The sequence below is a fragment of the Mustela erminea genome, chromosome X (genome assembly GCF_009829155.1).
Source record: "Mustela erminea isolate mMusErm1 chromosome X, mMusErm1.Pri, whole genome shotgun sequence".
Taxonomy (NCBI): Eukaryota; Metazoa; Chordata; class Mammalia; order Carnivora; family Mustelidae; genus Mustela; species Mustela erminea.
Genome location: NC_045635.1, coordinates 843,998 through 983,779, shown reverse-complemented (window position 1 = coordinate 983,779; position 139,782 = coordinate 843,998). Strand labels below are relative to the sequence as shown.

General features: G+C 56.8%; 6 protein-coding genes and 1 long non-coding RNA gene across 12 annotated transcripts; 4 read left to right on the top strand and 3 right to left on the bottom strand.

Moving 5' to 3' along the window:
• Positions 1-6,825: 6,825 nt before the first annotated feature.
• Positions 6,826-21,595, bottom strand: ASMT (acetylserotonin O-methyltransferase). Its single transcript, XM_032331743.1, has 8 exons — positions 20,997-21,595; positions 15,754-15,928; positions 14,220-14,349; positions 12,783-12,851; positions 12,128-12,246; positions 10,687-10,827; positions 8,639-8,761; positions 6,826-8,481 (listed from the first exon to the last, which is right to left on the bottom strand). The coding sequence occupies exons 1-8, from the start codon at positions 21,063-21,065 to the stop codon at positions 8,270-8,272; spliced, it is 1,038 nt and encodes a 345-aa protein (XP_032187634.1). The 5' UTR covers positions 21,066-21,595; the 3' UTR covers positions 6,826-8,269.
• A 10,087-nt stretch (positions 21,596-31,682) lies between these two features.
• On the bottom strand, positions 31,683-42,073 carry AKAP17A (A-kinase anchoring protein 17A). Its single transcript, XM_032331710.1, has 5 exons — positions 41,945-42,073; positions 38,571-39,348; positions 37,957-38,105; positions 33,995-34,235; positions 31,683-32,745 (listed from the first exon to the last, which is right to left on the bottom strand). Exons 2-5 carry the CDS (start codon positions 39,330-39,332, stop codon positions 31,798-31,800), a joined length of 2,100 nt encoding a protein of 699 aa, XP_032187601.1. The 5' UTR covers positions 39,333-39,348; positions 41,945-42,073; the 3' UTR covers positions 31,683-31,797.
• A 9,901-nt stretch (positions 42,074-51,974) lies between these two features.
• On the bottom strand, positions 51,975-61,560 carry LOC116583643. 2 transcript variants are annotated; one of them, XR_004282815.1, is made up of 3 exons: positions 61,462-61,560; positions 55,167-55,363; positions 51,975-53,781 (listed from the first exon to the last, which is right to left on the bottom strand). It is a non-coding gene; the product is annotated as an uncharacterized LOC116583643 (long non-coding RNA). The 2 variants fall into 2 exon arrangements; XR_004282816.1 differs by lacking the exon at positions 61,462-61,560 and adding an exon at positions 55,850-55,980.
• Positions 61,561-61,894: 334 nt separating this feature from the next.
• On the top strand, positions 61,895-105,547 carry P2RY8 (P2Y receptor family member 8). Of its 3 annotated transcripts, none has more exons than XM_032331734.1 (2): positions 61,895-62,440; positions 100,638-105,547. In XM_032331734.1, exon 2 carries the CDS (start codon positions 100,670-100,672, stop codon positions 101,744-101,746), a length of 1,077 nt encoding a protein of 358 aa, XP_032187625.1. In that variant the 5' UTR covers positions 61,895-62,440; positions 100,638-100,669; the 3' UTR covers positions 101,747-105,547. The 3 variants fall into 3 exon arrangements, with proteins under 3 accessions (XP_032187625.1, XP_032187623.1, XP_032187624.1); XM_032331732.1 differs by having other exon boundaries at positions 61,896-62,394; XM_032331733.1 differs by lacking the exon at positions 61,895-62,440 and adding an exon at positions 82,099-83,055.
• LOC116583635 lies at positions 91,754-100,636 on the top strand. Its single transcript, XM_032331739.1, has 2 exons — positions 91,754-96,684; positions 96,716-100,636. Exons 1-2 carry the CDS (start codon positions 96,675-96,677, stop codon positions 97,633-97,635), a joined length of 930 nt encoding a protein of 309 aa, XP_032187630.1. The 5' UTR covers positions 91,754-96,674; the 3' UTR covers positions 97,636-100,636.
• A 645-nt stretch (positions 105,548-106,192) lies between the features above and the next one.
• Positions 106,193-129,744, top strand: ASMTL (acetylserotonin O-methyltransferase like). Of its 3 annotated transcripts, none has more exons than XM_032331713.1 (13): positions 106,193-106,465; positions 111,825-111,956; positions 113,454-113,501; positions 113,635-113,699; positions 114,331-114,392; positions 115,388-115,496; positions 116,434-116,830; positions 119,057-119,219; positions 121,051-121,226; positions 122,967-123,084; positions 123,923-124,066; positions 125,213-125,335; positions 129,389-129,744. In XM_032331713.1, exons 1-13 carry the CDS (start codon positions 106,352-106,354, stop codon positions 129,607-129,609), a joined length of 1,872 nt encoding a protein of 623 aa, XP_032187604.1. In that variant the 5' UTR covers positions 106,193-106,351; the 3' UTR covers positions 129,610-129,744. The 3 variants fall into 3 exon arrangements, with proteins under 3 accessions (XP_032187604.1, XP_032187605.1, XP_032187606.1); XM_032331714.1 differs by lacking the exon at positions 106,193-106,465 and adding an exon at positions 109,665-109,848; XM_032331715.1 differs by lacking the exons at positions 106,193-106,465; positions 111,825-111,956; positions 113,454-113,501; positions 113,635-113,699; positions 114,331-114,392 and adding an exon at positions 114,653-114,741.
• A 5,838-nt stretch (positions 129,745-135,582) lies between these two features.
• Positions 135,583-139,008, top strand: SLC25A6 (solute carrier family 25 member 6). The gene is made up of 4 exons (XM_032331740.1): positions 135,583-135,813; positions 136,412-136,898; positions 137,745-137,885; positions 138,434-139,008. The coding sequence occupies exons 1-4, from the start codon at positions 135,703-135,705 to the stop codon at positions 138,589-138,591; spliced, it is 897 nt and encodes a 298-aa protein (XP_032187631.1). The 5' UTR covers positions 135,583-135,702; the 3' UTR covers positions 138,592-139,008.
• The last annotated feature ends 774 nt before the right edge of the window (positions 139,009-139,782 follow it).

Below are 139,782 nucleotides of genomic sequence, written 5' to 3'. Positions count from 1 at the left end.
TGACTTCTGCCTTGGGGAGAAAGCTTCAGCTGTGTTCGGTCGACACATGCGTTTCTTGCACCTGGAACCTCGGTTGTTCTGGTGGCCCTAAGAGACGCATGGGGCACCTCCAGTGCACGGCTCCCTGGTGCGAATCAGAAGGACCTCCTGGACGGCGAGCCTAAGGCAAGTCGTCCCTGCATATCCCTCAACGTCCTATAGATGACGTTGGCTACAAGTTACTTAACGAACAGCAGGTGCCCCAAAGACGCTCAGACCCTCCTGTGTCCCCGTGAAAGCAGGAAATATATCTGCCATACGAAGCATCCCCTCCATGTACTAAGAACTAAGAAGACACCCTGGTCACCAGAAATGAAGACGTACAAGTCAAGAAAGTGATAGAAACAACCCTTAATTTTTGTGTCTAATCTCATGGTCTGCCTCCGTTCTGGTCAAAACTCACAATACCTCCCAAACACCTGTTTTCTTCATACTGCCCGTCGCTCAGAAATACTCTGCCTCTTTGGTCTTAATGGATAAAAAGTCCCTGCCTCGGTCATTTTTGGGGTCTCGATTACAGACTTGGGCTTCCGTGCACATGTGATAAAATTTTGCACTTTTCCATCATGTTAATCTGTCCCGTATCCACTTAATTCATCAACCAGCCCGGATATCCCTGTAGCGACGTGGGGAGAAAATCTCTCTCTGCCCAACAGGGGCCACCATGGGAGGGGGGACACTGACGCCCACACCCAAAGGTCAGCATGAGCAAGCCACCGCTCACGGGTCATAAAAGAATCCCAGGAAACAGGCATTGTGAACGTCTTCGGGTTGGAGAATGATGCAAATGCTGTTATTCCTCAAAATTCCTGGTATTCCCGATATAGTAGAATGAAGACTACCCTCCTTCGTAGACAGAAAAATCACGTCGACTTTCATTTCCAAAAAAACATAAACGATCATAAACCGGCAAAAGCCAGAAGGCATCGAAAGAGCGGGGACCGCGTCAATGACTTCAATGAGACAAAGTAACCAGCGGCCGCCAAAGCCAAGACCACAACCTGGACATTGATCCGAGAAAATAAAGCCCATAAAGACAAAGGAATGAATGGGTGCGTGAGGACATCGGAGGGTCACTGATACCAGCAAACCATGAGAAATCACCTGAACGTCCCACAAAAGGAGAGATCGTTGCGTCTCTTCACACAGACATGAAAAATCACACCTACGATGCAGTGTTCATACATCGGACCCGTCCCCTTGGGCAACAGTAGGTTAAGGGTTAGAAGTCACCAGTCAAGCAGGAGTGGACGGAGAGCCCGTCTCTACCCGGAATCCCTGGACAAGCGTGTGTCTCCAGGCTCTTCTGTCACCATCTTTGTCCTAGAGTTGTGTCCGGCTGACATTAAATTGGAGCTGCAGGAAGGTGGCGGGAATACCCCAGGACATGAGACCCATGACACATGCTTGACCCCATGGCTGACGTGCTAGATCTGTGTTCCCTCCTGCGTACAGAATGGTGGTGGTCCGAATGGCACTTTCCCCAGCCACCTGTGTCACGGGGTCCTTGGTTTCGTGAGCCCTGCGTAGCCATCACCTGGTGCCTCCTACCCCACAAGCTCTCATCTTCACCTGCACCGTGTCTTAAACACCAACATGCTCTGAGGGGTCCCATCTGCTTCCTTGGAGGAGGTGCTTGGGAATCCCCCCAGTGATGCCCCACAGGGACGCGTCCTCTTTGTTTGAGGATGACACATCCACCTTCCAGCCCTCGCCACCCATGTTACAAGCTCACTCTGTGTTTCAGGGGTGGACTCCCCTGGTCAGGGTGTGCAAACAGCCGGCACATCACCCATCATGATGGACAACCTCACCTTCACAAGACCAACGGGCAGCAGGGCCAAGAGGAGATGACGGATTTCCAACAGACTCCCTGAAGTCAACCAAGGCACCAGCTCCCTTTCCCAGCTTCTACTGGGCCTCCCCTGTCGTGGCTCCATGACCGGAGTCCCCACATTGCCTCACAACGTCTCTGGAAACAGTCACACACACTGGAAATGGAAAATCCAAGACAAACAGAAGGTCTGTGATAAGGAGATGAAAATGCGAGTGTCATCTCCGCTAATGTGGGTTGTAAATTCCTAGTATCGACATCTTCCAGGGGAGGGCGAGGCCCCCACCGTGGAGGCTGGTCTCATGAAGGCAACATCTGTTTACAAGACGATCATCTAGCCTTCTTTCCCCAGGATGAATTTCTAAAGAGGCGTCTGGTTGACCCGGCGGCGGTCCAAGAACTCTTGAGTCAAGGGTGCCCCCTGCTGGGCACTGTGACAACCGCTCATACACACCCAGTCCCCTGACGCCTCCGGAACGTGGCTTCATGAAAACGTCCCCCAGCCCCACCATCCCGCCTGCTCAGGCTGGAGTTGGGGCTCAGGTATCTGGGAACAATTTTACTATGACGCATTTTTTTTAAATATATTTATTTATTTATTTGACAGACAGAGAGATCACAAGTAGGTGGAGAGGCAGGCAGAGAGACACGAGGAAGCAGACGCCTTGACAAGCAGAGAGCCCGATGTGGGGCTCCATCCCAGGACCCTGGGATCATGACCAGAGCCGAAGGCAGAAGCTTTAACCCACTGGGCCACCCAGGCGCCCCTACTATGAAGCATTTTTAAAAAGCAATTTGAGTTTCTACTTTCCCAAACCTGGCTATTTTTGTAGGCTTTGAACCTACTAACCTCTTTTTATTAAAAACAAACAAACAAAAACAACAACAACAAAAACCCTACTATGCAACTTTATGTTCGTTAAGGAATCACATCAGAAGATAAAAAGGAAACTCTGTGGGACGCCTGGCTGCCTCAGTCAGTGGAACCTGTGACTCTTGATCTCTGGGTTGTGAGTTTGAGCCCCAAACTGGGTGTAGACATGACTTAATAATAAAGTGTTTCAAAAATAATTAAAATTACTCAAGTAAAATTTAAATTTAAATTTAAATTCTTTTAAAAGAATTTTTTTTTAAGATTTTCGTTATTTATCTTGGAGAGAGGAGGAGTAACAGAGAGGGACAGGGAGCCTGAGAGTATGACCTGAGCTGAAACCGGAAGGCGGACTGGGTCTGCCTACCCCACTGAGCCACCCAGGTGCCCCCACGAAATATTTTAAAAGTGAGAAAGTACGATTTTGTTCAGCTGGTGAGGTCCCGCCTAGTTCGGATAAGGAGATACAATACCTGGTCCTACAGCTTGGCACGTAGGGAACCAGTGCTTCCCTCCTGGGTGGGTCCGTGGCTTAGACTCCACAGAAGGGACACTGCGGCAGGGTGGGCTCAGCGAAAGCGGATCCCCCAAGAGAGGGTAATGCACCCCCAGGTCTCAAGAAGCAAGAGCAAGAGGGTTGCCTCACGGAGAAGCCAAGCACCTGCCAAGCCCGGGGGAAGAGCAGAGGAAGAATTACCCCGGCTCCTCTCTCTGACCCCGCCCCTTTCTGCCTCCCATTGGCTGAGCCTACCCGGAAGTCATTCTGTCATGGGGCCAGGCAGGTGTCAATCATGCAGGGCAGAGCCGGCTCAGCTTGGATGGGGAGGATCCCATAAGGCGTCTCCAGTGGTGTTTCTAGAGCCAATGACCTCTGCTACCTGCGATAAGGTATTTCTACGTGGTTTTTCCTACAGACAGGGCGGTTCTCTGGGGTGGGGGGCAGACCAGACAGGGGAGTCGTAGCAGAAATAATGGACAAGAGATCACGAGTCTCCAAAAGGGGGGCGTCGTGCACCTGCCCTCCCACACGCAAAGGGGTTCTCACTTGTGCAGGAGGAACAGACCCTAAGAAGAGGGTCTACAAGGAACAGGATTTCCTCTGGAAAATATTCAGTTTGCTCCCGCGGTGGAAGCTTATACTGTCAGAGAAACACAGGGAAGACGTCCCAGCTTGCTGGCGCAACCTTTTGAAACTCGGTGTTTTAAACTCAAAGGGACCCTACGCCTCTGTATTTTTCAGGGACTTTCCCTCTGAACGAATCTACCCCAAACGATGCGATCTATCATAAGATGATTAAGTAAACATTTTGAACAATGTTTTATTTTTTTTTAATTTTTTTTCCTGGTACTTTGCATACTATGTTTGTTTCTATCCATCTCTTGCCTTAAATAGGGAAGATGTATGGCTTTCCTAAAATCGTGATGTCCATAAATGCGTCTCAAGGAACGTTGGTGTCTCTTCACAGGGAAAGCACACGCGACCTCTCTGCACCGGAGGACGTCTAATAACGGTTGTCTTCAAACTATTGACAGTCTCTCTGGCCCCAAGTGCCCAGGACAAACCTCTGACAGATGTCGGAACACACAAGATATTAAACACCCATGGGCGTCTGCGGGAGGCGTCCCGGTTGCACGGCGGCAAACACACAGCGAAGAATTTGCACAAGCTCCAGGGGGCTGTCGTTCTCGGCAGCCTGTGATTCTTCCTGTCAAACTGTGCTCCGTGCATCTGATGACAGGAGAGGCAGATGGCGCGTCGTGTGCACGGATAGAACCTGGGGTCTTTACACAGTGTTGAGTTCGTGGTGTCTCAGAAAAACAAACAAGAACAACAACAACAACAAAAACAATGGGTTTGCAGGGTCCGTGACACTGGGGTTCAGCCCGGGTGTCATTCCTGAGGGTTTGTGAGTTGGGGGAGACACGAATGTGGCGTCCCAGGGAGGATGTGGTTTTCGTCACTGGACACAGAAGATTTTGACAAAAGAGCCCGTCCTTGCCTGGAGACTTGGGCTCTGCCTCCGGAGTCTGACCAGAGGCTCTTCTGTGGACCAGGCTCCCCTGGGAGCTGCGGTTTCATCTCTGCTTCAGGGTTTGGACCTCATGGGCATCTACGTGGCTGCAGGGTCACCATGAGGGATGATGGGATCCTATGCATTCTGTTCTCACATTTCATAAAAACGGAACCGTCCACTATCGTGTCCTTTCCTGAACGCCTTCTGTCTCCAAGCATGATGTGTGTGTGGTTCATCTCTGTTAGCATGGGTCGCCAGCTTTGGGTGCGGTTTTGGTTTTTGCATTGTTTTTTATTTGCTTTTAAAATATCTCCAAGCGTCCGCAAACCGGGAAGGCATAGTGTTTGCAAGCGAAGAAAGAAAGAAGGGGCTTCGGTGTGGCTGACCAGCCCCCTGCCCTCATGGGACATTGGCCGTATGCCCTGCTTCATGGTCTGCAGCGTGTCCCCCTCCCCATCTCTCTGCATCGCGGATGTGGCTCAGGAACACGTATGTTCAATGAGAAATGCAATGAGAACCATCTGTTCTGGTTTCACGGCCCCTTGATGGGTCTCTGAAACCCAGATGCACTCATTTGTCCAGCGTGCTGGGCAGAGAGCAGGGAAGCTGAGCCCAGGGCACGCACAGAACACGGGAAACGCCCGGGATCTGACCCCGGAGCAGCGTCTGCAGCGGGGCCGAGCAGGGAGGAGGAAGCACACGTGTCCTGCCAGGGTTTCCTCAGGAAATGCTCTGCTGAAACCTCCTGGAACGCACCGTCCAGCTAATTAGTGTCCAGGGAATTACCGTCAACATTCTGCACGTGTTCCTTTGCCCCCCGCTGGAAGGTCCTGTGGGAGAGCAAGCAAGACGCCCACTTCCGTGGCTCAGTCCCTCCACCAACAAACTCGGAGAAAGGTGTTTGGTTCTTCGACCACATTCCCGAAGTGGTCCCGGGTCCTGGAGCCACGAGACCAGCCCCAGGCTTCTTGAAGGTTTGCACAAGGGCAGGAGATGGAGAAAGAAGTCTCCAGAAGCAAACGCTCTAAGAAAAGGAAGGTTGGACGGTGCCGTCCCTTATCGACAACAGGGAGCCGGTCGCCTCTTGCTCGCCGTGTCGAGGACAACCTTGTGCGTATTGTGATTTGTATGAATTGGTACTTGTCCTTTACAGCGGAAAAGAATGGGGATGTTGTTCCCCTTTTCAGGACACCTGACGTTTGAAGGAGGAAAGGCTGCTTCTCTCTTGGGGGGGGGGGGTCTGCTGTCTGCAGGACTCAGGGTCTCTGCTGGATGCGGGAGCCGGGTCCATCCACGACCCCACGGCGCCACCTGCTGACGGACGGGCGTCTCCGGCCCCAGCAGGCCACGCGTCGCCGTGGCAACAGCAGGAGGACACACACACACACACACACACACACACACACACCCTCTCCTGCCCTGCTGGAGAGTCAAAGTCAGAACACGTGTTTCCTGAAGCCCTGGAGGGTCACTCCTGGAAAGTCCACCCAAGCCGACGGAGGCCAGAACACGCTCTGCGACCCGGAGCTGGCTGGCACCATCTGAAGAAGGTTTTTGCACCGGCCGCGCCTCCTCACCTCCCCCGGAGGAGAAGCGGACCCTCCGTGGGCCACGCTTCCCGCTGTCCCGCTGTCAGGTCGGCCTGACCCAAGCCCTTAGCCGGCCAGCGTCCGGGCAGCCTTCTACGCATCCCTGAAACCCGACCTGGTCACGAGAGCCATGACCCTGGCAAAGCTCCAACGGGGTCACGTGTTAACCCGGGCCGTCTCAGCCTCAGCACTGTGGAAACCTGGGGCCGGACCACTGTCTGGGGCCTCCTGGGCCGTGCGGGGTGATGAACCTCGTACCTGGTTCCCACCGTCCACGAGCAGGCAGGACCTCCTCCTCAAGGGACGGCCCAAGAAGGACTCCAGACTGTACGAAAGTCACCCCCTTTGAGACTCATGGGTTTCAACCCCTTTAAACTCACAGAAGGTGTGAGATACACGGGGCTTGATAGATGAACCAGTCCCGTTCTTTAATGGGAAGCCTGCAGGCCCAGCGAGGCCGATGTCCTGCCCAAGGTCAGCTTACTCTCAGAAGCAAATCCTGGGACTAGACATGGCCAACCTGCGTCCTTCCTGCTGGCAGGGACCTCCTACAGCGTCAAGATGATCTGCGGGTTCCCCTGCAGCCCTGTGGAGGTTAAAACAATGATCCTGTACCAGCAGGTGCTGTGTCCAGGTCTTGGAGACAAGCGTGTAAGTCCCAAGGGTTAGGGTTAGTATGTGGCTTGTCTGGGAAACAAGTTATTGGCTTGTCTGGGAAACTCGATACCTAAATTCAGGGTACCTGGTGCTCAAGAAGTTAGTGTTTGGGGGAAACACACACACACACGCACACGCACACACACAGACACAGACACACACATGCGTAGAGGCATCCCTTGTTCAAACGCTGCAATTGAATGTAGAACAGGCAAGTTCATAGACAGGGACCATGAGATGTTGGGGGCCAGGGTCTCAGGGAAGGGATAGGGAGTTCGTGCTTTATGGGGACGGGGCTTCCGTTTAAGGACGAGAACGTTCTGGAGACGGGTGGTGCCCACGGTTGTACGGTATTGTGATTCCGCTCAGGTTCTGCTCAGGGCCACGGCACGGGGCACCGAGAAAAGGTTAAAAGGGCAGATTCCACAGCACCTCTACTTGGCCACAGTAAAAGAAAGATGAAAAGAACTCGCCGTTATGGTGCCAAGGGAGACAGAGCAGGACAAAGGCCGTGTGGTCTCACTTGTACGCGGGACGTCAAAGGACACGAGAACCAAGGTCATCGACGCAGAGAACAGAGTCGCGGCTTGCCGGGGTGGGAGGCGGGGTGGGCGAAATGGGTACAGAGAGCACAGGGCACCCCTGCCCCACCTGAGATCAAGACAAAGTCTACAAGAGCGGAACTCGCAGAAGCGGAGAGCAGAAGGCGGTCCCCAGCGTCTGGGGGAGAATCGGGGCGATCGAGGGCGCTCCCAGGGCACAGACCTCCCGTGAGAAGCGGAATGAGTCCTGTGGCCGTAATGTCCAGCAGGGGGACGGTCACGGACTATCGCACGCTTGCCCGTTGCTGAGACAGCAGATCTGAAATGTCCTCGGTGACGACGATAAAAGAGTCACCCCGGGAAGGGGTGTGGGTTAGCTCGACTGCGCTCGTCTGTGCATCGAAATACCGTGTGGTGCAGCTCACAGGTGTTCAGTTTTGTCCCCTATGCTGCCAGAAATCCAGGAAAATGGAATAGAACAGGGTAGAAAGAAAGAAAATTGGACAGAATGGAATGGAGTAGGGTAGGAGACACAGAACAGGTTGGGTTAGAGCACAAGAGAGCAGAATACAATAGAACAGGACGAAATCAACAGAGTGATGGGCAGTTGACAACAGCCAGCAGAGACCCCCACTCCACCGTCAGCCCCCCAGAAATGCTGAAGCTCATGGAGACACCGCCCCCCCGGTTGGTTGGGTCAGTCGCTGCAGACCCACAGGGAGTTACCTCCTGGCGAGGATGGCATCATAAATGCCCCCCGTTCTCCTGCACTGGACGTCCTGGAAGCCGGCGGGAGCCAGGAGCGCGCGGTACTGGGCGGGGGTCCGCTCCCGGCCTTCCGTCTGCACCAGCATGTTCAGCGAGTACAGCTGCGTGGTCCGCGGGCCCCGACCGTCTGCATCCAGGAGGCTTTCGATCACCAGGACGCCGCCGCCTGGGACAGGGAGAGATGGCCGTGAGCAAGGGACCAGGCAGCATGAGGTTGCCCGCTCAACCTCAGAGGTTGGCTTCCCCGGCCCCTAGCCCCCAGCCCAGCCAGCTCTCCCACTGCCCTGGGTACCTTTCCCCCCTCATGCAGCCCCATGACCCACCTGGTTTGCAGGCGCAATGGACCCTCGCCAACAGCTGTGAGCATCGCGTGTCGGTCCAGTCGTGCAGGACCCTGGCCAGGATGTACAGATCTGCCTCCGGAAGTGGGTCTTTAAAGAAATCTCCTATAACACAGGCAGGTACCCTGGTGTCAGTCAGCAAGTCAACCCCACATGACCGCACCTGCACCCAGGATACAGGGTGGAAAGACCTCACCCTGAGCGGGGAAGACGAGAAAACTTGGGACAGTGTTTGGGGTTCCTTTCCATGGTTCGGATCTGCAAAATGATTTTATTTTTATTTTATTTCCTAAGGTTGCAAGTACACAGCTCTCCGAGCCTTGATTTCAGGACGCCCCGAGCCATCGGTCTGCAGCTCCTGTCTGACGCGTTGAAGTACGTCAACAGTCCATGCGTGTTTTCCTGATTGAAAAATGAAAATGCCCAAGAAAGACCCTCCATGTGTCCATGGTGTCAAAGACTCAAGTCTTGTAATATTTTTCCTGCGAGAAGAATCAATTTTGGAGGAAATCTTGGATAGACCTGTGGTGTGCGGGGTCAACCGGCAGCCAAATGTTGTCCAAACTCTACAAATTTGCAGGGATTTGGGAAGACTGTGCACTGGATTCTGCAGGAGTCAGTCCATCACGCTGCCTTGTCCTGAGGCGCCCAGGAAATCTGAGGTCCACAGGCATTTCCCTATGATGTAGGGAAGACCACAAGGGGACTCCTCCGAACGGATTTTCTTCCATCAGCCACAGAAGATGGGGTTCGGCAAATTCTGGCCCGGGGGCCACATTTGGTGGGCCGTATGTTTGTGTACAGCAGGCGAAGGAGACAATCCAGACCCCAGGATGAAGAACACATGGGCGGTTTCCACCAGGTTCCCCTCCGTGACCAACGACGAGGCCGGCAGAAGCCCAGTTCAGCTGAGTAATAACAAGGTAATCTGCTCTCTCGCCCGACCCCCGCAACCTCTGAAGTCTGTGTGTTTCTCCCATTTTCCAGAGGAAGCACATCAATTCGTCCCAAGACTTGTGATAAAGACTCTCAGACGCCAGGTTTGGGGTGAGGCGAGTCGGGCCCTCTGCTGGCTGCAAAATTAAAGGGGCCCCAAACCTGGTCATCAAGATTTCTTATATTTGAATGTGATGTTTTTTTTAAATATGAACAATAAGTCCACCCACCGTAACCCAAATATCCATGATGGGCAAAGCTGGGGGATGTTACATAAAGCCAGAATCCAACCCTATGGGTAGAAGACCCCAGCCACATTGATGGCGTCTGAGCCTCAAAATGGCAAAGTCTCTCTCATGTTCTGAGTCAGCAGATGTCCGCGAGCTTCCCTTCAACCCAGTTCACGTATCAGCAGGGATTTAGACACCCGCGTGCAGGTCTTGGGGTCTGTGTAAGAAAAGCAACACCAGCTGGGGGCTTAAGCCACTGGCATCCATCCACTCCCAGCTCTGGAGACCACATGTCTGAGATCCCCGCGGGACAGGGATGCTGAGATCCAGACGGGGCAGGGCTGTGCTCTCTTCTGAGGCTCCGGGGGAGGGTCCTTCCTGCCTTTTCCAGCTTCTGGGGCTCCAGGAGTCCTTGGGCTGGTGGCCGTGTCCCTTCCATCTCTGCCTCCATCTTCAGGTGGCTTGTCTCCTGCATCTGTGTCTCCTCTTCCGTTTCTCACAAGGACCCCTGTCCTTGGATTCAGGGCCACCCTGACCCAGGATGAGCTCATCTCAGATCCTTCCTTTCATTACTCTGCAAAGACCCTGTTTCCAAAGAAGGCCCCATGCACCAATCCTAGGTGGACACAAATTTTGAGGAAACAGTCTTCCATCCAGCCAAATGCTCGAGAAAGAACTAAGTGTCAGGACACCATCTAGCCGAACGCTGTTTTCCAAGCGTCGCGGACGGTAATTCTAAGTTGAGGGCGGTTGCCTGCAGGCAGAGGAAGCCGTGCCCACGGCGCGACCTCGGCCCAACCCGAGCCCCCGGCGGAGGCATCTGTGTTTGCCGGTGCACGCGCAGAGAGCGCGGAAGCCACCCACCTTCACAGAAGCTGATCCGCGGGTCCTCCAGGAATGAGAAGTGCTTCTTCGCCGTCTGGACCACCTCGGGGATGTCGAACACGGTGACCTGACACCCGGGGTACAGAGAGGTGCACTCCTTGGCCAGAGCCCCAGAGCAGCCTGGAAGCAGACATGGAACAGGACAGGCAGACAGGAAGGTATGAGGAACATGCGTCTTGGCTCACCATGGACCCTTGGGAGGACGTCCATGTGGGGGACATGGTTCTGCCCCCCATGGAGGTGTTCACGGCTCCATCGTCACCCGTGAGCCCCCAAATCTTCAAATCTTCCTGGCTGGACCGACCTGCTGATCACCATGACCCCGTTCTGTGTGCCTCATAGGCAGACACACACTTGGGAACTACAACAGTCCCATGTGGGGCTGCCCCGTTATCTAAGGGTTCTGCGGCACAGAGAGACCATGGAACATGCCCAAAGTCTCACAGCAAGCCGAGCACAGGGGTCACTTTTGAATAAACCACACCAGGGCTCCCAATCATGGCGCCCTGCTCCCGAATACAGTGGAGAGGAGGTTGCCCCGATGTGGGCTACAGGTCTGAGCACCTCAGATCTGGAGACCAAGGACTAGGGGCCTCTTGGATGCACCTTGCTGCCTGTCTGCATCCCGGGCAGCTCGGTCCAAGGCAGCAAGTCATTGTGTTGCCCAAAGGATGGAGCCACACCCAACGTCAGGCTGGCATCACCCCCAGAACATGCTCCTGGGCCAACATGGTGTCGGGAGCCCTTGAATCCCCATCTAATGGGATTCATGCCCTCGTGCCTCCTCTATGGGACCAGCAGGGGCGGTCAGGGCAAGAGCACTTGCTTGAAGGGGACCACGAGTTACACCTGGCCGCCCCGACCTCCACCCACCCTTTAGGACAGGGACAACCCACCGACCCACACCCACCACTCTTATATCTGCTCTAGGATGTGCCACACCCAGTCTTCAGCCCCAGAAGATGGTCAAGACATGGGCATTCCTCTCATCCGTGTTAGCATCAGGACCCCCAGAGCCCAGAGGTCCCTGCCAGCCCCGCAGAGCGCTTTGCCTGTCCCAGGAAGGCAGTGTGGGAAGGTCGACTAGATGGCCCAGCTGAGTGCTTTCCAAGAGCTCCATGACTGGTGCACCCCACCATGGTCCAAAGCCTTTCGTGTCTCAGTGAGCAACACCAATGTCGACCCCTGTGTGGCCTGGGCACCGGCAGCGTCCCTGGAGGCAGAGAGTCTCTGTCCCGCCCTGATGCACGAGGTCAGAACCACAGAGGGTCCACCCGGTTCCAGGAGAAGCTGGGACCCTCTCAGCCTGCAGGACACGTGCAGATGCTTTCTCCCCGATCCTGAATGGCGGCCCAGTCGTCTTCCCTCCCCAGGGGACACTAGGGAGCACACTAGCCCCAGCTGTGGGGCCAATGCTCACCGCCAACGTCACAGATGAGTGGGAACGGGGACAGGTCAAAGGCGGCCAGCACGTGCCTCCCGCTGACACTCCAGACGTCTGCCAGAGCCCTCAGGAACCGCAGCCGCTCGCCCTCGGATCTGCACGCAAAACCACGCCCGTCAAGACCGTGTGCACATCCAAACCGGGGAGAAGCGTTGGCCGGAGCAGGGGACTTGGACGAGGGTGAAGCCCAGGACGGGTCAGGAGGCACCAGCCTTGGGGACTCTGCACCCCTGCCCATCCTTCTCCCCTTTCCCAGCCCCCAGTCAGCTAGGAACCCTGCAAAGAGCCATTGGGGCTCCCACACCCGGGGGTTGTGGAACCAGACCCTACGCCAACAGCAGCGCCATGTGCATTCTTAGAGCCGACCTACTACCTGGGTGACTCTGACCCAAGCAAAACCCATTCCTCATTTTTCTACATCTCTGTTCCTGCACGTAGAGCCCCTGGGACAGAAGGACAGATTCCCGCGTGCCCAGGACACTGACCAACACCAAAAAAATATGTCGTCTTTTTTTTTTTTTTAAATTTTAAATATCAACGTCCCTGTTTTGCTCTGATTGGACCCATGTATTCCTCGCGGCGAGTGCGTTGAAAGACCATCCATCCCACAAGCGTGGGCACTCGGCATTACCTGTAGATCGCGGTGAAGAGCTCATCCGAGGGAACCCCAAACACCTCTGGATACTGGTTCTTGCCGTCCCTGCAAACGGGCAGGACGTGGTCACCCGGGATCTGACACGTTCATGGAGCGCCCGCTGGTGCACACGTGGGATCACACAACCTCATCTCCCGTCACAGACAGGACAAGCAGGGGACGGGAGTCAGTCACCAAACACACGCTCATACCCCCTTCTGGGCCGGCATCGAGTCTGCTCAGGGCGACAGGCTGCACCACGAGCCCAGCTCTGCCGTGTGAGCAAGGAAGCAGTGGGCTGTAAAGACCGTCTGAAGGAAGCTTGGAAATAATGTGCAGTCAGGGGACGCGAAAGTCCACAGGATTCATCGGCTGGCCTCCGGGGACAGCAGAAGCCTTGCTGGGCTATTATCAATACCTATTGGTATCTGTCATCTATCTATACCCACTTAGCAATATCTATTATTTATATATGTCTTCTAATGCATATCAATATCTATCTATACCTATCAATATTTATTCATCTATTATCTATTAATACTATCAATACCTATCCATCAATATCCATCTACTATCAATCTCCCTACCTACCTACCCATCTACCTATCCATCCATCTGCCTATCACAAATCCATCTGTCTACCTGTCCATCCATCCAACCATCCATCCATCCATCCTTGTACTGTCACCCGTCCCTCCCTATATCTATCTATCCATGTAACTATCATCTATGTGATATAGATCCCTATATCTACCAATCATCCATTCATCCGTGCATCCGTCCACCTGTTCAACCATCCAACCATCCACCATCCATCCATCCACCCATCTAGCCATCCCTGTGCTAACATCCATCCATCCCTGTATCTATCTACCTACGTCTCTACCTGCCCATCTATGCATTCCTCCATCTCTGACACTGCTTCCCAGTTGCAGGTGATTCTGCCGCCAAGATGCACTTGTCAATGTCTGGGGACATTTTTTTTATTATCATGACGGGAGATGGTAGTGGTGCATGATGGGAGAAGACCAGAGACACTGCTCTACGCCCTGCAGAGCCCAGAACACCCCACCTCAGAGAGTGATCCAGCACCAGACACCCATATCGCCAAGCCCAAGAGCAGCTGTGAGACACACAACCATCGCGATTCAGGCAGAATCTTGTTGTGCGCAATCTTCCCCACCTTGTCTCCTCGGCCCGGGGCCCTTTCCCTGGAGAGCATCAAACCACAGGACTCCTAACTGGGCAGATTTGCATTTCTTGAATTCCTTCAGCCAAGACCATGAGGGTTTCTCCGATCTGCTCTGGCTGTCCAGACCTAGCAGTGTCGTGTTTGATCTACAAGAAACCTGGCACTTCAGCTGCACAGATGCCACGCAACCAGCCCCCAGGGAGCCCCGGCGCAGCGGTCCACGCCATCAAGGCCATGCCCACCTCACAGCCTGGGCCAGGTGGCCCCAACACAGGTACGTCGTCCTGGCCAGGTACCGCAGCATGTTGCCTTGGTACTTGGGACTGGCCCTGACCAGGTAGGTGCTGGAGAGCTCCGTGTTTTGATACAAGGCTGAAAACAAACCCAGAGAACACAAAAGGCGAGGTTAGATTCCAGGTCCTTGCCGTGTGCTGGTGCCAGCATCGGCAACGTCAGGATTCTCGCGCTGGCAGAGCAGATTCTCTCCCAGGGGCTCATCTTGAAGAGCAGGGGGGCACTGGGCACCTGACACACCTGCTCAATTCCGTTTTGGCAAATCCCATTGGAAGGTCTGGAGCAGCAGGTGCTAAGGGCAAGGAGGCTGATGGGGAACCCTATACTATAATCTGTGGGCTTTAAAATAACACCTGATAGGGACCTACCCTCTACTGGCGACATGACCATCTCCGGAATGGGAGTCACGTGGACGGAGTCCACTGTCTTTCTGCCATGCTCAGCCAAGCAGCAGGCAACCAACCCCGGGTGAAGCCCTGCAGGCAACGTGCAGCACCAGGACCACAAAGGCCCCCTTGCTCCTGGGCCAGTGCCCTGCTGTGACCTACTCCATCCTGCAGCATCTGCAAATGGCCAGTCCCGTGCCCAAGCCTACCTCCCCTATCTCCTTGCGTGGGGACCCTGCTCCCCACGGAGCCCCCGCTGTCTTGCATGAGGTGGTCCCCAGCTGGGTGTCGGCACCCACCCAGCGCCCCAGGGCCAAGGGACAACTGATAATTGTGCCAGACGCTGCCTCTACGAGCATTCCCTGCCCCCGCTGTGCTGTCTCCCGGCAGGGGTGTCCTCCTGGGGGTGCAAGCTCGGGGTCAGTCACCCCAGTACGTGTCATGGGCAAAGACTATTCTCAGGGAGTGGCGAATGCTGGTTCCAGCTAGCTTGCACCCTCGTACCTTCTGGATTTCCACGCCTGGGCCTCTGAGAGCAGTCAACCCCCACAAGATGCTCAAGCTTAGCCATCCCTGAGTATGTGCAGCCCACAACCCCAGCTGCTGCATGACTCCATGCCACAGGCACAAAAGCCACTGAGCACCGCTGCCGCAGCCAGGCCAACTCTCCTGTTCTTGGGCACTCTGGCTCTAGCAACGCTTTCCACATTCACCACGTCATGAATCGACAATTCAGAAAATGGTCAAAAGGAGGGGCATACAGCTGAAACCTCTCGTCATCACCATATTTCACAAGACAGAAGTCATTTCCACAGCAAAACAAGAAGGTACTATTGCAAGGAATGGCAACCCTTTAGCGGGATAAATTTAGTTGGATGAAAAGTACTCCCTTGTGATTTTTTTCCCCCATTTTGTTCTTGCTCATTGGATACTTTGTGAGGGTGCTAATGTGAGCACCAGCATGTAGAGACCTCTCTACAGTGAGGTCAGCAAAACAGCCTGGGCACTCAACCTGGCCCACTGCTTGCCTTTGTAAATAAAGTTTTATTGACCCCCCAGCCACGCCCATTCATTTACATAACAGCTACGTGCTTACCTTTTCCCCTCCTGGTTTCGGCCTGAAGCAGCTTCAGGGACACGCAGGTGTCCAGCAGGAGTTCCGTCCCATGGGAGCTGGTGCTCAGTCGTGCAGCCACCGCCACCGCACCCAGGGGCTCCGGGGCCTCCGCGAGAAGGTCAAAGACGCCCAGCTCGCAGGCGGCAAACAGAACCTCGGAAACAAGGGGCCAGCTTTGAGCGCCCTAGGAACCGCCCTCATCCCAGGGAGCCAGGGGTGTGTTTTCAGGGGACACTGCACTGCTGTGGGGAATGCTATGGCTGTTCCTTGAAAAATCAAACACAGAATGGCCACAGAAACCAGAAATCCCACTTCTCTGTGTGGACCCAAAGACTTGAACGTGTTCACGGATGCACTGTCGGTGGCCCAAACATGCATTTGTTTGGTGCATTTTTATGGCCAAAACATGCATTCTGGTGGCCAAGCGTGCATTACGGACAAATGGACGAGCCAATTATGGTCCACGCACACAGTGGACTATGATGCAGCCTTGAGAAGGAAGGGCGTCCTGCCCCTGTTGGGACACGGGGGGGCCTTGAAGACATGCTGGCCAGTGACATAAGCCACACACAGAAGGACGAATCCTGTGTGATTTCATGTAGGTGGGGTCCCTAGAGGAACCCCACCTAGAGAAAGAGAGAGTAGAGGGTAGGGTCAGGGGCTGGGGACGGGGATGGGGGTAGTGGTTCATGGGGACAGAGCTTCACTTTTTTTAAAAGTTAAAGAATAAAAATAAAATTTTCAAATGCAACGTTCGAACTCATTGAAATTTGAATTCGAATTTCAAAATGTAAAACAAAATGCGCACCACTTAAGCAAACGTTCAAATATTTGAAGCAGACTAGCTAGCATAACGAAAACAAAAAAGAAATAAAAAGAAAAGAAAAGAAAGGAAATTAAAAGAAACATGCGTCCACTGTGCACTCGGAAGGACCTGTTCCTACGGCTCCAGGAGCTGTGGGGTTGACCAGCTGTCTGGACTGCGGCATCTGTGAGACGGGTTGGTCCCCAGGGAGGGCGAGGGGTGGTGCTGCCGACTGCGTTCAGGGTGTCGCAGGGCCATTCACTGGCTGGCCGGCTCGGGGAAAGGGGAGTCTGACCAGGTCTGGGCTTCTGCAGCACCCCCCCCCCCCCGTCTGTCTTCAGAAGCTCGGCTCTGAACCTCTCCCTCCTGGCATGCCCAGAACAGCGTCACTCGGAGAAGCCAGCAGCCTGGGAACCATTGTAGGAAAGAAACACCCTCTGAAGGGAACCTGTGGTCCCCAAAGGGAACACCCGCAGAGGGACAGGGCCCCGCACTGCCCCCTGCAAACCCATGTTGAGTTTCAAGACCCCGGTCCTCGCCTCTCCTCGGTTAGCAACTATAACCTGCGGGCACAAAGTCAGGAACCACGTTGTTTCCATTTTGCAAATGGTTTGTGTTGTGTTGCTGGTGTTCAGAGGTCACCGGTGTTCCCCAAACCGTGGTGTCAGTCTAAAACCGTGTTCTTTGTTTTCTTCCGTGTACCTGTCTACAGAACTTAGCAGGTCGTGCCTGAAAATAATGCATAAGGCATAAAACGTGGCTAAGTCCGTGCATTTTTTTTTTCTCCTCCTACAAGACCGGGGCGACCTCCCCGAGATTACTGGCCAGGATGGAAGCACACACTCATGTCCCACATGCGCAGACGGTCCTAGAGCGCAGGTGCCTCCCTCGGCACTCGCTCCATCAAGTGATCGGCCCTCGTCCAATATGGATGTGAATATGGAAAATGGTAAGTCCCATCTCCGTGCTTCGTGAGGTTGTAAGTAGGGTGGTTGTTGCGTTTTCACTGAGCGCACGCGAATCCCGACACGCGCACACGGCCGTGGCGGGGTGTGCAGTGATACTGCACTCACTGTTACTCTGTGATGCGGGTCCTGTTAACTCGGATTCCGAGAAAGCAGCGTATTTGGACCCTAGCCTGGCTGACACCTGGGGCCGGATGACTGTCTGCGGTGAGGCATCCTGCACTGTAGGCTGTGGGGTCGGATCCCTGGTTTCCACCCGCCACATACCAGGAGCACCTGCATCCCGGCCGTGACAACCAAAAATGTCCCCAGACCCTGCCCAGTGTCCCCTGAGTAGGGGGGGGCGTGTCCCCATTTGAGAAGCCCTGGAGGAAAGTTCTATCAAGGTTATCCAGACGTCCCACCTATAAAATTTGATTAAGCTCCTATCAAGCTGTATCCGTGTGGGTTCTGTGAGGGTCACACAAACTCTTATGCTAGCAACATTGTATCAAGTCACGTGAATGTTCTACTCCTTGTTCTAGTAACATTGTATCCAGTCATTCCTCTGTGAAGGTTGCAGAACCACCCTAGTAACATTGTATCAAGTCACCTGCCCATCCACTCCTTGTTCTAGTAACATTGTATCAAGTCATTCTTCTGTGAAGGTTGTACGAACCATCCTGTTAATGTTGCAAGAACTCTTCTGCAAGGAACCCCTGTACATATGAAGGGCTTCACTCCGCCGCTTCAAGCCTTATTCTATCAAGACGGCATTAACGCTCCCTCGAGTGAAGGGGTGTCGTTTCTTATTTTGCTACAGTCGCACTCACTCCTGTTACGATTCCAGGACATCTTGTGCTGAGCCGTTAGGAACTCCTACCGCATTTAGATTTTATTAACTCCTTCTATCAAGGTCATATTGAGTTTTATTCTATCAAAGTCATATTAAGTACAGTTCCGGGAAGGTTATATTAAGTCTTACCCCATCGAGGTCCTATTCAGTATTATTTTATCAAGATCTGATTAAGTTTTATTCTATCAAGGTCATGGTTAGGTTTTACGGTATCAAAGTCGTATGAAGTATTATACTCTCAAGATTGTGTTAGGTTTTATTGTATCAAGGTTGTATTAAGTTTTATTGTATCAAGATCCTATTAAGTTCTTTTCTATGAAGGTTGTATTAGGTTTTATTGTATCAAGATTGCATTCAGTTCTGTTGTACCAAGATCCTATTAAGTTCTTTTCTATGAAGGTTGTGTTGGGTTTTATGGTATCAAGGTTGTACTAAGTTTTATTGTATCAAGGTTGTATTGGGTTTTATTGTATCAAGATCGCATTTTATTCTATTGTATCAAGATCCTATTAATTTTTAAAGAAAATTATTATTTTTATTTATTTTTATAAATAATAAATAATAAATAAATAATAGTGATTATTTTTATTTATTTTTTATTTTATTTTATTTATTATTTATTTTTATTATTTTTAATAAAATTTTATTATTTTTATTTATTTATTTATTTATTTATTTTATTTGACAGACGGAGATCACAAGTAGGCAGAGAGCCAGGCAGAGAGAGAGGAGGAAGCAGGCTCCCCACTGAGCAGAGAGCCTGATGCAGGGCTCGATCCCAGGACCCTGAGATCATGACCTGAGCCGAAGGCAGAGGCTCTAACCCACTGAGCCACCCAGGTACCCTGAGATCCTATTAAGTTCTTTTCTGTGAAGGTCGTGTTCCATCTTCTTCCATTAACCTTGTGACAATGGGGTAACACAGCGTCACGTGTACTGATCCCAAAATTTATAACGCGGCAATGTGAGCCAGAAGACACCACCCCAACTGGTCTGGAAACACTCCACGAGCACAAGTAAGTCACGTCTTGAAGCAACAGAAACGCAGTCAATTATTATGATTGTTTGGTCGAAGCGCGGTCCTTTTCCTCACCTCAAAGGCTCTGCAGGAGGAATGCTTAACCCGTGGGGGTCGACAGACCGAATCGGGGGGGACCTGTGAGCTCGGTTGGGGACGACGTGTGGTTTCCGTATTAGTGACCTCCGCCCAAACTCAGCACCTGCTTTGGTTATGAATTAAGAGAAAAGCACGGCCGTGTTAGGGTGTCCGGGACTCAGTGACCCAGGGAAGACAAAACGTCTCCGTGTCGTGGGGTATCTGACCCAGGGCACCTGAAACACCGCTGGCAAGTACACGGTGCCACGGTGCCCGTGGGTTTGACCCTGCGGGCCGCACACATCCCTGCAGTCTTGGAGTCCCCGGCCCCGTGCCCCAGCGTCCGCCGTCCTTAGACGTCTCTCTGCCTTGTCGATGCTCAGCCAGTACACAGTGAAGCTGTGTGTTCTCCGAATTCGAGGCTCACTGCAAAGAGCCGGGGAGGGTCCCCCCGACCCCGTCCCATGAGAGAAGTCCACCGCCGCCCTGCCCAGCAGCTGTGAAGGTTCTCCTGCCGTCTGCGTCTGCACAGCTGTCCACATGGACACGTTCCGCACCTGAACCCTGGAGATTTCCAACACAGCGTGCGTGTGTCCCGCCAACGTCGACCCCCCAGCCCTGACACCGATGGAGCTTTAAAGTATAAAATCTAGGGGCGCCTGGGGGCCTCAGATGGTTAAGCCTCTGCCTTCGGCTCAGGTCATGATCCCAGGGTCCTGGAATCGGGCCCCGCATCGGGCTCCCTGCTCAGCAGGAAGCCTGTTTCCCCCTCTGCCTCTCTCCACTACTCGTGCATGCTGTCTCTCTCAAATAAATGCATAAAATCTTTAAAAAAATAAAATAGATAAATAGATAAAATCTTGAAAAAATAAAATAAAATATAAAACTGAAATTCACATAGCAGGAGAATCGGCAACAGGCGTTTTAAACAAAAACAACTCCAGGATGTGTGGGTCGTTCACTGCCTTGTGAACCACCACCTCTGTCCGGTTGCAGAACATCCCCGTCCTCCCAAAAGGAGAGGCTGTGCCCGTTGGCTGTCCCTCCCCACACCCCTCTCCGCCACCCAGCGACCACCACCCGGCTTCCTGCTCCAGGGATGTGCTGTTCTCGGCGTTTCGCGTCAATGCCACCACAGCCCACGTGGCCCGCGTGTCTCCGGTTTCCGCACCGGATCTGCTCAGCCACAAGAAGGGATGACATATTGACGCGCGCCACGTTGTGGACGGACCCCCAGACTCGCCTCTAGCTTAAGCCATCCCTGGCTGTTTCGTGTGTTAATGAACGAGCATCCGTGTGACCCTGTCACAAAATGGGTTTTCAGTGTTTCGATCCCGTCTTTGAATAAAGTGCCCCTGTGGAGGACAAGTTTCTGCCCGGACACCTGCCCATGGTGCCGGGACAGTCCACCCTGAAAGAACACTCTGTACCCATTAAGCGGTCACTCCCCATAGCCCCTCGCCCACCTCCCGCCAACGGGATCCCAGCGCGCCCTGCGGAACGTTGTCCCCGAGCTCCTACCTGGGAGACCATGAACCCGTTTGCATACTCGGTCAGCAGACGGAAGGCCTGTTCCTCGGGGGAACTCATCTTTGTCCCACGCCGGGCTGGCCTTGAGAGCCCCCGGTTGTCCCCGCGGCAGGGCGTGCGGGTCTGTTGGCAAGCGCTGGGGTGGCCGGCGGCTCTGAGCGGCTTTCTGAGCTCCTTGCCGGAAGCCCAGTGAGAGCCAAAGGCGGATCACTCCAGAAAATCCCATTAGCCCTATTAAGGGGATGACAAAGCTTGAGGGTCCTTGCTGGCTTCCTGCTGGCTCCTTCTGTCCCCGCTGCGCACACAGCCGCAGAGCAGCCCACACCTCTCCCCTCCCTCCCCACACCATCAGCGACGGAATGGATCCCAAACTATAGGCTACCACTGATGACTCATTTCAGGGACTGAAGATGCGCTAGTCCCCTTGACACGGACAGACAAATGCGTGTCATTAATCTCCCAGGGCTACTAGCATCACAAAGGACCCAAGACCCACTGGGCTAAAACCAAGGGACTTATCTTCCCCCAACTCTGGAGTCCAGAACCACCACCGAGATCCAGACGGGGCAGGAGCACTGAGATCCAGGCGGGGCAGGATTCAGGGACACATTCCACGGACACATCTAACCCCCAGTAGACAGGGCGAGCTCAGCGGCCTTCCACGGCTCAGGGTCCTGCCAACGTTGTCTGAAGTCACGTCCTCCTTAGTTCTGCACAGCCAGCAAACGCCCTCCACCCCTTCCACGGACTTGGGCTCTGAAGCTGTTACTAATCGTGTGTCCTGCTGCTGATAACACTGCACGGTAGGGACTTTAGTGAGGGGGTCTCCGAAATGTGGCCTCTGAAACACGATCATGTTATTTGTTCCCCCGGCCCATGCCGTCCATCTGTCGGTGTCCCAGATGTCGGGAGCAGCTCAGGTGACAGACAGCAAAGGCCACACGTGGACAGTGGGCTCCCGTACAGGAGAGCAACGGCCTGTCCCCGTGCCGCTCCCTCCAGGACCTCCCCTCCCCGTGGGTCTCACCCAACCAGAGCCTCTGTGCCACCAGTCACTGCTCTTGGGGTCATGCTCCGCTGTTCTCTATTAACACCAGCGACTTTGTGCAGGAAACATGATCATCCCAGTAGCCACGATCTCCAGGCCACAGACATGAATTCCGGAGACTCCGGGCAGACAGCAGGGAATGCGGGGCGACCAGGCATCCTGGGGATGTGCTGGCAGCAGGAGGCACGGCGGTAGCACTGCAGGCGCCGGGTGAGGCGTGGAGGGGACATCGAGGTGCAGCCTGAGACCCTGAGGCTGGCGGGGGGCACCGGGTCCATGCTGGGGCAGGACAGGCCAAGGTGCCCATCAATGGGGACATCATGGCAACTGCGCAGGAGACTGGTGGCAGGAGGGGTCTCATGGCTGCAGGAAGGGTCACCTGCCATGTTCGTATTTTAGATTGTCTTGTGTTGCATTTCATTGCTTTTCATTTCATTTCCTTATTTTATTTCTATTTGTTTCTCTCTTTGCACTTGTTTTACTTTTTATTATTTTCTTTTTTCATCGTTTTATTTTTCGTTTTATCATTTCGCTTTTATTTATTATATTATGTTACTTTATGATATCCCTTTATTTTATTTTCTAAAGAGATCGACTTATTTTAGAAAGCGAGAGAGCACAAGCAGGGGAAGCAGAGGGAGGGCTCCAGCGCGGGGCGCAGCGCATGACACGGGACTCGGTTTCGCGACCCTGAGAGCCCGACCTGAGCAGAAATCAGAATTGGACGCTGAACCGACTGAGCCACCCAGATGCCCCTATATTGCTTTATTTAGAAAATTCACACATTAAGACTTACTGAACCAATTTATTGTTTTTTTTTTTATCTCATTTCACTTTATTTACTTGATTGTTTTTGTAGGTCACCTTAATGTCCCCCATACGAGGCGCCGTCTTCCTGGCGTTGTGCAGTCACCATCCTTTGTCCTCTGATCTGAGCATCCGTCTGTGGCTCCACACATCCCACAGGCGATGAGGGCCATCCCTGGGCTCCCCAGTCACTGTGCAGGCGTCCAGCTGGTATCTGGGACCCTCTCACTGGCACGGTCTCCACCACATCCTGGCAGACAGCCTGGCCGTGTCTCCGCAGCCCTGCACACACCACCACTTATGACCGCTTTCCACAGCGCAGCTGCCGGAGTACAGACTTCTCCTCCGTGTGGACCTCACGTCAGTTTACCAAGTTCTCCGAAATTTCTCCCTGGTACGTCAATAGCAATGACCCTGAACAGGGATGCCTGTGTGGCTCAGTGGGAAATGACCCTGAGCGGACGGCCCAGCGCTACGAGGTCTCCTGCCTCTCGTGTTTACGGTTGTCTCCGAGGCCGGGGGTCTTTCGTGGCCTTTCAACAATATTTTCCACGTTTTATGGAGCCTGCAGTTCCTTGCAGATCCGCTTCTCGGTACTCGGTAGCTTCTCTGCTCTTCTGGATGCTTTGTCCTCACTGGGACACCTTCTAAGGGGTCATCGTTGATGTGTAGAGTCACGGCAGGCTCTCGTCACTGCTGATGCATAGAGACACGACGCACGGCAGGATCTCTTCCCCGCTGACCTGCAGAGACGCTGCGGATGTCTGTGCACCACTCTGCGTCCTGCAATCTCTAGCAAGCCAACCTTCTCCAGGTGTCTTGAGATTTTCGTGTGGGTGATTAAAATGCCCGCATGTGATCAACACATGGCTTCTTCCTTTCCAATTCGAAGACCAAGGGAGAGGAAGAAAACCGACGTTGGGTACGTTTGCAGGAACCTTTAACCGACCCACGTCTCTTGTGATTATCCCCATATGTATTCAGCTTGTGATTGACGTACGTTCCTTACTCATTCATTTTGGCTTTAATGACATGCCCGGGTAGTGCTACTGCTTGTCCTGGTCCCCGTCGCAGGGTTTACTCGATGTGAAGTTCCAGTCCAGCTTGCTTTGTTTCGGAGACAAAAAGGCAGTCTTTCGAAAAGCGGAAATTGCACCATTTACTTGATAATCCATGAAAACCAGCTGGGACCTGTATGAAAAGGTCACGTATCTGAACGCATGGTCACCCACTCATTTTCCGTTTTTCCTTGTCCTGACTCTTTTTGGCCCCGGTATGTGCCCCCACCTGTCTCTCGGGCCCTCTCTGATGCTCGCTTTCAGGAGCAAAGCCCAGATGGCGGCTGTAGGCTCTCCTGCAGCTTCTTCTTTCCTCCACCCACCGCCCCGGCAAGTCTGAGCTCAGCATCCGCTCACCATGCCTTGCCCGTGCCATGCCCCATTTCGGGGACAGCATCACCTGTCTGCAGGTGCAGGCAAGGCTCCAAGGGAGAGCTCTACACCGTTGTGACAAGACGCCAGGCTTGTCCTGTGGGTGGGTGGGCCACGGGCTATATGACGGAGCCTGAAATGTCCTTGCACAGCCGCATGCACAGAAGCTGGAGGTAAGATGCAGAATGACCCTCGGGTGCAGGAGGGGGTCACAGGAGGGACAGGACAACCCACCATCACTCACATTTGCTCGATTAGCGTGCAAGCAGCCCTGCTCAGACAGGATGCCCCATCCCAGCGGGGAGGATCTCCCCGGGATCTTCCGTTAAGGCGATTACCTTAGTAATGAGATTGAGGGCTGAGACGGGCTGGAGACTAATGCCTACATTTCAAGGTCAGCGTGCACGTCCTCCCGTTTTGGAAGCAGAGTCCCGAACACGGGTCAGCAGAGGACTCCCATGTCCGAGCGGCTGGGAATGGACAACTACCCCCTCGCACATCTCCAACCGCTGGTGCGGCGTCCACGTTCACCCGTCCAGGCCTGAGCGGTCCGTGTTCCTTGCGGGAAGACGTGAGATGCCAACTTGACAGAAGACAATGCCCACCACACGAGAAACAGAGAAAGGGTCTGCATGGACAGGAGTTGTCCAAACACGAACCAGCTCATGGGTTTCTTGGCAGGGAGGCAAAAACATTCTCAGGTGTGTGCGTGCTGATGGCTGCCCCGACTCTGTGCCCAAAGATGCTGGATTGTGGCCTACAATTGTCAAAACGGACCACTAATGTTCTGTCCACAGCGTGGCCCGCCTGCCCATTTCCTGGGGTCCCCACGTCCCCAGGAAAGGACGACGCACACATGGGGGTCGACCCGGAGCAGCCCCTCTGCTTCCCCCATGGAGAGATGCTCAGGGGATGAAAATCGGTCACAGACAGAATCATGGATGTGTCAAGAGGATGAAGAAGCCCACCGGGCCAGCCTAACGGCCACAAAGGACATGTGAGAGACGCAGACCCACCAGTCTGCAGACAGGACGCTTGGTGGCACGGCTCCCACGGGAGGACCTGCTGAGTCCCTCAGGCTCCAGCCACAAGTCCCTTGCACATCTACGGAAACACCTGAGAGGCGCCGGGGTGAGCTTGGGAAGGTTGACACGCTGGTGAGCTGACGACCCACTCTCACGCGGGGCTCCTTTCTCGAGGCTCGGGTCCCACAACACGATGGGGTGAAACACCGTGCGGAAGGTGACCCTTAGCTCGCAAAACCGTGGACATCAGTAGCACACAGGCACCAATGGGGGAACGTGTGTCCACAGACCCGCACCCGTGTCAGCCCGGAGCCCCGGAATCAGGCACTCGGCCTTCGGGATCTTGTCCACGGTCCTGGACGGACTCTACTGGGCACATAAGGTGGGAAATCATGAGCCTGGTGGGTCAGCGCGAAGGTGACCAAGGCGTTAGGTGGTTGGTTGCATCAATTCTAAAATCACATTATTGATTAATTTTATAGGAGGCCATCGTGGCAACGAAGACGCTGTGTGGGGTTGAATAATGTCCCCATAACGTTCCTGGACCCTTGGGAGGAGACGTCTCAGGACAAGGGGGTCTGCAGATGGGATGAGTGAGCAGACAGGCCGCGGGCAAAGAGGAGGGAGCAGCACGTCCGCCTGGCCGCAGGGCTGTGTGTGCCGGAGCTGGGGAAACATGCAGTGTGACCGGCGGGAACATCTGTCCACCCCACCAGTGACAGGAAGGGCTTGTGCATTTTTGCACGCTCTCGTCCCCGAGCCAAACGAGGCTTCCTTCGACGTCTTCCCAAAGACGAGCCCCACGCATGGCGTCGGCACACCGGTTAGGCAGGTTCCACCGTAAAACCGCAGATGGCCAATGTGCACAGAGAGCGGCACTGCGGGTGAATGCTGGCGGGAGAATGTGCGCTTTCTTCTCTTTCCTGACGGGAAGACATGGACAGAGCTGCCCCCGTGAGCCTGTCCGTCACGGGCCATCCAGATCCCGGTGCGCAGGACGGACAGAATCCCCGCATCTTGGGATCTATGTTTTAAAGCAGACGAATCATGAGCAAAGAGGTTGAAACGTCCGTGTCAGAGGGTCCTAATGTGCGGTGTGGAAAGAAGCAGAGGAGGGCGCCTGGGTTTGGGGAGGGGTGCGATTTTCTAATAGAGTGGTCGGGAGGCCCTGCACATGTGAGTGCCAAGGCCGGCAGGCGACCAAGGGAAGAGCAGCCCAGGAAGAGGAATGGCAGGAGCAAAGGCCCAGGAGCAGCAGCATGTCTGACCTGTTCGGACAAGAAGAAAGGAGCAGGAGCAAGTGCAAAGGCCCTGGAGCAGTGGCATGTGTGACCTGCTTAGGGAAGAGGAAAGGCACTAGGGCAGCGGCATGTCTGACTGTTCAGAGAGCAAAGGAGCATGGGCAGGTGCAAACGCCCTGGGGCAGCAGCATGTGTGACCTGCTCAGAGAGGAAGGAGCAAGGGCAGGTGCAAAGGCTCTGGGGCAGTGGCATGTGTGACCTGTTTAGACAACAGGAAAGGAGCAGGAGCAGGTGCAAAAGCCCTGGGGCAGCAGCATGTGTGACCTGCTCAGAGAAGAGCAAAGACCCTGGGGCAGTGGCGTGTGTGACCTCAGAGAAGAGCAAAGGAGCACGGGCAGGTGCAAAGGCCCTGTGGCGGCAGCATGTGTGACCTGTTCAGAGAAGAGCAAAGGCTCTGGGGCAGTAGAATATATGATCTGTTCAAAGAGCAAAGGCCCTAGGGCAGCATCGCACGTGACCTGTTCACAGAAGAGCAAAGACCTTGGGGCAAGAGTGTGTCTGACCTGTTCAGAGAAAAGCAAAGGAGCAGGGGGAGAGAAGGGGAGGAGGGGCGCTGGGTGTGGCAAGCGAGTGTGATTTTCTAGCAGCGTGGTCGGGGAGGCCCTGACCATGTGGGTGCCAAGGGAAGAACAGTGTAGGAAGAGAAACAGCAGGTGCACATGCCTCGGGACAGCAGCCCATGTGAGCTGTAGAGAGAAGAGCAAACAAGCAGGGGCAGGTGCGAAGGTCCTGGGGCAGCAGCGCATGTGACCTATTCAGAGAAGGGCAAAGGAGCCCCCGGAGGACAGAGCGAACAGCAGGAGGAGGGTAAGAGGACGACAGCTGGCGAGGTCCCCGCTCTGCAGACTGCACGGCCCCACCCCAGACAGAGCCCAGTGGAGTGTTGCCAGCAGGGAACCCCCCCGGCACAGCTCATCCCGCGACGGTCCTCACAGCCGCCCTTCCCCCGGTGGCCTCCCCGACGAGACGCGATGGCTCGGGTGCTGGGCCCTTGCCCCAGGTGCACACACTACAACACGTCCCGATCGGGGCCCTCACGTGGGTTTGGACGGGTCGGCGGCCACGTGGCGCACACGGAGCCCAGCACAGGGTATCGGCACAGGGGCTCCTGCGGGGAACGGTGACGCCCAGAGCACTGCGGTGTCGGGGAGCGAGAGGGAAGGGCAGGAGGAGGCCGGGCACCCGGCCAGCATCAGCGCGCAGCCTCGGATGGACACCCGCCTGAGCAACCCGGTGGTCCGTCACCCCGCGTCTGGGCTGCGGGCGCTGGAATACTAATGCCGGGGTCGGGGCTTATGAACAACAGTCGTGCATTCCTCACGGTCCCGGCGTGAACGTCCGAGATCCCGATGCAGGCGGACTTGGGGTCCGGGGAGGACCTGCGTCCTGGGTCAGGGATGGCTGTGTACCCTGCGTCTGTTCACCGGGGAGAAACCCGGGGGCCCCAGGGGTGTCACAGGACAGGTGTCCTGCTGGTGGGGCCGCACCGTCATGGGCGAATCCCACCCCCCCCCCAAGGCACCACCTGCTAATCCCTCCACCCTGGGGATCAGGATTCAGACCTGAATCTCGGGGACACACACACTCAGGCACTGGCCATCGTGCTGCAGCGGTGGGGGGTGATGCGAGCCCAGGGCTGTGCCAGACGGGGACGGCAGCAGAGGCGGCTCCCTGCAGGGGTGTGCACAGGATCTGGGCAGAAGCCGCGGTGGGGAGGCGTCTACGTTGTGCAGGACACCGGTGACAGCCTGTGTTTCCGGCACGCTGGCCACAGGGGCCGGAGGACGTGGTGTCCTCGGGGGCAGGGGGACCGCCTGGAAGAGGGACCTCCGGCTCCCCGCTGTGACTGGTCAGTGGGGTCGCTCCACCCCCCACCCCGCCTCGGGGTTCACCTGTCCTTCCCCAGCCCCGTGGGACGCAGGGAGAGGTGAGAGAGGGGGGCAGGGGCAGGCAGAGACCCTGCAGAGCTGGAGCACGAGGCTTACCCCGGGGCAGAAGCAGGGGAGAAGGACGCCGCGTGGACCCTCCGACCGGCCAGGTGGGAGCCTGCAGGGTACGCTCACCCCCTGTGCTGCCGGCACATTTGCAGGGCTGAGACCGGGCCCCGCCCGGCAGCAGGACTGTCCCAGACTGCCCTGCGCACAGCGCATACCACCCAACCTGCTCGCACACATGCATGTTATCTCCTGTTTCCCCAAAAACGCAAGCAGGGAGGAAACATTTTAAAGGAAGTCCGGCTGCCGTCCTCAGAATGGGTCCCGAGCCCACCCCCGACCCCTCGCCCCGTGACCCCTGACGCCCTCAGGTCTAGAGAACATCCCTGCCCCGCTCCTCCCTCCGGGCACAGCTGAGGGACACGTCTCCCCGCCGGCGGCCCCTGGCGTCCGTGCAGGGACAGTCAGTAGCAACGGCGTGATGGGGGTGCCAACCCAGGTGAGCCCAGATGCTGTCCTTCGTGTCAGTCCGCGGTGACCCCTCTCTCACCGCAGAACAGGGGTGGGGGGGGCGGCTCAAAACCAGGCACTCGGGTTCTGGGTCCACATTCGGGGTGGTGTCGCTTTGGGGTCTACCGAAATACATACTACAGCAGGACGAAGTATCTTTGCCCTTTAAAGGGCAGAACGTGGCCTGAGGGGCACCCTGTTGCCTCAAGCCACGACCCTTTGCCTCCTGACACCCTGTGATGTTGGGGGCGGGGGCGAGGCCTCCACCATCGACCGTAACGGAGCCCCCCGCTTCCCAACATGTTCCTCTGGTCCCCATTTGCCTCTACAGAGACTTGAGAACAAGGAAAACCGCCCAGAGTGAAAAGGAGCGTCACGAATGACCCACGTCCGTTCGCCCTAGACAGGACCGTCCTTAACGTGCAGGCGCCCGCGAACAGCGCGCGGAAGCACGCAAGGCCAGCGGGGCAGCACGGCGAGGACAGCGTGCCCCAGCGCTATTACGGGGATGTCAGCGCAGCCACGGTCAGTCCCCGACAGACGCAGCAGGCCCGCGGGCGGTGAGGGCGGAACGGCCCGGACGGCACGGTGACCCGTCCACCTTCCCTGGCAGCCAGGGCTCGGACGTCCATGACGAGCAGGGGAGGGGGTTATCGAAACCCGGATTCCCGGTAGGTCTTTCCCACCCTGGAGGTCTGGGGCCGGCATTCTCCAGCTTTCCTGCCGCTCTCCGGCTCCTGCACCGCCACGTGGATACATCCCGTGGTCCCCGGAGGCCGCACACTGCCCGGGGACACGTCCCCTGCCCTCCCTCTGTAACCTCTTGCCTGGTTCCAGGCTTCTTCCAGGTTCCTTCTTGGCTTGTTCCAGGTCGACACCTGTTGCCGGAAGCCATGTCCCAACCTTGCTCTCTGCAAGCCTTTATCACGTCGCGCCCAGTTTAGAGCCCTCCGACCTGTCCTTTCCAAGTTGGAAGTGACCCGGTCCATGCATTCCTCTGTTCTAAGCGAACGCCTCCCCGACCCCAGAACACGCCGCGTCTGTTCCCACTGTCCAGACCATCCTGGAGAACATCGGTCACGGAAACCCACCTCCCCGAGCTCAGGCAGAAGCTCCCCACACCCGAGACCTACCCCCCCCAAACCTCCGAGACTTCCTAACACCTGGTCGCAGGATGTCCTGAGCCCGCGACTGGGGAACGCTCAGAGCTGGGCTACAGGGGTCGCAACGGGATTTCTGGGAAGCCGTCCAATGCCTGAGCTTCTCAGCACACTTGCATCCTGGCCTCAGCAGCACAGACCAGACGGAAGCCACACCAGTTAAAGACCGACAGGGTCTGCGGTGTCCATCCTGGTCCGGGAGGCAGAACTGAGCTGGGGGGCAGGAAGCCCGCGGCCGCCATCCGAGCGCGGACAAGATCTGCGCACCGTGAAACACGGCAGACGGCGGCACCGCTCCGGTGTGGGGTCCCAGCAGCGGTGCCGGCCCCTCCCCGCTACAAGTCTAGGTGAGACAAGGTCCACTGTACCTTCACTCACGTGTGAAACCGGCTCTTTGGTTCTAAAAACGCTGCTTTCGCGAACTTGCTAAAATTGAGCTCAAACAAACGGAAGGCTTCGCAGGACCCAGGGCTCTCCTTTTTCACGGGGTTATTTGACAGCGACAACCGTGCTGCGAAGTGCGGCGTTGCCTGTCAGCGGTTCTCAATTAAGCCCATGTTTCTATCAGTTCCCAATCTGCCAAATTAGGCTCCGGTCCGTAACAGCCCAAAGAGCTCAAACACACAAAAAAGTACGCAAAATATCAGTTCATTGGAAAAAGATTTTATTCCACAAAAAATGCAAACTGGAGTAAACACGTCTTTCCTAACGCAAACATTACAGCTATTTTTAAGTATTTCTTGAGCTTCACTTGGAGAAGCGAATGATTATAAAATTTAACAAGTTTTTAAGCCTTAAATCTGTTTGAAATGTTCCAAGTAAAAATAATTTAGCAAAACGGCTTCTTAAAAAAACCACACACGCTAACCTCAACTAGAAACCAAAGCCCCGCACCGACCTTCCTTGATGCGTAACGACCAGTTTGCTGCGCGGATGCTTCCAGAGCGAAGGGGCGGGACACCGAGTCGGACCGCCCCGCACGCACCGCCGCTGGAGAGGTGGCACGGGTGAGCGCCGAGCTCGAGGACTCACCTGGCGCCACGCGGGAGCGCACGCGCCAGACCGCCGGCTTCTCCCGCCATCCCGCCAACCGCGCTTCCCAATCACTTAAAATTACAAAAGGAAAAGGAAACAAAAGCGCCAGGGCGCGGCTTTTTCAAATTCTCGGGGCCCTGTGGGACCCCGGCTGTCCGTCCTTGACAGTCTGTCCCCAGACGACGGGCACGTGCGTCCCCTGCAGTCAGGGCACGCGGGGGCGTCCCTGGACGGGACAGAAAGGCCGCTCGGCCTGCGCGCACGTGTCACCGCTGCCGGGCAGGACGCCTCTCCTGCTGGAGACAGACCGGTGACGTTAAAGCTACTGGATCAACAGTTTTGAGGGAAAACTAAAGGTAGCGACTGCGGACGGCGCGCTCGAAGAGGGCCAGCGGGTGTTGACGAAGGAGACGCGGGACGTGTGGCCCTCCTGCGTGGCTGGCTCCGGGGCGCCGTGCTGCGCGGAGGCCGGGCGGAAGGGGAGCCGGGAAGCGCCACGGTCCGGATCTTGGCGCGGCGGCCGCACAGGACACCACCACGCATTACCTGTTCCAGGTGCTGCGGTGCCGGCTGGGGGACCCTGAGCGCGACCTGTCCCGCTCGCTGCGGCGATGGCGGCTCCGCTTCCGGCCCGAGCCGGCCCTGCGGTCTCGGCTCCTCTCCCGGCGGCTGGACCGCTCTCTGCTGTGCGACCTGCGCGACCGGCTGTGCGCGGGGCTCGCGCTCCGCCGCGGAGGGCTGTCGTCCCGGCGCGAGCGCTTCTTGTGCTGCCGCCGCTCCTTCCGCGCCGGCCTCCCGTCCTCCCGACTGCCCGCCCGCCGCGGCCGGCTCCTCTCCCGCTTGGGCCGCTCGTCCTCCGCGCGGCCCCCGCCGGCCCGGCCTCGGCTCCCGCTGGGCTCCCGGTTGCACTTGTCTTGCTCGGAACGGATGTCCTTTTTGGGCGCGTTCTGGTCCCAGGCGGCGGGCAGGCCCTTGGGCTGCTGGTTGTTGTCGGGAATGCAGGCGAGGACGCCGGGGCACCTCTTGTCCGGGGAGGCGTCCCCCGCGGCGGCGAGGCGACCATCGGGGCCTTCCTTGCACGGGGCCTCCTCGGGGATGCTCCCGGTCCCGTTCCTGGGCGTGCCGTCGCTCTCCGGGCGCGGCGGGGTGTCCTTCGGCGTGTCGGGGGGCGGCTGGCCCCCCAGCGGGTGCAGGGCGGCGGCGCCCACGCAGCCGGCCGACACGGTCTGCAGGATGTCCAGCACGGGCTGCAGCAGCTGCGCGTGGGAGAGCGCGAGCTCGTCGCGCGCGCGCGGGCCGTCCGCCTTCTTGCTCAGCAGGATGCTCAGCAGCCGTTCCCGCAGCGCGCGCTCCTTGCGCTGCAGCCCGAGCGCGCGCTCCTTCTCCTCCTCCACGCGCCGCAGCTCCGCCTCCTGCCGCCGCCGCCGCTCCTCCAGCTGCTGCAGCCGCAGCGACGCGTCCTTCCGCTCCTGCTCCTGCAGCTTCGCGGCCTGCGAAAAAGGGGAAGGCGGCACGTGGACCTCTGGACGCCCCCCGCGCTGCGAGGAGGCGCTGGGTTTCCGGGGGGCCCGAGGCCTGGGGGATGCGGGCGGACGCTCCGGCCGGAGTGCGGCCCGCCCAGTCCCGACAGCCCGGGCCGCCGTGCGCCCGAGCGAGAAGGAACCCCGTGGCGAAGCAACGCGGCACAGCCCCCGGGGCGGGCATTTTGGGTGGGGCCCGACCTCTCCGAGGCGCGCATGGGGCCTGCTGGGAGGTCATACGCGGTCACCAGCTACAGGGAGCTGAGATGAGGCGGACACACGCTGCCGCGGCCTCCGCCGCAGGTGCGGGGCCTGGCCTGGGTGCGCGTCTTCAATATTCACCATGAAACAGGAGCTGAGCTGCCGCGTCTCAGCGCGCCTGCCAGTCTCCTTCCCAGGGACTGATCACAACTGTAATTAGACAACAGGTTACGGGGTCGCCCCGCGCCCCACTCTGCGGGGGCACGCGGCCTGCCGGAGCACAAGCAGCGCCGGGCGAGGTCCCCGCGTGGGCCCGGCCCCCGGCTCGCCGGAGTCACCGGCCGGGCCTCCGGAAGGAGCGGAGCGGGCGGGAGGAACCAGGAGATGCCCAGCTCGGAGACCCTCATCCGTCGGGCACCCGCCCGGACCTGCGCGGTCCACGGCTGCGGAGGAGGCACGTGGCCCACCCCGGCTCCATCTGCGCCCTCAGCTCCCCACGGTGCCAACGGGCCCCCCTATCGTCAGGCTCAGCCCACAGCCTCCCGCCGCTCCGGGCCACTGGCTTGCGCCGTCGCGGGAAAGCCCGCCCTCCCGCCAGACCCAGGCAGAGCACCTGCAGGGGCAGGAGAGCCACAGGGGCTGGGGGACCCTCGCTGAACTCGGCTGCTCCCTGGGTCCGCGGGGAAACGGGGACCTTCCACCCCTGCTCCCCGAGGGCTCTCGGGACCGTGCCACAGACGGGCACACACGTCACACGGATTCAAAGCTGTACGAGCTTCCACACGGGAACATTCTAGAACCTGGACCGAGGCAGGAAGGCCCCCAACACCAGGAGACCGTGTCCCCGTCTGTACTGACGCTCATCGTCACCCCGTAGCGGCAGCCGGCGGTGGGAACAGGTCGGTGACGCCAGCCCCCGGTCAGAAACAGCGGACGGCGGCCCGGAGCGGAGGCGGCGGCTCCCGGGCTGCCCGACAAGCCCGCCCCGCGCCCCCCCTACCCCCCGCGCGCCCCGCACCTTGGCCCTGCTGAGCAGCTCGGCGATGAGGCGGATGGACTGCAGGTTGCGCTGGGCCAGCAGCAGCTTGCGCTCCTCCAGCCGGATCTTCTCCTGCAGCTGCTTCTGCTCCTGCGCCTGCAGCTTCTCCAGCTTCTTCTGGCTGCGGCGCAGCTCGCGGTCCCGCTGCTTCTGCTCCCGCCGCCGCAGCTTCTCCTCGCGCTTCCGCTCCCGCTCCAGCTCCTCCAGCTGCTTCTGTTTCCTGCGGGAACACGCCGACCGCTCCCGTGACCGCTCCCGTGACCGCTCCCGTGAGCAGGGAGCGGCCGCGGCGGTGCGCGGTACCCGGCCACGCGGGGGCTGCATGCCGGGGGATGGCGCGGGTGTCCGAGCGCGAGCACGCGCGCACGCGCGCACGTTTTAACCCCGTTCCCACTCTCGGGCTCCGCTCAACCCGGGGAACCGGAGAAGCGGACACGCACGCAGACCACGGGTTTTCAGAACCTTCCGAGGGACGGTCCTGCTGACCAGCCTGCAGTCACGGAGGAAACAACGGGAGGGTCGGACACAGAAACTGTGGGTTTGAACGAGGCCCACCAAGAGCTGCAGAGGCCCACGAAGGCCTGGGAACCTCCTGCCACAGCGCCAGTGGGGCCGGCCAGGCAGGACTGATCCCTGGGGCCCCCGATACACAGCATTCCTGCCACACAGGGGAGGTGGCACATGAGCAGACATGGGGGCAAAGCCCATCCCCGGGGCAAGGGCAGGGGGTGGACAGGGCCGTCAGGAGACACACGGTCCAGCGCCTGCAGCACGCCAGCCTATAGGACAACCCGGCACATGCGCCCCGGACTCACTGCACATGCTCGTCGCCTCAGACACCACCTTTGGCTCAGGATAGAAGGGCTCAGCATGCACACTGCGCTGGCACATGCTCCCAGGGCACAAAGCCCATGTCTGGGGCTCCGCAAGCAGGCCATAGGGCGCCGCGGAAACAGCAGGATACACAAGTGCACAATCCCAGATGGAGTTCTGGAAGCATTTTACTAAGGGAAAGACAAATCGCAGAAAACCGTGTACCCGGGGATCCCGCCTATGTGGTATTCCAGGAAAGACAAAGCCACAGTGACAGAAACCGAGGACAGCGTGCCCCGCGGTGTCTCTCCTGGACCGAGGGTCCCTAAGAGCGCGCTCTCCGGTACAGAAACGGTCATGTCGCCAAGAGGACCCACGCACACACGGCAGGTTGTTATAAACCAAACCCACACCCACAGCCACCAGTTAGATCCTTTGTTTCTGGCAGGGGGAGGGGTCCCCAAAAAGAGGATAAAAATGCAACCAGGAGAGCTGCAGAGACCCCAACAGGGCAAGTCTGCAAACCATGGGGTATGTTTCCACGGCAACCTCAGCCGCACTCCGGCCTCAAAACTGGTCAAATAACCGAGACACGGGACAGAGCTGAAAACCGCCCTGAGGAGACAGGACGCACGAGGAGCCCAGGAGGCAGCCAAAACCCTGTAGAGCAGCCCCACAGCCAGGGTGACGCCACACCGCGGAGAACGCGCACCCAACAGGACGCACGGGGATGCAAACCCCTCGTGGCCCAGCAAGGACGGGGCGGAGCGTGGGGCTGGGCACTCCCACTGGCCAGGGGGGCAAGGGGCGGGGCCTCCGCGGGCACGGAGAGCCGCCCAGTGTCCAGACCCCACCAGTGCCAAGAGCCGCGGGTCCGAGCAGCCTGAGGCGTCCTGCCGGCGGGCACTGCTCTGAGCAGGGGCGGAGCCGGAGGCCCAGGGGCTGGTCGCCTGCCTGAGCGGGACAGCCACCCATCACGCTCCACCCGTCTGAGACTCACAAGCAGCCAAGTGAACATGCGCCAGTGACCGAGGCTGGACGGGCGCCAAGGCTGCGCGAGGCCGGCCGGCACACTCGGGCCGAGAAAGGGCCACAGCGGCGGTAGCAGCGGGCTCCGCGGGGCTGGCCTGGCCCCCTCCCCTCGCAGCCCTCACCTCTAGCGAGCACTCGGCGAGCTCAGCAGAGGCACTGGCTGCGCCCGACAGCCCGCGCCCCCCCATCCGGAACCGTCTCCTCATCACGCCTCCAGCCCAGACAGACAGAGCAGCCTGTCCTCCGGGACCAAGTCCCCGCTGCTTCTGGGGTGAAGGTCCAGGACACGGTGCCGCTAGTGAGACCCCGGTACCTCCTGAGAGGGTGTGGGGAGGAGCCCAGGTGTGGGGGTCAGGCTCCGTGCTCAGGGGGGACAAGGCCTGGGCGGCCGTGCTTTCAACAGGTCAGAGGTCTGACGGAGCCTCCCGCCTGGGCCTTTCCCGCTCTGCCCCAGGAGCCCAGGGACACAGGGACAGGGGCTCCGGGTAAGACCCCCACCACCGGCCCCGGGGGCAGTGTGTGCACGACGAGCCCCAGGTACTGGCCGCACTCTGGGGCGGAGTCTCTGGTCCCAGCCATGCCCCACACACGGCCCGCACGTCCTGCCCGGCCATCAAGGCACCTCTCCCTGGTAAACGGCACGGAGCCAGGGCAGGAGTAACGCACGTGGTGTGCACCCGCGGCCCCACAGATGGACTCGGCAGCAAAATCTCAGTCCAGAGTCGACTATGCGTCCAGGTCCGGGTGAAGGCGCCCCCAGCCGCAGGGGAAGGTGGACTGCCCTCCACGCACATGCAAACCCCAACACCGCTAACGGGGAACGCGGCCTCGTCAGACGCACCCTGCCCAGACACCCGGCAGCACACGGAACACAAACCCCTGGTGGGAAACACACCAAAACCTGCCAGCAGACGCGCGAAGACCAGCAGGGGCGGCGGAACGAGGGGGCACCCCGGCGGAGCGTCCTTCCGCAGCACAAGACCGTGGACGCGCAGCGACGGGGAGCGCGCGCACCCCCCATGCCTGAGCGGCCCGAGAGCCTGGCGACGACTGCCTGGCCACAGAAACCGCTGCCCCTGGAACGCGGCCTAGGTTACCAAGCGTCCCGTCCCTGTCGCGAGCGGAGCTTCGTCCCGAGTGCACGGCGGCCCCAACAAGGGATGCTGTGCAGGGACAGCATGGCCCAGGCCTCCGGTGGCACGTGCATGCACGCACAGCGGGACGCGTACACACCCCGGACATACGCGGAGAAGCGCGCACGGAGACACGCACACTCAGATGGCACGGAGACGCGCGCACAGAGACTCACTCAGATGGCACAGAGACGCGCACACAGAAACGCGCGCAAGGAGACGCGCTCACTCAGATGGCACGGAAACGCGCGCAGAGACGCGCTCACTAAGATGGCACGGAGACGCGCACACGGAGACGCGCACACGGAAACGCACGCACAGACGCGCGCATAGAGACACTCACTCAGATGGCACAGAGACACGCACACAGAGACGCGCACACGGGAACGCGCGCAAGGACATGCGCTCACACAGATGGCACGGAGACGCGCACACGGAAACGCGCGCACAGACGCGCACATAGAGACACGCTCAATCAGATGGCACAGAGACGCGCACACAGAGACGCGCACACGGGGACGCGCGCAAGGAGACGCGCTCACTCAGATGGCACGGAGACGCGCACACGGAAACGCGCGCACGGAGACGCACGCACGGAAACGCGCGCAGAGAAGCGCACACGGGAACACGTGCAAGGAGACGCGCACACGGAAACGCGCGCACAGAGAAGCGCGCACGGAGACGCACGCACGGAAACGCGCGCACAGAGAAGCGCACACGGGAACACGCTCACGGAGACGCACGCACGGAGACGCGCGCACAGAGAAGCGCACACGGGAACACGTGCACGGAGACGCACGCACGGAGACGCGCGCACAGAGACGCGCGCACGGAAACGCGCGCACAGAGAAGCGCACACGGGAACACGCGCACGGAGACGCGCGGACGGAGACGCACGCACGGAGACGCGCACAGAGACGTGCTCAGACGCATGCACGCGGGGGCCCGCGCGCGCGCACCGACCTCTCCTCGGCGCGCTGCCGCTCCTCCGCCTCCTTCTCACGGCGCTTCTGCTCCTCCCTCTGCTGCTCCAGCTCCTGCAGCTTCTGCCTCTCCAGCTGCCGCTTCTTAATGGACGCGTCGCTCAGGTGCTTGGTGGAGTCGAAGGAGACCTTCGGGGGCGAACAGCACAGAGCACAGGGACCCGTGAGCACGCTTCAGACCCGCAGCCGGAGCTGCCCGATAGCACAGGACGCCCGCGTTCCAAAGACCCCGCACTCAACAGCGGGGGCACCCGGGACATGGGGCCTGGACCCCTGGGACGCGTCCGAGCAGTCGCAGCCACTTGGCGGCTCAACACGGAGCTCCCCGGCCAATGGGGGCGTGGGGGGTGGTGTGGAGCGTGCAGGACACGGACGCGACTGCCTGCGCCGATGGTCGGGAAAGAAGGTCCCCATTATCCAAGAGAGCGTGTCCCCTCCCCCAAGGACCTCCCCGTGGCCCGACGCCAGCAGGCCAGCCGCCACGGGGCCTCCGCTGCGTGAACGAGGGCTGCCCACCGGCCGCGGCCCCCGAACCCGCCACGGGACCCGCCCCAGACGGCGCCCGGGCCAGGGCAGGCGCCGGGCCGGGCTCACCTTGATGTTGCAGGCCACGGCCTTGCCGTCCTCCCCCTTGTACATGAGCTTCATGCCGCGCAGGGCGCTCATGGCCTGGATGAAGCCCACGTACTCGCGGTACTGCACGTAGGCCTCGAAGTTCAAGTGTCCCCCGAAACTGAAGGTGTGGAAGTTGCGGCCGGTCATCTCCTCCCGGTAGGGGTCCAGCATGGGGATGTCCACGTTGCGGATCTCCCCGAACTTCTCGAACACCTTAACCAGCACCTCCTCGCTGGGCTTCTCGGAGCCCGACTCCTTGAGGGCGAACCACCTGCAGGGCAGGCCCTCCAGGTGGATGGTGTCCGGCCGCTCCCCGGGCAGCGTCTCGTTCATGTCCTTGGCGTCGCGGAAGAAGGAGTCCCAGTCGTGGCGCGTGGGGAAGTCGATCTTGAACTCGGCGGCACGCACCTTGAGGATGTCGGAGAAGCCGCTGAGCTTGATGGTCTTGCCGTCCAGGCAGGCCAGGAAGGACTTGACCAGGCTCTTGTTCTCCACCTCGCCCTCGAAGCGGATGAAGTCCATGGTGCTCTTGGAGATGCGCAGCGTGGAGAACTGGTGGTTGTGCACCATGCCCTTCAGCCGCTCCATCACCTCCCAGTTGGAGATGGACTTGCCCGGCTGCTTCAGCTGCGGCAGCGCCACGCTGATGGTCATCTTCGTGATGGGCTTCAGGTACAGGCCGTACGGGGGGCACAGCTCCACCGCCTCAGACGTGTCGTGCACGATGGTGGCCGCGGCCATAGCCGGAACCGTGGGCCTGGAACACCAACACGGGCGGTCAGGGCAGCGGGCCTGGGACACCGGGGTGCCTGCCCACCTCTGCCCAGGAGCGGGGCTCAAGCGCACGAGACGCCACCATCTCCCAACCCCGTGTTTTGTGCGGCTGGGGTTTTTTTGGTTTTTTGTTTTTTGAATCAGAGAAAAAAGAAACCCAGGCTGCAGAAAACTTCCAGGAGGAGCCTCGGGTCACCCAGCGCAGCAGCAGCCCTCCCAAGGCCGCGGAGGGAGCGCAGCCGGCAGCTCCACTCCCCTGCAGGGGGAGAGGCGGTGACCCGTGCAGGGCTCCCCGGGAGGCCGCGGACTGGAGGACTCGGGACAGGAAGGAACTCAGCTGCAGACGCCCGGAGGGTCTGCGCAGGCAGAGGCCCGAAGGAAACAGGAAGTTTCTGGCCCCAGTGTCCGCTTCAACAACTCCACTGCGGCTCGTGGACCCTTCGCGTCTGCCGTAAAGTAACAAGCAGAGAAGGGCCCGAGCAGCCTGCGCGCTCCCAAGCGCACCTGCCCTCCTCCTGGCCTCCTGCCCTCCCCGTCCTCCCCCGAGGCAGCACCCCCCTACTGGTCCGACCAGTGCCACTTCCGGAAAGCCCAGCTCCGGCAGGAACCCAAACAACACTGGCAGCTGCCGCCCCAGCTGCCGCCCCCGCCCCCTGCCAGGAGCCTTCCCTCAAGGCCTGAGGCTCAACCTGGGCCTTCTCCCCCACAGAGGGGCTGGTGCAGGGCAGAAAGGGCACCAGGCTGGGTATGCGGGTGAGGGGGCTCCCAGATGGGAGGCTGCTACAGGACAGAAGACACACCCAGCTGGGTGGAGGGGGTGGGGGGCCTCCAGACAAGGGGCTTCTGCAGGGCAGGAGATCCCCCTGGCCTGATGTAGAGGATGGGGTCCCCCACACAGGGGCTGATGCAGGGCAGAAGAGGCACCTGGCTGGGTCTAGGGGTAGGGAGGCCCCACACAAGGGGCTGATGCAGGGCAGTAGAGCCCCCCCAGCCCAGTCTAAGGGACTGAGGGACTCTGGGCCGACTTGTGACCCAAGACCTCCCCCAGCGTGGTCCCCATGGCCTCAGCTACCCCTAGTCCAGGCCCCCCCTTCGTCAACCCCGCATCCGGATGACCTCCAGCCCCTCCAGCTGCCCCTGGGCCCAGGGACTGACCTCCACTGGTCAGGGCTCTCCACAGCCCCACCGGCACCCTCAGCTTCCCCCAGCACCAGGGACAACCACAGTCCTCCACCCGTTTACCCTCTATGACCTGCAGCTGCCCCCAGGACCGCCGGGGGTCTCTAGGGCCCTCTGTGCCCTCAGGAGCCCCAGATCCCTCCGCCAGAGAAGGCCTCTGTTTCTGCTCCCAGGATCCCTGCGGTCCCCAGCCCCCCACAGAAGGTGACCCTTGGACATGCTCCTCCCCTTGCAGCCCACCACCCTCAGGAACCCCAGGCCACAGGAGCCAGCACCCCCCCTCAGCTTCCCAGTGTCCTAACCGGGGGCCACCAGTCCCAGAGACCTCAGGCACCAGCTCCCAGAGCCCCCAGCACCCCCATGCCCCACCCCCGGTACCCCCACCTCTAGCAGACCCCAGCCCCCCATCCATCCCCCTCCCTCCCAGACCCCAGCTCCCCTTCCTGCTCCTGTGTCCAAGCCCCCATCCCAGACCACTGGTTCCGAAAGACGCCGCAGGTAGCAGGCCCCGCAAGCCCCAGGGATGCCCGGCCGTCACAGAACACTGGCCCTCCTGGACCCCCAGCTCCCTGGAGCCCCCGGCCTTCACAGCCCTCGTCCTGGCCGCTGGCCCCAGAGACACGGCAGGCGCCAGCCCCCGCCTCCCGGCCCCCTAGCTGCTGGCATCCCCAGCCCTCACGTGCCGCCAGCTCCCCAGAGCTCCCAGTTCTCAGACATCCCCGCCCCTCACAGCCCCCCCAACCCCCCGAACCCCCGGCCCTGACAGACCCGGCCCCTGCAGCCCCCAGAGCCCCCGGTCCTCGCAGACCTAGGCCCCCCCAGAACCTCCTGTTCTCAGACTCCCGCCCCTCACAACCCCCACAGCCCTTAGAACCCCCGACCCTCGAAGACCCCCAGAACCCCCGGTCCTCGCAGACCCAGGCCCCCCCAGAACCTCCTGTCCTCAGACCCCGGCGCCTCGCAGCCCCCCGCAGCCCTCCGGAGCCTGTGACCCTCGCAGACCCCGGTTCCCGCAGCCCCCAGAGCTCCAAGCCCTCGAAGACCCCAGCCCCTCGCAGACCCCGGCGGTGACAGGCCCCCGACTCTCGCAGACCTTGGCCCCCCAGAACCTCCTGTCCTCAGACCTCGGCGCCTCGCAGCCCCCCGCAGCCCCCCGGAGCCCCGATCCTCGCACACCTCGGCCCCCCGCAGCCCCCCGGAGCCCCCAGCCCCCCAGAACCTCCGCGGCTCCCGGCCCTCAACCCCCGACCCTTCGCAGCCCCCCGGAGCCCCGGGACCCCCGCAGCCCACGGCCCCCCCCAACCATCCCCGCAGCCCCCGGCCCCCCCGCCCCGCAGCCCCCGCGGCCCCCGCGGCCCCGGCCCGCTCGCGGAAAGGCGTGGTCCCGGGGACTCGCTCACCGGCGCGGGGCTCCGCCTGCGCCCCCGGCCGCCGCCGCCCAGGCCCGAGCTCACCGCCGTCCCCCGACGACCCCGGCAGGCGCGGCCTCCCCGCCCGGCGCCGCCACCGTCCGCCGCAGGCGCCCCCGACGCCACCCGCCGCCGCCGCGCCCGCCCCTGTGACGCATTTCCGCTTCCGGCCCTGGACCCGCGGAAGCGGCCGCGCGGCGGCTCCCTGTTTCGTCTGCCGGCTCTGGCTCCGCCCCTAGGCGGGACTTCCGGGAGGCCTCCGCGCGGGGAGGGGGTGGGGGGCGGCGGACGGGCTCGGGCTTTGCACTGCGCGTGCGCGAGTCCGCCCCGCCCCCAGGCACCACCTGCGCGCGGGCTCTAACCGCGGGCCCTACCTGCGGGCGCGCGCGCGCGCTCACCGGCCGGAAGCCCGGCAGGTGCAGAGCCTGCGCGTACGTCGGATCGCTGTCGGGAGCGCGCCTCGCTTACAGCACGGCCGTAGCTTTGGTCTGTAAGTCACTCAGTTACCACGGGTCCCTTGTACCTACGACGTACGTGCCTGGTGGACGGTTACTAAACACGCCAAGTGGGGGACAGCCTCCGTCTTTACCTGTGTCTTCTCATCGTTACCTTTAGCCATTAATCCCAAAATATGTAAAATCTTTACCAGTTCCGCCTCTCCTATTCTCAGGTCGTGAATCTCAAATTATGTAACATTTAAGGACCCACAGGAGATACATTGTATATGAATATGTAACCATAGCTCTTTTTGTTTTGTTTTGTTTTGTTTTTTGTTCTTGATTTTCTTTTTATAAACATATATTTTTATCCCCAGGGGTACAGGTCTGTGAATCGCCAGGTTTACACACTTCACAGCACTCACCAAAGCACATACCCTCCCCAATGTCCATAATCCCACCCCCCTTCTCCCAAACCCCTCCCCCCAGCAACCCTCAGTTTGTTTTGTGAGATTAAGAGTCACTTACGGTTTGTCTCCCTCCCAATCCCATCTTGTTTCTTTTATTCTTCTTCTACCCACTTAAGCCCCCATGGTGCATCACCACTTCCTCATATCAGGGAGATCATATGATAGTTGTCTTTCTCTGCTTGACTTATTTCGCTAAGCATGATACGCTCTAGTTCCATCCATGTCATTGCAAATGGCAAGATTTCATTCCTTTTGATGGCTGCATAGTATTCCATTGTGTATATATACCACATCTTCTTGATCCATTCATCTGTTGATGGACATCTAGGTTCTTTCCATAGTCTGGCTGTTGTGGACATTGCTGCTATAAACATTCGGGTGCATGTGCCCCTTTGGATCACTACGTTTGTATCCTTAGGGTAAATACCCAATAGTGCAATTGCTGGGTCATAGGGCAGTTCTATTTTCAACATTTTGAGGAACCTCCATGCTGTTTTCCAGAGTGGTTGCACCAGCTTGCATTCCCAGTAACCATAGCTCTTGACTAGTACTGTGCCTGCGTATAATCCCATAACGACATGCATTACACGCCAGCGACTCGCAATTTATTAAACCCCAAGTTATGGCAGATGCTGCCTAAGGCATGTGTTTCTGATGCCCCAAATAGGTCCTGATTCTGGGGGCGCCTGGGCAGCTCCGTTCGTCAAGCCTCAGACTGTGGATTTCCGCTGGGGTCACAATCTCGGGGTCATAGGATCGAGGGTTCCCCCTCCCACAGCCCCCATCAGGCTCCTTCTTTTTAAAGATTTAAAATCTTCTTTTAGTGAAAAAAAAATTTTTTAATCTTCTTTTAAAGAGTTAAAATCTTTAAAAAAAAAAAAAAGAAAGAAAGAAAGAAGGAAAGAAGAGAAAAAAAAAAGAGAAATACGTCACAAGTCTGCAAAGTGAAAATCCAGGGTAGGAGAACACAAATCTGTGTTGTTCAACACAAGGTGCCTAAACCTTAACTTCAGACAGGGCGGGACTGCGTGAGCTCCTGAGGAGCTCCTGAGCATCTGGGGATTGGTATGTGTGAGTCATGGTGTCCTATTAATAAGCCGCCCAGGAAAACAAATAGGATCATGATATCCTGACAAGGAGGCAACAGAGGATCTGAGGTCCCCCAGAAAATGGGACCACTCTTTGAACCTGGGTCACCGTCTTTGCCGTCTTTATTTAACTTCCGCTTTGTGAAACAGAGACTTGTTTGGGGTTCTCGTTAAACCTTGTCCCCAAGGCGGCTTGCAAGGCGATGGCGCTGTTTCCCCGGGGGGACGGTTAAATTTGGAAACTGTTTTTCCACTCCGCTCTCTGAAGCGTTTGCAGAGCAAATTAAGGGATGAGATACTCTTTCAGAACCTGCACACCTCTGAGAGGCGGTCCTAACAATTTCAAAAACGTTCAAGGAAAATCCTTTTACGTGTTCGAGCAAGATATTCCTCTTCTGGATACATCTCAGAAACAGAAAAACAACAAACTCCCGTATATCTAGAGCCCTAATCTTGTGCCCTCGTATGGCCTGGACATAGCTGTATAAATCGCTCTCATTGAGTATGAATGAAGGCTGGGGATGATGGGATTCGCTCCCAGGATTCTTTGGCATAGGGGAAGGAATTCTGCAGTTGTAATCAAAGACCCTAATCAGGAAAATGAATTGTGGGTGGGCCTGGCCTAATCAGGTGTGGAAATCAGCATTAAGAAGGGCACGAGACTTGAGGCAGCAAAGACACAGCCTGGTGGCCTGCAAAAAGAAGCAAACTGCCTTTCAGAGAAGAAGATCCTTTGGCAGGAATTAGTGGTTTTTACTGCCTCAACCTCAGAGAACTGAATTGTGCAAATAACTAGTAAGCTTCTAAGGCACCCAAAGTCTCAGAGGAGAACTGCCTCCCCCTTACTGGTGACCAACACCTGATTTCAGCCTAGTGAGTCCCTGAGTAGAGACGCGGTTAGCTCATGCCTGGACTCCAGACTTAACAGAAACTGTTGGGATGTTTTAAAATGTGTCTACCACGTTTCTATCACATATGGTGTACGTAGGGGGGAGGACTGGAATAACAAAAATGTATCCTTTCTAGTGCCGGACAAAGTCTGAAATCACGGTGTCAGCAGGCTTAGCTCCTTGCAAAGCTCCACTTTCAGTTCCAAGCCTGTCTCCCAGCTCCTGGTGGTGGCCCGAAATCCTTGCTGTTCCTTGCTTGTGGCCCCATGACCCCAATGTCTGCCATCACACAAACACCTTCCCTCCGTGTGTGTGTCTGTCTCTATGTCTCCACTTCTCATTAGGACACCAGTCACGTTGGGTTAAAAGCTCACCATAGTCCACCATGACCTCATCTTCATTTAACTGATTAGGGCCGACACACAGCGGGACCCAGCCCCTTGCTAGATGCTGGCATTCAAGGAGGCACCGCAAGAACTGAGACTAGCTAACTGGTCTACATGCGGAACCAATCCAATTCTGGCTTCCCTTGAGATTGCACGCTTTCCTCCAAGCTATACATCTCCTCCTCCATATTGATACCTTGAGATCTTGATATTGATACCTCGAGATCTATAAATGTGTGCATATATGGATACCTATGAATCTCTCTAATATCTTTTACACATTCCGTCCACTCATCCATGCATCCACCCGTCCATCCATCCTTGTGTGCATGCATCCGTCCGTCCACCTACCCACTCAGTCCCTCCACCCACCACCAATCTACCCATCTGTCCATCCATCAACTCATCTACCCCCTTCTCCACCGTCCGCCCACTCACCCACTTCTCCATCCCCACGTCGAGCAAACTAGACATCCGGCCATCCCTCTCCCCATCCGTCTACCTCATCAATTCGTGCCCTTGAAGCCTTTATTCAAGACAACTCCTTTCCAGCAGGTGGCGCACCCACCATCCTCATGAATACTGACGGGAGCTCTGTCTTGCTAGTCCTTGGCTTCAGGCCAGACCAGACCATTCACAGCTAAATCAAGGGTGTCCAGCTCAGTTGCAGGGGTCAGGGGTAAGAAGGACAAGAATGACCCGGAGGTCCCCAGCTCTGGCCACTGGGTGAGGTTGATGACTTAAACTCCATGGGAAAATCAATTAGGAGAAATCTCGGTTTGGGGCAGGAAGGAGGCAGGTGGGTCCTGGATTGGAGGGTGCTGGTTTGAGATGCCTGCAGCCCTGATGGAGCTGTCCAGTAAGATCCAGAGCTCTGCGTGAGTCCAAGAGGAGGAAGAACCATGACACTGGAGCTGCAACGATGGGACACAAGGAGAAGAAACTAAAACAATCCATCTGTCCATCCATACATCCATCCACCAACTCCTCCCTCCCTCCATCCATCCAACCTTCCATCTACCAGTTCATCCGTCCATCTATTCACCAACTGACCCATCCATCCATCCATCCATCCACCAACTCGTCTGTCCATCCAACCATCCATCCATCCTTCCATCCACCCATCCATCCACCAACTCAACCATCCATATGTCTGTCCATCCGTCCGTCCATCCGCCCATCCACCCACCCATCCATTTTTGCCAGTGTCCATGTGTGACAAGATGCATGGAATATTGCAAACCAAAGAAGCTCATTGGGCCTTGCTGTCCAGTTTTTATTGATACTTGATGACATAATTTCCTTGTGCCTAACTTTAATTTAGTCTCCACCTCCTCCTGGAGGCTCAGGATAATACCTTTAGTCTTCATCCCCTCTCAAAGGTTGCAGCTAATAAAGCATGTCCCAAAAGCTTCCTCATAAACCACTAAATGGTCAAGTGACCAAAGCCTCCAGGCAAACAAAGACAGGACAGGTCATGTCATGGTCTGGACATCACCTCCTAGGAGCCAGGGGCAGAAGCCAGACCTCCTTTTATGTCAGGTTGAGACTTCACCACAGGAAAACAAAGCGCAAAAGTGCTACAATTTCTGGTAAGCGATTTGAAGGCAGATGTGAAGTGGTGATACAAAGCATGGTCAGGTCAAGGGTGGGGTCTCCTCAGGAGATCATGGTGGAAGCCCGAAGGGTGGATGTGCAGGGCTTGTTGAAGGAAGTTGAGTTGATCCTGGTCTCTCGGTGCAGAGTGGTCTCCCCTACACCTAGCCAGGTCCTGGGAGTGGAGAGTGGTAGAATGTGCTTGTGGGACTTTCCATGAGAGAGATCTTACCAACCTCCTGTGGGCTCCCAAGCAGAATGGACCTCTTGTGGGTGTCGGGACAAAGGTGAGCCCCACAAGCAGCTGTCATCACCCAGGTGATGTCTGTGGCTGTGTTGCTGAGATAGGATCAATTTTATTTTCTACATCCCTCTCCTTCATGGCCTGTCCAGGTCGTACCGAGAAACATGGTATTTCCGGGAGCTGACTTGTTGGTTCATAGAGTATCCTCCTCTGTTCATTCTCAGACTGACTATATTTTCTGCGTGGCTTGTTCCTCCTATAGAGACTTGGGTTTAGTGTCTTAATGCCTTGGGTTTATAAACATGGGTTCAAACATGGGTTTCATGCCCTCTCTGGGATTTCTCAACAAGAAGAGTAGAAAATCGGATGTTGTAGATATCAGATCAAAGGGCAGCTTCAGAACAGGGGATAAAGATGCAAAACCGAGATACAGAATTGTCCCACTCTTTGAGGGAAATGACATCCTTGTACTTTTTACCAAAATGCTGGGCTTCCCTTTTCTTTGTAGGGTAATTGGGGTATGATTCAAGACTAGCTTATACGATGCCTGGCCAAGGGAAAAGAAAAAAAAAAAAGATGTCTGGCCACAAAGAACTGAATCAGGAAGGAGCACGGTCTTCAGAGAAAACTGCAGGGATGGGCCACCTGGATGGAAATGACAAATGACAGTTGGGGGAGGCCCAGGGTAGTTGCGCCATTATGGGACCTCCAACAAGTAAGGCCTGCCAGAGAGACCCACGGGCCGTGTCCAGTCCTGAGACATCACTGAGAATTCCCATGACCAGTTCACTGAACTAGGATCTAATGTTGAGGCACTGGCAACCTCTGTCTTCTCTACCCATTCGTCCATCTGCCCGTCCATCCATCCATCATCCACCCATCCGTCCATCTACTCATCCACCCAACCAGACAACCATCCTTTGATCCATCCATCCATCCACCCATCCATCCATCTAGTCATCTACTCATCCACCCAACCTATCCATCTACCTATCCATCCGCCATCCATGCATAAATATATCCATCTTTCCATCCATCCATCCATCCATCCATCCATCCATCCATCTATCGATCTATCGATCTATCCATCCATCCATCCATCCATCCAGCCCCCTACCTATACTTTTCATATTTCTACCCTCTTCTCTTTAACGGAAACTTGCTCATCACAAATATTCTCAAACCCTCCTTTGTCGCCTATTTCATTTTTCGACGGGAAGTGTTGCCACATTGGACAATTCCTCTTGACCAAATGACCATCAACCTCTCATGATGTTTACTTAATTCACTTCACTGGTCCCATCCTTCTCTCAAACAGTAACATTGAGCTCATCGTGGATGTTTGCATCTGTGTTTGTTGTTTTTACGTGGTTCCTGACAGAATTGTCATCATGTTGGTCTCTATGTTTGGGGCACATGTTTACATTGCTGAGAGGCAATCAGCACACACAGAGAAAGTCTCATGTTTATTTGTTTTCCACAGCAGCCAGGTTGCTATCCCATGCTCGTCACTGAGGCTTGCAGGACCCCAGGTGCCCCAACATTCAAGGTGGGGCTTCCATGGGACTTCCGCTCCCCAGCGTGAGGAGGGAAGGCGGGGCTGGTTCATTTCCTGCCTTCTTCCGGTTGCATTTCACCTTATCACTCACCAGGCATTGTGTGGCCACCATGAGAAGACTCCCATGCAGAACTCCGGGGATGTGTAGGGCTGGAGGGGGGGTTGGCCACCATGTTCCCCCTCCGCCCTTCTATCCAGAGGGGCTCAGCAAGCCAGAGTGGCCACATCTCATTGCCCAAGTCCCTCCATAACATGGCCAGTCTCCTAGTCCTCAGTGCAAGACTCTCCCGTCCTAGGCAGCTAGAGAAACAGAAGCTAACCTTGTTGCTTTTTCCCTTGTGTATGGAAGACCAGTGGAGACTTGCCCCATGAGGGTAAGGCTGGCTTGCATAAAGGATGATGGTGGATCATCTGGTCAACAACACCAGGCATGAGCATGATCTTTCCACTGGAACGCTAGTCTACAGAAGCATGGTGCCCTTTCTGAAGGCTCTGAAGTTTGCTCGGTGCCAAACAGACAACCACAGGTCTTCCTCATGAAGGCAGCAGAAATAACTCAGCAACCTATCCCATTGTCATGGTGCATTTTATCAAACATGTGCCACCTGTGTGGCCTTGCAGGAACACTTGGCCCGTTCACCATTTTGGGGAACACTTTTGCATATTGGGGAACATGCAAAAGATATATTAGCAGAGCAAACAGGAGCCCTTCTCCCCTGACCCTGGTCCCAAGCTCGGTGGATTAAAAACAGAGATTTTTCTTCACTGAGGTGAAGTTCACATCCTATAAAATTCACCATTTTGAAATGGTTCAGTGACATTCAGTGGGCTGTGAAATTCCAGCTCTATATAATTCTAGAACATTCTCACCTCCCTAAAGGAGACCCCATCCCCATATAGCAGTCCCTCCCCGTTCCCTTCCCCAGTGTGTGGCAGTCACTAACTCACTGTTTGTCAGTGGATTTGCCCATTCTGGACATTTCACATAAATAGAATCAAATAGAATTTGCCCAAATCTGGACTTCATATAGATAGAATCACACAGTGTGCACAGCCCTTCATGCATCTGCTTCTCCTACAAGCATCGTCTGCTCAATGTCCATCCATGTGGTAGCAGGTGTCAGACCTTTGGTCCTTGTTTATGGCTGAGTCATTCCCTTGCAAGTACCACCACCCCACCCCCCGCCCTGCAAGGAAAGAAACCCTGTTATTTTAGCTTTGAAAGAAAGCAACAGGGCATTCTGCTGACTTTGTAAACTGGGTGTGTTTTCAGCACACGTGCTGGGAGCTGGTGTGAAGCCAATGGCATCCACCTGCCGATGGCCAACTAGCATGTACCCAAAACACCTGTTCAATCTCTCAAAATGTAGAAACCAGCGTGTTGTATTAATGATGACGGGGAACAAGTGATAGGACCCAGCTTGGACTATGCTACCATCCTCAGGATCCATGAATGTTCCACTGCCTTCAAGAAAAGAAATGGTTTAGGCATAAACCATCGGTTTTATGGTCCAATGTCTTAGGTAAAGCCACTGGAAGGTGTTGAGGGAGCGACCAGTGTTTGTACTTTGCCTAGCATGCCCGCTTCCTCTCTTGGGTCCTCTGGTGGTCAGCTTCCTGCAGATAGATTTTCTCTGGTCTCCATGAATCATGCAAGCAAAGAGGGGAGCCATCCACTTCTTGGCTCCTGAGGCCATCTGTCTGTGATGGGTAACTTTATGTGTCAGCTTGGCTGGGCCACGGTGCTCAGATATGTGGCCAAATACTCTTCCTGGTATTTCTGTGATGTTAATTTCTGAGTGAGATGCACACTGGTTTTGAGTAGAGGACATTGCCTTCCTTGACATTGGTGGGCCACATCCAATCAGTTGAAGGAGCTACACAAAAAGAGACTAAGCGCCTCCCCGTATCCCCACCCTGGAGCAAGAAGGAATTCAGCCTGCAGAAGTACTCAGACTCAAACTGTAAGCCTTCACCCAGTCCCTAGGCTGAGGTCCAACCTGCAGATTTTAGACTTGCACCTGCACAATCGTATGAGCCAATCCCTTAAAATAAATGTCTATATATCTATCGTCTGATTGGCAAAGCTTGAAGCTATCATATGAATCCAGTTTCCACCCTGGTGCCTTCAGCAGCTCTGCCAGAGGTCAAGCTCCAGATGGGGACCAGAGTGGAGGAGGGCGTTTCTTAGAGAAAGGTTATCAGGTGACATTCAGGAGTAGGAAGAATGGCACAAGGAATTCTTCAAAAAAAAAAAATTAAAAGCAAGATTGTATGGTATTTATCTTCCTCTGACTGACTTACTAAGCAATGCTGAAGGTGGCCAGGAAAAAATGGGGTCATCTAATATCGAAGCCACCGGGAAAAGGCAAACACTGGGAGAATATAGGAGTAAAAGGATAAAGAGAGAAAAAAACATGTGGAAAATCAGGTGAGCGTGTAATATATACAGATGGTATCATTTATATGCATCATTGTCACACAACAGCTGAGCATCCCAAAAAGACTGTTGTCAGGAGGCTTAGCTGGACAAGGACTCAGGAGGGACAGCATAGATGGACTCCTTTTAGGACACATTTTCTCAGCCTTGGCACTAGTGACATGTGGGATGGGTCATTTTCTGGTGTAGGGCATCCTGGCACCTGTAGGGTGTGGAGCAGTGTCCCTGGTCTCCGCCCACCGCTTGCCAGTAGGATGTCCTCCTCAGTGTGACTGCCAGAAATGTCCCCTGGGGGCAGAATTGTCCTTGGCTATAAACCACTACCATAGATAGATAGATAGATAGATAGATAGATAGATAATCAATAGATGGATAAATAGATAGGTCGATCGAGAAGAGATGGATAGATAGATTATGGATACGTGGATGGATCGTTCATAGATAGGTAGATATTAGATGAATAGGTAGATGGATGGATGGATGAATGGATAGATGTATAGTTAGATGGATGGATGGATGGATGGATGGATGGATAGATAGACGGGTGGATGCATAGATAGATGATGGATAGATGGGTGGGTAGGTTGTTGGATGGGTGAAAGGAAGGACAGATAGATAGCTGGAGAACACATAGATGGTGGATGGATTGGATGGTTACATATATAGGAGGATGGGTGGATAGGTAGATAACGGATAGATAGACAGATGATAGGTGGATGGATGGATGAATGGATAGATGTATAGTTAGATGGATGGATGGATGGATGGATGGTTGAACACATAGATGATGGATAGATTGGATGGTTAGATATATAGATGGATGGGTGGATAAGTAGGTAATGGAGAGATAGATAGGTAGATGGACAGATGATGGATGAATGGATGGATAGATGGATGGATGGATGGGCAGATATGATGGATACATGGATGGTAATTAAGTGATGAATGGTTGGATGGATAGACAGATGCCTATGTATGCAGATACATAGACGAGTGATAAATGATAGATAAATGCATATATGGATAGATTATGGAAGGATGGATGGATGGATAGATGGATAGACAGATGATAGGGGGGTGGATGGATGGATGGACACATAGAAATGATTGACAGGTATAGATGATGGACAAATACAGGTGACGCACACACACATACAAACAAGGAGAGGCAGAGGAGGCTTTTTACCCGGTCTCTGAGCTCTGGAAAATTCAAAAGTCTGAGAAGCGGGAAAGAAGGGCCCCTCACTCTCAAGAGGTCTATCTTCACTGTGACGACAGGACATCAGACGAGGGGCGGCCTCACGCAGACCCCAGAGGAAAACCCCAAACCACATGAAGGTGGGTGCTCTCTGTGGGCGGACCCACAACCACCAGCTGCCTCAGGATCAAGCCCTTCACGGTTGCAAAAGTGAGTGAAAGTCACCACGCCCCCTGCCTTGCAGATGAGCCCCCTGGGGGAGCTGAGGGCTTCCTGACCCTCTCAGGGAAGGAGCAGGGCTGGGGGGACAGCCCTCAGAGGACCAACTCCCAGCCAGGCCCTCCCACAGTGCCGGGGGCTGCATCGGGGGTCCAGGGAAGACCTCACATTCCATCCTGGAGACTTGTGCTGAGGAGTCTGGCTAATGCAGGGGTGCGCACAGAGGAGAGAGTGTTGTATGCATATCTCCGTTTCCCATAAGGCCCCCGTGTGCCCCAGGACGCCATCCAGGACACCCTGTGACATCAAGGGGCTCCTCTGGGCTGTGACGCTTTCTCAGACTCACGCCATTCCTGGTCACCTTTTGGCAGTTACGAGGCATGCTGGTGAGGGAGTTTGTAGGATGTGCCTCTGTTGGGGTCTATGCTGGGGTTTAGACTAGGGTTTGGGGTTTTGGGGAGCAAGCGCACAGAGGTGATATGGCTCTGTGGTCACGTCGCGTCAAGGTCGCCTGCTCTCAGCCTGGATCGTCCCCGTGGATGTCGACCTCAAGCACCTCCCCAAGGTGTGTCTGACAGGTGTCTCCCCTGTGAGGTCACGACTTCCTTTCCCAGGGTTCTCTGTTCTTTGGAAGCAGCCCACACTCAGGGGTGGGGATTGAGGTGCGTAGAAGCGATAACCTTACCACATCCTCACTGGGAGCACGGCCGGGCCCACTGCTCCCAGTTCTGTCTCCATCCCACCTTCCGCACGGCCTGCCGAAAGTTTGCTTAGAGGCCACATGAGTAGTCCAAGCATGAGGGTTAGTTTGGAGAGAGGGAACAGCCCACATGCCCAGCCGTGTCGTCCCATTTCCCACACCACCTGGAATTCCACATTAGACATTCATTCCTTTGGTGTTGACGAGGTAGTCCTTAAAGCCTTAACCAACTGGCATATGAACAGGAGACAGTTTAATGAACCCCATGTCCAAGCAAGACAAGAATAGACCCGAGGCAAAGAACCCCCAGATCAAAGATAGAAGAGTGACCTCTGACTTGTTGGATCCAATCTTCGAGAGTTGGTGGGTTCAGCAAGCAGATGACCCCTCCTGACGTTTCTGGCCCAGGGGTGCCCTGCCCTGTCTTCCCCTTCTTGCCAGCCCAGGTGGGCCCCGCGGTGGATGCCAGGGGGCGGGCACTGTAGAAATCCCATCCGTAAAGGATGTTCCAAGGGTCGACCTCCACGGTCGCCAATGCGTCCAGGCTCTGCGCAGGCTGTGTCCTTGTTGGCCCGACACCCACCGCGCTGTTCCGTAAGTATCTGCAGACGAGAGAATGACGGAAATGTGGTCTATATATTGTGTCATGTTATATATTGTATTATATTATATTATATTATATTATATTATATTATATTATGCTAGGGGCGCCTGGGTGGCTCAGTGGGTTAAGCCGCTGCCTTCGGCTCAGGTCATGATCTCAGGGTCCTGGGATCGAGTCCCGCATCGGGCTCTCTGCTCAGCAGGGAGCCTGCTTCCCTCTCTCTCTCTCTCTGCCTGCCTCTCTGCCTACTTGTGATGTCTCTCTGTCAAATAAATAAATAAAATCTTTAAAAAAAAATTATATTATGCTACGTTACATTGTATATACATTATATCATATAGTGTACATAGATCTATATATTGTGTCATATATTATATATTATATTATGCTATGTTACATTGTATATACATTATATCTATAGTGTACATAGATCATCCTTGATTATATGTAATTGTATATATTCTATGTTACATATAGATTCTTGTATATAAATTAAATCATATACATTATATATAATGTAAGTGATCATCTATAATCATATATATGATTATTATGATCATATATGATCATATATAAATAGATTATATTTTATTATATATCATTGTATGTATTATTTCATATAGATTATTATATAGAGATTATATTTGATTATGTAAAATTATATACTTTGTATAGTATATTATATATAATAATTATAATCTGGATATAACTATATACAATATACACTATATAAGTACAAAAGTAAATTCTATTATATTGTTATATATAATGTATTATAATGACTACATATTTTATATTATTATATATTTTGTATCATAAATTATAAATGTAGTTTTGATCTATAAATATAATCCATATATTATAAATTATAGTACATAATTATTAAATATAATATAGTATAATGCTACATATAATATATAGTGTGTATTATACATAATTTTGTATATTTAAATTTTATATGTGTTTTATATTTTTATATAAATTATATATTATATGTTTTATATATTTTTAAATATGGTTTTGTACTTTTTAGTGTTTTTTTTTCCAGCCTTTTGAAATGTTCCTTCTTTTAATTTTTATTAACACATAATGATTACTTGCTCCAGGGGTACAGGTCCGTGAGTCATCAGTCTTACACAATGCACAGCACTCAGCATAGCACATACCACCCCCCTCCAGGTCCACCCCACCCCCACCCCATCCCTCCGCCCACCCCCCGGTTTTGTCCGTTTTATTACATCCGTCACGGTCTATCGCTGAGCTTTGAAGATCAGGCAGTCCCACCATTTGCAAGAACGTGCTCGGACCCCGTGTCATACATCAGAGAAACCCACGTTCTGCACACTCGCGCTTCTCCGTAGAACCCAAAATGCCCAGACTCACGGACACAGAGACAGACGGCGGTTTCCAGGGGCGGGAGGTCCGGAGACGTGGAGTGGTCCGTCCAAGGCCGCTGACTTTCCGCTAGACGACCAGCGAGCTCTGAGGAGTCTCAGGTACCGGCCGGTGGCCGCAGCTCACCACGTGGCAGTAATTTGGGGGACACTCACACCTCCAGGAATTTAAAGTGGGGCTGGTTTCTAAAAAAAAAAATTAACAAAAATGAGTAAACCCAGAAATAGATAAATACAGAAATAAGCAAAGAAATAGTAAAACGGGGGGCTTTTAAAAAATATAAATTAACGAATTCATAAATATAAGTGAGCAATAACATGGGCGAGGCTTTGAGTCCTTTGTGCGTGGGGAGGTGCTGGGCACCTGGTGGGATGGGACAGGGGTGGCCACCCCGGGGCGGGTCTGGTGCGGGGCTCCGTGCTGGGCTGAGGCAGAGAGGGAATTTCATTCACAAATTATTCACATGTTGATTTATTATTTTTTTACAAATTTTTATTTATTTATTTGACAGAGAGAGAGAGAGCTCAAGCAGGGGGAGCAGGAGAGGGAGAAGCAGGCTCCCCGCGGAGCAGGGAGCCGGACGCGGGGCTCGATCCCAGGACCCTGAGATCACGACCTGAGCCGGAGGCAGAGGCTTGAACAACTGAGCCCCCCACGTGCCCCCAGGTCACCTGTTTAACATGTACAAGCTCGGGGTCAAGAGCACGTTCACAACATTGTACAACGACCACCTCCATTTCCAGAACCTTCCATCCGCAGAGCAGACTCCGTGTCCCTGCGTGGCCACACACCACCCCCGTCCGCCCCCGGTGAGAACCACCCATTTGCTTTCCCGACTCTGCGCGGATTTGCCTTTTCCGCACGACCATGCGTGACGTGTCCCCTGCATCTGGCCTCCCTGGTGAGCATCGAGTCCTCACGGTCCCTCCCCGGGGCAGCCGGGGTCAGAGCTCCGTTCCTGTTCCGGGTCAGTCCTCTTCCGCACACGCAGGGACCCCTGGCTGTTGTCCGTCCATCTGTGGACGCTGATGACGGGCTGTTGGGCACATCCCGCGGTGACCCACAAAGCAGAGAGCACAACACCCCCCCCCCCGACTGCGGGACACGGGGACGCTGGCTTTTCTTCGTCGCCTGCCCCCAAGAGCCTGGGGGGTGGCTGATTTCGGCCACACCCCGCGGCCTGGCCGTGTGCCACGTCTCCAGGGAAGGGGCCCCGTGTGCTGGGCCTCTTGTGCCCGCGAGCTCGGCTCTCCGATGCCAGCCCTGCCGACAAACGGCCACGGCCAGATGGGACGGCCAGATAGCGAGCCGCCGTGCGAAGGGGGATCTGTGTGGCTTCCCCGCCGTGTCCTCGCCCAACTTTCGATGACGACGGGATCGCCCCCGAGCTGCAGACACGGAGGGAGGTGGCCGGAGAGGACGGCAGGACAGCACCACGTGCGGCTCCTGAAAACCCACGCGGGGGGGCTCAGCGTGGCGGCCGCCTCTCGCGGTCAGGTTTGCTCGGAAACGTGACGCAGGCTCGGTGTGCAGGACACGGGGTCCTGGGCTGGCCCGTGGCTCTGGTCTGGGAGACTTGGCATCTCGATTCCCGCACACGCATCCCCCTCCTCGGTGCCGGTCGACGCCGTCTGCCTGGAGCCGTGAGCAGACCGTGCCCCTGCAGCAAAGCCCCACACGCACAGGACTCGGGGTCTGCGCGCCGACAGGGCAGGGCTGCGGGCACATTCGCTCCCGGACATCCCAAAGGGACGCCTGCAACCCTGGGACCATCAGAACGGCACGGAGCCCTGACTTCTCCTCTCCGACCGCCGGGCGTGCATGCGTCGCAGGAACTGGGCAGAAAACGGGCTGGTCAGGGTCCTGCCCAATGCACGCTTCTCCGTTTCATGCACACATTGCAGCAGAAGGACCCGTGCGCACAGAAGATTCTCGGGGTCCCCCTTTCTTGGAGACAGACACCTGTACCGCTCTGCCCTCACCTGTGCACGGCACCTGCCTTTGGCAACCCTGCCGGGGAGCTAGAGCTAGTGATTAAGAGGAGGCAGGGTGCACACGTGCTCCCCCATGTCCTGTCCCCCGACCCAGGGGCAGCACCTCAGGACGCTTCAGTGCTCACCCTGGGTCTGAACGGACCCTGTGCACGGCCAGGGGTCGGGATTCATGGTAGTGATGTCCTGCACAGTCATCGGGAACCCTAAATCAGCACATATGGGAGCAGCATCTCCAGAGAGGACCTCACGCTCCTGGAGCCTGTGGCCACCACATTCCCATCCACCCGTCCATTCATAACCCTCTTTTATGCTGCTTCTGCATGAACACTTAACTGAATCCAAAAACAAACAAACAGACCCAAAAACATCGTCCTAAGTCAACGGCAGAAAGGACACTTTTTGGCAGCGTGACCCAGAAAGAGAAGACAGGGCAGCCCCTCGGTCAGGGCCCCCCCCCCACCCCGGGGACGTGCCCTGCGGGGGCTCCCATGGTTTTGATGCTTTGTGTGTGTTGGCAAAAGATCAAAAATCACCCCGAGTGTGGATTTGAGGGGAGTGGGTTTACAAATATAGGGTCACGAGGGCACGGATTTGCACATTTGGGATGCGCCAACAGTGAGGACGGATTTTAGCCGCCGCGAGCCTGGAACCGAGTCTGCAGGGGGGCGTGGGGGTCGGAGGGGGTCTTGGCAGGCTGGTGACAGGTGCACAGCAGAGTCTCAACAGCGGGTCCGTGATCTCTTGGTGGAAACTGGTGTCCCCAGGCCCTTTGCGCGTGAGGTGACATCAGACCATTCCTGCCCGAGGGCCTAGTCGCCGGCAAGGGGAAGAGACCAACACAACCAGGTCCATCCACACGGGAATTAGGATTCGGCCGTGAAAAGGAAGGCGATTCCGATGCCCGCTGCCCCGTAGACGGATCTGAAAATCCCGTGCCTCGTGCGAGACTCGGACGCACAGGACAAACCCCCACGATGCCATTTCCAGATAATGTGCAGAATCAGCAAATGCACAGACAGACGGCTGAAGCCTGGTGACCAGCGGCTGCAGAGGGGATGGGGAGTCACCGCTCACGGGGACGGGGTCTCCTTCATGGGGGACGTACGTGTTCCCGAAGCAGACAGAGGCGAAGGTTGCACGACGCGGCTCAGCTCTGGGCTCCCTGGGCTGTGACCGGACACTCCGTGACCTGCGCCCTCCCAAGGGATCCATCCTGTCCCAGCTCTGGAGACCAGAAGTCTGAGATCCAGGCGGGGCAGGGACTGCTTCCCGCCCAGAGGCTCCAGGAGAGCGTCCTTCCTGCGTCTTCCAGCTTCTGGGGCTCCAGGTGTCCCTGGGCTGGTGGCCGCGTCCGTCCGCTCTCTGCCTCTGTCTTCAGGTGGCTTCTCCTCGGTGTCTGTGTCTCCTGTTCTGTCTCTTACGGGGACCCCTGTCCTTGGATTCAGGGCCACCCCGATCCAGGACGAGCTCATCTCAGATCTGCAACGAATCCCACGTGCTTCGTACCCACAGGCTCCAGGACCTAACGTTGGCCACGCGCCCCCGCATTCAGAGCCGTGTGACCTCCTTGGTGAAACTCCACTCCCCCCCATAAACCGCGGTCATCTTGTCGGACGACAGGCCGTGCATCCTGGACAGGAAGTAGTTCTGGCCGGACAGACGGTCCTTCTGCCTGATGTCCATCCTTCCGCAGACCCTCTGGGTCCCCGTGACCTCAGCGATGGCCCCCGGGCTCCGACAGAAGCCAGGCCTGATCACAGCTTCCTGCACGCAGCCCCAACCTGCCCTCACAGTCACTCGTGGCTTTCGTCCCTGGCCACTGGATGTTGCCACAAAACCCACTTCTGACCACGGTGATGGAAGATGAAGTCGGCCATGGAGATTCTGACCAAGATGCCGCTTTCCTAACACACGGCCGGACTCAGAGGAGAGAGGGCTGGCACAGCGCTTTTCCTTTCTCCTGCCCTGGATGCAGATGGGATGCCCGGTGCCGTGGCAGCCACTTTGTGCCGTGAGGCAAGGATGCCAGCTTGCTAAGAAGGGTGGTGAAGAAGGATAAAAAGAGACGGGCTCTTTTTTTTTTTTTTTAAGATTTTTATTTATTTATTTGACAGATCACAAGCAGGCAGAGAGGCAGGCAGAGAGAGATGGAAGCAGGCTTCCTGCTGAGCAGAGAGCCCGATGTGGGGCTCGATCCCAGGACCCTGAGATCATGACCTGAGCCGAAGGCAGAGGCTTTAACCCACTGAGCCACCCAGGTGCCCCAAGAGACAGGATCTTGATGACATCATGAAGCTGTCAAACACACCCTGAAGAGCTCATCTCTAGATTTCTTATTAAGTAAAGAAAAAATACTACTAATCTCATGCTTCTGGCCACCAGTTTTCAGGACTTGATGCTGGAAGCGTTTTTAACGAGTCATTCTTTGTGCAGAGAGGAGAGACATGCTCCTCCAGCCCTCACTGGATGTCACATGTAGGTGCAAAGACCCCTCCCAAGGCCCGAGGAGTTGGGGTCCCCTGCAACCACTTAGGATCTGAGACACAGTACCTGTCTAGAGACACTCTCAGGTTTCAGAAGGCACTGTGAGGTGTGTGATTGCCCTGGAGACGCATGAGGACACGAGTTCCCTGCCCTTTTGTTGACAGGTCCCAGGCATTGAAACATCAGTCCCGTGCAAGACACTTGAGTGCCCTACAAGATGTGCAAGGAGCTTTGTCATCCCCCCTTTTTTCCCCCTGAGAGAAAATGTCACCCAGAAGGACCAGGTGCTTCCAGGGACTCCATCCCAGGCACAAGAACAGGTAAACATGTCCCCCTCCAAGGGCAGGTCCTGTCTGACCCCTCCTCGGCCGCACTTTCCGCCTCCACATCCTTCTCCATGACACCTTCTGGGGCTGGAAGGCCCAGGGGCTGCTTCTGGGGGCTTGCATGCTGGGGACAGGGGGACATGTGTAAGGGAATGACTGGGCTGTCTACAGGTCAGTGGAGCCATATGACTGATGTGATGGCCTCTTTAGCAGGTGCAGGTGCCCAGCTGGGGCTCGGGGGTCTTGAGTAGGGCTTATAGTCCCTACAGATCCAGAATTTAATAGATCCTCTTGATAAAGATCCTACTAATCAATATGACCATCCCCCAGGGGCCCGGCAGCCTGGACTGTCAACGGGCAACCGTCAACGGTGTTGTGGGGAGATGTGCCCACACCTTCTGCAGCATCTCAGAACCACATCCTCTGTGTGGGCCAACCCCTCCACCATGAGTGTGAACTTCCAACCTAGGAGCACCACAGTCTATACAAGCATGACATGTGTAAGTAGATAGAAGGATGGATGGGTGGGTGGCTGGTTGGAGAAGTGGGTGGATGTAGTTAATAGAAACATGATAGATAGATAGATAGATAGATAGATAGATAGATATGATGGATGGATAGAGAGATAGACACATAGATACATAGATAGATACATAGATAGATATGGTGGATGGAGGGATGGATGGATGGATGGATGGACGGTTGGTTGTTTGGTTGGATGGTTGGATGGATGGTTGGATGGATGGACAGATGGATGGATGTGTGGATGGATGGACAGATGGATGGATGTGTGGATGGATGGATGGTTGGATGGATGGATGGATGGATGGATGGATGGACGGTTGGTTGTTTGGTTGGATGGTTGGATGAATGGATGGATAGGTAGATGGATGGATGGATGGATGGACAGATGGATGGATGGATGGATGGATGGATAGATGTGTAGTTGGACAGATGGATGGATGTGTGGATGGATGGACGGACGGATGGATGGAAAGATGGGTAGATGCATAGATAGATGATAGAGAAGATAAATATAGATACACATAATAGTAATAGATGATTGATAAGTAGATAATACCTAGATACACAGATGATGGCTGGATAAATATAGACAGATCTCGATACATGTACAGGTAGATACTAATAGGTATAGTTAGATATTGGTAGATGTCAATGGTTACACATTATCAGTGCGTACGGATACACAGATGATAGAATTCATACGTCGATTAAGATGACAGGTACACGTCGGTAAGCAGTGGATAGAAAATAGTTGGAGGTTACTTAGATAAAGGATGCGTAGAAATACGTGGTGGGATGGTGGACAGATAGAGACAGTCTACATATCGTCTATCGATGGCAGATCAATACAGATAAATGGAAAGTCTATACAACACAGAGAGACGGCTAACCCTGCATTTCCCCGTGGAAGAGTGGCCAGCTGACATCATCCCCGGGTCCCCAGAAGTGACTCACCGTCCACAGGACACGGGTGAGGGAGCTCAGACCTTGGCTCTCCAGCAGCTTCCGCATCTCCCCCGCATCACTCTTCACCCCCGTTGCCTCGTGAAAATGTCTGCCTCTGCCCTCCAGCCCGACGCCGCTGTGGATGCCCACGGCCCCCACCCCCGCCGCCATGGGACATGCAGGGAGTGAGCCAAGAGACCCCACCCTCCAGCGAGGGCAGGCGTAGGCCATCCCTGCCCCGTGGCCTGGCCATTCTGGCCACAAAGCGAAAGATGTCGCAATGCACACAGCTTTAGGATGCAAAAGGAAATATGTTCTGCTAGCAATTTTTTCACTTTTTTTTTTTATTTAAAAAAACAAAAGAAAAAACAGGAATTAGCCCTGTCTGGGTGGGAGGGGGCGCTTGCTTCTCTGCCTGTTAAGTTAGGAGGACGGTCCTAGCCCCCCGCCTGCGTGCACGGGATTGCCTCCTGCAGGCGACCCTGGCCAGGTGGGCAGGGTCTCGCCACGGCCTCTTGAAAGCAGCCCTGAGGTCGGAGGCTGTGACGCAGGCACCCCACCCCACGCAGGGCTGCAGCGAGCCTCATAGGAGACAGGCGGCCTCACGGGCTTCGCCGTGGCGGGAGCGAGCGAGCGAGCAGACGGTTAGTTACACAGGAAATTTCAACACGGGTTTCCTCTCTCCCCACCCTGCCACCCAACCGTGGCTGCCAGGCTCGGAGGTGGACTCTGGCGAATTTGCATTTCGCAACGGCCAGGCCATGCCCCCATGAGACCTGCCGGAGCAGCCACAGGACAGCCGCCGTGACTCAGGCCGGCCTCCTGTGGACACGGACGGTTCCGAGGCACATCTGACCGCCTGCCGGCTTCCAGAATGAGGACTGCCACCTTCCGGACGCCAGGCTCCGAGACAGAGCTGCCACCAGCCCTCTGAGACTCCTGGTGAGCCCTCTGCCCCGTGCTGCGTCCGTGCCTTGTTGGGAATCAGGGAGGTCCAATGGGGACAGGGTTTCAGGGGTGCAGATATGGGCAAAAAGGGGGGCTGCCTGCACAGCCGGGCCAACCCCCAGAGAGACCTTGCAGAGGTGCCTACCAGGGAACCTCTCCTGCAAACGTTCATCCGGTAAAAGGCACCCATGCCGGCTGAGCCGAGCTCTGCACTGGGCGGGCGTATGGGGCCAACACCCAGACGGCCACGGTGGGGGGGACAGAGGGCCGTGAGCCCCCACAGACAAGCTCATGGGTGCCAGATCATGTGCAAACACGGGGACCTGGAGCGTGTGCCAAGCCGCCCTCCAGCGGCGTCTGGGCGGAAGGGAGCATGTGGCCCCAGCTAGAGCATCCGTCTGGATACGGTTGTCGGCACGGCGGGCGGTCAGCCTCGCTGGTAGTAAGGAGGCGGAACCCTGGGCCACGTGCTTCTGCGGGCAAAGCAAACATGGTTCTCTGTGTCCCCGTCGTGTCTGTGAAGTGGGACGGTCGGAGGCAGGGCCCCGGCACCGGGTGCTAAGAAACGGCATCGGCCCGGGAAGAAGCCTGTGGCCGTGCGGGACACTGTGCCCACGATGCCAGACACGAGTGTCTGTTGTTTTGCCCTTGGATGTCTGCACGTTGGATGAATGGCGGGTCATCGGGGCCCGGCCGGTGCCAGCCCTGTTGCAGGGAAGGGGGGTGTGTCTCCAGGACGGTGGCCCCCAAATCCTGCTGATTGCATCTGGGGAGCCCAATGGGACCTTGGTCTCGGGAGGAATCCGGGGGATGGATGTGGCCTCTGGATGGTGCTTGGGGAAGCATAGGAGGGTCTGCTGGCCGTCGGAAAGACCCCTGCATAGCCACAGCCCAGGGACGTGCGTGCCGCAGCTGGACAGTACGTAAGGCTCTCCCGGGACCCCAGACCTAACCACACCCTGGGTGGTCGTGTTCAGGACAAGGGGACACGGAGAAAGGGTTAGGGTTAGGGCAGATGAGCCCTCCCGTGGTCTCCCTTGCGACCGGCAAGCCATCGCAGCTGGGCCCTCCCTTTCACATCCCCCTTCATGTCCCTGGAGGCAGTGGGTGGGTGGGCAGGATACGGGGAGCCCGACGTGCACCTGCCAGCTCGCTCTGCCACCCTGACTGAGGACAGGGCCCCCGGGAGGGGACCCACACCAGTCAGGGCCCCTCTTGGCTTCTCCCCAGGGCCAGCAACATCATACGGAATCGTGAGCCCGTGACCAGGCTCAGAGAGCAGCTGTGGGGACATCCCCGGGGCAGCACTGGGATCCCCCAGCCGTGTGTGTCTGTACCCTCGTTGGCCACATGGACGGACACGGCGGGAGGGGGGGGTGTCGTCTCTCCGGAGCAACCGAAAGATCCCACAACTGTGTGGACGCCTTGGAGCCAAGCACGGATCTCAGGGGTGGGAGGTGACTGTGTCCCCAGCATCTTCCTACTCCACATGGGGAAACGGAGGCGAGAAGGGGCAAAGGCGGTCACCCAAGCACACCAGACCCAGACTTTCCACCTCCAGGGTCCTCTCCTCAACCTGCTGCCCGTCCACTAGCCTGCCATCCCTTCGATCCAGAGGCTGACGAAGTCGTCACCGGCCGGGCTCAGGGCTGTGCTTCCGGGTAGGGGCGGGGGAGAGAACTCAACATAACTGAGATGCTGACCTGGGCTGCAGGTTGCAAGGATTTGGGGGTGGAAAGAAACCCAGGAGGGCTTCCTGGCAGAGGCGGGGCTCACCAGGTCAGTGTAGCACCAACGATGTTGTGCCCGGGCTGTGTGTGTTCTGGGTGACGGCTGGGGACAATCCCAGGAGACAGGTGACACGTTAGCACCCAGCCCAGAAAAGCCAAGGAAGCTTCCGGCATTGCTGGAGATTGTGGAGCTGAGCTTTGCAAAGAGATTGGGTCGGGGCCCTGGTCTGAGCACGGGGATGAGAGCCGGGAGGGCGGTGCCCACGTAGAGGGAGTGTGTGGTTCACTAGCTGGGGTGGAGGGCGGCTGGACCAGAGGACGGGCAGTCCTCTGTGATGCCCTAAGGCTGGCAGGCAACGAGGCATGGACCGACGTAGGACCGTGGTGTCTGTTGAAGATGGTGCCTTTGTGCAGACGCTGGTGTTGACTGGACCCGCAGAGAGCCTCACAGTTTCGGACCTGATGGCAGGGACCCTGGGTGACCTCGATGATGTTTATGGGGGGACCCCTGACAGAGAGAGGGGCTGAAGGAAGACGGGGAGCAAAGGGAGGGTGTCTTGGGACGGAACCAAGTGTCAGGTATGCAGGGCGAGCGCACGGTCTCTCTGCTATGGCATGGGCATTGGGCGCAACCTGCAGTCGGCTCCCCTCCAGATGCCAGTCCCATTTCTTCCCCCAAAAGTTGGAATGTCCAGAAATGTTCCCCGGGGGGGAGGCGCAGAGTCATGGCTGCTTGTGATACAGTGTGATAGATAGATGATGGATGGACAGATAGACAGACAGACAGACAGACAACAGATAGACAGGGTTGGACAGATGATAGATTGGATGGATGGATGGTGGGTGAGTAGGTAGAAAGCTAGAAAGACAGATGATAGATTGATAGATTGATAGACTGACAACAGGTAGATATGGATGGACAGATGGATATATAGATGGACAAATAGATCAATGAGAGATAATAGATAGATGATACATAGATACATAGATATGGATGGATGCATGCATGGATGGATGGATGGATGGATAGAAGGAAGAATGGTTAGATGATAGATAGATAGATAGATAGATAGATAGTTGATAGATAGAGATAGATACATAGATAGACAAACAGAGTCTCCCATGTAGACCAAGGTGTGTCTGCCTCAGCACTGCTGACATCTGTGGCTGCATCCCTCCTCTGATGTGGGATACCCTAGGAACTACAGAGTGCTCAGTGTCTCTGGTCTTCACCCACCCGAGATTAGGGGCATCCCCATAAGCTATGACACCCCAAACTGTCCCCAGACATCCCCAAGTGTCTTCTATGGGGCAGAATCACCCCCAACTCAGATCAGCCAAGGCAGAGGATGAGAAGGAACAAGGGACAACACCGCCAGAGGCCTGGGAGGAACTGCAAGACCATGTCACATTCTCTGGGTCTCCGGGAGAGGACTGGGCTGGGCCAGGGTGCTCGGGGACACTTTCTCCCATTTCTTAATGTTCTGTCTCATGTTTTTGTTTCTGTGATGAAAGTATAGGGGTGATAGGGCACAGAGCTCATTACAGAATAAGCAGACGCAGGCCACATCCAGGGAGAAATGAGCCAAGGTTTACTCTGCTCTGCTCCCACAGGAAGGTCCCTGTGGCGTGTGTGTGCTATCCTATAGCACAAGATAATCTGACGAAAAATAAAATCCTGGCTTGAACAAGCGGCATTTTTACTAAAAAAGCAGGAACAATAGGAAAACTTTTGTAATATTCTGCCCCACCAAGAGAACAGGGAAAGTATGTGGATTAGGAAGCCTGGCTTCTAGCCAGCCTGGTCACTCACTGTCTTGGATGTGTCCCATCCACCAGGAGGTGCTGTCTCCTCCAAGTACTCTGCAGTTGGAGGCCTGGAGTCTCCATGTATGTGCTGGTGGGGGAAGGGCATGGAGCAAGGCCACCCCTGCACTCAGGACAGGGACAGACCAGCAGGGCACAGATGTGGGATGGGATAGGAGAGAACCTAGTAGTCATGACCATAGGCAATCCATGCCTACGGTGAGTGCATATGCTGTGGCTTTGTAGACAACCCCAGAAAAAATGGCCGTGAGTTTAGTATTGGTGGATGGGTTAGTCATGGATGGATGGATAGAAGGATAAAGGCATGGGTCCATGGGTTGGGGGATGGATGATTGATGGATGAATGAAATGGGTGGGTGACTGGATGGATGGATGGATGCGTGGTTGCAGGGTGGGTGAGCAGTAGATCAATGGTTGGGTGGATGGATGGATGGATGGATAGAAAGATGAATGGATGAATAAATGGAAAGATGGATGGATGGATGCATGGATGGATGGATGCGTGGTTGCATGGTGGGTGAGCAGGTAGATGGATGCATGGTGGGTGGATGGATGGATGGATGCGTGGTTGCGTGGTGGGTGAGCAGGTAGATGGATGCATGGCGGTGGATGGATGGATGGATGGTGGGTAAGCAGGTAGATGGATGGATGGATGGATGGATGGATGGATGGTTGGATGGATGGATGGATGGTTGGATGGATGGATGGTTGGATGGATGGATGGATGGTTGGATGGATGGATGGTTGGATGGATGGATGGATGGATGGATGGATGGATGTATGTGTGGATGGATGGATGGATGGATGTGTGGATGGATGGATGGATGGTTGGACGGATGGATGGTTGGATGGATGGATGTGTGGATGGATGGATGGATGGATGGATGGATGGATGTGTGGATGGATGGATGGATGGTTGGATGGATGGATGGATGTGTGGATGGATGGATGGATGGATGGATGGATGGATGTGTGGATGGATGGATGGATGGTTGGACGGATGGATGGTTGGATGGATGGATGTGTGGATGGATGGATGGATGGATGGATGGATGGATGTGTGGATGGATGGATGGTTGGATGGATGGATGTGTGGATGGATGGATGGTTGGATGGATGGATGTGTGGATGGATGGATGGTTGGATGGATGTGTGGATGGATGGATGGATGGATGGATGGATGGTTGGACGGATGGATGGTTGGACGGATGGATGGTTGGATGGATGGATGTGTGGATGGATGGATGGATGGATGGATGGATGGATGTGTGGATGGATGGATGGTTGGATGGATGGATGTGTGGATGGATGGATGGTTGGATGGATGGATGTGTGGATGGATGGATGGTTGGATGGATGTGTGGATGGATGGATGGATGGATGGATGGATGGATGGATGGTTGGATGGATGGATGTGTGGATGGATGGATGGTTGGATGGATGGAAAGAAGGGTTGGTGAGTGGAAGGCTGGATGAATGGGTACATGGATGGGTTGATGGGTGCATGGATGGACAAATGGGAGGATGGATGGATGGAGGATGAACGGACGCAAGGATGAGATGGAAGGGGCTGTACACATGGACCCACAAAACAAGAGAAGAGGCAGGTTGCCCATCCTTCCCTCCAGATCTGTTCCTTAGGACAGCCATAACCAGTGACCACAACCGGTGGCAAGGACGTTGGAGATGCTGTGGAGCTACACAGAGGCGGTGGTCGGCCACCAGGGTGAATGCGCCCAAGGCCACTGCAGTGTTCACCTTGAAATGAAGTATGCATCAGTGTAAAGCAGAGAGAGCGGAAACAAACGGCCGTCCGATGCCCGTGCTCTTACTTCCTCACCCCAGGCTATAAACACTGTCTACAGGACACACTGCCAGTGAGCTGGGTGCTACAGATTCTGAGTCACACTCACAGGAAGCCGCGGAAGGGCGTTTCTGAAACCCCACCACAAGATGCCCGTCCCGAGGAAGGGCTGGTTGGTTTCCTTCCCTGAGCACGACTCCCTCCTAAGGAGACACGGCCGTCCCCACTTGCAAACAGGCATGCAAACAGCAGACAAGCTGAGCTGTCGCCTGCGGGGCCGTGCACAGCCTGGAGCGTGCAGCCCCCTGTGTGCAGCCCCCCTGTGTGTGTCCATCTGGCCGAGGCTTTGATTTCCAGCTCACGGTGACCTCCTTCGCCACTGGGCTCCAAGCTGGTTGCTGTGAATGGACGCCAGGCCCTGCGCATACTGTCGTTGGTGAAAACAGATTGTAGGGGAGAGACAACGGGAGAGCACAGAGATCATTAAGGTACCAGAGAAAATTTTAAAGACACATACTTTGGGGGAACAGAGCTTATTGGAGATACATGCCCAAGATCATGGCCTTTGTGATCCACATTCAGGAAACCCACTGAGGACACAGGGACCAGCTGACCCCACTTTGCCCAAGCATGTTAACGGGCCACGTGGGCTCAGGCACAATGACCCCACGCAGAGCATTTGACCTGTACCCCAGCCCAACACAAGAATTACCCCTAGATCCTCTTTCCCACTAAAAGTAGTTTCCATCTTGCTCAGCACATCAGACAACTTCCGTAGTGCCTTATACTTGTCCTCGGACTCTGAGAGGCGGAACATCAACCCCAGGTCAGGTGCCTGGGACTTCCCATAGGGCACTTGAGGGGCACAGGCTGGGTGGCTCCTGAGCCCCCGCCCAGTGCTGCCCTCCATGCGATGGATGACATCTGCATGTCATGCTCAGAGCTTCTTGGACGCTCCCCACTGCCCTGAATGTCCAGCTTCACACCCTCCAAGCACGCCCCAGTCCTGGTTTCACACTGCCATGGCTACCTGTCCACCAGGTGTGGACTGAACACCTCATCCCACCTTCTCTGCACTGCCCTAGCAGCACAGGAGGATCTCCACACCATCCCCTGGCTCCGCGACCACTTCCGATAATGAGCGTGTGCAGTAGCCCACAACACCCTGGGGTACGACCCACCGGGTAACACCTCCTGCACCTGGATGGCATACTCCACAACAGGTCCCCCGTTAAACACAGTGGTTACATGACACATGCACCTTGAGGACATGATGCTCTGGGAGAGAAGTAGACACACATAGTCACACGGTGTGCAATTCTTTTTATAGGAAATGTGCAGAACATTTCTGTGTACAGCAAACCTGGAAAATCCGGTGACAAAAACCAGATTGTTGGTGCCAGTGGGAGGTGCCAGTAATGGGGACGGGGATGTCTTAGTCCATTGGGGTGGCAACTCTGTGTCTGGGGAAGCCCACGTCCTGGTCAGCAGAGACCTCCATGGTCCCTGCAGAGGGAGGGAGTGGAGAACTCAGGCATCCACAGAAAGCACCACTTGGTGGCCTGACTTGGCTTGGGGATTAAACAGAATGGTGTAAATGTTACGGGTAGGGTGATTTGCCATATAGATTTGCTTGGGAAGCCGGGGGTCCTGAGAAGCAGGACTTCAGGAACCAAAATGGAAGTAATCCAGGCAAAACGGGTATAGTGTGTTGAATGGTGGACCCCTAAAATATATGCCTATGTCTTAATCACCCAGAACCTGTGGAAGTTATGTGGAAATAGAGTCTTTGTAGATGTAATGAAGGGAAGGATCTGAGATGAGCTCATCCTGGATCAGGGTGGCCCTAAGTCCAATGACAGGTGTCCTCGTAAGAGACAGAAGAGGAAACACAGACACAGGGGAGAAGTCACGTGATGGTGGAGGCAGAGGTAAGAGGTGTAGATACAGGATAAGATTGGATAGATGCTGAGATAATAGCTAGACATAGATGGATGGATGGTTGGATGGATGGATGGATGGATGGTTGGATGGTTGGATGGATGGATGGATGGATGGATGGATGGATGGTTGGATGGATGGATGGATGGATGGTTGGATGGATGGATGGATGGATGGATGGATGGATGGATGGTTGGTTGGATGGATGGATGGATGGTCTTGCAGATACATGTAGATAGATATAGGGATGGATGGATGGATGGATGGTCTTGTAGGTAGATGATAGATGATAGATAGATATAGGGATAGATGAATGGATGGGTGGATGCATGGTTGGATGGTCATGCAGATGGTAGGTAGATAGATATAGAGATGTATGGATAGGTAGGTAGGTAAGCAGAGGATGATAGATAGATGGATGGATAGATAGATAGATAGATGATAGATATATAGTCTCTCATGTTAGACCAGGACTTCTCAGCCTCAACACTACTGACATCTCAGGCTGGAGGGCTCTGAGGCAGGGCGTCCTGGGCACTGTAGGGTGCTGAGCAGCATCTCTAGTCTCCACCCACCACATGCCAGGAACAACCCCCTACTCTAGTGTGACCAACAGAAACAGCCCTGGACATTGTGGGACATCCCCTGGGGGCCCAGTCACCCCCAGGTAGAAATTCCTTCTCCAATACTGAGCCTGTTGGGCAGGAACATTCCCTACGTCTCATGGACCAACCGCCTACAGGGTTGAGGGACACTAGGCCCTCCTTGGGGTGTCAAGGAGCACCTAATTATATTGACCAGAAAAATCCACATACATGGTATGGAATGCAGTGTATTAGTACCAAGGCCAGCCCCGGGGGTTTCCTCCCCCAAAGCACAGGGTGCCTGCCTGGGGCTCCATCAGGACCAGTCTCTGATTCCATGTGAAGGCCAGGATGTGGCAGGTGTGGACCATGTGCTCCCTGGAGGGTCCCAACGTGCACCAAACACTGTGTGGTCTCACCATGAGCATGTAAGATGGGGCCTGATGTGCATTTGTGTCTTCTGTGCACATCTTCAGAAGCCACGAGCTGTGAGTCTGACCACGGCCACGCTCTGACCTAACGTTTAACCTCTATTTCCTCTTCTGCGACATGACAAAAACACTATTTTCTCTTCCGTCCTCTTGAGGATGCTGGGCTAACACTCAGGCCACAGGGGATATAAGCCTGCTCAGGTACAAGGAGCTGACCCCAGAAATGAGACGCCCTTGAGCGGTAGGAATGCCAACAAGAAGGGATTCGGCTCGGCGGTTTTGGACCATGGGTTTACCCAGCCTCGGCTTAGTGATCTGTATGACGCTATATCATCACTCCGTGGGGTTTTGTGAGGTCACTCAGTTCCACATCTGTGTCACAGGAAAATATGGTCAATTAGAAAGCATGCACTATTAGCTCCATGGTGGTGGTCTTCCATCAAAGCTGGGTGGGGGCCCAGTGTTTTCATACAACGACCCAATCCATGAGCAGTGGGGTTGATCCCCTGCAGGACTCAGGATCTGAGTCAAGGTAAATTCATCATGGCCTCCAGGACATGCCAAGGGCCCTCTCCTTCTCCCCAGCTTCTGGACCCTCCTGGCTCTGGTCAGTGACAGGTGTGCCTGGAAAGAGGACTCCCAGACATTCTTGGTGATGGAACAGAGTTGCAGGACCCACTTGGCTTCTGATTAGAACACTGATGGACCCGCTCCCTTGAACTTTTCCCAAAGCCAAGCTGTCTACCTCCTTAGACTTGCCCAACTCCCTTGGGCCCCAAGTCTCTGATGCTTCTGGCAAAATCGTGTCTCACATTCTCCCCACGCCACATCCGTGTTGAGCTGTCCTGGTTCATGGTGGCTGTTTCCAAGTTACCTGATTCTGCCATCCATGAAGAGTCTTGTCATTGAAAATCATAGGGTCTGGTTGGAGGGGAAATTGTCAGTTCAAATGCGAAATAGGTCCTGTCTTTGGAAAGCAGGGGTCTCAGAGGTCAGAGAGAGAAATGCATTCATCTTCTTCTGCCCAGGGAAAAATTAGGATCAGCACCTAGGGTCTTGCTTTTCTGAGGGTTTCTGTATCGATCAAGGTTCTCAACAGAAGCAGACTGTGGTGGTTAGTTTTATGTGTGAATGTGGCTGGACCTCAGGGTGCCCAGATATTTCAGCCAATAGGCCCCTGGGTGTGTCTGTGTGAGATGAGCATTGCATCAGTGGACCGAGTAAAGCAGATGACCTCCCCAGTGTGGGTGGTCCGCAGGCAAGCCGGCAATCCTTCCCTGGCCTAAGGAGAACAGATACATGGAAAGATCTATGTCTGCCTATAGGAGAGACAAAAACAGAGAAAGTGAGAAAGAGATTTACTTTAAGGAAATGAGTCTTATAACTGGAGGTCAGCAAGTCTGAAATCTGCAGGGTTGACTAGCAGGCTGAGGCCCAGGGACGCGGTGATGCTGCATTTTGAGTGTGAACACTATCCGGACACACAGAATTCCCACTTCGTCAGAGGAGGTCAGTCTGTTTCCTCTTAAAGCCTTCAACTGATCCGACGAGGCCCACCTAACCCATTACGGCGGCCACCTGATTGACCTGAAGTCTGTTGATTGAAATGTTAATCCGAAAGAAATACACACAGCAACATGTTGACTCGTGTGTGACCACGGATCCGGATACCACGGTACTGCCAAGTGGACCACGTAACGCTTACTGTCACATGGCAACAATGCAAAGAGGACTCTTTCGAGAGCTCCCAATCGAGGAGCTGAGCTTCTTTCTCCCTTCGTGCAACAGACCTTGTGGCTCATCTTACTGTAAAGAAGGGCACAAGGGTGGTCAGTTTGCTGCATTTTGGTTTTTGCGCTAATGTTTGTGTGGACGTATCTTCTCCTTTCTTTCCCCCCGAGTTTTATTGAGATATAATTGACATATAGCTTTTCAAGAGCTGCAGTGGGACAACATCATAATACAGCATGGGGTATATGGATATGGGAACATTCAAAAGGAAATGAAGAAGCTTTGTTTGAATCCATAAACCCAGTTTTGTGTTATTAAGTTTTAGGAGGGGATAAGGAAGAACACCCCGGACGGTTTACATGGTGAACCAAAGAATTACAACCACTTCACTGGCAAACTTGTCCTCTTGCGTTTTCTTGATCTGATAACCCTCGGAGCTTTGTCACTAGAAACCTAAGTGACATCTTTCACTACGTGTGCAAAGACTTATCAGATGCATCAGGACAGGGTAGCTCAAACTTTCAATTCTCTTCCATGGGGTGAATGTTCTGAAATCCAGCAAGTGGGTAGCATGCGTGTCATGGAGACCCCAAAGATGAAGAGAGCCCCACTGTGGGATCCTTGGCCTGATCTTCACAGAAAGATAAAAATCTGTTTCTCATGATCTTCTAAGTTTCACAACCCTCAGCCCAATGGCCTCTACACCACCCAGGAAACCCAGCCCTTCTCCGGCCTCCAGAAGCCCGTGCAGTTCATGGTGGGAGGCAGGGCATGGGGTTCTGCATCTGTAGGGCCACATGCCTCCCTGACTAGCAGCCGACAGCAGAGCAAAAGGTTGCGTGTGCATGGGCAGCTGTATGTAACTTGTTAAGTTGAGAGCTCACAGAACAACAAGGGACCTGGTTAGAGAGGTCCCAGGGCTATTTGTGACTGCAACAAGGTTTCCCATGTAGATACAGGATTGAATTATTATGGGCTGAATTCCATCCCTGCAAAACTCCCCTATTGGAGACCTCACCCCAAGACCTCAGATTATGACTTGAAGTGGAAATAGGATTTTTGCAGACGTAGTTAGGCAAAATGAAGTCACCTTGGAGTAGGGTGGGCCCCTACTCCAATATGACTGTGGTCCTTAAAAAAGGAAGAAATTTGGACACACACACACACACACTCACAGAAGGACAACCACATCAAGATACAGGAAGAAGACGGGGTCTATGCACCAAGGAGGGGCACCAGCCTCAGCCCTGCCTGGATCTCAGACTCCCAGCCTCTAGGATTGGGAGACATAAATATCTATCTATTATTCTGTGAGAAAAGAAATTTGCAGACTCAGGTACTCTGTTATAGCAACCATAGGAAACCCATACCGTCAACAGTTGGGACAATTTCTTACACAGCATTAGGACTCCAACCATTGTGGTTTTCTTCTCTGCTTCCTGCCCTAACCTGCTATTTCTCAGAAATGGAGATCAATCCCACAGAGGAGAGAACAACACCATTGCCTGGTCAAGGGTGGCTTGTCTCCACTGCAACCCTGGCTGGCCTCTGTACTCAAGTGTGGTCTGTGGATGACCACAGGAGGGACTCTTTATATCCATGACCACCTCGAGCTGGAGCTTTGTCTGGAACAGATGGATGGACGTGCACAGCCCCATGGTGGTCTCTCTCCCATCAACTATCTAAGCAGGTACCCTGTGGGTCAGAAGCCATGAGAAAAAATATATGGACGGGCCTTGGCTTCAGGCCACTCCACATTTCTCTGTCTCAACTCTGGACCCCACAGGCATACGGATCATCTCTGCAGAGTCACCAAACAGAACCAGGCCTCACATGTTTCAGAGTATTGGATGCATTCCTGATGCTACTCTCTGAACTCAAAATAATTGAGCTGGAAATAATAACAAACAGCTGACCAGAGATTCATTCACCGCTGGACCCTTCCAAATAACCCATGGGCCAAAGATGGCGATGAAAACAGAAAAGACTTTGAATGAATAATGTTGCTGGAAGACACGGCCTCAGAAATGCCCATGTCCTCTCTCCCAAATGCGCACACCCTAATCCCCATGGGCTAAGCAGAATAATGCAGGTGCTTCCAGAATCCAGAAAAGACAAGCAAACAGATTTTCCCCTAGCGTCGCCACAAGGAGCCAGCTTGGCCACTATTTTGACTTTTAACTGGGAAAACTGATTTGGGGGCTCTGGCCACCTGGGGGGTAAGAAAGCAGATCTCCGTTGTCTAAAGCTTGTCGTGCTTTGTCACAGTAGGACGCTCACGCAAACGATAATTAGGACACAACGCCTCAAAGTACGTAAGAGGAGACCAAAGTGGTGAAAACAGGCAAATTCATAGCCTTGAATCCACGGATGCAACAAGAAAAAAAACTGCATGCCCACGGCCCAAGAGTCCATCTTAAGCATCTAGAAAGAGCTAGCTGAAACCAAAGTAAGGTAGAAGTAAGGAAACGATGAAATTAAGAGATCAGTAGAACAGAGGGGGAAAATGTACAGGGGTGGGGTGGGGGAGGAAAATGTGCAGAGCTTATCCTTATGCCTGTGGGATCCAGAGTTTAGGTTCCCACCATAGGGTTGTTCTTAGGGTTGAATACGACACACCAGCTGAAGGCCGGCTGGTTGGAAATGCCCGGTAAACACCCACAATTTACAACCCGACGCTCCCAAGCAAGTGACGCCTTGCTTTGTGGAAACACCCTCGGAAAGTAACATGCGTTTGTCACTAACAGCATTGCTGTGACATATCTGCCTCCTGTCTGTACCCCCTCTCCACCAGGAAGAGAAAAAACACAAACAACTCTCGAACCATCGGTGAGATCCAAGCCCAACAGTTCATTTTCTTGGTTAATCAACTGCTTAGTGTATTTGTGCTTTCACCCTGCTTAGTACGGTAATGACTTCAAGGCACCCAACTTTGTTGTAAATAGGAAAGCTAGTTTGGGGCAGTTGTTGGTGGAACTGCACCCACCATCTGTGGGGACAGGAGTCGGGAGGTTGGCGGTGGGCACAGTCCCTGTAAGATGCTTCCCCCTCTCCCAGCAGAAACCGTTTCTTGCAGGGATGGAAGTGAGTGTTGGGTTCTCACAGAGACACTAAAGCCGGGAGCACAGCCTTGTCACCTCCTGTGACCCAGATTCCCTTCTTAGAAAAGCAGAGAGATCCTGCCTCCTCACCAAGCTGTTGAACGTTTCGGGCGCCCATTTACCATCACCTACAAATCAAAAGTGCTTTCACTGAGAACTAATTTTGCACACTGCCCCCTCCCCCTAAGTCCCAGGTGACCTCTCCCTCTCCATGCGTGAAGACTGAGAGCAGTAGAGGTCCTTCAGACTGAGATGCCCAATGCACCAGAGACTGCCCAGAGGCAGAGGAGGGTCCCTGCACACACTTAATTTAAAAAAAATCCACGTGTGACCACGGAGATAAGGTTGTTTCTTTTCCAGTCAACGTTCAACTCAAATGCAAGTTCAAGAAAGTTCTAGAATTCTGGGTGAACAAGAGAAAGCAAGCCCTCCTCCAGGATAGATCCTACTACGACTGATGTCCCCAGTGACCCCAAAGGAGGTGCTCACCTTCTTAATAGTCAACCCCGGATATCATAATCCTGAAGGGTCCCGTGTCACCCACCTGGTCGCCCCTGTGTCGACGGCCGGGGAGGTGACTCACTCACAAAGCAGGTGCACGGGGCCCATGCAGGGGAACGTCTGAATTCCCTGGAGCAAAGACAATGTTCACATGTCCGGTTTGTCATGCCCCAAGGACGCTAGAGTTGCCCGTCGGACCCATGGAGACTTTTCAACATGGCGGGATCACCTCCTACTAGTTTCAAGATTCATGGGCGGGAATCCCACGGATGAAACCGTTGCACCATCTCCTCCGAATCGGCTACTCCGTGAGTTCGCGAGCCCTCGCTGGAACCGAATCAGAGCCTATCGGCTTGGGGGACACTGAGCCCTCGTCCTGGGGGAGCTTGCAAGATGTGTGTTGAATTCAATGCCTACTGAAAGCGAAAATGAGAGAATACGTGTTTCTTTCGGTGCACGAATGTTCTGTTTTCTTCAACGTGTGGGAAGATCCTGACCACAGTCCACCTCATTCGGGAAGTCGTGTCCCATACATTTTTTTCCCCCACTGTTAGGTGTATCAAGGCGTGCGATAGAGTCATGTTTCTTGCACCGATGTGACCACAATGACTCCGAACAAGCCTTTCGGCGCCGAGGGCCCGACGGACGGGAAGTGAAACACACGTGTGCGTTACAGCGCACACACCTATTTTGGTGGTCGTGACTTGGACGCGATCGCAGACCGAAGAGTTTCGAGCACGTCCCTGAGACGCTCAGAATCTGCAAAAACGGTGATAACAAAATGGCAGTTTGAGGAGAGAGAGAGACAGAGAGACAGAGAGAGAAAAAAATCGTGTGACATTGCCCAGTCTTCCAAGAGTCCGTTCATCGGTCGGTGACAGGCATGATACGGTATGTAACGTTGATACCGTCCAAGACGCCTTCAGAACGGTCGCCTCGCCGTCGCGTTCTTAAACAGCCACGTTCGCGGTGGGAACGGAGTGGTTTGCATCTGTTAAAATTGGCGGCGTTGGCTGCTAACGTCCATATAGCTTTAGGCTGCGCAGACGAAGACACTGGTGGTCATTTCCTGGGGCAGCCACAACCGAGGACTACACACGGGTGACCGAAAACAATAGAAATTCTCCCAAGTCTAGGCCAGAAGTCTGAGATCCAGGCGGGGCAGGGATGCTGAGATCCAGGCGGGGCAGGGCCAGGAGAGGGAGGGTCGTTCCTGCCTGTTCCAGCTTCTGGGGCTCCAGGTGTCGTCGGGCTGGTGGCTGTGTCCCGCCCGTCTCTGCCTCCATCCTCACGTGGCTTCTCCTCTGTCTGTCTCTTGTCCTCCAAATCTTACAAGGACCCCGTCCCTGGATGTAGAAGGACAACCTCATCCAGGATGAGGTCAGATCCTTCATTTAATCACATCTGCAAAGACCCAGCTCCCCCCAAGAAAGCCCCATTCCCAGGCTCCGGGGGTCAGGATGAGGACATATCCTTTTGGGGTCACGTTTCCTGTCTGCCTCTCCCCACACCGTGGCAGGCCGCAAAGCAGGGTTTGCTGGCTCGGTGGAGGCGGTCAGCGTGGTCTCGTTCCTTTACGGCCAGGGGCGGGGAGGGGTAAAGGGCCGGTTGGGGACAAGAGGCAGGCAGAACAGCAGGCACAGAGCCCTCCGCAGGGCACACTGGGGGGGAAATGTGCCCCTGAAGGTGAGCGCAAAGAGGAAGCAGCCCCAGGTGGGGCCAGTCCCCGGCCAATTGTCAGAAACCCCAACGCCGAGTTTGCTGTGCGGGAGGAAGGGCAGCCGAGCTCAGAGCAGTAGACAACAGGGAGGCATAAACCCACTCCCTTTGCAGTCTGCCCTTGGGGACACCGTTGCAGCCACCACAACCCTAGACAGAGCTGGACATCCAAACACGGACGGGAAAGCCAAACAGAAACATGGACAAAGGTCTGAACGTCCCTCCCACGGACGCTGCTGATGTCCTCGGGGCTCCCACATCTCCGCCTCCTGCCGTCTGGTCCCGGGAATCACCGTGCAAACCGCCCTCCCACCAGGCGTGCGAGCAGAGGAGGCCCCCGGAACTCAGCCGGCTCCAGGACACACACCCTCAGCCATGCCGGGGCCCTGCCCAGCCCCGGGGCCCGTGAAAAGGTCAGGGTTGAAAATCCCCACCTCCCACAGGACAGAACCGAGACTTTGGCCTCAGGGCAGAGGGGGCAGGAAACCTGGCACCGCGCCCGGCTGTGCACAGGGGTCACTTCCCTCCTGGTACAAGTGTGTGTGCCTGTGGGTCTCCAGCATCCCGCTCACGGGGGTGTCCAGCTCGGCGAGCTGCTGCGGGGGACTCTCCCGGGAAGCCCCCGGGGTCCCCACTAACCGGGCCTGTCGGTGGTCACAGCTCGGAACCCACGCTGGCCCCTCGGAGGACCAGACTCTGGGGTGTGGAGGTCGGTGGTGACGCTGCTCTTGGAAGCCAGCGCTGGGCGACACCGGCTCACGTCACTGTAGCCTCAGCGGCCCCCCGGCACCCTGCTTTGATCTGGGAACTCCAAGCTGCTCCTAACCCTAAAAAAGAAAAAAAAAGCATGCCTGCCATTTAGGGTTTTTTCCGTCCTGCATGCAAGGACTGGCCACTGGCGAACCCAGGATCCCCGTCCCCCCGGAGGACATCGCTCAGTACAGAAGACCCGTGCCGGCAGAGTCCTGTTATCAGACCGCCCACGGCAACCCCAAGATGACTCCGCAGTGACCCCGTCCCCTCACCCCCGGGGGAAATAGCTGTGCTATTTTATGGAGCTTTTATCTGAACTTATTTTATATATTTTCTTCTTTGATTTGTGTGTATGGGGTAAGAAGGCTTCGTAGGGAAACCTGCCTTCTCAGCCGACCTCTACACGCACCATGACATCCTGCTGTGTATAAGCTCGATGCTGCTCCCTAAATCTTTTTTTTTTTTAATGTTTAAAGATTATTTGTTTGGGAGAGAGAGAGAGAGAGAGAGAGAGGGGGAGAGAGAGCTCTAGCAGGGGGAGCTGGAGAGGGAGAAGCAGACTCTCCTCCGAGCAGGGAGCCCACGCGGGACTCAATCTCAGGACCTGATCCCAAAGCTGATGCTTCAGCGACGGAGCCACCCGGGCGTCCCTCAGGGACGTTTTCATCTTGCAAAGCTGGAAGTCTGTCCCCATGAGACACTCACCCCGGGTCCTCCCCGCCGAGCCCCGGGCACCCACCACCTGTGCGTCTGATGGCTCTGGGGTCCCGGTGTAGGATTTTTCTTCCGGCATCTGACTGATGTCACCGAGCTCCGTGTCCTCGAGCTCCGTTCACGTCCACACGGGTGCCGCCGTCCTGCATTGTCAAGCCTCCGTGTGCAGGAACCTCGTTCTGCTCATCACGTGCCCGAGCGATTGCACAGAGCTGTGCTGAGATGCGGCGATTCCCAAAAGGAGCGAGGGCAGGACCTCGAAGGCGTGTGGGCTCCCCCGCGACCACAGCAGCGTTAGGACCCGTTGCCAAGACGGCAACACAAGCCAAGTGATGACTGGGGAGGAGTCCATGCAGGGCTGGGCCATCCCTGGGCTCTTGGCACAGGACCGTGAGCCCCATCTCTGGTCCTACAAAGTCGAGGGAATCTACATTCCCTGGTCCCAAGTCCAGGCCGGGGGGAAACGGTGGCTGGTTCTCCCCGGCTCGGCTCAAACGCTCCTAAGCTCGGTGTCCTTCCTGCTTCTCCCTATGACCCCAAGACGCTCGCACCCTATCACAGCTCTGCTTAGTTCCTGCTGCTCCCCGGGTCCTACCTGCCTATTTTCCCCTCATCGTCCTCACGGTAGCCTCTCAAAAGCCTCACCAGACCCAGGAGGTGTCCAGCTTTGGGAGACATGCCTGAGCTCAGTCCTGCACCCTCTCTCTCTGCTGCACACCCCACCCCACCATGCACACTCACCACCCACCATCACGGACGCGTATCCGACCCAGCGGTGGGGGTCCAGAAATGAATTCTGCAAGCCCCCCGCCCCGAGGAAGGCAGACCCCCGTCCCACCCCCAAACAGGTCCACGTCTGAATCCTCAGACCCTGGGCTTCCGTCCTGTTGGCTTTGCAGACAGGAGGTTGGGGTTTGCCGACGGCGTGAAGGCTGGTCATCGGCAAAGCGCAATGGAGGTGGGCGGGTGACCCAGGGCTGTCCTGTTGGGGTTGGGTCCAAGGCAGGAAGGTCCCTCGGCGTGCAAGACAGCAGCAGGGTAGAGGACTTCGGGCAGGAGACACGAGGGTGCGCAGCAGGCTTTGCAGATGGGGGGAAAGAGCCCAAGCTAAAGGACACGGAGCTGCAGGAGCTGGGTCGGGCCACGGCGTCCCCGCGGGGAACTAGTCCCGCACACACGTCTCTCCCAGCCGGATTTCCCCGTGCGTTTGGCGACGGGAACGCCAGACTCAGAAACTAGGACATGGTAAATAATCGCCGTCCATCCCTGGGGCGGGGGGTCTCCAGGGGCTTTGTTCTTAAAATGCTAATAGGGCAAAGCTTCCGGGGAAGCCGTGATCAGGGGTTCAGTCCGCGTGGCATGAAATGCGTCCTGTGGCTTCATGCACGAGGCCTCAGGCCGCCGCTCGCGGGACATCCGGAGCTGAAGGGCCGTCCTCCTAGCCTGTTCCTCTGCAGAATGGCAGCGGAAGAAGGCCCCAGGAGGAGGGTTCTGGGGCCGTGGGAAGGGCTGGAAGAGGGGAGGAAACAAGCCTTCGGAGGGAGCAGCACCAGCCATCAGGATGTATCCTTCTAGGGGGCTGCAGCCCAGGTGGGGGCCCTCTTGGGGGACTCCCCTAACCAAAGCTGCAGAATCCTTTCCCGTGGCTCTGCCTACCCTCCAGCATCACAAGTCAACGTGCAGCCGAGCCACGGAGCCAGAATGCAAGGCCCGCCGCCCCGGCAATGGTTTTCAGGGATCTGCAGGGTGGACGGCCAGATTGCCAGCGCGAGTCTTTCCGTCCGTGCGTCCGTCATGTGCTTCTGAGGTACCTAGAGTGGCCTGTACCCGGCGTGCTTCTGTTTAAAACCCCAGTCGGTTCCTCTGTTGTCCCCAACCTGCCTCCTGGGAAGGGAACGTAACGGTGTGCTCAGGGATGGCACCACGTACACCCCATGCGGGGCAACGTTAGCTACAGGCATTTATTGATCCCGGAGCTCAAGGCTGGGAGTGTGAGATCCAGGCAGGGCTGAGTCTGGGGGTCTGAGATCCAGGCAGGGCTGAGGCTGGGGGTCTGAGATCCAGGCAGGGCTGAGGCTGGCCGTATGAGATCCAGGCAGGGCTGAGGCTGGCAGTATGAGATCCAGGCAGGGCTGAGGCTGGCCGTATGAGATCCACGCAGGGCTGAAGCTGGCGGTATGAGATCCAGGCAGGGCTGAGGCTGGCAGTATGAGATCCAGGCAGGGCTGAGGCTGGGGGTCTGAGATCCAGGCAGGGCTGAGGCTGGCCGTATGACATCCAGGCAGGGCTGAGGCTGGCAGTATGAGATCCAGGCAAGGCTGAGGCTGGGGGTCTGAGATCCAGGCAGGGCTGAGGCTGGCCGTATGAGATCCAGGCAGGGCTGAGGCTGGCAGTATGAGATCCAGGCAAGGCTGAGGCTGGGGGTCTGAGATCCAGGCAGGGCTGAGGCTGGCCGTATGAGATCCACGCAGGGCTGAAGCTGGCGGTATGAGATCCAGGCAGGGCTGAGGCTGGCAGTATGAGATCCAGGCAGGGCTGAGGCTGGGGGTCTGAGATCCAGGCAGGGCTGAGGCTGGCCGTATGACATCCAGGCAGGGCTGAGGCTGGCAGTATGAGATCCAGGCAAGGCTGAGGCTGGCAGTATGAGATCCAGGCAGGGCTGAGGCTGGGGGTCTGAGATCCAGGCAGGGCCGAGGCTGGGGGTCTGAGCGCCAGGCAGGGCCGAGTCTGGGGGTCTGAGATCCAGGCAGGGCCGAGTCTGGGGGTCTGAGATCCAGGCAGGGCCGAGGCTGGGGGTCTGAGATCCAGGCAGGGCTGAGGCTGGGGGTCTGAGATCCAGGCAGGGCTGAGGCTGGGGGTCTGAGATCCAGGTAGGGCTGAGGCTGGGGGTCTGAGATCCAGGCAGGGCTGACTCTGGGGGTCTGAGATCCAGGCAGGGCCGAGTCTGGGAGGCTGAGATCAAGGTAGGGCTGAGTCTGGGGGTCTGAAATCCAGGCAGGACTGAGTCTGGGGGTCTGAGATCCAGGCAGGGCTGAGGCTGGGGGTCTGAGATCCAGGCAGGGCTGAGTCTGAGAAGCTGAGATCCAGGCTTTACCTCCTTAAAAACCCCGCGTGCAAATACACTGACATTCTGAGTTCCTGGGGGTAAGGGTTTGAATGTGTGAGGTTGGGGTTGGGGGCGGGGGGGGGGGGCACACAATTCAGCTCATAATGGGAAAAAACTCAGAAAACGGACCATAGTCCAGCGGCTTCCTTGGCATTAACGAGCGTCATTCGGATCGGGACTGTGCGTTCGATCATTACCGAGAACGGCTGTTTACAGAGTAAAACCAAACGGTCTAAAATGTATCCAGAGGAAACCACACGGCAACGTGTCCCCCGTCCTCACCACCAACTCAGCCTCCGCACGTCGGGCCCTGACTACGTTCCGGCAAAGCTTTTTTTTGTTTGTTTTTTAATAAATACCCTTTTTTTTTTTTTAATGTAGACTTGAAAAAAAAAAATCTGTGAAATCCCCGGCACGGAGGGACGGCGCCCTGCCCCCGCCCGGCCCCGGAGCCCGCTGCGAAAAAGAGGAACCTTTCACAACCTTTGTGTGTTTAATTAAATCTGCAGATGACGGCTTGCCGTTATGGGCAGGCGGCTGGGTCCCCTGGGGGGCCGGGGACCGTGTCGACTTTGCTGGGGGGCGGGTGTCGCGGACGGACCGCCACGGGGTCCTTTCTCTGAAGGGACCGCCGCCCGTGCACCAGTGTAAGGGTCCCCACCGCACGCCGGTCAGAGCAGCTCCGCGGGGACAGCTCGCCCAGGACCGTCGCTGTAAGTCACGGGACCCGAGGAGGGGGGCACGCAAGCCTGGGTCACGCCGAGGGCCGCCCCCCCGTTCCCCAGGGAGGCAGGGCAAATCCCGGGCGAGGGGATGCAGCCGTCCACCTAAAGATGCTGCTGGGTCGCGGGGCTGGTGGTCAGCTCCCTTGGGGGCGTGTGCTGCGAGAACCTTGGCCGCCCCCGTGTCCTACCCTCGATTTATGGGGTGCACGGGGGGAACGCAGAGCCTGCCGCAGGGTCCCAGGCCTCGGGTGGAGGGCCCGCGGGTGTCAGGGCTCCACGGACACCCCTCGTCTTTGCACGTCTCGGGACATGCAAACCAGACAATGGCTCAGTGTCCCGTGGGTTTTAATGCAACTCCCCTCGCCGGCGCCCCGCGTCCCTCCGCCGGCCGGTGTGGTCTAGCCGGGTTGCCGAGACCGCTCCGTCCCTCCCGACACGCGAGCTCGCTGTCTCATCCCAGCGTTTCTGGGATGAGACGTTGGAGCTGCACACCTGCCTTCGGTGCTTTCTTTTTCTTTTCTTTTTTTGGTTACGGTTTCACAGGGGTGGGGGCCCATTGTTCTTGGTTGGTCCGCGTTGTCGTTGGCACGGACGGAGGGCTGACGGCCACGCGGGCCCCTGTCACCAGGGTTCCGTGCAGGGACTCGGTGACCTCCGACAAGGCAGGCGGTGTTGCGTCGGGCTACCGTGGAATGACTGTGTGTCGGCCGAGGCAGCAGCCGCGGTGTCCCCGGCTCGAATCTGCCTCCTCTGCCATTCTGTCCCCCAACGGGGTGCACGCCGGCTGGGTGAGGAACAGCTCTTGGGGTGGCACACAACAGACACTGGACTCAAGGTGGAAATTGTCTAACTGGGTAGTTACGGATTTCAGGACAGCTTCAGGCACGGCTGGATCCAGGAGTGTAAATGTTGTCAGCTCCTGCTCTCTCTCTCCCGTCCACTGTTCTAGCTCCGCCTTCCTCTGCCCCCCCCACCCCTCAACTGTGGGTTTAGGGTCTCTGGAAGAAGTCTGCTCGCCCTGTGTGCAAGGAAAGAGATGCCCTGGCAGCCTGAACCCCCTCTTTGGAAAGCAGAACTCAGAGGGACTAGCCTGTCTGGATGGTTGTGTTGCTCATACCAGGGTCAGATGAGGCTAAGCCTTGGGGAAGTCCCCAGGAGCTCAGTGTTGGGACTCTGGGGCGGGACTCGCGTGGGCCGCATCTCGCGCGTGTGGGACGCACAGTCCTGTGGACCACAAAGGTCAGACTGACTGCAGGGGAGGAAAAGGGGCTGGACACCAGGCTCTGCTGCAGCAGGGAGACAGCAGGGCAGGGGCTGGACACGGCAGGGGACAGCACGGGAGAGAAGACAGTGCAGGCTGCACGGCCAGCGGCACGGCAGGCCGCGTCAGAGGAGCCGGGGCAGGAGCCCCAGGGTGCAGGAGGGGCTCTGGGCGAACACGTGCACCGACCCCTCCGTCCTTCCGTTCACGCGTCCACACGTCCGCGCCGCCTTCACGGGCCGCGCCATCCGTCCTCCGTCCGTCCTCTCGCTCATCCGTGCGCCCGTGCGTCCCTCTCTGTGCGCGGACGGGGACCTCCGTGTGCCGCTCACTCCCTCTGTGTGCGTTGCAGGAGGACGCCCGTGTGCCCGGGTCTGAGCGCAGGACAGAGCTGCGCGTCTCCCAGGCCTGGCCTGGAGGACTGCGGCCCTCGCCGACCCCAGCCAGCGGTCTCGGTGTCCTGCCCTGAGACGCGCGCGGCTGCTCCGAGAGGCCTGGGTGCTTGCTGGTCAGCGGGCAAAGACCAGCAACGTGGGCGCGATCCCGCAGGCCTCCGCCAGTCCGAGGGGCGAGGGGCTGCACTGACAGATACCCAGACGGGTCACGACAGGGACACTCGGGGAGCAGGCGGGCTCGGCCAAGCCATTCTGCTTCTGCGTGAACCGAGGGGCTCCTGGGGGGCTGCCCAGACAGGGGACGCTGCCGACACCCTCTCTCTCTTCTGTCGCTGTGTTCTGACGTGTGTCCACGCCCGAGACTCACAGCCCCAAACCGCAGGTGTCACCTCACCAGGGGCCGACGGTCTCCAGTGAGGACAGCTCTGTGCGTGAGGGAAAGCCATGGCTGGTCATACGTGGTGCAGGCCACGGTCTCAGGCCAACCCCCTCTGCTCCTCAGCACACAGCGTGGCCCCAGACACGGGGACAGCCGACGCTGAGATGGCACAGCTAGACCCAGGGCAGGAGCAGGGCTCACCCAGAAACACCACAGACATGGTCTGAAGGCTCGGGGATGCTCGGCCCAAGCCTTCCCGTCCCCCCGGGGGATGCGAGCCAGAGAGAAACTGTCTGGGGCCTCGGGACAGAAGGAAATGAAAACAGTAGGAGCCCCTGGGAACTCTGAACCCACAAATGCCGGCTTCCCAGGGAAAGTGTTATGTCATGAGTGAAGGTGGTTGTTGTCACCCCTTCCTCTTTACCCAGGTCCCGCTGCGGGTGTAAAGGGCTGCGGAAACCACAGGCCAGCAGACGTGGGTGGCCAGCTGCAGACACCCCACCAGTGACCCAAAGGGCAGGGACGCTGGAGACAAAGGAGGGAATTCTCAGAAGCTGGGGTGAGCAGTCAGCTAGGAGGACATGAGGGCGTGAGAGCCCAGCAGGACATAGGGAAGCTCAGCAGAAACGTCTTCAGGCTTTCTCCCGCCGGGGTCTCTGAGGCCTTCATTTTTATGGACCTATAATTCACATAGCACACAAGCAAGTAAATAATTCAGGGGGCCTTTGGTCCATTCACCATCTCATGTGACCACTGCCTCTACCTGGTTCCAGAAGACTCTCGTTGCCCCACAAGGAGACCCCAGCCCCACAGTGCAGTCCCTTCCTGTGCTTTCTGTGCAGCCCCAAGGGACCAGCAATCGGCTTTCTCTCAGTGGGTTTCCCGTTCTGGACGTCTCCCATAAATAGAGTCACACAGAATGTGGCCTTTGGTGTCAGCGTCTCTCTGGGAGCGTCGTGTTTCAAGATCCCATAACGTGGTGGCAGGTGTTGGAACGTGACTCCTTTTTCATGGTTGAGTAATATTCCGTTGCAGGCATGGACCGTCTTCTGCTTCTGCATCCACCTGTCGATAGAAAGTTGGGTTGTCTCTACCGTTTGGCTGCTTTGAATAGTGCTGTTATGCACATGCGTGTCCATGCTTGTGTGTGGACGTGGATCTTCGTTTCTCTTGGGGTTTACCCGGGACAGAATGGCTAATTGAGAGACAGAGAGATGAACAGATACATAGAGATGAACAGATAAATGGATGGATGGGTGGATGGATGGATGGATGGATGGATGGTTGGATGGATGGATGGTTGGATGGATGGATGGATGGATGGTTGGATGGTTGCATGGTTGGATGGTTGGATGGATGGATGGATGGATGGTTGGATGGTTGGATGGTTGGATGGTTGGATGGATGGATGGATGGATGGATATGATGGATAATCAGATGATGGATGGATGTATGGATAGAATGATGAATGATGGGTGGTTGGAGATGGATACAGAGATACACAGACACATAGATTGGGTGGGTGGATGGATGGATGAATGGATGGGTGGTTGGATGGATGGAGAGAGATAGACAGATGATAGATAGATAGATAGATAACAGATATAAATGGGTAGGTGCATGGACAGTCTAGATAGTGAGTGGGAACATCACATGGCATATTTCCCCCTTTATTGCCTCATTTCAATGCACGGTTGACCATCCTACTTGGGGAAGAACTCACGTGTGCATTGTAGCCTCCTTCAGAAGGAACCAGCCATGCTGACAGCTTCATTCGGGACTCTTGGCCTCCAGAGCTGGGACAGAGAAAGTTTCCATTGTTTTAAGGCCCCAATTTGTGGTCATGTGTTGTCATAGTCATAGGAAAGCAATACTGTCCCATCTCCCATGGTGGAAACTGGGCTCACAGAGGGAGGTCCCTGGATGGGGCCATCCATCTCCCACTAAAGGAACTGGGACTTGAACTCACATCTTGCTAACCAACCCCCCACCCCACCACCAAGGCTAGGCTGCTCATCACCAGGCCATCACATCTCCATGGACACACGGTAGGGCAGACCATCAATTTCGCACAGAAAAAAAATGTAAATGGGTCCATTTAGGGGATTTCCTCCTGCCCCAAGTCACCAGTTTTCCTTTCATTCATTTCAAGACACTGCGTCTTTGATGAAACAGTAAAGTCAACATCTAACTTCATATCCATTTGAACCGTGGATGGGGCCTTGGAGTAGACGGGTTTCAGTTAACAAGCAAGGTCTTTCTTGAGCAAGATCATGAATTGTGCATTGACACAAGGCAAACAAAGGGAGATCCTTGAGGCAAATGTGCTTCCCCTTCTCATCCATGTCTCTAAACCATCCCTCCACTTATCCGTCTGTATCTCTCATCTACACATCTACCTATCCCCATCATCCATCCATCACCTTTCTAGCCATCTGTCCATCTATCTCTCATAGCTGTCCGTCCATCCATCTGCCCATCTGTCTATGTAGATCTACCTATGTATCCATCCATCCGTTCATGGATCCATCTGCCCATCTCTATCTGTTATCTATCTATCCATACTTATCATGTATCTATCTATCCATCTATCATATGTATCCATCCATCCATCCATCCGTCCATCTGTCTGTATATATCTATCTGTTATCTGTCTATCCATCCATCCATCCATCCATCCATCCATCTATCCATCCGTCCATCTATCCATCCATCCATCCATCCATCCATCCATCTATCCATCCATCCAACCATCCATCCATCCATCCATCCATCCAACCATCCATCCATCCATCCATCCATCCATCCATCCACACATCCATCCATCCATCCATCCAACCATCCATCCATCCAACCATCCATCCATCCCACCATCCACCCATCCGTCTATCCATCCATCCATCCATCCATCCATCCATCTATGCATCTGTCCATATATATGTATCTATCTGTTATTTATCTATCCATCCATCACTCATCCATTCATCCTACATCTATCTGTTTTCTATCTATCAATCTATCTATCATCTATCAGTCTGTCTATCCATCCATCCATTTATCTATCCACCTGCTCACCTGTATCTCCGTATCTGCGTATCCATGATGTATCACCCATCATCCATCACATATCTACCCAGCCATATATGTATCTACCTTCTATCTGTCTACCAGCCACCGATCTTCTGTCTATGCGTCCATCCATCGAACTGTATCTATCACCCATTGACCAATCTGCCTAACCTTATACTCCATCAGCCATCTACGTGTCTCTATTATCTATATATTGATCTGCACACATACACAGCTCCTTTTTTTAAAAGACCCTTCTCTGGACCCCAAGCCCTGCCTGGCATGACCTGGAGATGCACCTCTATCTGTCTTCATCAGCATGTTAGGGGAGTTCTTCCCATCCACAAGCTTAAACACCATCTGGAAAGCAGGGAAATGTGCATACCCCGGGCATGTCCCACTGAAGGGCTCCTGTCCCTGGGTGTTTCAATCAAGAGAACGAGGGAAAGTGCCCATCACATTCAAGCAGTTGTGAGACTATCGCGATGCCTTGGCTTCTCCTCAGACGTGCCTTGGACCATTTTCACTTTGCCACCTTTGCAGGACATGTTGGTAGAAACTGGATGGGCACCATGAACCCCGTGGTGGCTCAACTATTAAGTGGCATCACAATCTATTGACCTAGAGAAGAGATCTGAATCAAGGTCTTTGAGCATAGGAGAGCTTTAGTTCGTTGCCTGTGGACCCGCTCACCCCTCTCTGCTTCCACTCCTTCTGTAAACCTCTCCAACGTATTCACGCCGTTCTGGTTCTGTCGTGGTGGAGGGGCCTGAAATTCCTGTTCTGCGCCGCCTGCAAACTGCTACTTCCCGGCAGGTCCCCAACCCCCAGGCCGGCTGGGTTTTCTTTCACAGAATGGCTGTTGACGTTAATTAATGTGTGCCTCTGGTCACTTCCTGCCTCACAGACGGAGCCTGCTTTGGCTGTGACGGAACTGCTCAGGAACATGTGCGTAGGGGGTGCAGCTTGAAAAATGGAAAAAAAACAAAAACGAACAAGAACCACCAACGATGTCACGCCAACAGAAAGCAAGGGACTTGTTGCATTTCAGAGATTCTGGTCTCTGGTTGGCAAGGGAGCCCTTTGCGTGTGTCCCACTCTGGGAAAAAGACAGAGAAGGCAAGGAACCGCGAACACGGCTGCCGTCTGGCAGGAGGCGGCGATTAAAATCTGCACAGGCCCCACCGGCGTTTAGACAGACAATGGCATGCAAATCACCCATAATTTACAGCGCACCTGGGTTGTGCAATGCAGAGGGAACTAGAACAGAGAGTGATAAGACCATCACGTGCCCATGTGTGCTTAGCGGGAAGGGTTCTTGCACTGTGATCTGAGCAGACAGACGGCCCCCCGTCTTCCACCGCTAGCTTCGCCCACCAGCTGTCCCCATGACTGCGGCTCAGCCCCTCTCTGAAGTCTGAGAACACACTTTTCGCTCAGAGGCGATGCAGCAGTAACGTGAGACTCGGGTCTGCAGAGATCAGGGACCTTGAAGCGTGGAGGTATTGGCGGTACTCTGTCACCCTTGAAGACACAGTGACAGGTGCAAAGTGGCCAGGAGGCCCCGGTGATGCAAACGCCCACTTAGGAAGGCCCCGTGTGGACCGAGAACCGTTCCCCAGCCTTACCAGGCTTTGCTGTTGGCGGTGTTTTTAGACCCCAGTCATTTCGATACCTGTCTCGTGGCATCTCACTGTGGGGCTAACGTGCATTTCCCTGAGGACACGCCACGGGTGGGACCTCTCAGTAGGCTTTGTGACATCCCTATGTCTCCTTTGGCGAGCTATGGGTTCTGACCTTTAGCCCATGATTCAGATGGGGCTGGTTGTTCTCGTATAGTTGAGTTTTAACAATTCTTTGTAAATTTTAGATAAATAAGTGTGTGTGTGTGTGTGTGTTTATACAACTACATATTTTTTAGCTATGTCTCTGGCAGATACCTCCTCTCACTCTGGCTTGTACTCACGTGGTCTCGACATTGTCTTTTCCAAAACAAAAGTTTTTAAGTTTGATGAATTCCGACGTATCCATTCTTTTGTTCATGCATCGTGCCTTTGGCGATCTAAGAAGTGATCCCTGGGCCTAAGGTTATCTAGATTCTGTTCTGTGTTAATTTGGAGGCATTTTATAGTTTCACATTTTACACTAAAGTCTGTGACCCACTTTGAGCTCTTTTGAGTCTGTGTCTAGATTCTTAGTTTTTTGGGTTTCGGGGGGATTTTTGTTGGTTGGTTGGTTGGTTTTTGGGTATATGGATGTTCAGTTGTTCTAGTAGCATCTGTTGAAGAAATTATCTTTGGTCCAGGTTACTGCCCTTGCCTTTTTTGTCAGAGTTCAGTTGACTATACTTACGGGGCTGTTCCTGGGGTCCCCTGGGTCCGTTTCTCCACCGTTCGGCTAATACCGTGCTGTCTTCATTGCTGTAGCTTTATAGGAAGTCATGAATCCTGCTCGTGTTAGTCAGCCCTCCAACCTCTACCGGGTTGATTATTCTCATCTTTTGTCCCTCTAGATCAACTCTCAGAGCAGTTGGTCAACATCCCAACATCTCGTCAGGAGGTGTTGGGATTGGAGGAATCTCTCCCCTAGGCCACACAGGTCATGACCTATTAAGGCAATGGCTTGGAACCCCAGTTGGGGGAGCAGTCAAGCTCCGATGGGTGAGTGAGGTCAGGGATCTCTCGGGTACCATTCCTTTCTGATTTTACGTTGCGTTTTCTTAGATCCCATCACTCATACCTTCACTCAGCAGAGAGCTGGCCTGGGTTAAGAGCAGGCATGATGACACGACTGTCCTGACAATTATGAGACAGCTTGGGCAACAGCCTGAGGATGGCAACTGGAAACTAAAGACCTGTGAAAGCCCTCCAAAAAGAGGGGAGAGAATGTTCTGTGGTTACAGCGTGGAGAAGATAGAAGGTCGTGTATACCTAAGGGAGGTGTAAAAATACAGAACGCCTCATGGGAAAGACCTTGGGGCATAAAGACATGAAACGGTAATGCAACATGGAACACCACCAACAGAATTTCAAGTTGGGTGGGTGGATGGATGGATGCGTCGGTGGATGGACAGATGGACAGATGGATGGATAAGTAGATGGATGGATGGATGTAGATAGATAGATAGATATGATGGATGGATGGATGGATGGATGGATGTAGATAGATAGATAGATATGATGGATGGATGCATGGATGGATGGATGGATGGACAGATGGACAGATGGGCAAATGGGTGGATAAGTAGACGGATGGATGCATATAGACAGATAGATATGATGGATGGATGCATGGATGGATGGATGGACAGATGGTAGATAATAGATGAACAGATAGATAAACTGATACAGATAAATGGGTGGCTGGATGGATAGATTGATAAATAGATACACAGAGAGATGATAGATAGATAGATGATATGGATGGATGGATGGACGGATGGATGATAGACAGATGACACATAATGGATGAACAGATAGATAAACTGATACAGATAGGCAGGTGGACAGATAAATGGGTGGATGGATGGATAGATCAATACATACATACATAGATGATAGGTAGATGATATGGATGGATGGATGGATTCATAGATAGATAGATAGATAGATGACCCTGGGGTGGCACGTCCTATGCACTGCAGGATGTTGAGCAGCACCTCTGGTCTCCATACACCAGACAGCAGTATCATTCCCATCCCCACCCAGTGGTGACCACCAAAACTGTCTCCAGATGTCATCAAATGTCCCCTGGTGGGTCTAGCAAAGTATCCCAGGGGAGAACCCTTACTCCCAGGTGATGTATATTGTCCCCCCCCCCAGTACCATCTAGACGACCTGTCCTTTTTCTGAATCAATAATCAAAATGTTTCTGTCCTGTTCCATGCAGATCCTGAACCTGCTGGTGGCTCCTCACGTCTCTCTGTTTCCCTTGACTCCTACCCTGTCCATGCCTTATCTTTTCTCGGAGGCTCTCCCCTTTCTGTAATGTACACGGATCACGGTTCCTATCATTTCTTTAGCTTGATGGAGTCTGTCAACGAAACCCCTTCCCTCCTTTTTTGCGTATTAGCTTTCCAGAAATTTTCTGTATCAAATTACCCCAAACTGGGGGCTGAGACTAGATAAATGTATTCTCCCTTATCTCTGGGGACCTGAGTCTGAGACCGAGGTGCCAGCAGGACTGGTTCCCTCCAGAGCATCTCGGGGAGAGTCTGTTCCATACCTCTTCTGTCCTCAAGTGGTTGCTGGCAATCCTGGGTGTTCGTTGACTTGTAGGAACATCACCTCTGTCTCTGTCTCTGCCTCCATCTCCATGTGGCCTCCTCCCGCGTGCCTGCCTGTGTCCAAATGTCTCCTTTCTGCAAGGATGCCAGGTGCACTGGAGTCAGGTCCCATCCTGTTCCAGAAATACCTCTTCTGAATTTAACAACTTGCACAGTCTCTATCTCTAACTGAGGTCACATTCTGAGGTATGGGGAGTTGGGACACATACAAATTTGGAGGAGGCACAACTTAGCCCGGGGCAACCACACACTTTCCTGTGTCTTTGGTGAGCTGCCCACAGTTGACCAGAAAACCCAATGCAGCTTCCTGTCTGGGTCGCTTCACAACCATTGCTCACGTCCTGGGGCTGTGGGCAAGAAGGCGGTCCCTCAGACCAGGCTGGTGATGGGGTACACAGCTCCCTGGAGCTTATGAGTCAATGGCCAGAACTTCTGGGTGTCACGGTCAGATTACAAACCACAGTCTTGCTTCCTCTATGTCTGCAGGCTGGGCATCCTGGGGAGTCCTCTCTCCAAGGAGGTCCCTCGGCACCAGCAGGGGTATCCCTGTACTCGGGAGCTTTGCCCTGGGATGAGTGAGGGTCGGCAGCTGCTGGCTACAGGGAGGGTCTCAGCGGGGTGGCGCTCCTGCTGATGACATCCCAAGACAAGGCAGTCCCGGTGGATGCTTAATGGGTTCTGTTTGTTCATTGAAGACGGGGGACCCAGGAAATGCTACAAACAGCTCTTACGAATGTTCTCCTCCTGGACATCTCCTGCAGTGGGCTGAATGGGGGTCCCCAAAACACATATCCCCCAGAACCTAGGAATGGGATTTGCCTGGAAATAGGGTCTTTGCAGATACGATTCATGAAGGAGCCAAGATGCATTCATTCTTGATCAGGGTGGCCCTAAATCTAATGACAGCAGGCCTTATAAGATGCAGAAGAGGAGACACAGACACAGAGGAGAAGCCACATGAGGACGGATGCAGGATTGGGAGGCACGCGGCCACCAGCCCAGAGACGCCGGGAGCCCCCAAAGCTGGAAGAGGCAGGAAGGAGCCTCTCCTGGCGCCTCTGGAGGGAGCTCGGCTCCGCCCCGCCTGCAGTGGTCCTGCCCCGCCTGGATGTCGGACTTTTCGTCTCTGGTCTCCAGAGCTGGGGGAGGATGCATCCTTGGGACTTTAACTCCCCCGCTCGCGGTCACTTATCAGGACTGCTCCAGGACACGCATGCAGTAATGGGCTAGCTAACAACGTTGACAGAGCACAGCACACCTTACAACGTGTCTTCTCTTCCTTGGGTCACACCACACCACAGCAAGCCTCTGAGGACATTTGAGGAGGAGACTGGAGGTTCGGGTGGGGACACCACTCTGGGCACTCTCCGTGCTGCGAGGCACCAGTGCTTCCCACGTCTGGTGGCAGCTGCGCCAAACTCAGCTCAACCCAGGGTCAGAGTCTGGTGATCAAGACCCCAAGAGAAGCAGAACCTTGCCCGTGCCATGCTCATGGCAGGGCTGCCTGCAGCTCAGCCCATGGGTGCCCGATGACTAAACGTTCTCCTACGTGACAAAAGACACTTCCCATCTGCATTCTCCAACAGCACCGTGTCTCCAAAGTCGTGGCATTTTGTGCGGGGCTGCCGGACTCTCCCGGGGCCGCCATAACAAAGCATCACAAAAGCCCAAGACCCCCAGAAGGGAGACCAGCCCACAGTGCCAGGGGCCGGCTCGTGGCCTCCTGTCCCCACAGGAAGCTCAGCACCTGGAACAGCCCCCAGCAGGCAGGAAACAGGAATTGTGACCCTGAGAATAGACGCCGGGGACACAGAAGGACCCCCGTGCTCAGCCTTCAAGTGGGGGGCCCGATGCTGGGTGCAAAATCCATAGCATTGTTCACAATCGCCAAAAAGCAAAACAACCCAACTGTCCATCCACGGAGGGACAGAGGAACCCCATGGGGGTCCATAAAAGGGGGGAACAGGCCTCAGCCATGAAAAGGACCAAAGGCCTAACACCTGCCGACCCATGAATGGAACTTGAAGTCACGATGGTCAAGCAGACGCAGAAAGCCACAGACAGTGCGATCCCACGTCCCTGAGATGTTCCCGACAGGCTCGTCCGCAGAGATAGGAACTGGGTGCACGGTGACCCCGGGGTCTCAGATCGGGGAGGCGTGGGGCCAGGGGCGACGGTCCTGCGGTGCGCAGGATTTCCCCTAGGGCCGCTCAGAACGTCGTGGGACGGCTTTACGCCGACGTCTGCACATCTCTGAGTGTCTTCAGAAACCACAGAACTGTCCACTGTAAACGGCTGTACCTTGACAGTATGTAAATCACGCGTCAGAAGAGCTGTGAGGAGCCGTCCCGCCGAGGAGAGCGGTGGCCCGCCGTGCCCTCGGACCAGCCCGCGCTTCCTGGGAGGCGGAGGAGGGCGCCGGGCTCCCCGGGCCGCGTCCCTCTCATAACAGCTTCGTTCAAACCACAAGCAAGCGTTTCAGAGCAGCCCGGGCTGCCAGAGCCGATTTCTTTATTAATCACCCGTGGTGCTCAGCAGACGCCTCCAGGGGGGCCGCCGCCGGGGCTCGAGGAGTGCAGACGGGGCTGAGTGCCCTCCTGGGGTGACTCACGGGGGACGCGGGGGCCGACGGGCCCAGGGGGCTGCACCGTGGAGCGTCTGCTCCCGCTGTCCCCCGTCACACGCGTCTGCTTTCCACCCAGATGCACACCATGCAAATGCGCACGGTAACAAGCGGCCACCTGGACGGGGGACAATGGACGCCCACGTCCCTTGGTCTGTAAGCGGAACAGGAAACAGTTCCCTGCCGTGCCGCCCCGTGCTGGGAAGACCACGGCACGTGCATGGGACATGTGCTTTCCTGCCTGTCCTCGTGGGCACCAGGACGTCCGCTCACGGGCAGTGGACACGTCCCCAAGATGCACACGTCCCCCGAGCACAGAGCAGCGTCCTTGCTCACGCTCCGCACCCGGCATGTTCTGGGTGTCTGCTCTTCCCCACGTGTGTCTCTCCGTGGCACCCCGGGAGATCCCAAGGAGCACGGATCCCTCTGGCTCCTGACACCCCGCGTGGACCCAGGAAGCCCCAGGGTGACTGTGCAATGCACACCTGAGCGTACGTGAGAAGAGCAGAAAGCACCGAGCTCAACGTGGAACCCGGGGCCATTTTTACAACCGGATGGAGGAACCTTCCGGATGCCGGTGGCAGATGGCAATACCTCAAGGCAGGAAGAAACACCCGCTTGGGGCCACAGGTTGAGATATGCAAAGGCTTTGAAGGTGGCGTGTCGGCCTCTCTGGAACACGGACCCTACACGTCCTGCCGGTGGACACCCCTAGAACGGCGTCCCCTAGGACGGAACGGCCGACACCCAGACTAGCTGGTGTCCTTGCTGCAAGGCCCACCCAGGGGGCTGAGAGCATCTTTGGGGCTCCCGTCCATAAATGGGAGGCCTGAGCTATGGAGAAGCCACCCTGAGCCCCACATCCTGCTCTCAGGAGCCCCCACATCATGCAAAAGGGGAGTCCACAGCCTCAGCCCCCTGCAGAACAGCAAGCAGGAATCCACGTCTGGATCACAAGCCAGCAAGGTCAGGGAAAGCGGCCTCGGCCCCAGCAACCCGAGTCCCAAGCCCTCCTCCTGCGGGGCACTGTCCAGCTACCAGGAAAAGACCCACTGATTTTTACTTGAGACGGTCTGCACAGCAGCAGCAGGCCCGGGCTCCTGAGGACAGAACCGGTCAGAACCGGAACAGTTTGCTGGGCGTCCAGGCCTGAGGCCATCGGTCAGTATCCTGGTGGAGAGGCTCACGCACTGGGCCCATCCAAACCCCTGCTCTAACGAGTCCCTCTTGCAACCTCTGAGCTCCCATCTGTAAGATGTGACCCTGTTGCCCACCTCACCACCTCCGGGCATGGTAGCAGGGACCACAGAATGGGCGAGGGGCAGTGTGCTGTGGGAGCCGGCCATGCAGAGGAGCTGGTGTGACCCATGGGATCACAAGAGCTCCTGTGCAATCACAGGGTGAGCGGGGCCAGCAGCAACAGCCAGAGGCCATCAGTATAACGGGTGGTGGGGCCAGCAGTAATGACCTGAGGCCATCAGTATAGTGACTGGAGGGGCCAGCAGAAATGGTCTGAAGTCACCAGTATAATGGATGGTGGAGCCAGCAGCAATGGTCTGAGGCCATCAGTATAATGGCTGGAGGGGTCAGCAGCAATGGCCTGGGGCCGTCGGTATAATGGCAGCAATGGCCTGAGGCCATCAGCATAACATCTGGAGAGGCCAGCAGCAACAGCCTGGGACCATCACTATAACGGCTGGAGGGGCCAGCAGCCAAGCCACTATCACAGATTCATGCCGACGGGCAGGACGGCTTCACCGACACTCATTTTTCGTGGATGGACGGGTTCTGGGAGGCCCTCTCCTCCTGGCCTGCAGACGGCCCCATGTCCCCAAGGAGCCATGGTGTGTCGGCTGCACCGTCAACTCAATGTCACATGTCACCCTCCCTGAAGACACCCTAAAGATGTGTCCTGGAGCCCCCACTAAACGTCCTCAGCTGACCCCAAGCCGGGCTGCCCCATGCAGGCACTGTCTCCGAAACCCAGAAAAGGCACACACGGTGCTCTCTCTCTTCCCCCGACTTTCAACGTTTGACGGCTTTTGTCCAGCACTCGAAAGTGGAGAAGCCAGATACGGCCCGGGCGGACGCAGGGGAGAAGGAAACCGCCAAAGCACTCCCCCCAGACTGTTTAAACCAAAGGAAACACCTCGACTTTCAGGGAGGGGTGCGAGGGACGGGCGGCCAGCAGCCGGGTGTACAGCTTTGCACACTTCTCCGTGGGAGCGGAAGAGCCCGGGCTGGGCGGTCCGCAGAAGAATCGCGAGTTCAGTTCCAGCAGCAGCAGGAGACGGCTCTCACTGGCTGCGTCCAATGTGGTTTCCAGATTCCAGGCGGATTCCTGGAGACCCGCTCGCCCTCGGTCCTTCCACCACGCTTCATGAGGCTGTGAAACCTAAAAGCCAAACCGGCTGCAAAGGGGGCAGGGGAGCGGGTTTCCAGGGTCCCCCACGGGGATTCCAGCCCACGTTCCTGGGTGTGTGCAACGCCGAGCCACGTCTTTCTGCACCAGGTCCCGCTGGGCCAGGTCCCGCTTGCACGCATGGACACAGATAACTAAGACGTGGGAAGGGGGTCCTACATTCCACTCACACATCATGATATTCCTCCAGGGCAGAGAGCAACATCTGCAGAGAACCCCCCCGGGTCCGTCTCCATCCGTGTCTCTACAGACGCTCCAAGGGGCAGGGCGGACCGGAGTAGAGCACGCAGGGATTTTCGTCAGAGAAAATGTCTGCACCAGGACAAACAGGGGAGGCCGTCGGGGAAAGCAGCGCATGTCTGAGCCTCATGCACATGAGGGACAGAGATCGGGCCGCGTGGGGCAGGCACCCTGATTGCGAAGGTCCCTGTGGGCTGTGCACCGCCCCTGGGGCCAAATGCACCATCAGAGGAGACCCCATCCCCCAGGAGCAGCACCCGTGTCCTGACAAGGAGCAGGCCGGGGGCTGGGCCTCTGCACATACCTGGAGATGGAGGTCAGAGGCCGGAGCTGGTGCCCCACCACGCCACTGCCTGTGAGAGCATGTGTGAGGGACCTACAGTCTCTTAAGACGAGAATCGGCACAAACGGAAGGAACAGCTAATAGTTACCTCCCGGCCACCATGAGGTCCCTCGGCGGTCTGTCCATCATCCCTGTAGCAGTGAGCGTTCTGCAGAGAAACAGGAGACGTATGTCCATCTGTGGCTGCACATGATCTAGATGTCCGTGTATGAACGCAGTAGGGTGTGTGCAGCACAGAACATGCACACGCACATATAAACAATACACATATGTGCATGCACATGTATGCACGTGTACACCTATTGCGTGCATGTATATGACCACGTATGCATACAGGTACATCTGTGCACGTGTGCATGTAAGTGCGCATGTGCACACATCTGTGCTTAACACCTTCATTCATGTGGACATGCACAAGGGGACGTCATGTCACAGAACACGTGTGTGTGTGGTGTGCGCATCTGTACATATAGGACACATACACAGGATACACACGTGTGTGTATATATATACACACATGAGAGGATACATGTGCGTGAATCCATTTACGTGTGTGTATATACGCAGGAAGACCTGTACACAATGCACATCCTGCGTGTGTGCATGTATGTATAAACGTGTGTATGCCACAGAGCGCACACGATGGTGTATGTGTGTGTCTACATGCATACCCAAATGTGCAGCAGGACAAGTACTCTGGATGTTGTGTGTGCAAACATATATGTAATAGAAAACACATGCATGTGCACATGTGGTAGAATGCATACAGGATAGCGTGTATGTGTGAACACATCCATGCATTTTTATGAAGTAGGATTCTTGTGCTATAGAAGGACCATGTACATAGGCAACAGGATAAACATGGTCTGTGTATAGGTACATATACAATACACGCAATGCACTGCATACACGATTGGACATGATTGCATACACATACATGTGCATAAATCTAGTAATGGAACATGTATGTGTATATGTGTGTATAAACATACGTGCATGTATAGATAGAGACACACACACAAATTTACACCAAGGAATTGGGCTCCCAGGAAGGCGGGGCTGGTGAGCCTAGAATCTGCAAGGCAGGGGGGCAGGCTGGAGACTCAGGAGAGACCTGACCTCAGAGAAACCTCAGAGTTTCCTTTTTCAGGCCTTCCCCTGATTAGACAAGGCCCACCGCAGGACAGAGCAACATGTCTTTACTTCAAGGCAGCTGCTTGGCTCCAGAGCTGCACCTAGGAAACCCCTTCACAGACACCCTCGCATGCACGCCCCACTGGATAAGTGGGGACCCATGACGCAAACAACCTGTACCTCCCGCAGCGAGACCTCCGCCCCCGGCAGCCCTGCCTGATCGGCTCCGGGTCACAGACAGGGCACAGACGGGGCCTGACCGGGGTCCCCTGGCCCTGGACCACAATAAAGAAACCAAATCCCTGTTTTCGAAAAACTTGGATAAGCAAAATGCCCAGAGTTTGCCATGTCCTCCCCTCCTGGTGTGTATTCTGACGGGTACGGACCCCACCCCCACCCCCAGCCCATAGCCAGGGGGGAAAGGCACAGGATCTGAGTTGAGAAATCAAGAGAACAAAGCAGCGGTAAGACCCAGATGGTAAGGTGGACACCAGTCAGGCACTCTGTTTGCCCCAGCTGGACAGGGCTGCCCCCCTGGGCATCTGGCTTCCTGGACCTGGGAAGGCGCTGGGGTTTTGAAACCACACCGGAGGCGGCGTCTGTGTCTGGTCTGGTCGCGGGGACAGGTGCATAAGTGCTGTATCTTGAAACAAGCGCGTGGGTGTTGTTACCTTGAAGCGGAGATGTGAAACAGCTGTGTGGCAGGTGGGCACGCGATTCCCTCCACCCGTGGCCATGCCCTTCGATGGATGGGGAGCGGGGGCTGCGGGGCCTTTGGTGAGGGAGCAGGGGATTTCCTGCCTGGTCTGCGTGGAGCCCTCCCAGGGTCCTCATCAGAGCCTCCAAAGTTTCATCCCCTCTGCAATGGACACCCCAAGATTAGGGCCTCAGATGCAGGTGAGCGGACCCGGGGTGTCCAAGCGCGAAACGGAAGAAAGCAGGAGGCCGGGAACAGGTGACCTGGGCGGAGATGCTGGGACGTTCGTGGTTGCCGATACAGCGCCCTCGTGAGGCGAGGTAGAGCACCAGCGAGAGTCAGGAGCGCCTGGGGTCGCCTCCTCCACCTTCCGGGGTCCCGGAGAAACTTGCGCGGCTGGAAGCCCCCAGCCTGCGCCTCCGTAAGTCTGTAAGCCCCCAACCGTGTGGCGCGCCTCCTCTCGCGTCCTCCTGGCCCCAACGATGAAGCCGCTGCGCCGTAGCTTGCAGCACGCTCCCTGAGCGTCCCAGTAACAGGACGGGAGGGACTGTCCGAGTCCTGCGCCTTTGCAGGGTGTAGCACGCATCCGCTCAGCTCCGTGACCCAGAGGGACCACGGCTGGTGCGCACAAGGGCGCGGGACTGCTGGGGAGGCCAGCGAGGGGGGCGCGCAGGGAGTCCCGCCCTGCTCCCCTCCTCACCCGAGCGCCCCTTGCTTTCCAGACCCGCGCGAGCGCGGGAGCAGCCGCGCCAGGATGGATATGAACATGACCCGGCCGGACAACGCCACCATCGTGATGCTGCGCGACCCGACCATCGCGGTGGTCCTGCCCGTCGTGTACTCGCTGGTGGCGCTGGTCAGCATCCCGGGCAACCTCTTCTCCCTGTGGGTCCTGTGCTGCCACATCGGGCCCAAGTCCCCGTCGGTCATCTTCATGATCAACCTGAGCGTCACGGACCTGATGCTGGCCAGCGTGCTCCCTTTCCAGATCTACTACCACTGCAACGGGAACCACTGGGTGTTCGGGGAGGTGCTGTGCAACGTGGTCACCGTGGCCTTCTACGCCAACATGTACTCGTCCATCCTCACCATGACGTGCATCAGCGTGGAGCGCTTTCTGGGCGTCGTGTACCCGCTGGCCTCCGCGCGCTGGCGCCGGCGCCGCTACGCCGTGGCCGCCTGCGCCTGCGTCTGGCTGCTGCTGCTGGCCGCGCTGTCCCCGCTGGCGCGCACCGACCTCACCTACACCGTGGAGGCGCTGGGCATCGTCACCTGCTTCGACGTGCTCAAGTCCACCATGCTGCCCAGCGTGGCCATGTGGGCCATCTTCCTCTTCACGCTCTTCATCGTGCTGTTCTTCATTCCCTTCGTGGTCACCGTGGCCTGCTACACGGCCACCATCCTGACGCTGCTGCGCGCCTCCGACCCGCACGGCCGCGGCCAGCGGCGCCGCGCCGTGAGCCTGGCCGTCGTGGTGCTGCTGGCCTTCGTCACCTGCTTCGCACCCAACAACTTCGTGCTGCTGGTGCACATGGTCAGCCGCCTGTTCCTGGGCGGCAGCTACTACCACGTGTACAAGCTCACGCTCTGCCTCAGCTGCGTGAACAACTGCCTGGACCCCTTCGTGTACTACTTTGCGTCCCGCGAGTTCCAGCTGCGGCTGCGGCGCTATCTGGGCTACGGGCGGCTGCAGGCCTGCGGCCGGGACGCGCGCAGGGATACCCTCTTCTCTGCCCGGACGCTGTCGGCGCGCTCCATGTCCAGCGGCCACGGCGAGGGGCTGGACGGCCCCAGCCGGCCCTGCCTCCAGAGGCAGGAGAGCGTGTTCTGAGCCCCGCACCGCCAGAGTGGGGGCGGGGGGACGGCTGGGGACGGAGGGGTCGGCCCTTCCCCGCCGGCCTTCCTGCTGCTCCTACTGCCACATCAGCCACGGTGCACTCAGAGAGGGTCCCCAGATGGGCCTGCTGCTCCTAGGACGCATCCGCCCGGTGCGCACAGAGAGGGTCCCCAGATGGGCCTGCTGCTCCTAGGACGCATCCGCCCGGTGCGCACAGAGAGGGTCCCCAGATGGGCCTGCTGCTCCTAGGACGCATCCGCCCGGTGCGCACAGAGAGGGTCCCCAAGTGGGCTTGAGTCTGGTGTCCCAACACGGCCGCAGAGCAACAAGACGGAACCCCCCGCGGTGTAACAGGACAGGACACAGCGGGCCAGGCCGACTGGCCCTGCTCCCTGAGGATGACGACCCAACCTGACCGAACATCCAGCCAGCCCAGCTGAGACCCCATCGACCCCCTACATCCGCCTGCCTTGTTCTCTGTGCCTCCTGCTCGGGACGCTGGGGACACATGTTGCTCCCCAGCCTAGCAGCGCCTGGACTTGCTGTTCCTACCAGCCTCGGTCACTGTCTGTGCTGGGATGTACCCCGACCAGAACAGATGGGCCCCTCTGGCCTCTGTTTTCCCAGACCTCACAGGCTCCCCTGCACCCCATGTCACCCGGTCCCCACAGGAGCAACCGTTGCAAGGCTTCCAAAGCGTTTGGTCACTCTGGTTCCTCCAGCTGCACAATCTACAAAAATGTCACGAGTCACAAGGTCCAGACGGGAAGGACATCCGTCCCGAAGGTGTAGGTCAGGCCCCCCACGCGGGTGGAGGGTCTCCGGGCCCATGAGACGCCGCTGAGGCTGAGCACTGTGAAAGACGATGGCTGTCCGCACCTTCTGCCGGGCTCCTGGACATGGTTCCGGGTCCAGCTGGCCCCGAGGTGCCCTCTGGCTCGTTCTCGGCCTCCTGCTCCCAGCCGAGAGCCCCTGAGTCACAAGCAAGGCCTCCCGGCATGTGAGGTGGGCTTGCGCACCTATCCTGACCCATGGGACCCTCTGGGACCTGGACACCCCGCAAGACCATGGACCACAGAAGCCTGGGGAAGGATCAGCACCCGAGGCCCCTTTGTGCCTGTCGGCCGCCTCTGCATATGGGCGGGGGCATCCTTGTCTCTTCCTGAGCCCAGGGCACATCTGAGCCAGCCCTGACTCATGTGCTGCTTCGGGAAGACAAGGAACCCCATCCCCGGGAGGTCTGGGGTGCCAAAACAGTGGGTTTTCAGGAGCCCGAGATTTGCTGGAAACAGCAAAGTTGGATACTTTATTCAGCAAAAATGGCATGCACGGCCCGGACTCCGGGACCTCTGGGGAGGAGCAGCTGCATAGCAGACAGCGTCCCCACGACAGGTTCCAAGTACAGGTGGAGAGTGATAGCTGCCGTCCAGGGGCCCCTGTGGGGAGAGGGAGCCTGGTCCTGGTGTCATTGCTTAGGAAGGAAAACAGACACAGCTGTCCTCGAGCGAACAGTGACCCCAAGCCCGTGTCCACCCAGGACCTCAGAATGTGACTTGCTGGGTCAGGGTGACCCTCAATCCAATGACATGTGTCCTTGTAAGAGACAGAAGAGGAGACAGATGCAGAGGAGAAGGCACGTGAGGACGGAGGCAGAGATGGGAGAGACGTGACCACCAGCCCAGGGACGCCGGGAGCCCCAGAAGCTGCAAGAAGCAAGAAGGACCCTGCCCCGGAGCCTCAGGAGGGAGCCCAGCCCTGCCCCGCCTGGATCTCAGCAGCCCTGCCCCGCCTGGATCTCAGACTGGTCTCCAGAGCTGGGAGGGAATGAATCCTGGTGGTTTTAAGTCTCCGGTATGGGGTGGCCTCCCCAGGACGCAGCATCTGGGCCACTCTGAAATTGCAACTTGGATCATGGGACCCAATCTCTTAGCATGCAGGGCTCTCAGGACCCCTGCAGGGTCTGCCCTCGTGACACCATGGAGCTGCCCCGAGAGTCCCCAACACACGGCCCCAGAGATTTCCAACACCGCCAATGCCTTTCTGCACACCGTCTCCAGATTTTTAGTTCCGGAAGGGGCCTCCCAGGCGGACGGGGCGGGTGCTGCCATCTCCGGGGTCCCAAAGCTAGAGGCTCCCCAAGGCGGTTTGCAGAGAGAAGGCCTGAGTCCCAGCGGGCACTCCCCACCCACGGGCTCCTCAGTCCTCCAGACCACGTGGCCGAGAGGTGACTTCTCTCCTCTTCCGCGTACACGTGTGGAATCTGAAAACAACGCTGAGGGCCACCCTTCACAGGGACGCCTGCCCCGGGAGTAACTCCTCGGTTCCAGCTGCCCGTTATGTGCCGCGCACCCCAGAGGTTAGTGTATACCGTGGGGACCCCAACACCAGCCTCTGGAGGCGCCAGTCCCCCTCCCTGGGCGTGGTCTCAGAATGAAACCCAGTTTCGTAGGTTTGCCTCGTGCCGTGCTTGTCTGGGGTGTGCAGAGGCACGTGCAGGGGGCAAGCAGGTGAGTGCATGCTACGCTCGCCCTTGGGTACAGAGAGTCAGCCTTCGGGGTCCCCTCGACACTCTGGGATTACACGTAGTCATTGCCCACCGCCTTGCAGCAGGAACGTCCCCACAGGGGACAGCACCTGAGCACATGAGTGCTGAATGCCCAGGTGCGTGCATGGAACTCAAAGTCACCACAGGAACCTTCCGAGACACCGCTTGAGACTCACCTGGAGAAGGACTTACCTGAGGGCACACAGGTGGCTCCCAAAAGGCTGGCCCGAGGGACCCAGACTCCGCAGGGCAAGAGCCCCGACCCGCCGCTCTTCTCGACTCTCCCAAACCCAAACCCTAGAAAGCAACGTCGAGGCAGCGGCCGCGTCCAGAGTCGGAAATCCTGAGCCAGCAAGACGCCCCCAACCACGCTCTGGGCGTGGGCCTCGGTGCGTCTGGTGCACAAAAGCTGTGAAAACCTCAAACCAGCCGCACAGAACACGCCGGCGGCCCGTGAGAAGCCGCACACCCCGATTCTGGAGGAAGTCTGTCTACGTGACCTGCTCCTCCGCGGGATGTCAGGCCTCTGGAGCCCTCGGGGGACCGAGGGGACTGTCAGCGGGGTCAGTGCCCAGCCAGCGGGCAGATCTCAGCGTGGGGTGTTAGCGGGAAGGTGGGAGTTGCGATCACACCGGGTCCTTCTTGTTGCTGCGAATCCCAGTGCACGGGTCCCTGCTTCATGCCACCGTGTCTGTCCTATCGTCTGAAATCCCAGGGCTGGCCTTGCTTCTAGTTCCACACGCAAATAATGTTGTGTGCTCTGTGCATGTGTGTGCGTGTGCATGTGCGTGCGCGTGTGGGTTCCCCAGAAACCTGACCTGTTCTCCTGTTGGGCAGCCAATAAAAGTAGACACGTGCATGGGTGCATCCAGGTGTGAACTTTTTAAAAAGCTGTGGCACCGGGATCCAGCCGCTGATTGCATGCGGAGAGCCAGAGGCAGCCTGAGACATAGGACCCTGGACGCCAACCCCGAGTTTTCCCCCACGCAGAAGGGGAACTGCATGTCTCGTTCTGGCCTCCGAGACCCCGGCTTTCCAAAGACACGTACCATCTCCCTTTGAAGCACACGCTGAAGCCAGGCGCTGGGGTCTGCAACGGCCAGACTCTCCACAGAGCGTGGATTCGGGTTCCTGGGAGGCTCACGGCACGCATCGGGGCAGCACGCCACGGACGGGACGTACGGTGGAATCAGGGATTTGTTGCCTGAGATGATGGAGCTTTTGAAAAGAAATGCTTTTTTTGTAAGACGTACGCGTGTACAGACTCATGTGTCCGATGGTATGGTGTCTGATGCTTTGCTTAAAATGCTGGAACAAACAGAGGTACACACACGTTTGCATGCACCATATATACCCATATGCACGCTGGTTTGTGTGCATCTATTCGTGTGTGCACACACGCATGCAAAAGTGCACACAACGTACCCATAAGCACACATGTAGGCATCTGTCCGTCCGTGCACACATGCACACACCCGTCCACGCACACGATGTATCCACAGGCATACAGGAATACGTGTGGTCGTCCATGCATGTACACACACTTGCGTACATACACACATATGCACATGGGCATGTGTACATGGGTGAGGAAACGGGAGAAGGCTGACCCCTGGTCATGCCTGAAGCTGGGGGAAGGGGCCGGGACTTCCGTTCTATAACGCTCTGTCCTTCAAGCCTACATGACCACACCTGTACTTTAACAAAACGAGGCATCTCGGGAAATGTCCCACAGGGACATCGACTTCTGCCCTGTGGCTCCTCTCCAAACTGCGGAACGTACAAGCTTGTTTTTTGTTTTTGTTTTGTTTTGTTTTGTTTTGTTTCCTTTTCCTCCCAATTATATTGCGGTAAAACACATACGCACAAAACTCACCATTTTATCCACGTTTAAGTGTGCAGGTGAGGGGTGTCCGACACCTTCACGGAGCTGTGCCACGTCCCCAACGTCCGTGTCCGGAATCCTTCATTGAGGACAACGGGAGCTCTGACCCCACTAAACAAGGAAGCCCCTTCCCATCCCCCACCACCTGCTCCCTGTCCCTATAAAGGTGATGCCTCCAGGGGCCTCTTATACGTGGGATCACAAAGCATTTGTCCGTTGGTGTCTGGCTTACGTCACTGACCATCACGTCTTCCAGCTGCGCCCACGTCACCGCCGAATCAAGGTACGATTTGCCCCCCACAGGGTTCACGTGGTACGTTTGTAGAGGCCTCCCCGAGACACCACAGTGCAGCTATGGGACATTTCCATCGCCCCCAAAAGATGCCCGATGCCCGTTTTCTCCCCATCCCTACGGCCAGCCGCAAACCAGGGCCCACGACTGTTTCTGCTTCTCTGGACGTGTCCTTCCTGTCTCTGTGACATCAGTGGGATCAAAGGGCACATGGGGGTGCTGCCATCCTGTCTATTTCTCAACAGGGCATTTCGGGGTTCGTCCTGTGTGGTAACACTTACCCTATTCTTCTCTCCTTGCTCTGTGGCCTGGGGGAGCGCCTCGCGTCCATCATGCCAGGCAGAATCCAAACAGGCCCCCTTAGGCAGATTTTGACCCCAATCTCCAGCAAAGGGTCCAATCGAAATACCCAGGACAACGGGGCTGAAGTAGCCAGGACATCGGGGACTCTGCCTCCGTCACAAATTGCTGGGAACCTACTTCCACCCCGCCCTTTTTGCTCTTTCTGGAAAAGACCACCAAGAAAACGCATCCCACAGTTAACCAAGACTTGAGAACATCATCGTTATTGGGCCAACATAGAAATTATTCAGATTCAGAGTGACTTGGTAAAAAACAAAAAAAACTTCAGCGTTTGACCTTGACGCTCTGTCTTTCTCTCTCTCTCTTTTTTTTTTTTTTTTAAAGTCTGATCTCTTTGGAAATCTGTGCGATTCTGCAAATGTGCGTGAAGGGTTTTTATTTATTTTTATTTATTATTGTAACTGTCGTGAAAATACCTCTAGGGTAGGATTCAATCCAAGTGAGGGCCCAGGGAGAGGGTCTCCAGACGAGGATAAGCCGTGCAACGGGTACGCTAGTTTCTGGGACTCATGCATAAATCCCCACACACAATGGGCCGCCATCAAGGATAATCCCCACACCAGGGCGTCCCCTAGTCTGTCACATGCGTGAGCTCCTTCATTCACCTCACTGCAGTGGGGTAGGTGTTAGGTCCATTTTGCAGAGGAGCAAACTGAGGCAAAGAGAGGTAGAAGGACTTTTCCGGGGTCCCAGAGCTGGCAAGGGGGACACCTCGGGTTTGAAGTTGGCACCCGTCCCCCGAGGCTCATCCCATGTCCGAGGGAGCCCAGGCTGGGTTTGTAACTCCTGCCGAGAGTCCGTGGCTAACTCCCTAACCCAAGGCATAGTGTGGTCCCCCCCACAGCAACTCTTCCTTGTGTCCACACTTCTGACGGGAAGATGACCCTCCGTGCAAGTGAAAAACCATCAAAACATCAGCCAGCCTGTTCCCCCCTACTCAGTGGTCAGCAGTCTCAGCAAAGAAGGGTCTGGGTCCATGCCCACCACCCTGGCCCCCAGCTCCACTGGGGATTCTGGGTCCTTGTGTCTGTATCACGACACGCACTATGGACATCTAAACCTCCTTTGAACCCCATCCCATGCCTCACGGGAGATCAGCCAGCACAGAACACGAAGGGGGAGACATGAGAAGGAACAATGCCATCCAAATACATCATAGGCTGTCACATTGAAGTATGTGTGTGCCACATATACACAGATACACCACCTCCATACATGTATAGGTGTGCAATATGGGTTTATATGCCTGTGTACATACTCTTCTGGGGACACTTATGGTGGTCACAATGGGGGGGGGTGTGACTGGCATGTGGGAGATAGAGACAGGGACACCTACAGCGTAGCACCTGCAGGGCCCAGGCAGCCCCATATCAGAGAGTCATGCAGCCCAAGATGTCAACAGTGCCCAGGCTGAGAAGCCTGGACCATGCATCTACCATCTACCTACCTATCCATCCAACCATCATCCATCCAACCATCATCCATGTATCCATCCGTCCATCCAACCAACCATCCATCCATCCATCCATCCAACCATCATCCATCCAACCATCATCCATGTATCCATCCATCCAACCAACCATCCATCCATCCATCCATCCAACCATCAACCATCCATCCATCCATCCAACCACGTATCCATCCAGCCAGCCATCTATCAACCATGTATCCATGCATCATCTATTGGTCCATCCATCCATTCTTCTATCCATCTACACAACCATCTATCATCTATCTATCCATCCATCCGTCTATCTAACCATATATCCAACCATCTATCAATCCATCGATCCATCTCATGTATCTATCCATACCCACCTATCATCTTTCTACCTGTCCGTCCGTCCGTCCATCCATCCATCCGTATCTATCCATCCATATCTATCCATCCTATCTATCTATCATCTATCTACCTATCTACCTATCATGTCTATGGTCAGGGTTGTCAACTAAGGGCTATTCTGTCCGCAGGGGACCCCACGGCAATGTCTGGAGAGACCTGGGGTGGTCACAACTCGAAAGGGAGCCACTGCCATCTAGCGGCGCAAACTGGGCTTGCCGCTGGACGCCGTGGTGTGCGCAGGTTGCCCCGACCTGCCCCCCAAATGTCAGTAGTGCGAAGGCTGAGAAGCCCCCCACAGTTCGCAGGACAGAGTCTCCCTCTCCCTGTCCCTATCCACTACCTGTTTACCTGGGTATCCATCTGTATGCGGCGGGGCTGTCCACCGAGGGCCAGTCTGCAACGCCTCCCGCCCCGGGAACCCCCATCTCTGCCCACTGCCTCTCGGGGAACACCTGTGTCTCAGGGACCCTCACCTCCACGCCCCACTGTGCTCTCGGGGACTCCATCTCCCCCCTCCGCCGTGCCCCGGGGACCCCATCTGCGCACCCCCTCCACCGCCTCCAGGAGACGCCCCCATCCCTGCGCCCGCCCCCCACTGCTCCCCAAGGGGTGCCGGGACATCGGGTTCTCGGAGATCGTCCGCAACGACCTCCCCCGCAGCCCCTCGGCGGCGCAGCTGGTTCTGGGGCGCGGGGCGGTGGGGACGCACAGCCTGGAGTCCGGACTCGGAAGGCAGGGGCGGGGCTCCGGCGGATGGGGCGGGGCGGGGCCTGGGCGGGGCGTCGAGCGGGCCGCGGCCGCGTTGGGGGCGGGGCATCACTCGGCCGACGTGTGCGGCGCAGGGCGGGGCTCCGGCGGGCGGGGCGGGGCGTCGCGCGGGCCAGGGCCGCTTTGGGGGTGGGGCCTCACTCTGCAGAGGAGCGCGGCGCGGGGCGGGGCATGGGCGGGGCGTCGCGCCGGCCGGGGCCTCGTTGGGGGCGGGGCCGCACTGGGTCCGGAGCGCGCGGCGCGGGCGCGGGCATCCGGCTGCGGGTCCGGCTGCGGGCCGGGTGCGCGGCGCGGGAGTCGGGTCGCCATGGTGCTGAGCCCGGTCATCGGGAAGCTGCTGCAGAAGCGCGTGGTGCTGGCCAGCGCCTCCCCGCGCCGCCGGGAGATCCTCAGCCACGCGGTGAGCGAGCGGCCTGCGCCGGGCCTGGGGCGGGGGGTCTGCGGCGGGGCCGGGGGCCGGGGGCCGGGGGCCGTGGGCTGGGAGTCTGCTGCCTCCGGGTCTGCGGACCCGGGGGATTGGAGCCGTGCGGAGGAGGGTCAGGGGGCCTGGGGCCAGGCGCCTACCGACCTGGACACCTGGGGGGCCTGGAGCCTGAGGGCCTGGCGCTCTGGGGCACCTGGGGCCTGCGCCTGGAGGTCCGGTGACCTGGGGCTCTGCTTACTGGGGACCCGGTCATCTGGGGGGGTCTGGAGCTGGGGATCTGGTGATCCCGGGACCTGGTGTTCTGGGGGAGTCTGGAGCTGGGGATCTGGTGATCCGGGGACCCAGCGATCCGGGGACCTGTGGATCCGGGGTTCTGGAGCTGGGATCTGGTGATCCCGGGACCTGTGGATCCGGGGGTCTGGAGCTGGGATCTGGTGATCCGGGGACCCAGCGATCCGGGGACCGGTGAGTCTGGGGGTCTGGAGCTGGGATCTGGTGATCTGGGGCTCTAATCACTGGGGAACTGGGCCCCGGGGTTCTGGTGATCTCGGGGAGTGGGGCACCTGGTGGTTGGAGCTCTGGTGACTGGGGCTTTGGGTTCTGCTGTGGAGGCGTGGGAGAGGGGTTGGGAAGCCGGAGACCCATTGACCTGGGGACCCGGGGCTTGGGGCAGGGGTCTGGAGACCTGGGAGGTGGGGAGGTCAGGGGGCAACTGTGGGGGGAGATATGGAAGGGGAGGTCTTGGTGACTGGGGGATCTAGTGATTGGGAGCCTGGTGCCTGGGGGCCTGTTCCCAGGGGCTTGGGGACCTAGTGAAAGGAAGGGACGGGTGCCTGGTGGTCGGGTGTCTGGTTCATGGTGACCAGAGACCTGGTGACCCACGCAGGTGGTCTGGTCACTGGTCCCTGGAGCCAAGGGCCCTGCTCACCCAGGAGGGCCCGGTGCTGGGGGCTTACTGACCAGACCAGCTGGGCTAGTGCCAGGGGTCCTGGTGACCCTGGGACCCACTGACTGGAGTCTAGCGACCTGTGGCTCAGGCTGGGGAAAGTGGGACTCTGTGTGATGGGGGAACAGGGCTCTGCAGACGGGGGTCTTTGTTGGAGCTGTGGATAGTGACTGAGGGTCCCAGGGACTGACGGTAGTAGCAGTCTGCATGGTCTGGGAACAGAGTCTTCAGGCCAGGCCGAGTGGCCGAGGACCTATTGGCCGGGGCGGGGGGTGCGGGGGTTTTCCAGGGCCAAGGCCATGTCTGTGCCTGACCTGTGCCCATCCTGGAGGTGGTAGTGGGGGACGGACAGAGCCCGAGTGGAGCGGAGGTGGTCTCCGTGGGGACACCCTGTCTGGGGGTAGGGTACTGGAGATAGGAGGAGGGGTTGGGGTGGGTACAGACCAGAAGACGGCTCACAAGGCGATCCAGGGAAAACGGGTATAGGAGGCCAAGGACCAAGGGGGGGCCCTCAGAGAGGTGTGGGAGGGATGGTCAGAGCCTCACTCAGGGGAGCTCTCTCGGGGGGAGGGGCACTGCCCAGAGGTGGGGGGAGTTTGACCCTTTGCGTTCAAGGCCCACATTCCTGTCCACACATGTTTGGGGACTGCAGTCAGTCCTCTGTGGCATTTTGTGCAGGTGGATGTTTTTAGCTATTTGTCCACCGTGGGGATGAAATGCCGGCCTCAGGGACACTCTGGGAGCCCTTTGACCCCACAGAGCCTCACAACCCAGTGCCCTAACCAAACTTTCCTGCTGGCTTCTGTGTACCGGTGTCTTCCCGGCAGGTGCGCTGGGCCCCCACCAGCCCCCGCGCCTCCCCAGCCGGCTGGGAGCTGGCACTGGGCAGCGTTTGGCATCTTCCCAGCACGTGGCAAAGGCCACCTTTACTGTAAGTCGCGCGCCCTGCTCTGCGTCCTTGGGTTCTTCCTGCCAACCCGCAAGACCCCGATCTCCCCTTTTCCAGGGTCTCCGGTTCGAGGTGGTTCCTTCCAGGTTCAAAGAGAAGCTTGATAAAGCGTCCTTCCCCACGCCTTATGCCTATGCCATCGAAACAGCCAAGCAGAAGGCCCTGGAGGTCGCCAGAAGGATGCACCAGGCAAGGGGGCTCTGCTCCTGCGTCTTCACAGAATTCTCTTGCTTGGGAGGGCGGTCTCGGGGTCTCCGTGGACATGCCGTTGATAAATGGCGTTTACTGTATCGTATGCAATTATGGTAGCTCATCTACCAATGAGTGTTACAGTGTAACCTGCTCTTATAATCAATATAACAGTATCTTTGATATAACATGGTTCATATCCATCTGTTACTCTGTAACATGCTATTGGGATTAACAGAGTGGTATCATTTACCATAAAAAAAAAATGAACATAGCTTAGGGCGTCTGGGTGGCTCAGTGGGTTAAAGCCTCTGCCTTCAGCTCAGGTCATGGTCTCAGGGTCCTGGGATCAAGCCCCGCATCGGGCTCTCTGCTCGGCGGGGAGCCTGCTTCCCCTGCTCTCTCTGCCTGCCTCTCTGCCTACTTGTGATCTCTCTCTGTCAAATAAATAAATAAAATCTTAAAACAAAATTAATGTAGCTCATCTGTTACTATGCGCTACTATGTAAAATATTATTACAATTAACAAAATAGTATCATTTATAATAAGGAATGACTATAGATCATCCACTACTGTGTATTACTATACAAGGAATCTTGTGGGTAACATAACAGCATCCCTCAAAATAAATGAACAGACCTGAACTATTCTTATACGTTACTATGTAATACACTGTTGCGATGAGTATAAGAGCATCACTCATGGTACAGAATTAACAGACCTAAAATATTACTATATAAAACTATATATACTATATAAAACTATGTTACTATATAGTAACAAAAAATATTACTATATAAAACTATATATAGCAGCAGTGACTGTTATGTCATTATTTATGATACAAAATTAACAGACCTGAACTATTACCGTTACTATATAATATACTGTTACAATGATGACAACAGTATCACTTACGACATAGAATGGGCGTACCTTAACTCTTACTATATGTTATTATGTGATGTGTTGTTAGTGACAATAACAGCATCATTTATGATTCAGAATTAATGTAGATTGTTATTGCTAAGTGTTACGATAATATCCTGTTGCAGTTAACGGAATATAACAAATGCACGGTACTGAATGCTAAAAGAAGTATTGATAGAAATAAGCAAGTGTTGATCAATTGATTTTCGACAGTGGAAAAGTGAATATTTACGTACAAGCTAAGTTCAAGGTTCCATACAGATCCCCGATGACCGTGTTCAGCCCCAAGCCTGAATTTTCTACTTGGATTTATTTTATTGTCCAGTGTATTGACCAAGTTTCAACTTAATGTTGAGCGGGCCAGAAAACACCGGCTTTGTCCTTAATTGAGGATAGCTTGGGGAGGATTTGGAGTCACGTTCGTGTCCTTGTTGGGGACATTGAGGACACCCACGTCTTAGTTTCTGAAGTGAGAGTGGCCTCGTGCCCACCCGTCACCCCACCGGGGTATTTGCAGAAGACGCACGGGGACGTCATTTCTAAAGCTGGGTTTGGATTTCTTGCAGAAGGACCTCCGGGCCCCCGACGTTGTCATCGGAGCGGATACCATTGTGGTGAGTCCCCCCCACCTCGGGGCCCCCGTTCTGGCCCCTCAGTTGGGTTTGTGTGTGCTTGGTGACCGAAGTCAAGGTGCGGACAGGGAGAACCAGCTGAGTGAGAGTGAATCCCTCCCTGGTTCTCTCGCAGACCATCGGGGGGCTGATTCTGGAGAAGCCGGTGGACAAGCAGGACGCATACAGGATGCTTTCCAGGTGGGTGCAGACGGTCGTCCCCCTGGGAACAGCACTGGGGCAGGACTGGGGCAGGGCCCGTACATGGGGTAGGTCAGGGCCTGGGACGGGGTTAGGCTTAGGATGGAATGGATAATGTCTGGGTGGCATCAGGTCCTCAGGTTAGGGTCCCAGGCAGGGAGAGCACCTAGGGTGGGGACAATGTCCACAGTGGGGTCAGGTCCCCAGGTTAGGGCCCTGGGCAGGGTCTGCCTCTGGGGCAGACTTCAGGTCCAGGGAGGTCTGTGCCTGGGGAGGGGTCTGTGCACGGCCTACCTGGCCACCCTCCTGGCTGTCCTGTGTCCATGAGCTCTTACTCCTGGTCTCCTGTCCTACTTCTGAGTGGTGGTCTCCGCATGTGCACCTCCATGTGCTCGGCTCTCCCCACGAGCTCTGCTCGGGCAACAGGCAGTCGGGCAGTCTCCCTCCGGGCCGGACGTGCTCAGCCTCTACCTCAGGGCGTCTCAGCCCCGGGGCCGTGCCGTGTTCCATGCACCCATGTTTCACTCTGCTGCAGGACAGCAGGTGGACGGCTGAGAGCAGGGTGGCGGGAATGTGCCGCAGAGCACGGCTCTGGCCAGGGGGACACGGTCGTGCCGATTGCGTCTTGCAGGTTGAACGGGAAAGAGCACAGCGTCTTCACGGGCGTCGCCATCGTCCACTGTTGCACCACAGGTACAGCACCGCTGGCCTCCTCCCCAGGCTCTGGGCCACCGCGGGCGGAGCCGGTGACCCTGCAGACCTGCGCCTTCCCTCCTGCCTCGGCAAGTCGGGGCTGCACAGAGGCCTCAGAGCACCTGACAGAGCTGGGCTCGCCCGCCCAGTGTGACCCACGCAGGTGCTTCCCTCCAGACCTTCCGTCGGGAAGACAGAGAGGGCTGGCTCACGCCGGCCAGCCGGAAATCACAGCAGGACAAAGAAGGTTTTTTTAAAAAGGACCGAAACCCCGGGGATTATCTGCAAAAGCTGCTTTGCATAATGTGCCCTGCGGGCCATGCGGGGGCTTTCCAGCCCCAGAGCCAAGGCCTCTGGGCCAGCCCCGAAGTTCTGTTTCTTTTCTTTTCTTTTCTTTTTTTTAAGATTTTATTTATTTGACAGAGAGATGCATTGAGGGAGGGAACAGAAGCAGGGGGAGTGGGAGAGGGAGAAGCAGATTTCCTCTGAGCAGGGAGCCCGATGCAGGGCTGGATCCCAGAGTCCTGGGATCAGCTGAGCTGAAGGCTGACTGTTAATGACTGAGCCACCCAGGCGATGCCCCCCGCCCCCACCCCGAGGTTCTGTTTCTGCGGGGAAAACCCAAGGCCCCATGCTTGTCTGGGTGCTGGGCTTGCAACATTGTTCATTCCTCAAACCCCGGGTCTGGGTCTGCAAGTTGCAACTTTTTTATCCCAAACTTCGTTACCCACCCCCCCACCCCCCCACCCCACCCCCGCACTATTCTGGGTCTTGGATTGCAACTTTTTATCCCCAAACCCCACCCCCTGCAGGTTGCAACTTTTTATTCCTCCATGGTTTTGCATGCTTGAGTTTGAAATTTAATTTTTCCTGCCTGAAGCCTCCTCCTGCCCCTAATTAAGAACTGAGAACCCGGACCGATGTCCCCCAGGTGCACAGAGCCCAGCGGTGGGGCCCTGAGGCTGCGCACCCTGACCGGCCACCCTGTGTTGCAGACGCGCAGCTCGACTTGGAGGTGTCCGAGTTCCACGAGGAGACCACGGTGAAGTTCTCTGAGCTGTCGGAGGAGCTCCTGTGGGAATACATCGACAGCGGGGAGCCCATGTGAGTCCCTCAGACGAGGACACTCATTCCTTCGCGTGGGTGGGCCGCCCTCAGGACAGGATCCCCTCCAAACGTCCCACCTCCCAACACCATCCCCTTGGAGGTTGGATCTCAGTATATGAATTTGGGCGTGCTGGGGACACAGACATCTGGTTCATGGTCATCGTGTTACTGTCCTGATTACACCGGGGGCCGGGCTCAGGCGGGCAGTGCAGGGACCCGGGTGATGGGCTTGCTGGAGGAACAGCGGGGGTCAGGGGCTGCTGGCAGGGCCCGTGTCAGGACCTGAGCTGCCCTGGCCTGGGACAGTGAGTGCGAATCACCCCAAGTGTGAGACGCGGTCTTGGGCTGCGGTCCGGTGAGCAGGTGAGTACACGGCCGAGCTCACCTGCTCCCGGTTCTGTTCCCCACAGGGAACGGGGCCAGGTGGGGGACAGGTGCTTGAGTACAGATGCCAGGGGACGGTCCCAGTGCTGAGGATGCCCCGAACCGACGACTCCTGCCATTTTAAGGACTGGGGTCAAAGGGAAGCAGATGACGGAGGGTCAGGTAGAACGTGCTAGGCGCTCAAGTCAGGGTCCAGGAAAGGGCCTGTGAAGTGCCCTCTTCTGTGCCGAAGGAGGTCTCGGCAGAAGCTGCAGGACCAGAGATGCAGGCGGGCACAAAAGCATAGCCTGGGTGGGGCGTCCTCACTGCACTGCCCCTGAGATTGCTGCCGCAGGCCTGGTGTGGGGGGCAATGTCCCCGAGGGCCCGTCTGGGACACCACGTCATCGCCCAGGATGGGACTAGACTCGTCACTGAAGCAGCCCGGGGTGATCGCTGGGCTCCTGCCCGCCATGCCGTCTGATCACGTGGAGTGAAGCCGTCCAGCAGGCACCCGTCTTTTGAGCCTTCAGACTCTGGTTTCTCCTGTAACCGCCTTCCTCCGCGCGCAGGGACAAGGCCGGCGGCTACGGGATCCAGGCGCTGGGCGGCATGCTGGTGGAGCACGTGCGCGGAGACTTCCTCAACGTCGTGGGCTTCCCCCTGAACCACTTCTGCAAGAAGCTGGTGGAGCTGTACTCCCCGCCCCGTCGCGAGGACCTGCGGCGGGTCAAGCACGACTCCATCCCCCCCGTCGACACCTTCGAGAACCTGAGCGACGTGGAAGGGAGCGGCTCCGACCCCGCTCAGGGCGATGACGGTGGCGGCCACGGAAGGGCAGAGGCGGGCGGGGACAGGACACGGGCTCCTGCTGGCCCGCAGGGAACAGACTCTCACGGGACAGGGGAGAGCCCGCCCCCCTTCCCAGCGGGCCTTCTGGAACTCATAGACGGCTTTAAAGCATCAAAGGTACCTGTCTGAGTGTCCTGGGGCAGCCGTAACAGATGACCGCAGACTGCGGGCTGGAAACCCAGAGTTTCATCCTTTCTCAACTCTGGAGACAGGATCTAAGATCCAGGCGGGGCAGGACCACTGAGATCCAGGCGGGGCAGGGCTGTGCATCTTCCTGAACCTCTTGGAGAGGGTCCTTCCTGCCTCTTCCAGCTTCTGAGGCTCCGGGTGTCCCGGGGCTGGTGGCCGTGTCCTGCTCATCTCTGCCTCTGTCCTCACATGGTTTATCTGTGTCTCTTCTTCTGTCTCTTACAAGGGTACCCGTCCTTGGATTCGGGACCACCCTGATCCAGGGTGAGCTCATCCAGAATCCTTCCCTTCATCCCATCTGCAAAGACCCGATTTCCAAATAAGATCTCCCTTTGCAGGTTCTAGGGGCCAAGACTTTGGCCTCTCTTTTGGGGGCCGGTGTTCAGCCCATACAGGTGTCCCCAGCTGATTTCCTGCCTTCGTGAAATGGCTTGGCAGAGAGAGAGTGACTTTGGGGGTCACGGAGGCTGTGACCTGATTTGCTGGGGCTCAGACCGTGACGTGTGAGACTCGTGCTTAGGGCTGTGGTGGCCGAGTCTGGTGCCCAGCTGGGGCGAGCTGTCTGTGATTACTTGAAGGTGAGCAGCGGTCTCATGACCTCAGCACAGGGCACACAGGGCATTTCTGACCGGCTTCTCCCCAGCCCAGGATGACGAGGCCAGAATGCTGACCGTGCAGCAGCCTCGGGGAACCCAGCATGCCCCTGGCCAGGTGGACTCTAGCACTAGGTCACCAGCTGCCTGGAGGGATCTGTGACCTCCTCGTACTGTGGCTTTGGGATCCCAGACACCTGTTCCAGCCAGAGGGTGTCGCAGGCGGCGAGGGAACCTGCAGGCCACTGGGTGCTCTCTGGAGCCAGCTGGTGCCTGTGGCTGTGGCCTCCCCAGTCCTTCCTGCGAGGTCATAGACACTTCCCAGAAACACCCGGGTACCCACGCCTGGACAGCCTCTGAGGCAGAAGCCCACCTGGTCGTCTTCCGCCACCTCCGTCAGGGACAGGGCTGGTGCGGCCATCCATGCCCCCACACGGCCATTACATCTCTCCAACCTTCTGCTGTCCCACTCGGCCGACCTTCCAGCCGTCTGAGCAGCTCTGGGCTTCAGAGAGAGAGCTGGAACACGGCCCTCCCCGTGCCTGGGCTCCGCAGGGACCACGTCAGTGGCTCTCAGGTGCTGGGGTGCTGGGTGGGGGGACTGGAGATTGCCCCTTCCCACACTGCAGCCCTGGCCACTTCCCTGGCCTCGTCTGGGGCAGAAGCTCTCCTGATTAGGAGAAGTGGTGGTTCTGTGTTATGCCTCAGAATATCAAATTTCTCTGCAAAGTGATAGTTAAAAGATAGTGCATTGGACCATCACCTGATGGACGTATACGCCGTCCCTCTCTTCCTGTCGATCTACCTACTTATCTACCTGTCATCAAACTATCAGCTAGTATCTAGCTACCTATGTACCTGTGATCAAAGATCAATTATCTGCCTATCTTTTCGTCTGCCTATCTGATCTATTATCTGTCCGCCTAGCTACCTGTGTTTCTGTCTGCCCGCTTACTACATCACTGTGTTGAACAAAGGTCTCCCAGCAGTCAGGTGAGCTGACCAAGCTGTGGGACAGGAGGGAGCCTGGGAGCGTGTCTCCTCGCCAGGTCCATCACGGTTCGTTCTAGAAGCAGCTCTGCATCAGGCCCTTGGGAACGTGCATCAGTTGTCACAGATGGTTTTGGCATCAAAAGGTGAGGGCAGTGTGAGCAAAGGTTATCGCTGTCACTGGAGGGCATCTGTTCTGAGCTTTGCAGAGACTCTGCACTTGAGGACAGCCCTTTGCCTCCAAATACAGTCACGTCCTGAGGTCCTGGGAGTTAGGGCTTCAGCCTACAGATCTTGGGTGGAAACACCATTCAGCCTAAAGCCACAGCACACTGTTTGTTTTTTTTTTCCCCCCCATGGCACCGTTTTTCTGCTTGGTATTCACCGATGTGCTTTTGCCTTGTGCAAACCTGGTATCAGCTGGTGCCTAAATCTACGGTCTCTGGAGCAGTTTCCGTTGACAAGTTAAATATGTTTCACAGCTTTGACCTCCATGTTTTGGGTCCACAGGAGTCAAAAGTCCTTGATAAGTCACGGAGTAAGTCTAACTGTAGTTGTTTCTAATGGATAGGCCCTGTTCGTGGCTTGCAAGCTGAATGTGTTTGACGTACTAAAAGTTGACGGCCCACTGAAGGCCGTGGATATCGCAGGCAAAATCGATGCCTCTGTGTGTGGAACTGAACGGCTCCTGGATGTCTGTGTGGCCCTGGGATTGCTGGAGAAGACAGACAGAGGTAAGAGGACATCTGAGGTGTCTTGCTGAGAATCCTCGTGGGTAGAAGTAAGTCACCAAGTGAAGGTGGTTTCTGAGCCAAGGCGGGGAGGACGAGACCATCAGAACGTGGCTTTTCCCCAAGGGGAGAAGCAGAGGATGGAAGAAAGGAGACATAGCTGTGCGTGGAGGGGGTGGGGGGTGGGTTAGGAGAGTGACTTCTCTATGGGCTCTGCTCTCAGACGACCTATATCAGCGTTCACCAGAGAAACAAAACCAGTGGAATATATGTGTGTGCAGAACATAGATACGTGTTTGTTTTTGCTTATTTAGACAAATGAGATGAATGGGTGGGGACACCTAGACAGCTAATAGCTTGGTAATAGAGATGAAAAATATGTAGGTAAGTAACAGGAGATTTTGATGGATACACTGATGGATGGATGGATGGATGGATGGATGGATGGATAGGTAGGTAGGTGGATGGATGGACAGTTGGGTGGATGGACAGGTGAATGGTTGGGTAGATGGATAGGTAGGTAAGTAGGTAGATGGATGAGTGGAAGGAGGGATAGATGGGTAGGTAGGAGGATGGATGGGTGGACAGATGAACCATGTGGGTGACAGTGTTTGCTGAAATGAACCAGACAGTTGAGCATGGCCTCAGAGCAGACGATCCTCCGGATGGTCTCTGTGGAAACCTTGGGAGTGATGGTGGGGGGGAGGCGGGATCGAGGGCCCCGGGCAGGAGAGGCAGCTTCCCTTCTGTGATGAGGAGGAAAGCGGGGTGCTGGCAAAAGCCCCAGAACCTGCCCTTTGTACAAAAGTCATACAGACATGTGATTGCGATCTGGAGCCTAGAAAGCAGAACTTTCTCCTCACCCAGATCATTGTAACGATGATCTCTTCTGTCCAAAATAATGATTGAACCTCAAGAAAGTTTCAGGTGTCCAGATTTCTCATCCCCGGGGACCTTCTTCCCACATGTTTTCACTGATGCCTTGCAGGGTTCTGCAGGCAAACCCCGTGAACCGTTCCCCCACATGCACAGGGGGCACTGCTGCTCTTCCAAAGGCCTCAGAAGAACGACACTGAGGTGTTAAAAGGGATTCGGTGCTGTTCTTTATTTCTCATAATTCTTCATTTCTCAGCCTGTGCAACCTTCCATGGAGCGATAGGGTCTTCCCCACCATCACTTGGACCCCCAGTCTCCCATTCTCCAGATGCAGGTGTCCCAGAGGGGCTCCCATGGGCCAGGTCTTACAGACAACCCAGCTGGGCACGAAGAGGGTGGAGACAGGAAGAGACTCACCACCAGTCCAGGCTCTCCAGAGAAACAGAACCCGTGGTCTGTAGACCTGCAGGTGTATAGCAAGGAAATGGCTCATCCCGCTATGCTAGTGGGGTGGTTGAAAATCAGTACACAGTGACCCTGAAGTCTTGAGACACAATGTCTTCTAGCTCAGCAAAATGTCATCCCTGCTCTTGGCACCTTCGCCTGATTAGATGTGACCCACCCACATTGCCCAAGGTCGCCTGTAGTTATAGATGTCAAAACACTCCACAGCAACGTCCCTTCTGGCATTACACCTAAGAACTGGGCACCATGACCCAGCCAAGTGACTGTCCTAGGGGGTTTGGGGGCATCACCCCTGGGAATGTCCACCTGCTTGGTTAACACAGGAGTCCACCTGCATGCTGGGTCTGGGCGGTCTCTCCGTGGAGCCGCCTCTGAGCGGATGCCCTGTGCCCCAGTCAGGCAGGTGAGGTTTGTGCCCCCATGTCAAGACCCACGCCGTGGGCTCTGCTGCGGCGTCCCTGCTAGGAGCCCCCACAACGCCTTGTCATGTCAGGTTACCGCAACACGGAGCTGGCAGACGTGCACCTGGCGTCGGATGGCGAGTATTCCCTGCACGGCTTGGCCATGCACAGCAACGACCGCTTTTGGAGCCTCTTCACCGACCTGGAGCTCGCCGTGCGGGAGGGAGCCAGCGCGGCTTTTGGGAGGAAGGCGGAAGAGCCCGTTCAGGTACCGAGACTCGGAACGTTTGTTGTCACGTCGTGGGCGTATCTCCCAAAAGGACCGACGGGTGCAGAACCCTTGCCCTGCCAGTGGGTTAACTGGGACCTGTTAGAAAACCACAAGAGTTGGCTCCTGTGACCTCAGGAGCCGTGCAGGGAGGCCCGTGGGCAGGGGCAGAGCAGGGAGATGGGGGCCAGGTGGTCCCGTGACCACCAGGGCCAGGTGGTGCCCGAGAAGAGACAGTGCTTGTAGGACCGGACTTGGGCCTGCACAGAATTAACGCACCGTGTTTCCTTCTTGTGGTTAAATCGGAGGGACCCTGTCCTTCGAGCTCACGGTCCGCAGAGCCCTTCCTACCGTGTCTCTACCTCATTCCCCTTCCCCTTCCAGAATGCTTTGGGGGTTTGGGGTGCAGCATTGGCTGAGGGCAGAGACCTGTGGCACTGACCCAGGCTGTCCGCGGGATCCAGAACTGACCGTGAGAGCACGGGGCTTGTACCCAGCCTGGGCAACAGGGACAGAGACAGACGGTCTCAGGAGGGCGCAGGCCAGGGGGCTTACGGACAACAGACATTTCCTTCTCAGGGTTCTGGAGGTAGCGTCCAAGGTCAAGACGCCTGCAGACTCAGGGTCTCTTGGCTCGTACTCGACTGTCTTCTCTCTGGTCCTCACGGGGTGACAGGGGCAGGGGTCTCTGCACCCTCATGACCCTGTCCCCTGCTAGATGCCCACCTCCGAACGCCATCCCCGTGGGGCTTAGGTTTTGACATGGGAAGTGGAGGGGAGTCGGACGCAGCAGAGAGACCCTCAGTCGGGTGGAGACAGAGAAGAGAAGCCACAGACGGGGCTCCCTGGGAACAGAGTGGGGCGGTGTAGGGCCGGGAGGAAGGAGGGACCCCTGTGAGGTGGGCTGGCTCAGGCGGGCTGCCTGCGGCCCCGTGTGTCCCTGTGGGATTCAGGGACACGTCCTGCATCTCCTCACCATGGTGTACCCTGCAGTGCTGGGGGCTCCAGGAGGCGCCCTGCCCACCGGGGGACCCCATCCTCCCTGCTGCCCTGCAGAGGCCCCGACCACACGGGGACCCCACAGGGGAGCTGGGCGAGGGGCTGTGGTCTGACTACTGCTCAGAGAGTCAGCAGCATGGAGCCAGCTGTAGGGGCCACTGGGGGACCCCTGTACCCCTTCTCCTTGTCCACAGAGACCCTTTGTGGGGGGTCTGGGGCCTCCAGGGTGACCATCCTCGACGACTGACTTCAGATTCTTAGACGTGGGCATCTGTTAGGATGGGAAAGGGGGGATTCCAGTGCCGCTGGACCCCCAACCCACACCCGCAGCACTGGGCTGGACAAGGTCCTGCCCCCTCAGAACCCCCCAAGTCCGCTTCCTGCCCGACCCTACCCCAACCTGCTCCACCAGCCCTCCCCCCACAGCTGTGCCTCCCAGGACCCTCCTGCCCCCAACCCTGCTCTGCCCCTCCCCTGCCGGCTCTGCACCACCCACCTCCTCCCGACCCAGGCCTCACTGTGTCTCCCCAACCCCCTCCCGACCCAGCTCTGCCCTACAGGTCCGCCTTCCCAGCCTGCTTCCCCACCAGACCCCTTCCCCGGTGCAGCTCTGCCCTGACGCTCCCCTCCCCGTGAGCCCCGCTGAGTTCCCGCCTGCAGAAACGCCCGGTGGCCCCCAGCCAGAGTGCAGGAGCTCCCCGGGCCTCGGTGGGGCTCTCCGCACTCCCCATTCTCTTTCAGAGCAAGCACAAGACGCTGCAGTTCATGAGGGCTATGCACGGCTTCGCCATGCTGACGGCATGCCAGGTGGCCACTGCCTTCGACCTGTCCCGGTTCACCTCCGCCTGTGACCTAGGAGGTGCTTAGCGCCCCCTGCCCGCTCCCGCCAGGAATCAGAAGCAAAGGGCTCTGTGCATTTCTTATGTGAAGTTATGCCCACCTCATTTGCTCTTAAGATGTCCAGGATGCATCTCCTTCTTGAGGAAGCATCTGAGGCCTGAATTTGGCCATGGTAGGAGCCGGGGCTTGGGCAGAAATCCCCAAGTGCTAGGAGGTTCTAGCGACGGGCAAGGACCCCCACAGAGGTTATAGGGCCCTTTCTGGTGGATGCTGAGTGGTGGGAAGAGGATCGTGACGCCATCTGCCCCCATCCCATCAGCTCTAATTGTGCCTCATACACTTTCCTGCCCATCCCAACCCACTCCCTAGCCCAGGGACAGCACGCGGGGCAAGCAGATGCCTGCCTAAGAGGTCCAGTGGGATTGGGGTCCCAGAGGACCAGGTTTTATTTCCCTGTCAGCCGCATACCTTTCTTGCTGGTGGCCCAGAGTGGCTGCTGGTGCACCAGCCATCACACCAACCATCTTGCACCAGAAAGGAGATAAGGTGCAGACTCCCCTTCCCCACCACACAGCTGGCCTCTGTTTGCCCTCCATGACTCTGTGCCCACCCCTGCTCAGTGCTGGACCAGCACTGGCTCTGGCACCAGCAAGTGAGGTCCTGACCTCAAGAGGCCGCGAGGCCTGCATAAGACCACACAGATCTATGCCACGGCTGGCTTTCTTTCCCGGTGCTGACCTCAGTCTGTGTGCTCAGGCATCATTTTGGTTTTACCATGGTCGAATTTGGGAGACGGGCGAGGGTTTCATCGGTGCCGGCGGGTCGGGTCACGAAGTGTGTGTTTGCATTTCCCGCAGGCTGCACAGGTGCCCTGGCCCGAGCGCTCACCCAGGAGTACCCGCGTCTGAAGGTGACTGTGTTTGACCTCCCGGAGGTCATCGAGCACGTCACGTGTTTTCAGCCTGAAGGACGGCGGACGGACCGGATCAGCTTCATGCCAGGTAGACGCGTCTCGGTCTTTGCCGTGAGCCAGTGTTCGGCGGGCCTTGTTTGTTTGTACAGAGGCAGGTGCGCGTCTGTGTGTGTGACTGTCTGTGTTTGCATATGTGCATATCTGTGTGTGCTGCCTGTGTCTCTGTGTGTGTGCACAGATGTGTGTGTCGTCTCTGCATGTGTGTGTTGTCTCTGCATGTGTGTGCACGTGTACATCATCTGTGGGTGCATATGTGTGTCTCCATGTACATGCCTATTGTCTGTATGCCTGCAAATGTGCGCCTGTGTATATGTCTCTGTGTTTGTGTGTCTGGGTGTGCACAGACTCGCATGTGTGTTGTATGTGCGTGCATATGAAACAAGAAACAAGTGCTGCGTGTGCACTTATTTCTGCATGTGGGTATATGTGCACGAGTGTTGTTTGTCCGTGTGCATGCTTGTATGGTTTTGCATGTGTGCACGTGTGTGCTGTGTGTGCACATGTGTTTCTGCATGTGTGTGCATGGTGCGTTCTATGTGCACATGCACGCATGGGCGTGTGGTCTGTGTATTCGTGTCTACGTATATGTGTGTCTGTGCGTATATGCATGTGTTGTCTGCGTGTCCGTGCAGATGTGTATGTGTCTCTGCGCGGATCTGCGTTTTGTCTGTGTGCGTGCATGTGGGTCTCTGTGTGTATGTGCACACCCGTGCGCATCTCCAAATCCTGCGAATAGGAGTGCGAGTGGCAGTGGGATTGGAAGCTGTCACGGTGGGAGGGCAGGTGGGACGTGGAATGGCCGACGTGAGCATCTCCAGGTGTCTACAACCCACCCAAACGCCAAAAGCAAGTTCCACAAAAGCTAGAGCAGGAAGACCTTGAGTTCGACCTGAGGGAGAACTTCCAGGAGGGGCAGCCATCAGTGTGGGGGCAGCTGGACATGAGACCGCTCCCGCCCCGAATCTTGGGAACACCCAGCCCCAGGGCAGACGAGGTGGCGGGCCCGGGGTTCCCCGTTGCAGGTTGTGGGGTGCAGGACACAGGTCTCCCCCCACAGGCAGTCTCTGCCTTCTGCTCCAGCAGCTCTGGGGAGTGGCACACCCCCGGTGTCCAGCAGGGGCAGGACCCGGTCCGGCGTCCCTGACGGACTCCTGACATCTTGTTGTCACACCAGGTGACTTTTTCAAGGATGACCTCCCGGAGGCAGACCTGTACATCCTTTCCAGAATCCTGCACGAGTGGCCGGACGACAAAGTCTGCGAGTTGCTGAGCCGCGTCTCGAGCCGCTGCAAGCCGGGTGAGTCCGGGCCGCGACCGGGTCCTTCTTGCAAACGTAAACGCCGTTTCCACTTACAAAGAAACAAAGATGTGTACAGAGAGCCGTGCCCCCGGCGCTGTTTACTGTGTCCCGCTGACGATGTGCTCAATCCACAAGGGGGTGGAGGAAGGTTTGGGGACGTCTCCCTGGAGCCCCTTATCCGGTCCCAATAAAGCCAGTGACGGCATCTGTGCTCTCAGGCCCAAAATCTCCAGGATGCTTCTCCGATTGCTGTCCTGGGCGACCCTCGTCCCGCCACCATGTCCAACCACTCAGGGCCATCATGGCCCATCAGGCCACAAAGAGGGGCACGCCTAGTTCCTGGGATCCCTTCCCAGACTCTCGAGGTCCCCAGTCCCACAAAGCACAGCCCTCACTCCCATGTCCTGTGCCTGGTCCACTTAGGGAAGAAACACAATATAGCAATTCACGGGTCCTTCCGCTCCACGGCGGCCGGGAAACGCCCCGCACGTTTGAGCTCCTCTTTCGCACACAGAGAACACAAAGGTAAAGTGCAACAGGGTGTGTGTGGACAGCGTTAGAGAAAGAGAGAGAGACCGGTCTGTTCCGAGGAGTCAGTTCATGTGATCGTGTAGCCTGGGACGTCCAACGTCTGCTGGTGGACCGGGCAGCCGGAGACCCGGGGACAGGCTCCTGCTGAGGCTCAAGTCTGCACACAAGCCGGAGGCAGAATTCCCTCTTCCTGCAGGAGGCCAGTCTCTTTGCTCTCGAGACCTTCAACTGATGAGACGAGGCCCACCCACACCGGGGCGCACCACCTGCTTCTGCCGACTGAACCGTGAATCTCATCCTCAAGGAACCATCCTAGAAACCCCCGGAGAGATCCTCGGCCACGAATCTGGGCACCGCGGTCCAGCTGAGATGACCCGTACAATTAAACATCACCCCCGGCAGCCCCCTGGTGGGGCCAGGTTATCTGTGGCCCCCAGCTCAGACACAGGGCCCCGTGGAGGGCACACAGGGACATTTTATTCGGCATGAGGTTCAGCTAGCATTTTTGATGCCTCCCGTCCGCCTTCTCCTCCACGTGCTGGCCGCTCGGGGTACCCCCCACGCCCACCCTCCAGAGCAGAGTCTGGGAGAAACATGGAGAGGCTCCTAGCTCCACACAGTGCCCCCGCTCTGCACAGGCAAACAGGCATCCAGGACTGAAAGATACGCTTGGAGACCGTGGGACAAACAGGCTCGCAGAAGGCAGAGGGCAGAGTCCGTCCCCCGCTCCGTGCGCAGAGCGTGGCCGCAGGAGCAATCAGCAGGAAAGTTCTAACCAGTAAAACGGGGAAAAAGGCAGAGACGGAGCGGACCGACATCCGTGCCAGGAAAGTGAGACGATTTAGGGTTCTAGCTGGGAGCCCTCATGCCGGACCCCGGGACCCGGAATCCGGGAAGCATCCCGCGTTGGGCACAAAGCTGACGTTTCGGGATCCCGGGGATCCAGACGGGAGCCTGCGTGGAGACGGAGTCCCGCACCAGGAAAGGGCATCAGAAACACACGGGGTCCCTCAAAAGGAGAGTGAGGACAGCAAGGCCATGGTGTATCTTCAGCGGGGAGGGGCGTCTGGGGGGCACTGTGCGTCCGACCCTTGATTTCGGCTCAGGTCACGATCTCAGGGCCGTGGGATCGAGCCTCGCATCGGGCTCTCTGCTCGGCAGGAAGCCTGCTTCCCCCTCTCTCTCTCTGCCTGGCTCTCTGCCTACTTGTGATCTCTCTCTCTCTGCCTGGCTCTCTGCCTACTTGTGATCTCTCTCTCTCTGTCAAATAAATAATAAAATGTTTAAAAAAAAATGCAACAGAGACAGCGAATTACCAGTTCACAGCTGTAGACAGAAAGTCCCACAGGCGTTTGTGGACTCAAAGCGCTGAGCACCGCCCCCCCGCCGCCGCCGCCATTCCGAGGAGGCTCCTGGAGACGTTCTGGAGTGAAGTACACACAGATGCTGCCCAGCAACCAGACACGACCGTGCTCCCACCACGGGACAACACTGAGGGTCCTCAGGTGATGGTTCAGGTGCGGACGGTGCGTGGAGAGTCCCGTGGGCTGGACTTGCAGAGACTCGGACACAGGTGCGGGACGTCACACGTCGGAGGGTTTGGAAACAGTATCGCCACACGTTGACCAATCTCCCGGGGCATCTGGGGACGTGAGCGTTTGGGGACATGTCAACCAGCGCCGCAGAGCAAATTGAGCAACTGCTTTTCAATGAGCCAAGTTCCGTGCCAAGAAAGGCGGTGGCGTTCGGGCATCCTTGTTGGTCTGTGCGGCTGGACGGCTTGTGCAACTTGCCCGCCCCCCCAACGGCCACCGCCGCTCCGAAGTCATGTCCACTGGGAACGTGTGAACCGGACCTTGTTGGGAAATCGGGTCTTTGCAGAGGTGGTGAGGGGAAGGCTGTGAGATGAGCTCATCCTGGGTCAGGGAGGTCCTGAATGCAAGGACGGGGTCCTCGTAAGACACAGAAGAGGAGACACAGACGCAGAGGAGAAGCCACGGGAATATGGAGGCAGAGATGGGAGGGACTCAGCCACCAGCCCAGGGACACCTGGAGCCCCAGAAGCTGGAAGAGGCAGGAAGGACCCTCCCCGGGAGCCTCTGGGCGGGAAGCAGTCCCTGCCCCGCCTGGATCTCGGCGGCCCTGCCCCGCCTGGGTCTGAGACTCTGGCCTCCAGAGCTGGAAGAGAATAAATAACCAGTCTGTGGTCACTTGTTGCCACAGCCCCAGGACACGCACGCTGTCGGGGAGAGGCAGGCGTTCACGCGGCCATCCCCATGTCACGTGGGCACACGGGCTGCTCAGTGCAGAGAACGTGGCCCTGGGAAGACGGGTTTCCGCCTGTTTCTTCCCTGCAGCGTGCCTAAGCCCTGGAACGGAGCCCAGCCCAGAGCGGATGTCCACAAAGCTGCGAGTGAAACGATCGTAAAAGTGCCCCCACCCGCTGGAAGGCTGCCATCCTGCCCGTGCGTGCCGAGTTGTTAGCTTGAACTTGGCCTCGAGACAGACGACCTGACAACACAGGCCGTGGCAGCCGCTAGGAACCGGGGCTTCCCGTCCACCCCCAGAGCTGGGAGTTGGGTGGTTAGCCGCACCCAGGGCAGAGTGGAGGGTCTTGGGGGTCCACAGGACAGAGCCGAAAGTGCCCGGTTTAACCTGAGTCTTCTGGAGCCTGTGGTGTTAGCCCCCCGTGTGCATTTCTTTGAAAAACGCCAAGATTGATGATACGCTAGAGAAATGCTCCGATCCTGGTTCAGTTACCCCGCGTTCCCTTGCATGCTTGGAACCAGCAAGAGAAGACGCCCCAGAATTGTCCCAGCAACGGCCACCGCTGGGCCCTTGCCTGCGGATCTGCCCCCTGCCTGTGGATCTCGGGGGAAGGACAACCACCACAGAACGCAGACATGAACTACGTCCTGCCGGGCTCCTTTGCGTCCCAAGGGAGCTGAGTTCCCGCCGCTTGGTTTCTCCGTCCTTTGTGAAGGGCTTTGCACGGAGAGACGCGGACAGACGCGTACGGGGCGCGTACACACACACATGCACACACACACATGCACACACTTTGTTCTTGAAGCTCTCACGCTTAGTGCACCCGTCATGCAAGGGTTCCTGGGTCTGGCGTGCCTCGTCCTGGCCGTGTCCCGAAGCAGGTGCCGACCCGGGTGTGCTCATGGGGTTTCCAGGGTGAATGCGTGCTCCCTGCTGGGACCACCGGACCCTGCACCCAGCGTTTCTGGCTTGTGTCCCCACACGGGGAGCCCTCAGGGGAGCCCTGGGCTGCGTCTGTGTGACTGAGCCCCCGTCCAGGCTGGCCTGTGAGACCCCTCACTATCTCTGTGTTCTCTCTCCATGTCTGTCTCTGTCTGTCCCCCTGCGGTTCTGGCTCCCCAGGCTGGCGGGCAGTGTCCTCAGCCTCCCCGCAAGTCGGCCCGAGCTCCCGTGCCGCTCGAAACCGGCCACCCCCGCGGGGCTCCCTGCCGAAATCTTGTCTGTGCCTCTAGCTAACTGTGTTCTTCACAGGCGGTGGCATCTTGGTGGCTGAGAAGGTCCTGGAGGACAAGCCAGCGGCGCGGGACAGCCTGCCGGCGTCCTTGAACCTGCTGGTGCGGACCCAGGGGAGCGAGCGCGGCCTTCCCGAGTACCGGGGGCTGCTGGAGCGCCACGGCTTCCGGGACGTGCGGCTCGCACACGCGGGGGGCAGGCTGGACGTGATGCTGGGCACCAGAGCCTCGCCACCCTGAGGCCCCCGGCATGAGACGCTGCTCTCCCAGGAGGCCGACGGGTGGCCCCGTCCCCAGGGTCGGCCACCAGGTACCACCAGGACCGACAGCATCTCGCCAACCGTGGAACCACACAGAATAAAGCAGCAAAATGCACCTGCTCCAAGCTCGTTTGTGGGTCCCGAGATGGGGCAGGCTGTTCCCAGAGGTGGGCAGCACCAGCCAGGTGCGCACCCCAGGACCTGTCCACCCCAGGACCTACCTACATGGCTGGCTCTCCAGCAGGAGTCAACCTGCGGCCGCCGCCTCCTTCACACCTGTTCTAGACGTGTGTCCGTGTGACTCCCGGCCGCTCGACACCGCAGGACACCTGCCGTGTGCCGGCTTCCTGGGGCGCCTTGTCTCCTACCCTTTCCGCCCGGATGCTGGGAGCAGGGCCGCGGCCTCCCCCCGCGACCTTGGACAGCTCACGTCTTTCAGAAGCTGGTTAGCTCCCGCGGCGTCCAACCCGCGTCCCCAGCTGACCGGTTTCTCACTCACGTCTCTCGTGTATGTTCCCTGAGTTACCTCGTTGTCTGAAAGAGGGCAGGTGTGTCCCTGTTCTCAAGTGGGGGGCAGCAGCAAATGCCTACGACCTGCGAGCCGTCTGTCCTTGACGTCACGGGATGATTCGAGAAACGGCCCGGCCGGTCCGACAGGGGCCACGTTCGGCGAGGCCAGCCTGGCGGCGTTCTCTGCCCGTGCTCGCGGCTCACAGCCACCTTCCGGGGCGCCTGGCGGGCTCGGTCGGCCCAGCCCTCTGCTCTTGGCTTCAGCTCAGCTCGTGATCTCAGGGTGGTGGGATCGAGCCTCGTGTCTGGCTCTGTCCTCAAAGGGGAGGCTGTTGAGATCCTGTCCTTCTCCTGCCTCGCCCCTACCACATGCACCTGCTCTCTCTCTCTCTGTCTCTCCCAAATAAATCTTTTTAAAAAGTAATAATAACAGGAGCACCCAGAGGGGCTCTGTGGGTGAAGCATCTGCCTCCAGCTCCGGTCATGATCCTGGGGTCCTGGGATCGGGTCCCGCGTCGGGCTCTCCGCCCAGCAGACCGTCTGCTTTCTCCCTCTGCCTCCCTCAGTCCTGTACAGGCGCTTTCCGCCTCTCTCTGTGTCAAATAAGTGAATCAAGTCTTTTTAAAAAAATTAATATTGAAAACCAATAAGAGTAAAAATGAGACACTGTACGTTTCTTAAACATAGACAAATCTATGCAGATTAACGCTTCCTGTGTATGAAGCTATTTTGTAAAACAACGCAGTATGTATCTTTTATATGCAATTCTAGAGGTATATACTTATGCAAATTCTATATATTGTGTATTATCTGTATCTGTTCTACGCAGACATAAATGCATACTTTTGGTTGAAGTCCGAATTTTTTTCTTTCTTTCTTTTTTTTTTTTTTTGAATCACAAGGTGTGTCTCCATAGGAGGCTGGAGTAGGAGAAGGAAATGAGACGCTGATCTAAGGGGCCATGCTGTCCTCCGGGGCGCCCACGACTGCCCTGTGCTGAGAACAAAGGTCAAGGGCTCAAGGCTCCTCTGTCCCCGGCCCCGGGCAGGCGCCAGGGAAGATGCTCCTCCCTCCCTGGGGCCCGTCCTCCACCCCATCCAGTCCCCACACCCACTGGCCAGGGCTCACATCCGCCGTGAACTGGCCCCAGCTGGGGAAAGCTGGGTGACACTGACACGGTCACCTTGGGCCACTCCGGTCATGTCCTTCCCCACCTGGGAGAACAGGGCGTTTCCTGCAGGACCTTTCGTATAGGTGGAAAGCTGTGGCCTTGGCAGTGGGTGTTCCCTGTACACCTGTTGTCCGGCCCCTGGGCTGGCCCGTGAGCTGTCTCAAGGACATGGGTTTTGTTAGAACCCACCGTGCGTCTCACCGCTGCTGGTGCCTGCTGCCGTGACTTAGAACACCCAAGCCCCCGTGGGTCCCGGCTGCCCTGTACCGGCTGCACAGAGGGACCCAGCCCCAGGACCCCCGGAGGGGCTGACCTGAGTTTTGCACACCCATAGCTGGGTCCTGAAACCCCGGATCCACCCGAGGGAGACCCGGGGTGGAGAGCAGTCGCCAGATACCACTGGAGAATCCCACAAAGGTTCTGTGGGTTCCTTATACCCCTCCTGACCCGTTTCTGTCCGCAGGAACTTTTCGTAGCCAAACCTCAGAAAAACGAGAAGATGGGATTTCTATACTCTAAAGACCTGACCTTTCGTTTATTAGGAACGCTGCTCAAGCTGTCTTTAGGGGAGTCTGGGGAAGAACGGAGGGTGTGTGCACACACAGGTATAGTCTTTAAAGGGTTTTTACTCGGGCCGCCTGGGTGGCTCAGTCGTTACCTGTTGCTGGTCACGATAGGGTTTGAGCCCCACATTGGGCTCCTGCTCGCTGGGGAGCCTGCTGCTCCCTCTGCTTCTCCTCCTGCTTGTGCTCTCAAATAAATATGTAAAATATTTTTTAAAAAATATTTAGGGTCTTTACTCTTGAGGAACCAAGAGGGCTTCCCAGGTTGCAATTCCGTGCCTGAGCAAAGCCGCCTGCCTACTCCGGGGGACGGTCGTTCTCCAATGCACTCATGCTCTCCTACGGCAGGTGTCTGCCCTGTCTGACCGCATCGCAGGATGAACTCTGTCCTCCAGACATTCGAGGGTGGGGGCTGGACGGGAAGCCGTCAAGAAAACACCCAAGAAGACATCCCCAGGCTCCCTCCCGTGGTTCCCTCCCAAGGTCGCGTGTGGGAGTATCTGGCGCCACTCCTGGCCAGCCTCCTCAGCACTCACCAGACCGGGTTACTCAAAGGCAGAGCTTCCGTGAAGGCCACCCCCCCCACCCCAGGGACGGACTCACCCACCTGCCGGCTCACAACAGGCAACCCTACCCCGTGGTCCAGCCCCCTCACTGCACGGCCCTGTTGTCAGCCATTAGCTAAAATGCACAAGGTTTTACCACGGATTCTTACGACAACCTCTTTATTAGTTCACACCCCCATTTCTCAGAAATTCGGGGGATGCGTATTTAAGCACCTGCTGGCCAGGTAGCCGCTGACCTCTAGCGGCACCCAAGTTGCGGTCTTGGGTCTTAGGAACGTGGGATCCTTCTCATGGTCCCCGTGCCCCCTTTCCGGTCTCGGGGTGGGGGTCCTCTGCCTGGGCCATCCTTTCCTAGGTACACGAGGCTCTCGGTGTCTGGGTTGGAGAGACTCCGCTGCCCTCTTGGTTAACCTCTATGGAGCACAGGGGCCATGTCCCCCACCCCCCTCAACACACACACACACACACACACCAAGGACGAACAGGTGAGCGCCTCAGTCTAACCTCCATGGAAAAATGTGTTCTTAACACGAGTTACTTCATTCCTACCTCCCTTTCTTCCTTTCTTTCAGAATCATTCTCCAGGGCCCCTGGGGGTGCCAGGCTGACCGCTGCTGGGGTGGCCACTGGGAATTCGGAGCACAGGAAGGGGAGCAGACCACTCCCAGGTTAACCGTCCCCACCTACAGAAGGGGTCACTCTGCGGAAGCCCCTCATTCCAAGTCCTAGGCCTGGAGTCCCAGTCTGAGCAGACCCCAACCAGCTTCATCCTGGGCGAGCAGCTGGTTGGGCCCTGAGGTTCCTCCCCACCCACCCACCCCAACCCCGGGGCGGTGATCATCATTTCGAGGGCCCCTTCCAGCCCAGACAGGCTAATCCAGTTCTCACCTGGGAGTGCCCAGACCTGGGCCTCCGAGCGAGCTCCTCATCCCCACCCAGCCCCCAGAGCGGCCCTCTGTCCTCTCCTGCAGAGCCCATGGCTGCTCCGGCCAGAGTGCGACTGGACCCTCCAGGGACCTTCTCCACTTCCTGTCCCAGTGAAGCTCAGGAATGTGCCAGAACCTCCACGGCACTGCCTTCCCCACAGACCTCCTTGTAAGCCCAGACCCTCTAAGCATTTAAGTGACTTCTGAATGCCTCCCCCCACCTTCTCCCCTACAGCTCGATCAGCCTCTGTGCCCTGCCAAGAGCCTTCCCTGCCTCTCCTGGAGGTCAGGACAGGATGGAGGCAGGCATTTGCAAGGACACCGGGGACCGGCGAAATCATAGCCTTGGGGAGCCCTGGGCTCTCCTGGATGCTTTGCCGGCACCCATTCAGCACAAGGGTTTTCTACCTGCTACTGTGGACACAGGAAACCACACGGAAGTGCGGCAGGCGCAGAGGAAAAAAGGAAGGAGTAGGAGAAGAGACAGGGAGGGAGAAACCCCAAGAAGCCGTGGCTGAGGATTGCTCTTAAAGATGGAGTTCTGAGCTCGCTGTTTACACCGCTGTAAAACGCAGCTCATGATACACTTACTGCTCTTGCAATTTGGTTACAACTCAGTAAAAGGCTCAGGAGGCGAACCTCCAGGCTTGGGGAGTTTCACGAGTTCTGGGGGTGCATGGAGTGGGTGTGCACGTGTGTGTGCAAGTACTTGCGTGTAAGGAGTGGGTGTGCACGTGTGTACAAATGCATGTGTGGAAGGAGTGGGTATGCACGTGTGTGCAAGTGCACGTGTGTGAGGAGTGGGTTTTCACCTGTACGTGCAAGTGCACGTGTGTAAATGTGCACACGTGAGCAGTTGGGTGAACACAGGCCCTGTGCGCTGAGGGCCACCATGGATCACCAACCCATATGGGTTTTGGGACCCCCATGTCGGGGTGGGGTCCTCCACCGGGGCCCAGGGCGACCAGGCCTGGGATGGTCTGAGTCTCTGGGGCAGGAGGCATGTCTCGAGATGTGTCAGTTTGGGGGGGGGGGGGGACCTGACCTCGACAGTCAGCAGGGAAAGCCAGAGGGTGGCGGCTGGGGACGGCAGGGGGGTGGGGGTAATCTGGGCGAGCTAGGGAGTCACGGTCGGGCGCTGGTCACCGCGATGCGCCAGGGATTGGGGTTTGGGGGGTCTTCGGGGCGAGGCCGACGTGAACTCAGGGTTGAGCAGGGGCAGCCGAGGGGTCAGGGGACGGGGGGAGGGGTCTTCGGGGCGAGCCGGGGGGTCAGCAGGGAGAGTTAAGTGGTCGTGGTCGGGAATGGGGGAGAAGGTGGAGGGTGGAGTTCGGGGCAAGTCCAGAGGTCGCGGTCGGGAGTCGGTCAGGCAGGAAATTCAGGGGCTGGGGTCGGGGGTCTCCCGGGCGAGCCCGGGGGTCGCGGTCGGGCGTCGGTCAGGCAGGAAGTTCAGGGGCTGGGGTCGGGGGTCTCCCGGGCGAGCCCGGGGGTCGGGGTCGGGAGTCGGTCAGGCAGGAAGTTCAGGGGCTGGGGTCGGGGGTTTCCGGGGCGAGCCCGGGGGTCGCGATCGGGCGTCGATCAGGCAGGGGCTGGGGTCGGAGGTCTCCAGGGCGAGCCCGGGGATCGCGATCGGGCGTCGGTCAGGCAGAAAGTTCAGGGGCTGGGGTCAGGGGTCTCCGGGGCGAGCCCGGGAATCGCGATCGGGCGTCGGTCGGGCAGAAAGTTCAGGGGCTGGGGTCGGGGGTCTGCGGGGCGGGCCCGGGAATCGCGATCGGGCGTCGGTCAGGCAGAAAGTTCAGGGGCTGGGGTCGGGGGTCTGCGGGGCGGGCCCGGCCGTGACAGCCAGGCCTCGGAGGGCAGCGGGGTGAGCCCTTCCCGCGGTCTGGAAGGAGCCGGGCGCAGGGACCCGTCGACGCGCGGCCTTGCCGGTCCGCAGCGAGCGCCCGGGCCCCACGGTGACCTTGACAAGGTCACGGCGGCCGCCGAGACCCACCCCCACCCCCCGCGCCCCGCACGGCGCAGGGGCGGGGCCTCGCTCCCGCCATGCCCTGGGGTGCGGCCCGCGGGAAGGGGCGGGGCCACGGCGGGGACGCGGCCAATGGGCGCGGCGCTGGCGGGCGCGGGGCGGGGCGCGGCGCGGCTCCCGGCAGCCCGCGGGGGCGCGGCGCAGCCAATGGGCGCGGCGGGCGGGGGCGCGGGGCGGGGCGTGGGGCCCTTAGCGGCTGCGCGCTGGCCGCCCTGTCCTTTCGGTCCCGGCGGCGGCAGCGCTGAGCCCTCGGCGCCCACCCTCCGGCTCCCCGCGCCCGCACCGCGCCGTCCGCCCGCCGCGCCGCCACCATGACGGAGCAGGCCATCTCCTTCGCCAAGGACTTCCTGGCCGGGGGCATCGCCGCCGCCATCTCCAAGACGGCCGTGGCCCCGATCGAGCGGGTCAAGCTGCTGCTGCAGGTGCGGGGCGGGCCGCGCGCGCTCCGGGGCGGGGAGGGGGCGCCCGGGGCCGCCGAGGAGGGCTGCAGGGGCGCCGGGGACAGAGCGGGCCGCGCCGGCCGCGTGCACCGGAAGCGCGGGGCCGCGCCGCTTTGTCCGCGCGCCGCCGGGATCGGGGCCGGCGGCGCGTCACGTGGGCGGGGCCGCGGGCGCGCATGCGCCGTCCGCGCTGGCAGAGAGCCTGGGCGGGTGCGCCCGGGTCGGAAGCCCCCAAACTCCCTCCCGGGGTGGGGGACAGCGAGCAGACCGCGGGTTCTCCCCTGGCCGCGGCCGATCTTTTCTCCGCTCCGTGCGGCTGCAGATCGGACGGCGCCGCGGTCCGCCGGGAAGTGCTTGCAGGCCCCTTGGGGCGGCGGCAACAATGTTGCAACCTTTAGTGGCAACATTGTTGCAGCCGCGTTCCAGTTCGCAAGCTCCCGAAACCGCTTTCCCGACTCTCGCGATGAGCCCGCGCGCTTAGAGGTGCCAGGGAGCTCCCTAGGGACGCGCCTGGGCTCCGCGAAACTGCCGGAGCGGGGGGAGCCCGTCTTGCGAGCCTGTCCGTCCGTCCGTTGTGCAGGTGCAGCACGCCAGCAAGCAGATCGCTGCGGACAAGCAGTACAAGGGCATCGTGGACTGCATCGTGCGGATCCCCAAGGAGCAGGGTGTGCTGTCCTTCTGGAGGGGCAACCTGGCCAACGTCATCCGCTACTTCCCCACGCAAGCTCTCAACTTCGCCTTCAAGGATAAGTACAAGCAGATCTTCCTGGGCGGCGTGGACAAGCACACGCAGTTCTGGAGGTACTTCGCCGGGAACCTGGCCTCGGGCGGCGCTGCCGGAGCCACCTCGCTCTGCTTCGTCTACCCGCTGGATTTCGCCAGAACCCGTCTGGCTGCCGATGTGGGCAAGTCGGGCACCGAGCGGGAGTTCAAGGGCCTGGGAGACTGTCTGGTGAAGATCACTAAGTCCGACGGCATCCGGGGCCTCTACCAGGGCTTCAACGTGTCGGTGCAGGGCATCATCATCTACCGCGCGGCCTACTTCGGCGTGTACGACACCGCCAAGGGTGAGTGTGTCCTTGCGCTTGGGCTGCCGAGTGAGTGAGGGGCTGCGCACGGGTGGGGGTTCAGTCACGGACCTCTAGGGTTCCACGTTCCCGGGGGGGTCGGGAGTGCGAGATCCAGCTGTGCACAGGGTTCCTGCGGTTCCTGAGGTGTCCTTGGACCGTGGCCAGCCGTTTTCTCTCTGCGTTCTCATGTGGCTGTCTTCTGTCTGTCTGAGTCTCTCTCTTTTCTTTTTTCAGCTGGCTTTTACTCATTTGACGGATTGAGATCTTAAATAGGCAGAGAGACAGGCGGGGGCGGGGTGAGGGAGCACCTTCCCGCTGAGTAGAGAGCCTGATGTGGGGCTCAATCCCAGGACCCTGGGATCATGACCCCAGTAGAAGGCACAGCCTTTAACCCACTGAGCCACGCAGCCATCCTGGGTCTTTATTTTTTAAAGGGTATTGTTGGTGTTGGCTTAGGTGAGATCCTGATGAGCTCATTTTAAGCTGTTCTTTTTTAAAAAGAGTCTTTCGATTAGCTGTTGGAGGTTGGGGCTCTCGTGTGAGCTTTAGGTTGCACTGTTCACGCTCCGGAAGCAAGCTTAGGCCTGCCAGCGTCGGGGCTGGGATGTCTGCAGCAGAACGTGCTCGCGTGTGGTGTGCCCACTTCCCGGGGCTGGTCTGACCCCTGCTGTACGGAGAGGCCATTCCCGGGCACTGAGTCGGGTCCTCTGGCCAGCAGGTGGTCTGTCTGCCCGCCCACCGGTACTGGGCGTGGGAGCTCCACGTGGAGCCAGGGTGGGCAGGACTGTTCGGTACCGCGGTGTGTGCAGCGCTAGGTCCTAACGCTGGCCGGTGGCCCCGCAGGCATGCTTCCGGACCCCAAGAACACCCACATCGTGGTGAGCTGGATGATTGCGCAGACCGTGACGGCTGTGGCAGGCGTGGTCTCCTACCCCTTTGACACCGTGCGGCGGCGGATGATGATGCAGTCCGGGCGCAAAGGAGGTATCGTGTCTCTGTGCTGGTGACAGTGGCTCCTTCTAGATCTCCCTGAGGGGTGGTTCTCTGGCCTCAGCCTCGGGAGTTGTGAGCCAGCGGATGACACGCTTACCAGCGAGTTTGGGGGCAAGGCTTTGTGGGCTGACTTCACAGGGTGAGGGACTCCCAGGTCAATGACTGTTATTTTCGAGGCTGCTCTAGACCCCACAGCTTGGCCAGGTACCTGCCCATGCCCTTGGTCCTGCCCTTTTCTTGGCTCTTGTCTTTCTAGCGTGGCCAGGGGCCTTGCCTTGATCCCAGGGGTAGAGGTGGTGCTCCTCGGTGACTGGAGGGGGTGGTGGGAGTTTCTGGATGTATGGTCCCTAACCACCCACCCCCACCCACATCAGTGGGCTGGGCAAGGGCCATGAGCCAGGGCTCTTGGTGTGCCTGTGGTCAGAAGCACAGCTCCCCCGCAGAGTACCGTGCAGTTTCAATGTGCTGTGTTTTTCGGGGTTCCCTTTGTGCCCCTGCCCAGGAAAAGCTCCCAGTCAGCTCTCCTGTCTCTCTTGCAGCGGACATCATGTACAAGGGCACCGTCGATTGCTGGAGGAAGATCTTCAAAGACGAAGGGGGCAAGGCCTTCTTCAAGGGCGCGTGGTCCAACGTCCTGAGGGGCATGGGGGGCGCGTTCGTGCTGGTCCTCTATGACGAGCTGAAGAAGGTCATCTAGACGTTCCTCCAGACGCGGGGACCAAGGGAATCCTGTAGAATACTTTTAACTGTTATGGACCATTGATCTTCGAGAAATTCCAGTGTCCTTGTCCCGGCCAGATCACGCATAGAGGCTTGGGGAAGGTTCCAAAGGGGGCTCATTGTGATCTACCATTGGCACCAGATTCCATGTACTGATTATGGGGGGGGAGGGAATCACGAGGTTTCGTGGGTCCACAGGCCAGCAGCTCCCTGGCACAGACCTTAGAGTCCAGGTGCTTGTGGGACCCAAGGTGTGTTTAAGTATTTATTTAAAAAAAAAAAATCATGTCTACATTTGTACTTAAGCACTATTCTCTTTTGCACAGCTGAATATTTGCAATTATGTTTCATGTCGGGCATTCTGCTGCAAAACCATAAAAAAACGGGACACAGACTGGTGGTTTGTTTTCAGCTGAGCGGTGTTGTGGGTTTGGGGCTGGTGGGAGGCAGGGTGGGAGACGTGGGGGGGTCAGGGAGGCTACAGGGCGTGTCCTCCTGAGGCTCTGTAGGGTAGGGAGGCAAGTTCAGACCAGCCCACTGGCGGCTCATTTGCCGCTTGGGGAGACCCCCCCCCCCTTGGGTAGGAAAGAGAACCCAACCTGAGCGCGCCTTGGGGCATCTGAGTGTCCCTGCTCTGGGCGGGGGGTCTTTTCAGGAGACCTTCCTTAAACTGCTGTGAGCTTCTGGGACCCCCCCCCCCCCCAATCTGAGCAGTACAGCGTAGCTAGTTTTCCTGCTGGAGAAAGACCACTCAGCTACATCCTGTGACCAGCATCAACCCTGGTCTCTTACACAAGAATCCACAGGAGCAGGCCCCAGGACAGGTCCACGTCCTCTGCACAAACGGCTGAATGTTGGGGCCTGGCTCTGCCTGGCTCTGCGTTGACCTGTTCTGGGTGACCTGGGCTAGGAAGGCCAACTGGGGGTTTTAGAACCTTCTGGGGCTGGAACATTCTGCACATGGACAGCAGGTTTCCTCTTAACGACGGCAGGTGTAAATGTACATTTCTGCCCTTACGCGGGGTCCACTTAGAGCTTGCCAGGGCTCCCAGGCAGGTTAGAAGAGGAGGGGACGGAAGCATGTGTGCTTGCACCCGTGTTAACCCTGCCCAACTCGAGGAGTCACACTGGGAACCTCCGCTTCCGACCCACTGGAGCCCTGGTGTTG

What these genes read in the sequence shown, in the direction of transcription:
- ASMTL (XM_032331713.1), top strand. Translation starts at nt 106,352, where the DNA reads ATGCCTCCAGGGGCCTCTTATACGTGGGATCACAAAGCATTTGTCCGT. An exon ending in ATCGACAGCGGGGAGCCCAT is followed by an intron (nt 115,497 to 116,433) that starts GTGAGTCCCTCA and finishes CTCCGCGCGCAG; the next exon opens with GGACAAGGCCGGCGGCTACG. An exon ending in CTCCGCCTGTGACCTAGGAG is followed by an intron (nt 123,085 to 123,922) that starts GTGCTTAGCGCC and finishes CATTTCCCGCAG; the next exon opens with GCTGCACAGGTGCCCTGGCC.
- AKAP17A (XM_032331710.1), bottom strand. Translation starts at nt 39,332, where the DNA reads ATGGCCGCGGCCACCATCGTGCACGACACGTCTGAGGCGGTGGAGCTG. An exon ending in CGGCAGCGCGCCGAGGAGAG is followed by an intron (nt 34,236 to 37,956) that starts GTCGGTGCGCGC and finishes GTGTTCCCGCAG; the next exon opens with GAAACAGAAGCAGCTGGAGG. An exon ending in AGCTGCTCAGCAGGGCCAAG is followed by an intron (nt 32,746 to 33,994) that starts GTGCGGGGCGCG and finishes CCTTTTTCGCAG; the next exon opens with GCCGCGAAGCTGCAGGAGCA.
- ASMT (XM_032331743.1), bottom strand. Translation starts at nt 21,065, where the DNA reads ATGAGTTCCCCCGAGGAACAGGCCTTCCGTCTGCTGACCGAGTATGCA. An exon ending in ACGGGTTCATGGTCTCCCAG is followed by an intron (nt 15,929 to 20,996) that starts GTAGGAGCTCGG and finishes CTTGTTTCCGAG; the next exon opens with GTTCTGTTTGCCGCCTGCGA. An exon ending in CCATTGCGCCTGCAAACCAG is followed by an intron (nt 8,482 to 8,638) that starts GTGGGTCATGGG and finishes TCCCTGTCCCAG; the next exon opens with GCGGCGGCGTCCTGGTGATC.
- SLC25A6 (XM_032331740.1), top strand. Translation starts at nt 135,703, where the DNA reads ATGACGGAGCAGGCCATCTCCTTCGCCAAGGACTTCCTGGCCGGGGGC. An exon ending in GGGTCAAGCTGCTGCTGCAG is followed by an intron (nt 135,814 to 136,411) that starts GTGCGGGGCGGG and finishes TCCGTTGTGCAG; the next exon opens with GTGCAGCACGCCAGCAAGCA. An exon ending in GCAGTCCGGGCGCAAAGGAG is followed by an intron (nt 137,886 to 138,433) that starts GTATCGTGTCTC and finishes TCTCTCTTGCAG; the next exon opens with CGGACATCATGTACAAGGGC.
- P2RY8 (XM_032331734.1), top strand. Translation starts at nt 100,670, where the DNA reads ATGGATATGAACATGACCCGGCCGGACAACGCCACCATCGTGATGCTG.